At 40.8% G+C, this 127,963-nt stretch overlaps 2 protein-coding genes across 2 annotated transcripts; one reads left to right on the forward strand and one right to left on the reverse strand.

Moving 5' to 3' along the window:
• Positions 1-3,055: 3,055 nt before the first annotated feature.
• Positions 3,056-20,136, forward strand: LOC134415953 (ATPase family AAA domain-containing protein 2B-like). Its single transcript, XM_063152057.1, has 15 exons — positions 3,056-3,092; positions 3,417-3,515; positions 4,584-4,662; positions 5,428-5,596; positions 5,812-5,927; positions 7,448-7,622; positions 8,184-8,272; positions 8,584-8,743; positions 9,897-9,987; positions 10,428-10,733; positions 12,442-12,557; positions 16,962-17,097; positions 17,331-17,449; positions 19,701-19,829; positions 20,032-20,136. The coding sequence occupies exons 1-15, from the start codon at positions 3,056-3,058 to the stop codon at positions 20,134-20,136; spliced, it is 1,926 nt and encodes a 641-aa protein (XP_063008127.1).
• Positions 20,137-35,947: 15,811 nt separating this feature from the next.
• DEPTOR (DEP domain containing MTOR interacting protein) lies at positions 35,948-113,726 on the reverse strand. The gene is made up of 10 exons (XM_063173099.1): positions 113,592-113,726; positions 113,343-113,438; positions 88,364-88,542; positions 86,270-86,393; positions 80,571-80,749; positions 63,255-63,440; positions 62,494-62,628; positions 59,331-59,401; positions 58,610-58,714; positions 35,948-37,491 (listed from the first exon to the last, which is right to left on the reverse strand). Exons 2-10 carry the CDS (start codon positions 113,426-113,428, stop codon positions 37,363-37,365), a joined length of 1,194 nt encoding a protein of 397 aa, XP_063029169.1. The 5' UTR covers positions 113,429-113,438; positions 113,592-113,726; the 3' UTR covers positions 35,948-37,362.
• Between the last annotated feature and the right edge of the window lie 14,237 nt (positions 113,727-127,963).

A 127,963-nucleotide genomic window follows, 5' to 3' on the forward strand; every position in this document is an offset into this window, starting at 1 on the left:
GTTTAGAGGCACTATTGAAGAGCTGGACTGTTACTGTCGATTTTCAGTAACTCTTGCTACACGGGAAATTTCAGGATTGCATTGCAAAGGAAGGGTAACATGCTAATATTTAAACAGAATAAAAGAAATTAACCAGGAAATTATAGACTTGACAGTGTCACATAATTCCTTGGAAAAAGTAATGGAACAGATAACATGAAACTGAATTAATAATGAATTAAAAGCGAGTAGCAGAATTAATGCCAGTTCATTTGTATTTATGGAAAAAATTCCTACGAAACCAGTATCACTCTATACTTTCTATAGTATGGGCTGGGATAAAAGCTGAAGAAAAGGTGATTTTGAGGTCCACCAAAGCTGCAGACTTGACAAAGTAGTTACACCGCTACAAATCAATGTTTTGTTTGGCAGATTTAAAAGCGACTAGGATTTTTCATCATCTTGCAAAGCTACTTAAATTAGCCCTATTAGCAAGGCTTTGCGCATAATATTGGCTAGGGATATTCCCTGTCTTTTGACAACAGAAAAAGGTATTGTTCCTGGCGGGAAGGGATAAATGTGTTTGGGCTGAGACTTTCCAAGGTGCCACCACATGTACCGTGTGTCTTTAGTGTGAGGGTGGTGAGGCACTGGAACAGGCTGCCCTCAGAAGCTGTGAATGCCCTGTTGTAGGCCAGCTTGGATGGGCCACTTGGTCTAGTGAAAGGGGTCCCTGCTCATGACAGAGGGGTTGAAATCAAATGATCTTTAAAGGTTCTCACCAACCCAAACCTTTCCAAGATTCTGTAATTGCCAAGCTCTAGGCTGCAAGTGGGACTTTCCACAGCGGAGTGGCAGCAGGACTGGGTGTGGCCAGGGCTGGAACTTTGGCGAGGGGCTGTTGCTCAGCAACCTCAGCCCTTCCGTAAACATTCCGCTGCAGTCGGCACATAGGGTCCCTCTCTTTCACTCTGCCTGCATGGGTATGTCCTGTCATTATTGTTAAAGTGTTAGTTTAGATAAAGTGTTGGCCTTTGTACTTTGCAGCCAAGCTCTTCTGAACCTGAGGTTTTTTTGGCAACAGGTTCTTGAGGTTGTTTAAGACTTGAGAGTATGTTCAGAAGGATATATTTAGCAGGTGTTTCATGTGTAAAGAATTTGAGCACAGCTAAGTTTTAATTGGCTGCTGGTGTCCTCATTTTGGGATTGCCTGTTGCAGAGAGATCACACCTGAGCCTCTGTTATATGTAGGCTGGTTCTTGTGCTCCAAAACAGTGACTTTATGTTGTGACTGAGTAGATTTAACTTTTCCTCTAAATCAGTTTTCTTGCATCAGAAGCACCTTGATGTTTAATTAATTTTTCTTTCATGCTTAAAACTAATTTTGTAATGCCAGGTCGAGTTAAGACATGGTGAAAAGTTGGATACAAAGTGAAGCAGTACTAGTGTTTCTGTCTGTGTGTCTGTATCTTAATTCCCTTTGTGAAGCCCACACTGACATTGTTTTCAGAAAGGCTTGCAAAGTGTAACAGCAATGAGATGTTTTTTCCACCATATACAATCATAGAAAATCAGTGCAAGACCTTAATTCCAGTTACAAGAAGAATAATCAATCTTAAGAGTTGAAGTCGATGGTCCTCGTCACTTCCTTCCACCACACTCTGTGAGTCTACTGTCTGAGGAAGGCTGTGAAATAAAAATGACTTAATGCCGTCATGCACACCAACCTAACTGTGATGACAAACTTCCATAATTTCTTTGTTATCTTAATATGATCTTCAGAATTCATTTTTAAATTGCTAAGTTAGTTTTTTTTAATTGTGCTCAGCAAGAGGGGAAAGTAGACCTGAAAATGGCACATGTTTGCAAATGCTTAACCACTTGTTCTTAAATCTTTCTGTAAAAAAATGAACTTTTGGACCTAATTTTATGTAGTGATGAAGAACTTGGCTGGAGGTCAAAGACTTGCTTTGTGCACGCTGTATTGAAACATCATATGATTATGTGTGCTGGTTTCAATGAAGTTTTTTGTACCTGACTATCTTTGTTCTTACATATCAATTCTGTATCATAGTACTTCAGAAGCAGTCTTGCAAAAAAGTGGATGACAGGGAAAAGATTTGTAGGGTATTTCATGTAGAGGAATTATTTAGTTGTATTTTTAATTTAGCTCAACAAACCTCTTCCAAAGCGCAGTTTAGTCTAGAAAACTATTTATTTTTGCTCTCCAGTTATAGTTTAATACCTTACAGTCATGGCACATCTCTACGCTCTAAGGGTGAAGGAATATCTTCTTCAGAAGAAACTCAAAAATAGCAGTGAAATGCTGCAAACATGCCATAAACTATGCTTTCTGAATTGCCTTATGACTTTTGAATGGACTCTGCTTATGAATAACTGTTTCAGGGCTTGAGATTTCACTTCAAATCCTACTAAAAACTGATGAGTACTGTATCTGTGTTTGGTTTTGTGCCGGCCTTGCCTGTGAGCTCAAGTAGTCCTCTGCTGTGAGAGGAACTCATGTTAAAATTATATTCAGCAGCCAAATTCCCTCTTAGTTTTCCTCTATTACAGCTGCTTTGTTTTTTGAACATCTTCATAGCCTGCTTTGATAGGTCTTTTTTTGTTTAGATATGAATTCCTTTATGTTTTCTTTGGTTTGTTTGTTTGTTTCTTTGTTTGCTTTTTAATGAAATCAGATTTTTCCACAGTACTTTGTTTATCATCTCCAAAATACCAGGATGATTTTTTTTTTTTGCCTGCTAGGAATTGCTTTGTCCTAGATTCTGCTACACTCTTGGATTATTTACCTGGGATTAATTGATGCACAATTTTTTGCATCTGGTGAAGTGTTTAACTATCACATGTACTAAACCCTATTTTAGAGCAGAAATACTTGTTGTTAATCCTGGGTAGCAGAGAGATGCTCCCATTCTCTCCTCGTGTGCCTAATTCAATCTTTTGTGTATATAGAGTGCCTTGAGAATGTTACTATATAAATACCAAATATGCCCACAGTTTTTTTGCATAATTCTGACTGATCTTTCTTGTTTCTCTGTATTAGGAAAGCCTCAATATGGAAAGAACTAACAATGAAAATCCTGATGATCCAGGTAGCATTGCAGGCTATTTCTGCTTTAAATTTTCTTGACTACATGCTAGCCAAAAGCCTTGTCTTTAACAATTGAGATGGGCTGAACTACTTGTTGTTTTTCATCTATTAAAGAATTTATGTTGCTATTGCCATTACAAAATCTAGGGCTGTACAGTAGTGAGCTTAGAACAGGTATTCAGAGGAAAAAGAAAATCCACTTGTTTTTCTGAAATGCTTACAAGATAAAAAGTTGTGGACAGGTGGGAATGTGTCATATAGTGTGTTTTGAATACATCACATTTGCAACAGTACTTACACAACTTACCATCGTGTTGATGTGCAGTGGTTTCACCAGAAGGAAGTGAAGGAAGACAAGGTGATGGCCTGCGCCGCTCCTTCCGGCAGAGGAAAGCTGTTGAGCGCTACGAATCTCCCTTGGAAAGTAGGTGTGCTGGGCTGCCTTGGCTGGACACCTGTGCTCACCAGCCTGCTCTATCACCCTCGCTTCTCAGCTGAACTGGGGAGAGAAAATAAGATGGAAGGCAATCTGTAGGTTAAAGCAGTTCACCAAAGCAAAAAAATAAGGTTGTGCACAAACAAAGAAAAAAAAGAGGTTTTGTTTTCTACTTCCCGTCAGCAAGCGATGTCTGGCCACTTCCCAGGAAGCAGGGCTTCAGCACGTGGTAGTGATTGCTCCAGAACGCAAACATTTTAAGAAACAAATACTCCTCCTTCCTCCTAATTTTCTTAACTTTTATAGCTAAGCTCACGTCATATGGTATGGAAAATCCCTTTGGTTAATTTGGGTCAACTATCCCAGCTGTGTCCCCCTCCCAGGGTCTTGCCAGCCTACTGCTTGGGAGTGGAATGCTGGGGAGACAGCCCTGATGCAGTGCCAGCGCTGCTCAGCAGTAGCCAAAACACCGGTGTGTTCAACACATTTCCAGCTACCAAGGCACAGCACAGCACTGTGAGAGCTGCTGGGGGGAAAATTAACTCTATCCCAGCCAGACCCAATACAGTATGTTGTACAATACTATATATTATACAGTTTCTCTTGAGAGCTAATTTCTTGTATGAAAGTGAGGGGTTGTTGATTTAGGTTTCCTTTTTATTTCTAAATGAAAATACATGCACACAACTTCTCTATATTTCTTACTTCATTCTGCCAGTAAATTTTATTGAAGGCATGTATCCTGTGTGCATTCTGTTTTTTTTCTTGCAATTTGGCATCCTTATTGTTGCTTTTCTATTTAAAAAATTACCTATCCACGCTTAAAAAAATAACAAAGAGATTTAATAGTCTTACTCTTGTGGTTTTCAATGTTTCTTAAAAATCAGGTGTGTCTTTTTATTTCTATTGTGCACTGATTAAACCACCCAACATCCCCTCCTTGAAACTTTCCCTGAACTTAGAGATGGATAATACATGTCCCATTTTCTGCCTTTGACTATCCTGGTTTCTCTGAAACTTGTTTGTAACAAATTCTAAGTTTTTTGCTTTTACCAGATCTAAGAAAACGTAACGTAAGCTCGTCCAACTATACTCCACCTGTCAAAGAGAGAGATTCAAGCAAAAAACCTAAAAGGTTGGTGTATGGTTTATGATAGTTCTCCTTTATAAGACTGCTGTTGATATGTGTTGTGCTGTTCATATGACTGAATAATACTTTCAAGGTTTTTTGGACTGGTGATAATTAGAGATTAATATAATTGCAGATTACTGCTGTAGTAGTCTGAGGGTATAAGGAAAACATACGCTGCAGGGGAGGACATCCTTTTTACTAGTCCTTAGATTTTATTTGAAAATGCTGTATTTTTTGGTCACTAATGAGGTGGTGAGGGGAGTTGTGGCTAAGATTGTGTAACTGAAATTTCATTTTTCTGGAATGGAAGCCATAACGTCTCTCTGAAAATCTTAGACTTGAAGAGTGCACAAATTAAGATTTAAGACTTAATCTTGAAGGGTACAATTTATTAAAACTGAGGACAACTTACAAGGAGAGCCTGTATGGAAGTTTTAATGGATTTTTTATTCAATCACTCAAGAGAGTTCACATTTCTTTATAAAACTATCTTTAAACAAGAAAAATGCCTAATGAAATTCTAAATTATAAGTTGCAATACTCATATTTGTAGGTGCTAAGAGTTGTTAAAATAATTAGCTCAGTTTAAAGTTGTTTATTTAGTCATGGCCATTAAACATAAAACTGTGGGAATGAATAACTATTTAGGAAGTTTATGATCATTTATAAGGTCTTTTGGATTTACTTGGTATCATTATAAAATCAAAAATTATCTAACTGCATCATAGATTAGGAAGCACTTTTTTCTTTTTCCTTAATTCAAATTAGGTCTCCTTCAGCCAACTCTCAGAAAGATGAACTCCGAATAAAGGGACCTCTGAATGATCACATAAAAACAGAAGCAACTCGGAAAGGCAACTTCAATGAAGTTCACAAGGATCACTTGAAAATTGGAGCAAGCCTGGCTGGTGTGGAGCAAATGCAAATAGATGGTTCAGTAAGTATTTTTACCTCATGGTGTCAGTGGGACATTTGCAGTATTTATGGAAGCTTCCAGTAATGGGCTCTCTGCAGCTCCTTTGACTTACAGTTTTCTCTAAAGCAATTTCAAATTGCCACTAACATTTTCTTTGTGCTGACATCTAATTTGTGATGGAACCTTACAGCTATTGCAGCTTTCTTTAACATGCGTTCTGTTGACTTCATCTTTAGGCACAATTTCATGGTGTGGGTGGTCTCTCTGACCACATTTCAGCTTTAAAAGAGATGGTCATTTTGCCGTTGCTTTATCCTGATGTCTTTGAGATATTGAAATTTAAGCCTCCAAGGTAAGAGACACCATTTAAAACTGTAAGTTCTTAACTCAGTTATTTTCAGGAGAATATCCAGCTGGGGTATCAACATGTTTCTATGCTTCAAAGTTTTCAGCAGTGTTTACGATTCTTTTAGGCACTAATAAAAAGTAATTTAAAAGAAAGGATAGAATATAGCATATATGTATGTTCAGAGATTTACTGTGTCAAAACTAGTCTTTAAAAGGTGGAGTTGGAGATTTATTTTTTTTTTAGAGTCTGGCATGCAAGTGGACTTGATCAGTTTGTGAGTAGGAGGGCAATATCTGCTGCTGGTTGACTGTACTTTGTTTTGTGGAAGCCCAGTTTTGTCTTACACCAACTCTTTTTTTTTCCCTCAAGTATTTCAGGTATTAGTTTTACAATCGATGGGACTTGCAGCCAGAACTTTGCAGTGTTTTTTATGTTTGAGCTAAAATAACAGTCTGTGCCTGTTGTCATCTTATTGCAAAGCTCCCACACCTTCTCAGTGATTTCTCATGGGCAGGTCCTCATAACACTTAGTCCTTTTTCTTCACAGCATAGCCAACAAACTGCAGCTCCCCTCACAGCACAACCAACAAACTCCAACATCTCCTCACCCAGCTAAACCACTCTTTTGTAGCACTCTCTTCTTATGGGACACAGCTGTGGTCTATTAAGGGCAGGCCTGTTCCTAATCTTTGGTGATTAGTACAGTTGCAACTCCTCAGGTGTGCGACTACCTCCTGCACTATTTTCTTACATTGTATCCCTCCACATGTCCCCTTCTTACCCAGCTAAGCCAGTTCTGTGTTTATGAAATGAAATTATAGGAGATTCATTGGCTTTATGTATCTTTGCTCATGGTATATTGAAATAGGACTTTAAATTATTTGCTTCCAGTGAATTTAAAAGTATTACAAACAAAAGAAAATCTGTGTTTTGCTTCTTTATTCATTGAAATACTTTTTGAAGCAGCAGTGCATTGACTCTTCTAGTTGATGGAAATACAGAAATGCAGAATACCTTCCCATTTTTAGACTACTTCCTCTTCCTTAATCACCAGCAAAGGGAGACCAAATCCAGTAACTCAAAGCTTTTTAAGGGGGAATGAAATGCTTTGCTCTCAAATCTCGACTTTTATGAAAACAAGAATGAATATGCAGTTTATCTCTGAAAAAATGAACTGATGATTCCTAAGATAGCTCAGTCTCAGATTCTGCATTGGAAATTTGCTCTTGTTTTGCTTCACTCTACTGCAACCATCTCTGTTGGTTTGTCAGAACTGGGATGCTACTATCTTTTTGTACATCTGCATTATTCTCTGTATTAATTTTGTTTCCTTTGTCTTGCAGAATTGTGTAGGAACACTTTTGACTTTTCTCGCACTTCAGCTGTTACTAAAATATCCATGAAGTGTTCAGCCTAGGAGTGCAGAGTTGTGTATTTTAGGGATGGGGGTTGAAATAAATACTTTGCTTATTACATTTTTTCTTATGTGAATTTTTAAAAAAATTCTTTCTTTTAAATTGTAGAGGCTGTTTATTCTATGGTCCACCAGGTACTGGAAAGACCCTGGTTGCTCGTGCACTTGCTAATGAATGTAGCAGAGGTGACAGGAAAGTGACCTTTTTTATGAGAAGTGCTGCCGACTGCATGAGTAAATGGGTAGGAGAATCTGAACGACAGCTGCGTTTAGTGTTTGAGCAGGTAGGGTTGAAATATGCCATGTGTTCTGTTGGAATTGTAGCTAACTTTTTGTGGTCAAGAACTCACTCTTTTTCATGTTTTGTAATCTTCCACTGAAATGGGATTACCAGTGTTCCCTTTCTCAGTGGAGTCTCTTGAGATGTATTGAAAAGATTACTAAAGCAAACAAGAAAATCACCACCACCCTTCACCATGTACACAACTCAGTCATAAAAATGGTCTCAAGAAGCAAGAGATGGTAGCTTTACGTGACAGGGAAACAGATGCACATGTTCATTTTAATTAGTAATGGGAAGTCACTTCCAGAAACTTTGAGCCCTGTCCTCATGGTTGCCAAATAGCAGTAAAAAAATCTGGTATGATTTTTTTCCTGTCACCCAGTCTCAGTGGGTTGACAGGCTGCTGTTTTCTGTTGACAAGCTGCTGTTTCACATTAGGCTAATTAATAGAGATCCCTGATTTAAAAAATCTAGTTCCAGTGCCTTTCCAACCATAATGTCTTTCTTCTCTTTCAAGTAGTAATGTTTTCCTGATGTCCGTGTTCCTGTGTTTTATTTGTAGGCCTACCAGATGCGACCTTCAATTATTTTCTTTGATGAGATCGATGCTCTTGCTCCTGTACGGTCCAGCAAGCAAGATCAGGTTCACAGGTAGGACATGTTTGATCTTTGTGAAAAGACCACAACCTGTTTATCTTGATGTGACACCTTCATTTTACCTGAAAACTAGTAATTCAGTGCTAGTGAATTTCAGATGATTTTTAAACAATAAATGGAAACAATTCACTAAGCTTGATATCAGTTCAAGGTCTGTGTTACCTTACCTGTATTTTGCTGTACTAAAATAATTCTTTCACTGATCAGTGTCTTGTCAATAGAAACCTGTCGTTTTTGAATGATCACCATGTGGGACTCAAGAAAATTTACTAAACCAGTGAATGAAAATTATGTTTTTCTGTTAGCTCTGTTGTGGGGACACTTCTGACACTCATGGATGGCTTAGCCAGCAGAGGAGAGGTTGTGGTAATAGGAGCGACCAATAGACTGGATTCCATAGATCCTGCCTTACGAAGACCTGGGCGCTTTGAACGAGAATTCCGCTTCAACTTGCCAAACAAAGAGGTCAGACCTTCAAAGCAGTCTTATGTGACAAAGTCCATCTTTGTACCAACCCCCTGTAACAAGGCAGCATCGTGGAGGAGTGCAAGTCTCCATCTGTAGTGTACAGCTTGGACACAAGAGGGATATCTGGAGACTTTCCATTGTACTGTGAAGGGCAAACCTGGTACTGAATATATATAGGAGTAAGATGATGTCAACAGGTAGTTACTTCTCTCTTGGACAAAGATATGAAGTACACTGCACAGGTGCAGCACTTTGAGTTCAGTGGCAATAGCTAAGCAATGAAGAAATTTGTTTTATAGCAACAAAAATATTGGGATGGGGATGTTTGGGGGAGAGATGGTGTACAAAATTGTAACCCTGCTTTTGTGTTTTTTCTCTGACTATCACTGGTATTTCTTGGCAATTTTTGGAGCAAAGGTAAAAGGCTAGTTGTATTGAAGGCTAGCAAAAGTGCATGAAACACTGCATTTAGCACAAACCTTTGTATACAGTATCTATGTGCTTTCAGGAACAAGAGACAAGGTGCCATGAAACAGATCTAATACACAATTCCCTGCTGTGGAAGAATTCTAGAAGTGTGCCATAATTAATCTGTGAACCAGAAGATACTTCACTGAAAGTCTTGCTCAGATCAGAGATGATAATGGGCCATGTTTGACATTTTCTGGATGAGTGACAGTAGTCTGAGTCATAGTTTTTGTTCTTGGTAGCAACTGTACCAATTTTAAATAGGACTGTTTTCTTTGAATCAACTGGCAGAAAAGCAAATTTGATGAACTACTGAAACCTCACTGTGAAATTTTGCTAAATTTGAGAGAATTTTCTTCGATGCAAAATGTCCATTTACAGATGAGGCTTTTACTACAATTTGTTCTTCAAAATCATTAGGTCTCATGCTTATAAAACTCACTTTTTATGGAAGATGCACCTGCCTTTTTTCTCCTACAAGAGTTTGATGTAAGAATTTAAGAATGATTAAATTTCCTGCTTGAAGAAGCAGCGAATGTATTAATAACTGATGTTTAAAATACTTAGAAGTTTAGCAGACAAAAGTATTTGTGATATTGTGAGAGGTTTGGGGGTTTTGTGTTGTGGTTGTTTTCTTAAGAGAAAACTTAAGGCAAACTAAATGCAACTATTTTGTTTCTAGGCAAGATTAGAAATTTTCAAAATTCACACACGAGACTGGACCCTGAAGCCGTCAGACAACATACTTGAAGACCTGGCTGAGAAATGTGTTGGTGAGTTTGAAAGCAGTGTGGGTGCTTTTCCCCTGGCCAGCGTTCAACCGCTCTGCCCCCAGCCTGTATCACTGCATGGGGCTGTGACAGAGATGCAGCAGCTGGCACCTGGCTTTGCTGAACCTCATGCTCATTGATCCAGCCTGTCCAGATCCCCCTGCAGAGCCTTCCTGCTCTCCAGCAGATCAACACTCCCACCCAGCGTAGTGTTGTCCACAATCTTACTGAGAGTGTACTCAATCCCCTCATCCACATCACTGATAAAGATATTTAAAAGGACTGGACTCGGTACTAAGCCTTGGAGAACACCACTAGTGAACCCTCCCAACTGGATGTAGCATCATTCACCAACACTCCTGGCCAGGCCATCCAGGCAGTGTTTAACCTATATAACACAAATATATGTTGATGTAACATTTGGTTCTTGTTTTGTTTGTCAGGATTCTGTGGTGCTGATATTAAAGCCTTGTGTGTTGAAGCTGGGCTCTGTGCTTTGCGCCGCCGCTATCCACAGATACATGAAAGTGACAAAAGACTGAAGATAGATGCCAGATCGATTAAAGTAACAGCAAAGGATTTTGCCACGGCCATGCAGAAGATTGTTCCAGCATCACAGAGAGCTGGGGCTTCACCTGGGAGAGCACTACCATCTATTTCAAAGCCTCTGTTAGAAAACACCCTTGAAAGAATTTTACAAGCCTTGCAGAGACCATTTCCCCATGCAAAGCTTGCACTGAAGACTCAAGGTATTACAATAACATCTAATTGTTATACTTTGCATGTGCAGAGTGGGAGCTGTGTTTCAGTGGAGAGCTCTGAGTTCTCTACTGGAGCCCCCTATTACTGACAGTAGCTCACATCCCATTGTAATCTCAGAGATGGATCTAAGGTTTCACGTATGAGGCACTTCTTTCCAAATTGTAGCATCATAGAATGATTTGCATTGGAGGGACCTTAAAGGTAATCTAGTTCCAACCCCCCTGCCTTGGACAAGGACACCTTCCACTAGACCAGGTTGCTCAGAGCTCCATCCAGCCTGGCTTTGAACACTTCCAAGAACTAGGCATCTATGACTTCTCTGGCAACCTGTTTCAATGCCTCACCACTCTCAGAGTAAAGAATTTTTTGCGATTATCCAATCTTAACTAACTCTCTTTTAGTCTGAATCCATTTCCCCTTGTCCTCCCACCACATGCTCTTGTAAGGAGTCCTTATCTTTCCTGTAGGTTCTCTTCAGGTACTGAAAATTCAAAAGTAGGTCAACCTGAAGCTTTGTCTTTTCCAGGTTAAACAAACCCAATTTTCCCAGTCTTTCCTCATAGGAAAGGTCTCCATCGCTCTCATCATCTTGGTGGCCCTCCTGTGGACTTGCTCCAATAGGTCCATGTCCTTTCTTTGCTGGGACCCCAGAGCTGATGCAGCCCTCAGGTGGGGTCTCACCAGAGCAGAGGGCAGAATCCCCTCCCTTGGCCTCCTGCCCATACTGCTTTGGATGGAGGCAAGGACACAATTGCCTTTCTGGGTTGCAAGAGCACATTTCTGGGTCATGTCCAGCCTCTCAGCCACCAGCAGCCCTAAGTCATTCTTGGCAGGACTGCTCTCGATCTATTCATCCCCAGCTTGTGTTGGTACTGGGAATTGCCCTGACTCAGGTGCAGTACCTTGAACTTGGACCTGTTGAACCTCATGAGATTCCCATTGTTGCAGTTCTTGAGCTTGTCCAGGTCCCTCTGGATGGCATCCCATCCTTCAGGTGTGTCACTCAGCCTAGTGTCATCTGCAAATTTACTGAGGTTACACTCAATTCCCTTATCTATGTCATTAATGAAGATATTAAATAACACTAGTCCCAGTAGGCGCCCCTGAGGGACACCACTTGTCATTGATGTCAACTGGAACTCTGAGCAATTGATTACTACCTTCTGGATGTGACCATCCAACCACTTTCTTATCCGTTTAATAGTCCACTTATCACTTATCCATCTGCCTCCAATTTAAAGAGAAGGACACTGTGGGGAATGATGAAAATGAAAACTTTACAGAAGTCCAGATAAATGACATCTGTAACCCTTTCTTTGTCCACTGATATAATCAATAGTTATTATAAATATAGTAAATAAATGCTTAAATGAGGGGAGAAGGGTTTTTCTGATACCTAACAACTACAGAAATTGTTCCTGATCATCTTCATTCTAAGGAAAAAACTTCCCAAGTGTTTGTCAATAGAGAGATAATACCTGATGCAAATCATAGGACATGGGACAGCTTTGCATAAGTTTGTGCAATGCCCTTAGATCTGTGGTAGGATGTACCCTTCAGATAATAGCATTCAAATAACAAAATGCAAGAGAAATGTTTTCCAGCACTGGTTTCAAAGGTGTATTAAAGCAAGAGCGAAATATGAACTATTCAGTAAAGATAACAAATTTCTCTTGTCTTTAAATACTATTTTAGGGAGTTATGGGATTGACAGTGATGATGATGACTCACCATCAGTCTCTGAAAAGAAGCCTGAGAGCAAAAAGGCAGAATTCCGCACTTTGAGCCGGTACATGTTTGTCCTCTTTATGGTGACATTTTTGAGATGGCTGCCTCTGTAAAATGTTATGTAAATATTTGAGGGCTGCTAGATGAAGGAGTTAAGAGTGTGTGGAGGGGTGATCAATATTTGCAAGAATTCAACCATGAAGATCCAGCTGGGTACTAGATCTAACTGTTCTGACTATAGTGCCCTAACTTGTAAAACAGATCAGCCCAGCCTTCTTTTACTAAGTCCAACTGGTTCACATACCATTAAAGCAAGCTGGTTTAATCCATAGTATTCCTTCAAAGACCCAAAAATGCTCATTCTGTCCTTTTAGCTTAAAAAACCTCCATGGATTTATGTAGCCATCTTTTACCTTCCAAGATGGTTGAACCAGTAGCAAATTATGTATCAGAAACAAAATCAAGAAGTAGTTTGTTAAATCACTGGGAGAAAAATTTAAATGATGCCTCCAGTTTTTACCTTTACCCTACTGATTTTTTGTGAACTTTTGACATTTTAATTGTCGAAGTTGTGTAGTCCAATAGCTTTAAAAATAGATTATTGTCAGATATTTTTCTCCCTGCCTATCACTGTGCTGACCAGGAAATATGACTTGCTGAGGTTGGTTAGGTTTCTAGGGTCTTTTACTTCAGCAAGTAAAGGTACAATAGTAATGTGGTGGGAAAATGCACAAACCTCTTCACAAGTGTATTTCATGCAAGTAAAGCAAGATGACTAGGAAATTAATGTCCAAGACAAAGATGAAACAACTAGAATGACTGAATAAAATGAATATAAATCTTACACATATTTAGTGTAGTGCTGTAATTTAAGCAATCAAGTCATGTTCTTCTTCAGATACATATAATGTATTTCACTATCCACATTCGGTTTTTTCCTAGAAATGTGGTTTTGCCCCTTTCTTCCCACCATCTCCAGGAACTGTGGCCAAATTTTAGCTAAATTTGACAGGTGTAGAGATCTCACTTAAAGTCAAGACAAGCTGTGTATGGACAGTAAAGACACCCAGAAAATGGCTGTGTATGGACCGTAAAGAGACTCAGACTGGTTTGAGCTGTAAGAATTGTTATTTTGCCCTGTTATCAGGTTACTGACCAGCTGTTTTGTGTGTGTTTGTCTGGACATTCCCCCTGTGGGATTTAAGAACTGTTACTTAACCCAGCCAAAGGAATAATAGACATGCTGGGAACTGACAGGATGTTTTAGCAGAGGAGTGATACCAGTTTTTGAGAAAATAGACTTTGATAAATAGACTGGTCTTCTTGATCACAGAATCACAGAGCAGCTTATTATTTAGTGGAACATGGAACATATTTACCAAAAAAAAAAAAAAAGGGAAAAGTATTTAACATCTCTGTGCATCTTCATCACACTTTTTAAAACTTGTTTTCTTCTTACTGTTGTAGAAATCCTTCTTACCAGCCAACATCTTTCAGGCCACGGTTCTTACTAGTTGAAGAGCCAGGATGTGGGCAGGCTTTTGATTTGGCACCTGCCATATTACATGCCCTGGAAAAGTTTCCAGCTTATACACTAGATCTACCCACCTTGTTTGTTAGCACCACATCACAGGAAGAAACATGTTCACAGGTATCTTTTTTTGCTGCTGTTGTTGTTCTCATAGGATTCTTGAACTGTATATAAACTAGTAACATAAGCACAAATCACTGTTAATGGAGTTGGCCTGATTTGAATTTGCTGTTATGTGTTTACTTTTGTCTGAAAATTCACTTTTCTTGTAGATGGAAAGGTACTGAATAAGGAGATTTTTACATAGCCATGTTTCATTTCTATTTGAAATGAAAGAGGGAGGATGTTGCTAGCAGCTTGGGAAGGTGAGAGGTGCTGCTAATAAGCCCCTCTTTGTGGCAAGTGATCCTGCTTGTCTTGATGGGATCCAGAAAGTTGGTTTTGTTACTTCTTAGGTCTCTCTGCTCCCAGTAGCTGGCTCTGCATCAGCCTGATGGTGTCATGCACTTTTTGTAATCTTTTTTTTATTGTATTTGTAAGGCAGCCAAAGTTTTTGTGAAAAGAAGTTTTTTTGAATATACATATGCAGTCTGTACTACTGCAGTGAAATGCAATGAAAGTATTCCAATTAATGGAATGCTTAAATGTGCAAACTGATGTGTGTCCCTTAACTAGAAAAAAAATATAAGCAGATTACTGCAGTTTTCATTTTTTTTACTTTTAGGCAGGAAATCAATTTAATTACTTGGCAATGCTGTATTAAAATATGTTTATCTTTGTTAGCAGCATTTTAGAGCTGTACAAGTCAGGACAGACTCATCATGTGACTGGATACTCGTTTGCCATACAGGAGGAGCAATTCTCTTTTTTTTATGTCATGGTTGCACCTATGGCTATGTAAATACCCTGACTGCTGCATGGATATATCACACATTTGTGACAGGGACTCCCTACATATTCTTACTCCGAAATGATGCATGGAGAAATTGCCATGTGAAAGGACTGTTGCACTTCCCTCATGAAGTAGATTTGTGTCCTCTTCTGTGATTGAAGTGCCATTTGTAGGCAGTGGTTTGTGGTCTTTCAAAGCACATCATCTGGTCTGGTGGATGCTTTGATAATGAGGGGAATGAGAGGCTCTGAGTGATTTAACTCTTCAGGCAGGCTAAGGACTAGTGACCTCTTATAAAATGTTCTTGAAATTATGATTTGTGACCAGTCTTATTTTACTGTGCTAGCCCTCATCTTTTCACATAGGTCTTTGTTCAGGCTGTGCTCCAGTTTAACATAGGTACGGGCAAATGAATTGAAATGGAAATGGTGTAGGCACAGTTATGTAGTGATTTCTCCAGGCTAATACATTTTGCTGAAGGATTAGTCTTGATTTTTCAGGCACATCATCACATCATCTGAGTTTTGAGGCTCTTTAGGAGTTACCTTACCCCTAAGTAGTTTTGAAATCTGATTCAGTTCTGTTTCTGTCTGCATAGCGATGTCTATGTTTGACTCAAAGTGAAAATGTTACCTTATTGTTAAGGAATTGTTCATTCATTGGTTTGTCTTGATGTCTTGGCTTTATGCACTCCTATTTCACAAGATAGTCTGACTGATGCGTAGTTACTCAGTGGCCTGTTCTACATGATGCAATTTTCTTATCCAAGCTTTCATTTTACTAGTTGATAAGAGAAGCTCAAAGGACAGCACCAAGTATCATTTATATCCCACAAATCTCATTGTGGTGGGAGGCTGTTGGACCTACACTGAAAGCTGGTTTTACAGGATTGCTGAATAACATTCCATACTTCGCTCCAGTTTTGCTCCTTGCAACATCTGATGTGCCACATGAAGATCTCCCTGAGGAGGTATTTCTGCCAATACTTTTCTTTCTTTGTTACTCAGTTTCTTGCTAATTTACAACTTCTTGAAATGCTGGAGTACTCTGCTGCTCTTAAGCCAATTTATGCTGTTATTACTCAGGCACCAGAACCTCTTAAAATTTTCTTAGAATAAAAAATGCTGAAAGCATTTGTCTAAAGTGTTTTCTGAGTGAAGAGATTGACTTTGACCCAAAATTTTTTTCCCTTCTCACACACTTGTGCTTACTAGACAGACATATAGATACACTTCAGATAGCCAGTTCAGTAGCTTTGAGATGGTTTGGTGTGTACTTAGTGAAGAATACACAGTGCTTGAAAGATAGCTCGGAAAAAGATTGTTTTTCTGAAAACATTTTTACTGAAAAAGTGCTGTGGTCATACTGTTAGTGATAGAATGTAATTTCTAATTTAAATTATTTCACAAAAAATCAATTTCTTCATTTGGGTGGAAACTTGGCAAATTAAAAAGCTAAGGACAAACTTCTGTTTAAGCAACTTGGAAAACAATTTTTAGTTGTATTTCTTAATGAAATTAATTAAGAACACATGCTGTGTTTTCTAGAATCTGAGAGTGTTCATTAAAGGAAGGTGTTTAAAATATTAATATGTTGCTCTGATTGTTTTGTATAAGTAGCAAAGTTTTTATAAAATTATTAAGTACCTTCTAAAATAAAATAAAAAAAAAAAAAACAAGAATCCCACATTACCAAAAGTTGTCACTTGTCTGCCAATCCCTGCCTCTTCCCTCTATAACTGTCATAAATATTCAAGCTGAAGGACATCAAGCTGGGTAAATGTACAATAAGCAGTATTTGGGGAGGTAAATGTCACCCCTTTCTGATTGGTTTATCATACTTCTTCTCATGGATCTTAAACTTGAGAAGGTTGATTAGAGAAGGTATTTTAGTCTGCAGTGCTATGGGAATCCAGCCTTTTAAGGCCAAGAAGTTGACTTTTAAAGCTTGTTTTATCTAGATGAGTATTCAGTGTAATTTAGAAATACACTCATCTGTTTGGAATAGAAAACAAAAAGTCTTTGTGGCCTTATATCTGAAATCTCTTTTCTTCTCATGGTCTAGATAAAAACATTGTTTAATACTAATCGTGAAGAAGTTTTCAATATCCCGCGGCCTACCTGTGCTGAAAGGAGAGGGTTTTATGAGAACTTGATTATGAAGCAAGCTGCTGAACCCCCTGCATCAAGAAACAATGCAGGTAAGGATTTTCTACCTATACAACTTTGTTGCTGTAAGTTAACAGCTAATACAGTATTTGCTTTGGTGATAATTCTCTATCAATCATTTTTCATGTACTTGCATTTGAGCACCATGAATTGACTAAAATTTTTCTCTGTTATTGCAGAGGTACCCTATTTCAGGTACAGGATACTTAGCTGATACTCTCTTCCACATTAAGAGAAATCCTGACTTAAATTTACATTATTCCAGATTCACAGGTACACCCTTCTGCAAGATGTTCTCAGGTGGATGGGCAACCACAAGTATTGGACAAGAAAGCAATCAAAATTCTAAAACGAGGAGTGTTTGTAGATTACTCTGAGCTCAGAGTAAGTCTAACTTCAATTTTGTTAATACTGAAGTAGGACATTTTCTTTATGGTTGTGAATTAAGTCAGTTGTTAACCAATGCCAGTTCAAACAATTTACAAGAGGGATATATAGCTTGTGAAATAATTCAGCCTGTAAGGGACTATGACAGTTGTTTCTGCAGCTGGTGTAAACTGCTGCTCTTGCTGTATTTTAGAAGATGGGGTTCTCGTCCTAATTTTTAATGTAAAAGGGCTTGTTAGATTTTAATATAGCCCAATGACAACCTTTTATTACTGTTAGTTATTAATGCAGTTTTTATGATGGATTCTGGTAAGGTTGTTTTGTTTTTCTGTTTGCATGTTTTCATGTATTTGGAACCAGAAAAGGACCTTGATTTTTAGCAGTTGTGGCTTTAAACCTGAAATTAGCCAGTTGACCCAAAGCACATCCTGGATAAAATACTAATACCCACTTTTGCAGAATTCTTTCAAAATCCAGTGTTAGAATCTTATGTTCTTACAGTTACAGAGTTACAAGGTTTTTATAATCCCCTATAGGAGAGGAGTTGTTATCCTAGGCTATAGCTGGGGAAAGGGTCAAAAGTGGGCCTAGCTGCTGGGGGTAAAAGAGGTTCCTTTGCTTGAACTGGAGAGGGTATAAAAGAAGGACGTGACTTTCAGGGAATATTGGTTGGGCAAAAATTGGGGTAGTTGCTGGCTGAACTCCTGGAGTTTGGTCAAAGCAGAGGAGGCCAGTGTTTATCTGTCTGAGAAAGGGAGTGTTGTTTGGATGTTTCCTCTGTATGGGGATAATATGACCAGAGTGGTATCTCCTCTGATGAAGGGGCTTATCCAAACAATTTCTGTCACATTTTTAAGCTGTGACATAGTTTGTAGAAGTGAAACTAGCATTCTAAGGCTGGTGTCCTAAGGAAGCAAATTTTAGGGGATTTTGTTGCTCACATCTGCCTGCATATGGAGAGAAACCACATAGGTTTTTCTAGAGTGAGAGTGCTAATAGCATGTGCTCCAAAGTTATTTCCAGCTGGAGAAAGAGTAAGATATTTCAGCTTATATATATTTTCAGCTGTGAGGAGAAAGCTACAGTCATGAAACATGTCTGTTTAGAAGACTTATTTCCTTAACATGAGTGTCACTGGAACTTGACACTTGTACCGGAGAACCTCATTGAAACTTTCCTGAAGTCATTAAGCTGCATGAACCTCCAAAATATATCCGCTTGGTTTTGTATGGGATAGGATTTTTTTTTATTATTTGTTTGGGTTTGTTAAGTTGGTGTGATTAGTGGCAGTTTCTGTTTGATTATTTGCTTGGTAATAGGCATACAACTTGATGAACAAATAGCAAAGCATGCACTCACCTGTGTGGCAGCAATTAGAGGTCATTTCACTGGAGATTTTGGCCATGCACCGCTGTCATGTCCTACGTGTTGTGCTTGCAGCAGCTGAAAGCTGTGTGGGTTTTGTGCCTCCTAGCTGCACGTTGGATGGAAGGAAGTTCAGGGAAATACTCAAATGTTGTCCTAGCTAATCTGAAAAGGGCTGAGTTAATGGCAAGCAGCTGTGAGGCATTAATATTTTCATTTGATGCAGCTGCTTTCTTAAGCTATATCTTCACAACCTCACACACCACAGAGTTACTGGACAGCAGTGGTGCCTCTGGCTTGGTAGTGTTGCATTTCCACAGATTATCACATTCACATCTCCACAACAGAAGGAACTGTATGCCAGATTGGCAATTTGCTACAGGCAGTCATTCTGCTAGTTCATCCACTTCTGAGTTGAAAGATAGAAGCTATCTGGTGTTTGGCACAGTAACATCCAGCTAATGGGTAGGGGTGAGCACCTAAGGAGCTGCTATTTCCAGCTGGCACAGCTGTACGTGGAAGATCTGTAACTTGTCTTCCAAAGACATATTTTCCAGGGCCCTGTATTGCATTTCTAATGAAATACAACCGTGGCTTCTCAGTTGCAGCTACTCTATAACAAAGTGGATTGTGTCATTCCCCTCTGTTCTGGAGGCAGTTGATTGGCAGTTAGGATCATTGATGTCATAGATTGATGAGTAAGAAAATATTGTCTGAACTTTAAACCTTCCTTTTGTCTGAAGTGTGAGAAATTGTTTTCTCCAGTTAAATCTTGTGAGATATTTAATTAGCTCTCCAAAGTGCCACTTTTATTTCACAAGATACAAAAGTAGGACATACTTTGTCCTATTCTGAATTGTAGTTTCCACTTTTTTGTCTTCAGAAATTGTTGGATGCTGTCGTCACAGCAACTGAGAATGTCAGTATATCGAGCATGGCAAAACTATATTCTGTTCTTAGCATGTGCATTTATCAACAGCGGGAAAATCCAGACAAAACCAAATTAGTGGAGGTAATTGTTTTTGTCTTATAGCACTTTCTGTCACATAGTATTATGTATATGTATGTTATGCATATGTATGTGCTCACAATTATTTATCACTCTTTACTGCTTAGTTGCCTGTGTTACAAGGCTTTCATTTCTGGATAGAAGACATCGATTCATATTGCAAACCCATTATTGACTTTTGCATAATTGTTGGTAATTTTGGTAGAAAAAGGCAATGGGTTCACCTACACAGGCCTCTCAAACCAGTTTATCTGTCACTAGTCTTTCTGAAGAACTTTTCCAGCTCTATAAAGAAGATGGGGGGCTGTGAAAGGAGAGCACTTTTCTCAGTCTGCCACTACTTGGATAGCACTCATTCCGTTCTTGAAAAGAAATTAAATGTGAAACATTACAAGAATTTCAGTATTTTCTGTAGGCTCAATAGACTTCCTTTTTAACTTGGCATGGCTCAAGCATCTTTAATATGATATGTGGGGAACTTTCTGCCTACAGTGCTTTGATGCTACTGAGTCCAACTCTCTCATCTCCTCCACTGAGAGAGTATTTCTGAGTTGTGGAGCTCAGCAGAAATCTTCCACAGGCATCCATGGTCCCAGGCAGGCATTCTCAGTATTAAGTTGTTTTAGATAGATTGAGTATTCAGTCTTTAAGATCCTTGAATCCATTTGTCTTTCAGATGTTTATGCATGAAATTACGTAAAATTATTTATGCTTCTAAGTCTGCCTCAAGGAAAAAAAAAAGAGGAAGCCTCTTCTCTTTAGTCAAGGAGACCATTCCTGGAAAATGTGCCCTTCTCTCGTCTAGCAAAATAATGTGTTTTAGTATGAGGAAGGATTTGTTTATGTTATACCAGGGCTTGTGGGCTCTTGTGACTGGACTTGACTTTTTTGTTCATTTTCTGTTTCTACTTTTAGCTTTAGTTCCAGCTTTCAGTAGTGGCTCTTCAGGAACTGTATTCTTTTTTATTGTAGAAAGCACCTTGATAGAGATCCATTGTTCCTTGAGATAGATCCCTGCAGTTTCTCTGGCCTACTCTCTGCTTTGGGTGCCTAAAGAATTGTTTGAAGCTAGTGGGGCTAGAAAGGAATTGTGATGGTGGTAGCACATATATTGGCTAAATATCACTAACACATATGTACAGATTCTTGATTCTTTTGATGAAGAAGTTATCAGGGTTCTCAGGCTTGTATTTGCACTGACTTCTAATTTGTCTTTTTTTTTTTCTGTTATTAGGAAATGAAGAAAGAAATTGCAGCCCTGAGTTGGCTGTGATACTTGGCGTCAGTGTACTTGACACACTGTAATATATGGCTCCCAAATAGATAAGTTATATTTAGCATGTCTCACTAATTGTAACAGCTATAGGAAAAAAGATGAGAAGAAAGAAGCTAAGTATGTAACTGACACCTGACATAACGGAGTGCTGAACCAGTGACACTTGGTGAAATGACCAATATAATGCCAGAGTATGAGGAACAAAACAAGCCAAGTTTATTCAACTAGGTAATTACAGAAGTAGATCATGCCCACTGGATTGAGAAAGGATCTGTCTGAAGAAGGGAAGGCATCAGCTGGAGAAAAGCAGGCACCAGCTTGAAAAAAGATGGAGCATGTGGGCTAATTAGCATATGAAGCAAGAGAATCATTCAACCAATAGAAGATTGAATATTAATGAATAGGAAGATTGTGTAATTGGGAGCCAATCAACGTTAGTGTCTGGAAAGTTTTGATAATCAGTATGCCGGCTTTGTGGATTCACTGCCTACCACCCTTTTCTGCACAGAACTGAAAATAAATCCAATACCTCTACTTTGTATGGCTCAGTCTTTTGCACACTGGGTCAAAGAACCCGTTTCACGACAACAGTGTTTTCTTTTCAAGAGAACAGCATAGAATTCTTCTAAAGTGTTTTGATTCTGATTCCTGCTGTTGTCTCAAACCTTCCAAATATTTTTTATCACTGGAAGACACTGGAATAGCTTATTTTTTTCTTTGCTTCGAGTTTATTTCTAGTGAAGAGAAGCTGAGGGGCCAGGAGTAGGACACACTTGTGGCTCTGGCTGCCCTGTCACCTCACGGGGACGGGTCAGGAGGCACCTGAGTGCCCAGGGTGCAGAAGCAGGCAGGCTGGGGTGGCACTGCCGCCTCGTAGGCAGCTGTGGTGCAGCCTCCTCCAGGGCTCCAGCTCCGAGTTCAGCTCCTTTGATCCTCCTCCCTCAGTAGCTGATGCATCTGGATGTGCTGGTTTGCTGATTTATTTGTTCTTCCTGTTTATTTTGATTCAGTTTCTTACCTGTGAAGTTACCTTACAAAGATTATCTTAGACACTGCTTTGGTCTTTTTTTAATAATGGTCACACAGAGAGTGCCCATATTTTGATGACAAAAAGGCATCAGGACCAGTGCTTAAGACAAAAATACATAACCTCTGAGTGCATTTTAGCTGGCCTAAAGTACCTGTGAAATACTCTTTAGTCAAGTGTTTGTATGTTTTACTTTAGATGCTTTAAAAACAAAACTGTTTAGAAATCAGGACTCATTTGTGCTTAATTAAAACTCATAATCTAAACTGGTGAAAATGTTACTTAAACTATTTATAATCTTGGTCTAGCTTAGTAAAAAAGAGACAACTTACATGACTATAATGCATGTCATGTAGCCCATGCTTTCTGCATCTCAGTGTTGCTACTTCAATGACTGGATAATTCAACTTGCAGGAGTTCAGTATTTTTAACATAGCTTTCAAAAGCTAAAATTCTTATCTTTCCAATTCAGGCACTTCTTTCCGGACTGTCTTGCATTTCCATGGGAAACACAGACCAAATCCAACTCAGAAATGGTCTGCCCTGCCTTGGAGTGAGGCTTGTCATGGACTCTGTTTCCTTCCCAAGGAACACTTTCAGGAGTTTCAGCTACATGGATTAGGGTGTTTTTTTATTATTTTCTTTATCCATCAGTTTCAAAACTACTGAACTAAGAAAGAAGAAATCCTTGGAGTGGTGCATTGATGTTTTTTGGTGGGTTTTTTTTCCTTGCAAAGGATTGGGGAATCTGCTTTAAAATTGCTGCTTTGCTTTTGCAGTCTAAGCCATGAGCAGACAGTGACAGTTTCTTTTGGAGAATGCCATGGGTGACAGTATCAAAGATTTTACTAATGTCCAAGTAGAAAATATCCACAGACTTCCCCTCATCCACCAAGCAGGAACACCATGTTGTAGAAGGAGATCAAGCTCATCAGGCAGGTAGCACCTACCTTTCATAAACCCATGCCGGCTGATCCTGAGCCCATGTTTGTCTTTTATGTTCTGTATGATGGCACTCAACCTCCTCTGGACCATGACCTTCCCTAGCACCAAGGTCAGACTGACAGGCCTGTAGCTTCTGGGATGCTCCTTCCAACCCTTCCTGTAGATGGATGTTATATTTGTACTCTGCCACTGCTCTTGCATATCCTCATGCTACCAGTAGCTGCAGTAATCTACTCTTCTGGAAAAAAAAAAAAGGGAGTTTTCAAGCATCCTGGATGTGTTCCCGAAAAAAGGCAACTGTGTGACAGCATAGGAGTCTCAGGATGAACTGAAAGTCTGTGATAAAACACACCAATCAATACAACTAGGAAATGGGAATGACTCTTTTTCTCTCATGGCCTCTCTTACTGTGTCAGCAACCTGAGCTGGAATTGGAGAAGCAGATTTATCTGAGTTTTCCTTTGTCCCAGAATTTGATGTCCTTTCAGTCCCTTAAGTGTCCATTGCAGGTGCATCACACTGTAAAGCAGATGTAAGTCTGCTGCTAAGGGAGCAGACACTTGTGCCACAGTGGGCACAGCCTCTGGTAAAAAGGCTGAATGTGCTAGTTTTGCATCATCCACTCCCTGTATCTACATACAGGGTATTTTAGAGAATACAGTGAAACAGAAGCTTTGGTGTGGCTCTGATGGCCCTAGACGTGCTTGTAGTCAATCCCAAAACATCATCCCTGGGTGCCTGACAGTGGAGATCTCCCTTTACATTGGCTCAGCATGCAGACTGCACTTGCTTTTCTTCAGGAAACAGTTGCAAACACTTTCTTATACTCACTATAGTCACTAAATTTATTTTTTTCTCCATCAAATAAATTTCTTTGATGATATCTCCGTTCCAGAGTGGTCCTAAGTCCTTAATTCAGGTTCAGCCGGGGACCAATTTTGGCAAGCTTTAGTCCATGTTCCTGCACTTGATGACATAAAGGCATTTTCAAGGCTTTTTACTTTAGATAATTTTTTTTTTTTAAATCCATGGCATGTCCCTCATATCTTCCCCTCCAAGTCGTATCTTCCTCATTGACTTTTACCCCAACTGTTGCAACATCTGTAAGCTTAGTTTTTACCTCCTTTGGTCCTTTGCACTTCACCTCATTTCCTCACAGACTGTTTTTTGAAGACACTAAAACTCCCCAATTTCTGGATTTTTTGGGGTGATTTTCAGTTTCATTTCATTTGATCCAATCTCCTTTCCAGAAAGTTTCTAAGCCTTTCTTTTCGGGTTTGCGAGATTCCGTTTCCCTTCCGGAAAGGAAATTAAATTTCCTTTTCAATGGGGACAAATAGAGGGATCTTTGGTGCATGTCCCTGCACTAGATGGCATGCCATGCCTTTTCATGGCTTTCACTCTAGGAAAGATTTTTCTTTCTCTTAGTTTTTTTTTTTTTTTTTTTTCCTAAGTATCAAACGCATCTCCCTCATATCTTCCCCTCCAAGATGTGTCTTCCTGTTTGACGTTTTTCCCTGCTTTTGCAATAACTGTGAGCATAGTTTTGGCATGTTTTGGTCCGTTGCATTGCAGCGCATTTACTCACAGACCGTTTTATAAAGACAATAAATCCCCCGATTTTCTGTTTTTTTCAATTACATTTGATATGATCCTATCTAGTTCCAAAATGTTTCTAAGCCTTTCTTTTCGAGTCCGCACTCTTCGCAAATCTTGCGGTATCAATGGGGACCAATAGAGGAATCTTTGGTGCATGTCCCTGCACTAGATGGCATGCCATGCCTTTTCATGGCTTTGACTTTGCGCAAGATCTTTGTGGGTTTTTTCTCTTTTTTCCCTAATTATCCATGGCATGTCCGTCATATCTTCCCCTCCAAGTTGTGTCTTCCTCCTTGACTTTTTCCCCTGCTTTTGCAACATCTGTGAGCTTAGCTTTGGCATGTTTTGGTCCTTTTCATTGCACCTGATAGAATCCTGGACCAATTTATTGTAGTCATTAATTTCCCAAATTTTCCACATTTGCTTTTTTTCACCTCCAATTGCAATTGCTTGATGGAATCTCCATTCCAGAGTGTTTGTAAGTCCTTCTTATTTGCTTTGGCCTTCAGCGGGGATCAATTTAGGCAGGCTTTGCTGCATCTGCCTACAGGTGTTGGCATATGCTCTTGATGGCATTTGATTTTGTGGAAGATTTTTTTGATTTTTTTTTTCCAAAGTATCCATGGCATGTCCGTCATATCTTCACCTCCAAGTTGTGTCTTCCTGTTTGACTTTTTCCCTTGCTTCTGCAACATCTGTGAGCATAGTTTTGGCATGTTTTGGTGCTTTGCACTGCAGCTCATTTTTCACAGACCGATTTTGAAGACAATAAATTTCCCGGTTTTCTGGTTTTTTTCAATTGCAATTCCTTTGATCCAATCCCCTTTCCAGAGTGTTTGTTAGCCTTTCTTATCGGGTTCGCAAGATTCCGTTTCCCTTCCCGAAAGGAAATTTCATTTCCTTTCGGGAAGGGAAACGGAATCATGTGGTTTCAATGGGGACCAATGGAGGAATCTTAGGTGCATGTCCCTGCACTAGATGGCATGCCATGCCTTTTCATGGCTTTGACTTTGCGCAAGATCTTTGTGGTTTTTTTTTTTTCCCTAATTATCCATGGCATGTCCCTCATATCTTCCCCTCCAAGTTGTGTCTTCCTCCTTGACTTTTTCCCCTGCTTTTGCAACATCTGTGAGCTTAGCTTTGGCATGTTTTAGTCCTTTGCACTGCACCTGATAGAATCCCAGTCCATTTCCTTGTAGTCCAAGAATTTCCCAAATTTCCCATATTTGGTTTTTTTCTCCTCGAATTGCAATTGCTTGGATGGAATCTCCATTCCAGAGTGTTTGTAAGTACTTTTTGAGTTTGGCCATCAGCAGGGATCGATTTAGGCAGGCTTTGCTGCATGTGCCTAAAGTTGTTGGCATATGCTTTTGATGGATTTGATTTTGTGGAAGATTTTTTTCATTTTTTTTTTTCCAAATTGTCCATGGCATGTCCCTCATATCTTCCCCTCCAAGTTGTGTCTTCCTCTTTGGCTTTTTCCCTTGCTTTTAAAACATCTGTGAGCATAGTTTTCGCAAGGTTTATCCTGTGCACTGCAGCTCATTTCCTCACAAACCAATTTTGAAGACACAAAATTTCCCGATATTTTGGTTTTTTTCAATTGCATTTCATTTGATCCTATCTCCATTCAAGAGTGTTTCTTAGCCTTTCTTTTTGGGTTCGCAAGATTCCAAAACAGAATCTTGCGGTTTCAATGGGGACCAATAGAGGAATCTTTGGTGCATGTCCCTGCACTAGATGGCATGCCATGCCTTTTCATGGCTTTGACTTTGAGCAAGATCTTTTTGATTTTTTCTTTTTTTCCTAACTATCCAAGGCTTGTCTCTCATATCTTCCCCTCCAAGTTGTGTCTTCCTCCTTGACTTTTTCCCCTGCTTTTGCAACATCTGTGAGCTTAGCTTTGGCATGTTTTGGTCCTTTGCACTGCATCTGATAGAATCCTGGACCAATTTCTTGTAGTCACTAAATTTCCCAAATTTCCCACATTTGGTTTTTTTCTCCTCCAATTGCAACTGCTTGAATGCAATCTCCATTCCAGAGTGTTTGTAAGTCCTTCTTATTTGCTTTGGCCTTCAGCGGGGATTTATTTAGGCAGGCTTTGCTGCATGTGCCTGCACTTGATGGCATATGCTTTTGATGGCTTTGACATGCTTTGACATTGAGCAAGATTTTTCTGATTTATTTTATTTTTTCCCCAAATTATCCATGGCATGTCCCTCATATCTTCCCCTCCAAGTTGTGTCTTCCTCCTTGACTTTTTCCCCTGCTTTTGCAACATCTGTGAGCTTAGCTTTGGCATGTTTTAATCCTTTGCACTGCACCTGATAGAATCCCAGTCCATTTCCTTGTAGTCCAAGAATTTCCCAAATTTCCCACATTTGCTTTTTTTCTCCTCCAATTGCAATTGCTTGAATGCAATCTCCATTCCAGAGTGTTTGTAAGTCCTTCTTATTTGCTTTGGCCTTCAGCGGGGATTTATTTAGGCAGGCTTTGCTGCATGTGCCTGCACTTGATGGCATATGCTTTTGATGGCTTTGACTTTGGGTAAGAATTTTTTGGTTTTTGTTTTTCTTCCCAAAGTGTCCATGGCATGTCCATCATATCTTCCCCTCCAAGTTGTGTCTTCCTGTTTGGCTTTTTCCCTTGCTTCTGCAACATCTGTGAGCGTTGTTTTGGCATGTTTTGGTCCTTTGCACTGCAGCTCATTTCCTCACAAACGATTTTTTGAAGACACAAAATCTCTCGATTTTCTGTTTTTTTTCAATTGCATTTCATTTGATCTTATCCCCTTTCCAGAGTGTTTGTTAGTCTTTCTTTTCGGGTTCGCAAGATTCCGTTTCCCTTCCCGAAAGGAAATTTCATTTCCTTTCGGGAAGGGAAACGGAATCTTGCGGTTTCAATGGGGACCAATAGAGGAATCTTAGGTGCATGTCCCTGCACTAGATGGCATGCCGTGCCTTTTCATGGCTTTGACTTTGCACAAGATCTTTTTGATTTTTTCTGTTTTTCCCAAGTATCCATGGCATGTCCCTCATATCTTCCCCTCCAAGTTGTGTCTTCTCCTTGACTTTTTCCCCCGCTTTTGCAACATCTGTGAGCTTAGCTTTGGCATGTTTTGGTCCTTTTCTCCACACGTGATACAATCCGGGTCCATTTTCATCTAGTCACGAAATTTCAGAATTTCTTTTTTCTTCTTTTAATTTCATCTCCTTTGATGGTATCTTCATTCCAGAATGTTTGTAAGTCCTTGTTTCCCCAGAGTGTACGTAAGTTCTTCTTTGCTTTTTCAGCCTTTAGCAGGTGTCAATTTTGGCCAGCTTTGTGCATGTACCTGCACCTTATAGCCTACAGGCCTTTTCATGGCTTTTTCCTTTCGTAAATTTTTTATGTTTCTTTTTTTTTTGGTATGTATCCCTGCCATTTCCCTCATATCTTCCCCTCCAAGTTGTGTCTTCCTCCTTGACTTTCTCCCTGCTTATGCATCATGTGTGAGGTTAGTTTTTGCCTGCTTTTGTCCTCTGTACTGCACCAGATGTAATTCTGGTACATTTTCTTGCAGTCGGTAAATTTCAGAGTATTTTTTTCTTCCTGCAATTTCATTTACTTTGATGGTATCTCCAGTCCAGAGTTTTCAGAATTCCTTCTTTTTTCTTTTGGCCTTCATCGTCGTAATAAAATTGAAGGAGAATTTTGACAAGCTTTGCTTCATGCCCCTGCACTTGTTGGCATACAGGTGGTTTCATGGCTTTGTACTTTGGCAAATTCCATTTTTTTTTTTCATTGTCCGTTCCATATCCCTGATATCTTCCCCTCCAAGTGAATTAATTGGTTTTTTTAATTGATTTTTTTTTAATGTCTGCACTTAAGTTTTATGTCAATTTCACTTTGATTTCCTTTCGTATGTTTGGATGCTGCCTGTGTCCCCTTCTGCTACAGGGTTCAGCAGAAACTCCTCTTGTAGCACAGGCTGAGATGTCAGACACTGAGATGTGACTGACTGTGATGGAAGGGACATAGCAGAGAGAGAGCCATCACTGAAGTGTAGGGTAGTGTATAAATACCTCAAGGCACCCAGGAGCTACAATAGCTGCCATATTGTAAAGAGTGCAGTAAAACTCAGGTTTATGTGGAAACACTCAGCCACTGCTGCATCTGTTCTTATCTGCCAGGTCTGCAGCAGCTGCTACTCCTTCTTATAATCCCATTTCTTTAATGGCAGTGACTCCTTGGCTGAAATGAGTACTTTTAATGGCAACTTTAAAACAGTAGCACCCAAAAAGCAGAAGTATCTGTTGAAACATGCAGGAAGTAATTATACATGAACATTTATATACAAAGATTACAGCTGAGCTGACAAATGTCTTTGGTCCTCTCGACTGTCAACAAACAATTCAGAAGCAAAAGGATCTTTGTGTGAGAGGCCACTTTGTATCTTTACTAAAAGCATGAGGTAAAAAAAAGAAGACATCTTTCTTGAGACATTTAATAACACCACATCATCATAGTCAGTTCTGCATGATACAAGTGTGCAGCAGCTTCTCTGAGAATTGGCTGGATCACCAGGATGTTCTTTTCCATCAACAGTGCTAATTAAATATACAGCTGGGTAACTCCAAAAAAATTACCAGCAGTGAGACAATTGAATCAGCAGATGTTAAGTGGTGATTATTGGGGATGTCATTCAGTTGTTCACACATAGGTGTCTAACTCATTTTGAAGTATCCTACAATATTTAAGACGTCCTCTGGGACTTAATCTCTAGATGTAATTTTGAGGGGTCACAGACTTCCCTGAAGCTGCTCTCTGCTACAGAAGATTATCTCAAATATCCCAAAAGCATCTGCAATGGCACTTGACATTTATGTGTATGCAACAGAAGCCAGCCCCACATTTCTGAGCTCCGATTCCAATTAGGTAAGTAGAAGTAGATGCCATCATTCTGCTGTGATGTTTGTTCAGACTATCTGCTGGGAAAAGAGCACTGCATTAACCACTGTGCCAGAGGTCATCCTTGCAATCACAGGCCCATTGTTAGGAGTTAATCATGATAACTACTGGAAAAGGGTATCATCAAAGAGCCTTTAAAATGTGGACAATATGATCCTAATCATGAAGTTTTTATTCTTGTATTACACGACTTCCTGGAGCTCTGCACATTAAGACAGCATTGTCTGTTTTCTGAGAAAGAAGCAGTAGTCAGCAAGAGTTAAGATCAATGTTTTTTGTGCCTTCATCTTCCAGCTTAAAATTTCTGAACCAGAAGAGATTTTTTTTTCTCTAACTATAGTAGATATGGTCCAGGGGATTTATATTTAAACTGAATGCTGAATATTATAAGGAATGTGAATCAATAACCCCCAGAAAATAATTTCTTAGGAGAATGAACAATGATACAATCATGAACAGTGGGAAATGAAACAAGAATGTAACACACAATAACACACATTTTATCATGAAAATCAAACATCAAGAGGGTACCTCAGCAGTCTTTTGTAAATGCATCTTTTAAGCATTTAATAGACTATTTGCCTGATGGAGTGTAATAGAAAATGAAATATTGAATATTTTAATATTCAACAGGATCTTGTTTATTCTGTCAAAACAAACCAAACACACTTTCCAGCTGCAGTAACAAACAAAGGGTGCATAACATTATCTTCAGAAAGCACTTGAGCTGAAAATGCTTATAAAACAGACATTGAGCAAATGTAACATTAAGGTCTTAAATACTTTCATGTTTCTTCCTTTCCAAGTTAAGCCATAAAAGCTAGTACATCCCATCTACAATTTTTAAATGAGTTTTAAGCAAATCTTATAGTGGTTCTAGAAATGTTTTGCAGGCAAAGCAAGGCTGTTAGGGCACTTTGAGAAATTAAATGGGTTCCTGACCCTGCAAACTACTGAGCACTTCGGAGTGTAATCATTTAATATTTCCCAGGCTTTGCTCAACATCATGCTTAATTAAACTTCTGCTAATAAACCTGAAGCACTCAGTTAAGCCCCATAGCTCCATTGACAAAACAGTTGTTCAGTCAAGCCTGCATGTGTATTTATTTTTAGTTGATGCATGCAGTCTTTGCATTCTACTTTATAAATAGAAGTTTAAATTACTTAATAATGTAAATGGAACTTATTTTGTTAAAGGGTATGTTTTATTTGGGTAGTTTGTTATATTTGAAAGGGAGATATTTCCCAAAAAACATATCCTTACTACATTCTTATGTACTGCGTTTTAGGATTAAATGTTCATAAATTTAAATCATTAATTACAACTTTGTTCTTATTGAAAAAGCAGGGTTAAGAACATAAATTCTAAATTTAGCCATAGAAGAACAATATTTTTTTCTCTCTGTAGTGTTATGAAGAAACTTAATAGGACATTATAGGACTCATCTCTGGCAGTGCTCAAGGCTGGTTCAATGGGACTCTGAGCAACCTGGTCTAGTGGAAGGTGACCCTGCCCATGGCAGGGAAATGGAACTAGATGATCTTCCAACCCAAACCGTTCTATCATTCTATCACAGAACCTTTCCATACTGCATCCCTTCACTGCACCTGTCTGATAGATTCTTTTCTGTGGTCTACATTTATTTTTGCTTGTAATTTAAAATCATCAAAAATCAAACAAGAATTTTAAAACAAGTAACTTATCTTCATTTTTCTTCTTCTTTTTTTTTTAATAATTTGAACATACTATGTATTTTCCAGCTAAGATCTACTAATAGGCATCATATTGCGGGTTTTCCTTGGGTTTTCATTAAATTTTCTTGAAATTTTCCCAGAAGAGTTTTGCCTTGAGAAGGGCAGGTAAGAACAAGTATTCTCTGAGTCAGGCTTGAGTGCAAACTGAGAAGTATTTCTGTTCATCACACATCCCACTGCAACATAAGGGGGAAAAATGCAGCACATCTTTACCAGATAGATGGAGAACTTGAGTGTTTTTCTGTTTAATAAGAGAAACTCCAAAACCTGAAGTGGAAAACAAAATACGGAAAATAAAAATCTGCAGTCATTTACAGCTAGCAGTGAAGATAAGAGTTTGTGCGATTCCAAGCCCAGCTATGGTTGGGAGGCTGTGCTCCAGCTGGTATGGGAGGGAGGAAAGTCATGGGGAGCTCACCCAGAGGCCTAAATGAAACACCACTCCTTGGAGATCCCCTCTTTTGTCTCCATAACCTCTGAAGGACCATGAAAGATGTGGCCCATCTGTATTAAGAATTGTACACAGCTTTTTTAAGAGTAGATGTGGTGTCATTTTATATTAAAATGAATTTTATTCCTTCATTAATGGTAACTTTTTCTTACTTTGTTCTCTTGCCTTGAGACTTTGTTAATTTGTGAACTAACATTTAATTGTAAAGCAGGATCCAATTCACCAGTTTCTCTGAAATATTAGGCTTGCTAAATAAGCACTGCTAATTCATGAAAAGCTAGTGATGGTAATCATGGTAAAGGGGCTCTCAGAAACAGACCAATAAAAATACAAAGAAGCAGGACCATCAAGATCTTCCATAACTGATCTTTGAGCTCGAACAATAAAGTAGGACCAATGTCAACTATGCAGCAAAATAAGTAGAATAGGAAAGAAAATTAAATATATCCATAAATCACTGGTAAAGGCAAAACAGTCTGGTAGGTGTGGGCTGTCCTTTTGACCAGTGCTCCCCAGTTTGGCTGGCTTGGGTGCACGCAGCAGCAGCAGCAGCAAGAGCTGCTGGATGGGAGCATTTCCCTGGAGAGGAGGAGTTCAGCTGTTCAGGCATGATGGAAATCACTGTTTGAAGTGGTCAGAACAGCTGACTATGCACTGTCATCTAGGGAGCAGTTTGTAGATGTCTTTAGGTAGAAGCACCTTAGGAATAGAAGCAAGAGGTTGCACATAAAAAGAGATTTTTCCTCTGGAAATCACCTGCAAATTCTGGAAAGAAATTATGATTACTATTTGACAAGTTCATACAAGAGGCAGTAGGAGACTTGTACTCAAAGTTCAAGTAGAGTTATAGTGACACAGGATGGGAAACCTTTGGGTATATGGCAGCATCTTTGTAGAAGAGGCATTACAATAATTTGTGCTACCTAAAGTACAGTGTCTCCTTCAACCCCTGCTCTTAAAGGTAAGCATTGCATTTTAATTGTGTGCTTATAAAACTTGAGTTTCAACAGTACTGGAAATTCAGAGCTCCATGGCCAATATGAGAGAGGATACCCAAGTGTAAAACAACAGCTGTTTTCCTAGAGGACATTCAGTTTGACAGTTATAGCTGCTCCCTTCTGAATATTTCAGAATTTTCCTGAGGATTTGCAAATACAAAGGTTATGTAGCTATACATGAAACATTGTCTGTATGGTATAAATTAATTGTATCAATGATTCCTGTGACATCCTTTGACATTCTTAAATTGTCTCTTACATTAGTGGCTCCTTTTTAAAAATTAAGCTATAAATATTTATTTATGTACATGTTTGTAGAGAAATCCAATTGTTTAAAAATCACTCAGCCTCTCTGGAATATGAAAGATATTTTTATCTGCACTGTGAGTATACAAAGGGAATTACTGTATTGGCAGGTACTAATTCTTGTTTTGTAAGTAACACCTGTAAGTGAAAAATAAAAGCCACATCACTCACCAATTAAAGACATTTAAAACGGGTGACCTATGAAAAGCTTTAATGAAAATTTTATTGTAAAAGGTCAATAGTTCACTTTATTTGAAGAGTAGTGTGGTCTAACTGTATTTATATATGTGACATACACATGATTTTTCACTTACACAAGCAGTCTAGCTCCAGTTACACACTGGGAAGAAAATAATTGCAACACTTGATTTCTCAGTCTGTCTTGCATTAGACAAACACTTTTGCAAAACATATTGTTTCTGTTTCTCCTGCCTCTAAAATTAAAATAATACTTATCTAAAAAAAAATAACATTAAAATTAGTATTTGATTCCCAGAATTATCTGAAATTATTAGAGCGTTATTCTATAATTTGATAAGAAAAAGGAAACCTCCATGCATTATAGCTAACAGCACAGAAGAAAGGAGTCAATTGCCTCTTCTTCCTAAACCTCAGACTATTCTCATTTATTTATGTCTATGTTAGTACATCAAGTCAGTGCAGAGACTGTCTCTGGTCTGAAGGCTAAGAGGAACCAAATTCAGATCTCATGTTATTCTCTGAACTACATTGGGGCAATTTTCTCAGAGATCCAGACCATGCTAAGAGAACTAGCTGACCATTAAACCAGTAATTCTGGGACAGCATTTGACACATCCCTATCACTCTAATCATTAGTGAGAGTATGGTCAGAAAATGGAGATAAAATTGAGAAAAACACTTTGAAAAACACTCCGACTGCATGGCCTTTTAATTCCAAACTTCTTCCGGAATGTAATCTCATAGAAGTATGGCAGGCTACACCCACTCATATTTCAGATGCTGCTATGACACAATGTCTTTTTAATTCTGAAAGTTTTATTTTTATCTTCTATACAGACCTAAAATGCAGACAATTAAATTCTGATGCCCCTGAAGTGGATTATTGCATCATTGTGTGAATGAAATGCTTTCCATGGGACTAGTTGTCCCATGGAACCAGTTGTGTTCAATACCATACACAGGGTATTTGATCTTGAAAAAGATAATGAAAATAATTTATCATTAGGGAAATATAACAGGAAAAATATGATCAATATTGCACTGATTTAATGCTCCAATTAGCTTAACTGCTACTTGAATTTAATTAAATATTACATTGCTTGAAGATGTCCATGAATGGTTTGCAAATGTACATGTAGAGAGGAATGGCACTAATTTGAGTGATTAAGGCTTAAAGATTTATTAGAGGATCTTGCAAGATCTGTAGTAACCAAAATGAGATCACAGAAGAGAGTAAGTCTTACAAAAACACCAATCTTTTTAATGAAGCTATTACTGCTGATGCCAAGGTTCATCTTTTAATTTCTGGTTTCTTGCTTCATTCTACACTGTGATATTCATGCATCTCTTGAAATGTCTCACTTCCGTGAATAATCTTACATTTCCCCTGGCACTTTGCAGGAAGCAAGGTGCTCTGTTATGTTTAAAATTCTGTGCCCTCTGAAGTGCATGAGAGTTTGACTCTGACTGCTGTGGGATGTCTCGGAGCATATGCAGGACCATGTGCAGACAGACCGCAATTTAATTGGAAATTATACATTTCATAGCTTAATTGTCTACTTTTCATTCTTTCTTCCAAAATACAAAATTTCATTGCAGACACAATTTGAATGCCTTTGTCATGCTGAAGAGGGAAAGAATTAATTAAATCCCGGGTTGTCAGTCAAGTTGAGAACACAATATGGAAATCCCTGTTAAACAGAAGGCAAGTAGCTGTGCTCAAATTGTGATAGAGACTAATGTATCTTGTGAATCAAGATGCCATCTCCAATCTGTAACATAATGAAATGCACAGATTTTTCCCTGCCCCCATTCTCACTCTTTTTGCTCCAGTCTGAAGTGCACTCTGTAATGCATTATTAAGCCAAATTCTGACCCAGTTTCTTAATTATCTGTAAGCTACAGAGAACTTCTAGCAGAATATTAACTAAGGCAAGAGATGTAATACAGACAAATCCATGACGGCATTAGAGAGAATCATTAGCATTTTGCTAAGAAAATCCTTCATCTGTAATATTTAACTTAACCTAACATGCAGAATTTATATTTTAAAGGGGTTAAGCCACTAAAACAACCCAGGGGGAAAAAGGAAAAAAAGAAAAAAAAAAGAAAATTAAAAAATAAAATTAAATAAACATATTTGGAGAAGCATTCCTGGATTCACAAACTCAAAATACTTATAGCATACTGAAACATTTCTGGGACAACAAGATTGTATCCACTGTTCTGAGTGGATACCATGGACAGTTGTTACAACCTAATATAACAATGTGTGCCCTGCTATTTATTTTGGATGACCTGTAAAATGTAACCCGCTAAGGCATATACATGTGTACCAAAATTTTGGGGAGTATTCAGAACTGTCATAGGTGACAGTTTGAACAAACCCTCTAAACACTTGGGTGCCTGGTTAGTATCAAGTAAATAGCTGCAGTTTTACACCTCCCTGCACTGCTGCATATTAGTGCAATATGAAAAGTTTTCTCGGTGAAAATACAACCACAGATATACAAAATGAGAAACAAAGAACCCATGGACCTCTTCCTATAAAGCTGCAGGAGTACATGATTTTGAAGACTTGCTATATCTCTGAAATAAAAGTGTTTGAGTGAATGAAAAACATACTGAAAGAGCAATTTATTTAGTGAGAACAATTTTTAATACAAAGCATGTTGCAAAATTATTTGAGGAAAAATACTTTCCCCACCCCAGAATTGGATGATTTGTGGTATGTGCATATAGAAAGTCAAGCTTTGATTGTAAAATTTAGACAGCAGAGAAAGCCTGCAAAATAGATATATAATTTTGTGGAACAGGATGTATTCATTCAGTTCAAAGATCAAATAAAACCCATGCAGTCCCTTTAACATTGAATTGAAGAGTCACCTAACTGCAGAACATGGAATTTTTATATATGTTTTTAAAAATATTTCTTTCATGAATTCATAAATGAAAAAATCCTACTGTTTGAGAAACAATAAGACTCAGTTAAATACAATGTTTTATTTGTAACAGTGTCAAATGCAGCTCATGAGGGAAGTTGGTTCTTTGCAAAACATCAGATGATTGGAAAGTGCTGATAAACTTCATGTACATTCAAGTACATTGCTTCAATTTGAAGTGTGCTTTTGCTACTGGAGAATCTGAATATATCATTCCTTATGCTAACACTGTGAATTTCCCACTACAACCTGCCAAATATTCCTCTTCTGGGAATTAAGGTGTCCAAAATTTCTCCAAAGTTTTGAATAGTAAGACTGAGGCACCTTTCCTTTACAGGTATGGAAAAAACCTCAAAATCAATATTTTATACTCAAGCACCTAATCCAGCACACAAGCATTGAAACCAAAAGACCAGTTTTTAAAGGTGGTTTTTGTAAAAGACCACGCATTTTTCCATTTTCTTTCTAGACTAACCCATGTAATCAGTAAGGCCCAAGCATTCATACCAGACTATCCTCTACAGAGCACAGACACCTTTTCTCATGCATTTGCAGTTCATTTGTGTTTGACTGTAATCAAGCCAGGATTTCATCAGCTGTCCCTCAGCCCAAGGAGAGAGCACCTGTGACCGCCTGTGCTCCAGGGACAAAGCTGGACACCAGGACAACGTTTATCAATGTCAGTATCTCATGGAAACCATCTGTGACACCCCGACCCACGGTGCTTGGCTCTTTCACCTCCTGAAGTGCTTTGATCCAGCAGTGGACTGTGAGGAAATATGCATGGCCTCTTAGGCTGGAACCCATTCTGACTGATGCAGCCATGGCTGGACAGACCACCTGAAGGCCCTGATCTTGTCTCTGTTGGACACAGAGAAGTCCATAGTGAAAACAAGCTGGTATCTATTGTTCACATCTTAGCATAATCACCACTGCTATTATTGTTAAAGGAAAGAGAGCCCCCTCCCCTAAAAGCAAAATCATCTCTTTAGACACAGCAACATTCTGCTGCCTTGTGTCATGACACTCCATGGCTGTTGCTATGTGTCTCACAAAAATGTCCAGTAGTAGGGGTTTTGTGCCTTCTCAGGCCTCCACTTCTTCCATGACTTCCATCACAATTGTTCGAGGGCCGGTGAGGATGAGGTTGCTTACTGTCCTGTAATCCACATGGAGAACATTGAGGCCATTGACAGACACGACAAATTGGCAAACCTGAGGAGAAAGCAAGCAGCAAAACGAGTTATGCATTAGAATTTATTTTGTAAGGTCAATTACACAGATGTACTATCAACTCCTGGGCAGACAAAACCTCCAGAACTCTTCACATCATCTCATTTGGTCCCCTTAAAAGCCCCCACATTTCTTAGAATTAATCTGGCAAGTTAATTTTCCATAATTTGTTTTGAAACATTACTTCAACTTACAAATCAGTGGAATTCAACTTTCCAATCTTTTAACTTTTGAGATTCATCAATCATTTATCAATATCAATCATTTTTTCTTACAGCAATGTTATTTTTTCTTGTATCGGTGATATTGTACAGTATCAATGCTGCTTTGCAAACAATATGGCATCCAGCTAAGGGGTCCCCAGCAGAGCAAGGACAACTGTTGGAGCAAGTCCAAAGGAGGCCACAAAGATGGTTAGAAGGATGCAGCACTTCTTCGATAAGGAACTAAGGCTAAGGGAATTAGGTTTGTTCAGGCTGGAAAAGATGAGATTTGGTGGGTGGCCTTATTGTGGCCTTCCAGTACCTAAAAGGGTGGCCTTATTGTGGCCTTCCAGTACCTAAAAGGAGCCTGCAAGGAAGACAGAGAGGGACTATTTTCACAAGGGCCTGGAGTAACAGGTCAAGGGGGAAAGGCTTTTAGATGGAACAGAGTTGGTTTGGATTAGATATCAGAAAGAAATGCTTTACTATGAGCGTGGTGAGGCACTGGCACAGGTTGATCAGAGAAGCTGTGGATGCCCCATCCCTGGAACTGTTTAAGGCCAGGTTGGATGGAGCTTTGAGCAACCTGGCCTTGTGAAAGGTGTCCCTGTTGACAGCAGCGGGAATGAGATGGTCGTCAAGTTTCCTTCCAACCCAAACCATTCTATGATTCTATGAAGACAGCTCTGGCAATTGCAGTCTTTTATCTTTAGTTTGTCTTAAATGCTTTCCTAGAAATCATTTTAGTCAGCTCTTGGTAATCACCAAGAAAAAATATGCACCATGTTTCCAGGCTCAGGGCAAGGTCTGAATGATGACTTCACTAGATTCAGTGCCAAAACCTCCAACAGTGAAACATGAACCAAATGGATCCAAATTTTGAGACATAATATCACGGAAGATGAAGTCAGTACTAGGACAGATTAAAATGTCACTTCCATGTGATTTGTTTTGATTTCCTTCATCAAGTATGGCTTATTAATAAATTTCAAATATGCTAGTATTTTGTTTGTAAAAGCTATAAGAAATATTGGAGGTTTTGTATGATCATAGGACATTTTCAAGGAAAATATTCTTGATAGAAATATACTGACCAACATCACTGTACATCTTAAAACACTTAAACAGAGAAAAAGTCACATCAACATTGTAAAAAATGCAGGAAAATAAAGATAATACTGATTCCTCAAGGACGTTAAGACTTCTCTGCATCTAATCATAACATTACAGTGTTTGGTAAAAAGGTCAAAAAACGTGTGTAGTGTCTAGATCTGTATTTTTAATGATAAAAATATGGAGCCTAAGTGAATAATAATATTGTCCCGATGTTTCAATGGAAACAATACATTCACTAGAAGACTATTTTACCCATAAGTCCCCTTGAATCTGTAAGAAAGAAGCTATGAAACAAGTATCACCAGAATTTTTCATGCTTTATTTTATATGGACACTCTGGATCAATTGTGGGGTCAATTTTATGAGGTTCATCAAGGCAATGTCCTAGATCCTGCTCTTGGGTCACAACAACCCCCTGCAGCACTGCAGGCTGGGGAACAGTGGCTGGAAAGCTGCCCTTGGGAAAGGACCTGGGGGTGCTGGTCAGCAGTGACTGAACATGAGCCAGAGTGTGCCCAGGTGGCCAAGAAGGCCAATGGCATCCTGGCCTGGATCAGAAACAGTGTGGCCAGCAGGACCAGAGCAGGGATTGTCCCCCTGTACTCAGCACTGGTGAGGCTGTACCTCAAATCCTGTGTCCAGTTCTGGGCCTTTCACTACAAGAAGGACATTGAGGGGCTGGAGCATGTCCAGAGAAGGGGAACAGAGCTGGGGAAGGGTCTGGAGCACAACTCAGGTGAGGAGCAGCTGAGGGAGCTGGGGGTGTTTGGTCTGGAGAAAAGGAGGCTCAGGGCGGACCTTGTCACTCCCTACAACTCCCTGAGAGGAGGCTGGAGCCAGGTGGGGTTAGTCTCTTCTCCCAGGTAACAAGGGACAGGATCAGAGCAAACAGCCCCAGGTTGCACCAGGGGAGGGTTGGTGCCGGGGCTACTTGACACATTGGTGTTCGGTCATAGTTTTGATGTGATGATCTCAGTGGTCTTTTCCAAACGATTTGATTCTGTGATATGAGAACAAATTTCTTCACAGAACAAGAGGTCAGACATTTGAACAGGCTGCCCAGGAAAGGGTTAGAACAACCATCCTTGCAAGTGCTAAAAGCCCTGTGTGGATGTGGTACCTGGGAACTTGGTTTAGTGGTGAACGCAGCAGTGTCACGTTAATGGCTGGACTTGACGCTATTAGACCAACCCGTCTTTTCCAGCAGTAACAATTCTATCAGCCTATGATTTTTCACTTTCCTATTTAGGCAGAAGCACAAGACAGAAATGGGTGTGGGAGAGGTGGGAAGCAGCTCTGGTGTCCTTCAATGCTAGCTCTAAAGCAGATTTTCTCACATGCCAAGTCACTTAACTTTTGTGTGCCAGCAACTTCCCTCTCAAAATGTGTGGTGAAACTCAATTTGTATTTCTGCAAAATGGACAGAATGTAGCTATCAATTTAAGAAAAATTATAGAGGAAGTGAACCCAATCCAAAAATGTAACGTTTCATTTAAAATGTCACCAATTACTTTAATCTCTGCTTCTTAGAGCCTCTGCAGAGGAAGAGTGGCAGCAGCAGCTCCTGAAGGGATGGTGAACTCTTGCACCTTACTCCTTACCCTCAGAACTCCTCTGCAGAGCTGAAGATCGTGGAAGTAGCCTTACTGGCAGCCTAAATGATCACCAAAATATGGCAATCAGTGATACAACTCCCATGGCAATAATCTTTCCTGTATATGAATAGTTCAGCTGCAAGTAGCATTGGGAAAATGGTTTAGTTTTTGCATGCAGACAAAGCCTTCTAAATTTTAAGGATTTTTGTTGAAAAGGTAACCCGTCACCCTCTGCAATGTGTCCAATTAGTATTTAACTGGCATCTCTATTCAGTTAAAAATGCAGATTATTGCAGTATCTGTAGGTTTCAACTTCCAGTGGTATTTCCTAATACTTTCTATGGCTTTCCAAGGTTGTATCAAGTTTTACTGAATTATAGCTCTGGCTCTAAAATAATATTTGGGTTGATTTAAAACAGACCAACAGAAACAACATTGTGTCTTCTGGCTTAAAGCAATTTTTGGAAGTTGAATGGCCGATCTTTGTTTTACTGTTGCATATTCTCAGTCATCTTGACTTACTGGAATCCCAGTGCATGGGACTCATGTTTGGCCAGGTTCAATGGATAAATCTGCATGCTGGATCATGGCAGGGGCATTCAGGTGCCTTTGGGGAACGCCCCATCAGAGGAACAGAGTTTCAGGCCAGCCAGTGACCCACACCAGGGCTGCAATGGCGTAAATACAGATGGCACAGGCACAACGTGAACAGCAGTCTGGATGCCAAGGAGTGAATTTTTTGTGGAAGACAAGAGCTGACACGTCTGCATTCTCAGTGTGTTTGTTTTATCACATGCCTTTGGCAGCACGATTAACCAGCAATGTGTACAGCTGAGAACAGCCCCCTTCGTGCCCTCCTTTGCAGTGGATCCACATGGCTTATTAATTTCATCATCCCCAGTGGAGAGGATTAGATGCAAGAAGTCCACCCAGGCAAGATGAGAAGATAAATGCAGGGGGGAGGGCAATACACCGAAGAGCACAGTCCCATCCTAAAACTGCAGGAAAAGACCCATGAGGAGCAGGAGATGGTAATAAAGAGCCAACTATCCTGGGGCTAGAAAGCTCTCTCCATAGTAATTGCTTGACCAGTGCTCCTGAGGGCTGAGTCTCTGCAAATTCCGGACCTGGCTCTCTCAGGGACGAAGAAATGAGGAGCCATTTGCTGTGCCCTCCAGTCCTGGTGAGGAGAAAGAGGTTTGCACAGTCCTGAGCCCTTTGTTATGCTGACTGCCCTCAACTCAGTTTTCCTCTCCCCACCCTGATTTCCCATTCACTGCATCCAGCAAGGGAAAATGAAATGCAGTGCTGCTTTGTGCATTTTAGTCCCTATCAATCCTGCCCCAAAAATGCTCATATTGTGTATTGCTCTACTGAAGTGAGAAAACAAGCAAGAGCAAGTGAGCACCCACTCACCAGCCCTGACTGGTGAGTCAATTCATATTTTATTATTGCAGGAATTTTCTTCAGGAGACTGATTTACAAAAATACAATGATTTAACATTACATTTATAAAAACACATTTCAAAAAGCTGTAAGTGCTCAGCTCATAGCTGCAGCTGTTAAGGGCTTTGTAACTACAAACATGTAAAGTATTTCTCTTGGTTTCCACACATCAGTAACTATAATAGATGACAAACTACAGTTAAAAGAACCTCAAAGAACCTTTTATTGTTCATTTCCTCATTGCTCTCCAAGGAGCTTGACAAGAGATAACCATCCCTTTTCATCCCTCAGACTTCAAAAAATGACACAGCCCATAATAAATTCCGACTATTTTGTTGGTCAGGATGTGGTGATCTAAAAACCACAGAACTAATAATAGTTAAATAAAGCAACACTCAAATGAAAAAACCCCTCCCTTAAGTGATTTAAAATATTTAAGTATTACAGCAGTAAGCATTTATTGTTGAGTATTTCAATTTCCCGCCATTGGAAACAGCAGCTCATGGAAGCAGGAATAGCAGAAAAAGCACCTCTATCTTTCTGTGGGTTTTCCATCATGCATACAGAAGGTTTAACCAAATCCAGGTGCCCCCCTATAAACTTCAAGTTACAGCTTACATTTGAACATTACATTGAAAAAAGGATCTGGAAGCCTGTAGTTTAAAGAAGTTAGCAAAGATTCGTCATGCCATTTATCATCGGACTGAAGATGGCAAGAAGGGGTGAGAATAATTTGTTACCGTGACATTTACTGGCAAAATCGGGATTGTGCTGTACTTGGAACTGTCCAACCCTTCCTCCCCCTCACTGGTAATTGCTCTTTCCTCCACGGCAATCTTTGGCTGCCTGCCCCTCCTCGGTCCTGCCAAGCTGCCCTGCAGATGTACATCCACACCCCCTGATTTTCCTGCTGGGACAGCTGCCTGCTGCCAAAGCAAGGCCCTGCCCTCGCAGGGGGCTGCCTGCACCCGGGCTGGACAGCTGAGCTGGTGTTGATCAGGAGCTGAGCTGAGGATGACTGTGGGATCCTTCTAAGGGATGGCAGAGGCTGGCTGCAGGCATGGGAGTGGAACTGTGCAACTGCCTTAAAGCCAATCATGAAACAAAAACATTGCATACCTGTCAGTAATTCTTTGTTAGTTCTGCCTCAGGATGACCTTCATATTTATAAATGCTACAGGAATGTTACAGGATAGGCAGCTAGCCTAGATCCTTGGATATTCAGATGCTGTTTGCACTGTGAGCTTTAGTTAGCTTTCCCTGCGGAGCCAAGCCTTGCTTGCTGGACTTTTTTGAGTGTAATATACTTAAAAATCCTTTAAAAATGTTCTTTTCTAGGCACACTTTTTAGAAGGGTGTTGTGAAAGTTTATAAAGAGCTGGAAATTCCTACTGCAGACTTTGACCTAAGTGATCATTGCTGTTTGGGACAGCCCTAAAATTACATTTTAATTTATAGATGCAGCGAGTCCAACTATTCATCTCTGGTATAAAGCAAGTAACAGCCATGCACAGTCAGCAGATAATATATCTCAAAACAGTAGGACAACACCATGATTACACGGCCAGTTTAATTTGAGATAAATTTTGAAAAACCCGCCCAAATTAAGAGGAATACAACTGCCACCAGGCAGCCTGGCTGGGATGGGCAGGGACTGTCCTTTACTCCAGCAGCTGCTGGGGGGTGAGGTGCTCATTCTCAAAGGATTTATCATTTACATTTCAGTGCCAGCATCAGTGTCTGGAATCTACTCTGTTTTGTTTGTTTGTTTGTTTGTTTGACTGTGGGATTTTAGTGTTTAGTTTGTTTGACTGTGGGTTTTTTTGGTGTTTAGTTTGTTAACTGCTCTTTAGGAAAATACACACACGACTAAAATTGCAGATCAAATAGGTACCAAAGCAATGTTACCAAATAATGCAGGCTTGAAGTTCTCAAATTCAAAGCTAGATTATGCAATGACACAGTAAAGATAGTGGCAAAAATACAGTTTTGCAGCAGTACTGATACTTCACCTCATTCTCTAGGCAGCAATGAGAATATTCAGGATCTAAAACTGCAAAGCACAAAGTCTATGCCAGTGCACTCGAATCTTCTCCTTCAACAGCAACAAGGTAAACCAAACAAAAAGGTTTGATGGGCTGTTTGGTACTGATAGCAGCTCTGACATCAGCAATTAACAGCATAAAGAGATGTTGAAAATAGTGCCACCAATTAATTTCCACTGAAAGTATGAATATTACTGTACACATGGCAACTGTATGAAGGAAAATATATAAAAATGCTGGAGAGAGTGTGAAATCCAGTCTTGCACTAATCTTTTCACTCTGGAGTAGCCAGGATTTCACTCCTGGACTCTGTGTGGATCCAAAACAGATTTCTAGCAGCTGACAGCACAAAGCAGGCCCATGTTCTGCAGCAAAGCACATCCCTTTGAGACCAAGGTAGTTCAGAAGTTCTTAGCACATTGCACAGAAACAAGTTGTGCTTGTTGGGAAAGCTGTGTCTGAAACAAGGCAGGCTCAGTAATCCAGCAGGAGACAGACTGGATTTACCCCCTTGCTCTGTTCATCATTTGTATCCACAGTGTTTTACATACACTTGGATAGTTTGGGACATGCTTCCTTGAGTACTATTTCTTCTTATCATCTGATGTGAAGCCAAAGTCACACAGATAATTCCCAGTCACACAGATAATTCCCAGTCACACATGCATTCCCAAAATGCATGAAAAAATGTATTGCTTTCTTTTCAGTTTCTTTAAAAAAAAAAAAAAAAACAAACAAACCTTATTAGCATCAAGTAAAAATTATGAATTAGGCAAGTGTAGGAGTTATTTTCAACCTTGGAAAGTTGTTCAGTCATTTTCCTAAGAACAAAAATAAAAGGTTCTAAGTCTAACTTCTTTCAGAGCTGTTCAAACAAAAGTGTATTTGGCTATTTTATGGAGTAGAATTCATACCAGAATTGACAATATAACTATTTAAAAAAGAAAAGTATATCCCAATGGTAATATTTTTGCTTTTCTTCTTACTAATGAAAATTAAAATGAAATCCATTACAGAGACAGCCTGCTTACATTTCTGTTATACAGACACCCTCAATAATTATAAATAAATGCTTTTTTCATGTCCTACTAATCCGGCAGGGACAAGGATCAGCTGGGACGCTTGAATAGCTCAAACTCATAATTTTGTTTCATTATTGAAACAATTCTGAAATTCACTGTGGTCTTCCAGAGGAAAGTCCTCCATATGTGGTTAGCAAACCCATCTGTTTTCTGTGTGCATGAGAGATCCACAAGATCCTGATTTCTATTAAATATCAGGCCATGCTCTCAATAAGAACCCTTCCTTATGGGCACCCATGAAATCAGGGCTGAAGGGTTAGCATTTTGCAATTGTCAGTGACCTGGAGATGTCATCAGCAGGATACCCAACAAATCAAACTTTTCACACTTCAGATACTTTTGAAAGCTCTGGGCCAGTTCCAAAATTGAAAACATACTGGTTGATTCTGTGATAAGGCCACAGGTCTCATCTGGGAAGGTTACTAAACTCCTGAAACTGAGAAGGAAAGCACAAAGCAAAAATAAAAACAATGCAGCCTTTACCATTGCTTGTTTCAAGAGTCAATACAGCTGCTTTGGCTTTTCCTGTCTTGCTGACAGATTTCAGCAAAATTTGGGCAAGGCTTAGGTGCTACAAGAACATAACATCTGAAACACAGCTTTCCAGCTTTCTGCAAGGAGGAAGGGGACATCCAAGCTTCCAACATTGTAAAAGAAGAGGTATCTTTCCAATGGGATCCTTTCCCCCTTGCACGCCCCTTGCTCCTCTGCAGATGCTGGGAAACATTCCTCCCAGGCACCACTGCCCTCCAAGCAAACAGATGGAATTCAAGATGTCACTTTTCAAAATCTAATTTAAATATGAAGTGTGAAGGAATTGAGAAATGAGTGAAAGTAAAAACTTCCATTTAAGGCTGTTATTTTGTCACAAAGGAACAAAAAACTACACCATTTGTACTTTTCATTGCTGTTACCAACTAGAAAGGAGCTATTTACAAGTGGAAAACCACACAGGTTTGCCTTGCCAGATCTCTTGAATAAATCTTCCCAAACAATTACCACATCATCACCTTCTACCTCACATACCACATCATGGGTTTGTGTACAAGACCCTTAGTGACAACACTCTTAGTGACAATGAGGTTTTCATCTCTTTGGAGTGCAAAAAGATAATTTTACTTTTAAAAGAAATGTGGAAAAAAAGTGTTTGCTTATTAAAAGCTGGATCAGTAATCTGATTTGGGACCTCTGCTCACAGAGAGGGATACACTCAACCTGAGTTGCCAAGGAATCTGTGGATTCAGATGTCAAACCCCTTTTAAAGGGGAGGAAGATTCATAGCAGAACTTGGTACCTGCAGTCCCAAGAGATGCTTCTGTCCCTTTGTGCTGGCTCTGGGAGCAGCACACCAAAGCCAGACACTGCTCCCTTTTCATCCTTTTCATCCTGTGCCAGCAAAAATAAATAAATGAAAGGACTCGTCTCCAGGCAAAGTAAGTTCCTTGATGTGCCTGACATGGATGGAGGAAGGAGGCAATAGACACATATCTGGTTGAAGGCAAAGGGAAAGAGGGAGATGAAAAGGAGGTGAAGATAGGATCAGCCTTCTTGGCAGAGCTTACACAGACCAGAAAACTAAAGTTTTCAGATAACTTAAAGTCTCAGTGAAATCAATGGCAAGATGGATGTTATGGTACCAAGAACAAGTGCAGAGAAATCTGAGGCAGGAGAACAACAGTGGAGGAGAGAGAGCACAGAGCTCAGCTTCTTTTACACACTTACACAACCAGCCTGCATTTATGTTGATACAGGATTTCTTCTGTTTTAATAGGTCACCCATAGCCATAAAGCAAAGGAATCCCCATGCTCAGCAGAGCCAGGCTACAGAGATGCTGGATGTGGTACCACAGAAGAGCCTAAGATCTAAGACTAACTTCTACTTAAAAGTAAACATAGGCAGCACTGAAATTTTTGCTCTCACTCTGCTAAGCTTTACACTGTCACAATGGAATGAGGAAAAGAGATGAAAATCAGAGGTCCTAAAAGTTATGTTTCCACTTAGATTCTTATCTTTGGTATTTTTTTAAAGAGTTCATGCAATCTTGATAGGATTAGTAAAGTTGAGCTGGAACCTCACAATTCACAACCAACTGCATGTTGCTGGAAGGTTAAAAAATCATACCATGGCCTTTCCTCCACAACTGAGGTTACTGGATGGAACAGAATAAATTGCAGATGTGTGTTCAGTTCTGTAAATATCTCCAGCGAAAGTGTAATTGGCTGTGCAGTGGGTGGTGTGGGAGTAGGCAAGTATCCAGGCTTTGCATAAAAAAGATGTTGTCTCTCGAGAGATGTGTTTCTTGTTCATTCTGTACAGCAGTGTGAAGCTGACCCAGTGTTCCATCAGGGGGCTAGAAACTGGGTATCTGCAGAGCACACTGCAACTCACAGCAGAGAAAATGAGCTCCATTTACAGAATTAAAATATAACTTCATCATTCTTGTGCTCCATCTTGATCTGTGACTGCAGAGTGGTGTGGATGGCTTGCCTGAGCAAGGCTTCATTACACATTTTCAATACATATATATTACATATTTCTTTCCATTTTAAAAAAGAGGCTGAATTTTTTATAGTATTCCAAAAAAATTTGTCTCCAACTGAAAAAAACCCCAATGTGAATTAAACAACATAATTCTTAAACTGCATAATACAAAAAAACCCCACGTAATATAGTAATAGCTATTTTATAACATAATGGAGTAAGTCACATAATATAAAAAGTCAGATTATCAAGGGCTTCATCATTGGTTCAGACAGTCTCTCCCTTCCTTCCTCCCTTCCAAATGATGGGAATCTTTGGGAATTCAAATCCTTTTTTCTTGATCAGAAAGAGAATTAAACCACTGCTGAGCAAACTCCACAAACAGAGTGGACAAATTAGAGAAGAAAAAGAGCTGACCAAAGAGCCCATGAGAACAACTCTTGCTTTGGAGCATGAGTCTCTTGGGCTGCCCAAGTCTCAGCTCTGCAAGTGGTGGAGTTTTGCTGACGGATCAACTGAGCAGGAATTATTCACAAAGGTAAATTAACGCTATCTGTACATATCTGGAGAGTAATAACATAAGAACATAATACCCTGAAACACAAACCATCCATAAATACGGAGTAGGGGAATATAGGTCACTGCTTTCCACGGCCCTAATTGGGAACTGGTGTGTAAAATCACTGACTTAATGTGAGTCCCAGTGAGAAATACCCACAGGTAAAGCTGGACCAGGCTGGGCCACATCAGGAAAGCACACCAGTGACTGCATGTCTAACTTTATAAGCATTTTTATTGTATAGTGCAATTTGATACCTACCACAGAACAGTTCTGAATATGTTAAACAACTCAAATGGCTAAAGATGGCTCTGGGTAAAATACTGCATCCGTCTCAGAAGAACAGAGTCTAAGCTTAGAAATAATGTCTTTTAATGCTTGGGTTGACCTTTTGGTGTCTTTTTTTTCTGGTATATCTGTAGCTAAACCATATTTGCTAAAACAAAATTGCGCATAATGAATAAAGAAGTTTAAAACTGTGTATCAGTTTACTTACATGGTCAAATATAATTATGCTGAACTGCAGTCCATTTAAGTCCCATATTGGATAAAAACAGTAATGAAGTGCAACCAAGGGGATTGCAGGGGCAGGCAGACTCATGCAAGGCACCCTCAGCACCCTCTGGTATCCAGCATGTTGTGAGCAGGAACAGTCTACGCTGTTTGAGACAAACAGCTGCTCTCTGTTTGCACAGACAAAAGTGCAATTGTTTTTCCATGTGTTTGGCTAGCTAAACAGAGCCTTGGCTTTAATGTAACATGCTTCCCAATTCATTCCCTTATACCATGAAAGGAAGCCACTTTGTGTCTTGAGCAGCAGCAAGCAAAGAGACGGAGAGAGAAGTGCAGGCAAGAGTCTTCAGAGCAGCAGCTGGGGAGCAGCAGCATCCTTGAAGCGCTCAGGGCAGAGAGCTGAGATAGCCTGGACTTGTAAAAACAACAGCATCCGAGGAACTCTCCAAGTAATCAACTGAAATGAGTATTGCAACTAAACCAAGTAGTACAAAATGTTTTTCATCCTCAGCTGAGAGCAGAAGTAGTTCAAAATTATAGCTTTTTGCTGAACTAGCCTCTAATTCTATGTCTTTTTTACAGACACTTAGGATAACCTTTTCAAGATTTCAGGCATTCTGCTGATCAATTTTTCAGATGACAGCAGCCTCTTTAGAGAGGCTGGGCTACCTGGGAGTGAGCTGCAATAGCCCATGACAGCTTGAGCAGGGGGAGATCCCAGCTGCTCCATCAGGATCTTCCCATTCAATGGCCTATAGACCACACAGGAGCTTGGAAGTCGTAGCAAAGCACAAGCACAGCCCTGTTCTACAGTACTGCTGTCTCTCTTTCTGAATGGTTACAGCTGTAAGACTCCAGAAATAAAACACAAAACACTTTGATAAAGGCAAGATTTTCAGATATCTGGATTATCCTGTCATAAAACACCACTTACTTGAAAAGAATTTTTAAAATTATAAGTTATTAAAATAATGTGACTAAACTTAGAAAATTCACTGATCTCCAATAATGAAGCTGCAGATTTGGGGTTTTTTTTGTATTTATATTTCCTGTTGATGAGAATGTGCCAACATACAGACACAAGTACAGTGGGTCACTTGTTGCCCAAGACCATTTTAGGTGACAGGCCTACAAACAAGTTCAGTTCTAAAGTCAACCACACAACTGTGAATGTGGAAAACAGAGCTCTGAGATATTATGAAACTTGCTGTACTCATTTAAGGTTTCAGTTGTTGTAAAGAGAAAAAAAGTTATTTTATTGCCCAGTAAAACTCTCTCTGTTAAAAGAGTCTTTAGGAAAAATCACACAGAGGCATTGGAAACCTAATACTTCTATGCGGGCCAAAATTTGGGTCTGGGATAAGCAAGTAAAACCTTATTAAACCTGTGTTCTGTAAGTATGGCAGGGGGGAAGATGTTAAAGGAGAAATTTAGACTCAAAAAGTTGAACTCACTATTTTTATATTTCACCTTATATTTTTATATTTCAGTGGGCATTCCCACTGTCTTAATTCCTTTCTCTATAGTGATCAACATGGATCCTGTTGTTCAAAATCAGGTCTGACGATCATGAAAAGAATTTTTCTCCGTTTTCTTTTGTGTGTGCAGTTTGCAGCTCACATCCTGCTGGCGTGATGTTTGCGTCAATGTTCCCAACTGCATGGTGGGGGGTCTTTCCCCTCATACCTCAGTGTGTGACTTCTCACACACCACGTTTTGATTTCTTCATCATAGAGGAGTTCCAGATAGTCACAGCAAGCACCTGGTCTCTAGCACAAGATAAAGGTGGCTGATTTTTTAGTCAGTTTTATATCCACTGGCTCAGAAGAACAGAGGCTCATGATCCACTGAAGCAAGCACAGTCCCAGACCCAGCTGGTGCTGGCTGTGCACTCTGGGGCTTGTGCACAAGGGTGGGGTTCACTTAACCTTCCAAAACTGCTTCAGAAGTTCTGCAGCCTCAGAAGAGATTTCTTCAAAACAAACTTATACAACTCTGTGGACAAAGAAGCAAGGCAAACCAAGGAAACAAGCAGAAAAAAACGGAGATCCACCAAAAAAGTAGGAATGTAGGATGAAATTCTGACGTGTCAGAAGATAACAGGAGCTTTATTATGGCTTTAAAAGAACGAAAATTTCACAATGAAGACCCTACTGATTTATTACTGAAAAATGGAGCAAAACAGGAGAATTTTTGTAAAGATCAGCAGAGACTGGAATGTGGTAACATTGGAAATAGAAAGTGTCTGCAGAGTAGTTACAACCTGGGCAGGGGTGGCAAGGTGGGATGTCACAAAGAAAATATCTGGAGTCAACACAAACACAAATTTCAGGAGAGGGAGAAGGATGGCTTAGAAAGATGAGAGCTGTACAAACTGATGTTTGAAACCTGGGGAGCTGTAACTTTGCTGCATGGGAGTCACTGGGCCCAGTCTGCAAAATCTCTGCTCTGAGACTGGAAAACCTGGATCTTATGCTGTGAACCACACCCCCCCATAAGGAAACAAAGAAACTTTAGCAAAATTATCTGTACAGGTGCCAAAACAGATCTACTCATCAAATGTTTTGGTTATTTTTGAGAATATGTCAGATTTTCTGAAATTTTCCATCTCTATTTAAACCCAAACCACTTTACAAAAATTCTGGTGGGAAATGGTCAGTATTGCACAGAGGGTTTGTGACAGGAAAAGAGAATGCAAATCCAAACTGTGGCTTCCTTGTGGCCACCATGGGGCAGGTTCACCAGTGGAACAGTGTCTCCAAGAGTCTCCCGACACAGAGTTCAACAACGACAGGGCTTCCAACAGAAGCCTTTCCAGAGAAGGAATAAAATGGACAGAGTAGCTGGTGCAGTGAAGGGGCAGAAGAGAGAGATCTAATCCTGCACTGGGATTCCCAATACTGAGGAAAAAGCTTCCATTATTTCAATCAACCTAAAGACACTGTGCTAATGCAAAGGATGGTCAAGGACATAAAGACTCTGTTGTTGCACTTCATTGCACTTGTAGTAGCCTGCAATGAAAGCAAAGGAGAAATTTGCCAAGCCTTGTCTCCTTCTGGCAAGTAAACAAAGTTCTGGCAGTGACACACAATGCAGCTTTCAAAACCACCTTCTTCTTTAGTTAGAGAAGCCTCTACTTTGGTGAGAGGGTTGAATTCACAGAACTCCCAGACAAGAGGATGTGCAATGCAGTTTTCTGCCAAGTCCTCACAGAACTATATTACTGTGATAATTTTCATGGCATTAATCCCAGTACAGTAAGAGCAACATGGTTCTAGGATAGGTCCAACCTATGTAGAACTGGTAAAAAGATTCACTCTAAAAATCTGGGAACTACTCATTGAGTTTAATTAAATACACACAGGGCAAGTGGAAACCTTGGGACAGTTAGGGAGGCATCAATACAGTTCATCAGCAAAGTACATTAGCAAATGATGACCACAGACTAAAAGGAGAAGGCATACACAGAACAGGAACACCCAGGCACAGATTCATTCACTGATCAGGAAAGTACGCTGAGTGCTATACATGTTAAAAATTTGTCAAGCACAACCAGTCAAGAAGTCATTTTTGATGGCAGAGCTTATTATTTTCACATTCACAAATATTTGACCTCTTCCAACTTCTGTTGAGTCAGTATGCTACTGACTAACACAGCCTTACTGATTTTTTCTTTAGGGTCTTTTAGAAAGATTTCCACTAAGGATTAAATAAATAATAATGAAAAAGCTATCCAAACTGTTAATCAAAGCGTTCTACATTATGTTCACCATTGCTATGCTTTTAACATGTCCTAATGTCCTGGTCCTGCACTTGAGGAGGAACAACCCCAGGCAGTACAGGGTGGGGGCCAACCTGCTGGGAAGCAGTTCTGCAGGGAAGGACTCGGGGGTCCTGGTGGACAACAAACTGTCCATGAGCCAGCAGCGTGTCCTTGTGGCCAAGAAGGCCAGTGGTATCCTGGGCTGCATTAGGAAAAGCATTGGCAGCAGGTCAAGGGAGGTGATCCTACCTCTTTACTCTGCCCTAGTGAGGCACATCTGGAGTGCTGTGTACAGTTCTGGGCTCCTCAGTACAAGACAGACATGGAAAAAATGGAGTGGGTCCAGCAGAGGGCTACAAAGTCAGTCAAGGGTCTGGAGAATGCCTCTTGCAATGAAAGGTTGAGGGAGCTGAGCTGAGCCTCAAGAAGAGATGACTGATGAAACTCTAATGTCTAGCTAAAAGGTGGGTACCAAGAGCATGGGCCAGGCTCTCAGGAGTGGCTCCAAGCAGTAGGACAAGAGGCAAAAACTGAAGCAGAAAAAGGCCTACTTGAACACAAGGAAGGAAAACTGAAGCACAACACAAGGAAGGAAAACTGAAGCACAAGAAGGTCCACTTGAACACAAGGAAGGAAAACTGAAGCACAAGAAAGTCCACTTGGACACAAGGAAAGACTTTACTGTGTAGTGATCATGCACTGGAACAGACTGACCAGGGAGGCTGTGGAATCCCCTTTACTGGATGGGACCAGTCCTGTGCAGTGTGCTCTAGGATGACCCTGCTTGAGATGGGAGATTACACCAGGTGACCCACTGTGGTCCCTTCCAACATGACCCATTCTTTCATACTGTAATGTAATAATCACTCTTCTCAAGCATGATCTCAATGATGTTTGAGGCTAATGCTAGCTGACTCGGTTTACTCTCCAATCTCTGTGATGGATAATAGCAGATAAAATTGGAGGTCCTGGTTACTGCTGCATAAAGTGAAAGACAGAGTCAAAATAACTTTGAATTTTTTTTGGTTTTGCACAACCGGACTGATTTTGTGGTAAATCAAATTTTCTTAAAATTAGATTTTTCTGAGGTCATAGATGCTTAAATACAGCTTCCACAATTCTGTGGAGAAGAATGGACCTTTATATTATAGTTTATAATATATCAGTTATCAGTCATATAGTTTATATATCAGAAAATGAGGCACTTACAGAGATGTGTTTGAAACTTATATATACATTTATATTCAAGCCCTACAGCAGTGGCATTCATTGTGGGTAGTGCTAGTGCATGTTTAGTTCTGCTGCTTCTCTATTTATGGACAAGCTATGAAAGCAGTTTGTCAGCAACTTTTTCTGAGTGTTCACATTACCAAATACATCCATTCTCAACTCACTCTAATGTAATTATTGAATTCGGCAGCGAACTGATAACACAGCTAAAGGAAAATCCCAACCTGCCTCAGTGTTTTCATGCTGTAATTGAAAACAGATGGCAACTTGTGTAATTTATGCCTTTCTACAATCAGTAACATGTTGGTATAAGATAAGAATTCTAAGACTGAATTGCATCTGCTTCAACACCATATGCTAGTGCACAGCATAAATATTTATCCAAGCCTATCCCATCTCCTCTCTCCATTTAAAGCTCAATTCCACAAAAAAATGAAAGTACCCTTCAGATAGCTTCAATTAGCACTGAAGCATCGCTGGAGTGCTTTGAAGGGCTAGAGGCCCAGCATCAAACACTGAGGTATCTTCTCCTTCCAAAACTTCACAGAGAGGGTTAAATGGAGGCATGTACCTTGTGCCTTATTGATAAAATATAAATCCCAGTTTTCAAGCTCCCTCTAGGGTGCCTTTAGGAGTTACAAAGAGGTTTCTCACCTACAATATCCACGCTTCTCTCTTTCCCACTATCCTGTAAAAGTGGGAAATTGGACTTTGGATACTTTTTTCCTGGGGGAAAGGGTTTTTTTAGGATTTTTAGACTGATTTATCTTGCTTGCCAAACAGTTATGCAATCCTCATGTTTGTGGTCAGGTTGGCAAGGACCATCTAACGGGTTTTGTGTTTCTCTGTAGTTTGAGGTACATTCAACTTCATGAGAATCTCACTGTTCAAATTTCTTCCAATTGCAGGAATATAAGGCATTGGCAAGTCCTCTGACATCACATGGTTTTGGGCTAGTTTTCACCCTGCTGGACACTTATAATGTGTGCCTTTTAGTCTTCCATGTTACAAGCCTGTAATATGCTGTTCTTGTGGCAGTACTTGAATCCTTTGGAGCAATCAGATAGTACAGATGTCCTTTGACTGCATGAAATGGGCTTGATGACCCTGATGAAGTGACATCCATTGACTTCTTGACACAGTGGCAATTCAATTACACTTGAGAGTTGGTTCTTATTCTGCTAGTGAAATCATTTGAGAAACTGGACCTGAAATAATCATTTGTGAATGAAGAAAACAAATGCACAGGCAGAAAATTTATAAAGCTGATCTCCCCCCTGTGCCAGCTTTTAGAGATCAGGAGAGCAGAACCATGCTGAAAGGGTCCTGGCTGCACATTACAGTTCCCAAGCTGAGTTCCAAACAAAAGATGTTGGTACCAGCGGCAACATGTGGTCCTTCAAACTCCCTGCTGCTGACTCCCTGCTGCTGAAATGAAGAACTAGGCTTGAAAACCTTAAGCAGCCACTGGCAATTTGTATGATTTGAGGACCTTAGGTGTCACAGATAAAAATAGTAATTTGCTAAGAATCAGTTCAAGGCATCAGATAGCTTTCTATTAACAGTTTGAGTAGGGCACTGATTTCTCCAGCCAGTGGTAAGAACAGATGATCAGCAAAATGAGTGATTAATTTGTCTCTCTCACAAGCCTCATACTTAGCTAGGTCTGCTTGTTCTATCACACTCTCTTGCAGTTATGTCATACTAAATAGCAATGTGATGCATAATTTAAGTCACTAGTTTGAAGTCAAGTTGTAACTTTTCAAATAATACTTGCACCTTAAAAACAGAAATGAACTTATAGAATAAATCACTAAAAAAAGAGAAAAAGAGTTTTACTGACAATAGCTGACAACATTTAGCAGTGTAATCTGCAGAGAACCAGATTTTTCAGCCAGTCAATAATGAATATTAAAGCAACCTGGGAACTTCAAAATCCTGCTGTTCCTGTCTGCACTGCTGATGACAGCAGACAGCTAAGCAGAGCTGCAAATAACTTAAAGAATGCACCACAACACTGACTCCTTTCATAGCCTTTTGTTGCCTCCAGCTCCCACTTGTTAATGCACTTGCAGCAACCACTCTCCTCACAACTGCCACAGGCAAACACACCTCAGCAAACCGGGCCCAAAAATACTTTAATAAAGCTAATTGACTAGATATTTATTGAATTATTTTCTCAGCTTCACACCTGAAACTTCAGACTGTGAGTGGTAATCCTATTTACCAGCCCCAGAACAGGTATCAAATCCTAAAGCTTATAGCCCTTCACACATCTTCTGCAGATCATGCTGGAAGGGATTTTGCCAGAAATAAATTGTCTGAAAATTCCCTCAGAAGAGGATGTCACACATAAGGAGATGGCAAGTGGTGCCACGCTGAGGTGCACGTGTGTGACAGGGCCCACGTGTCCCAGTGCCATGCCCAGGCACAGCCACTGCGGGCAGCCAGAGCTCTGTCCCCAGCTCATTGAGCTTTCTGCTTAGACTCCCAACTCACAGCACTTTGGAGCAGGCCAAGAGCCCAGACAAGCTCAAACTGAAGGCAAGCCACCACTAAGTCCAGCAGGAAGGTTGAGCCTGCAATGTTTACTGCTTTCTGTGATACATGGTAGAATTTTAAATGCACAAACCAAGGTCCTACAATGACACCATGGGCAGCAGTCCTCTCTCAATAGTATGTCCAGCATAATGCAAAGACAGGAAAACAGTGCTCTCCGAAGCAGACAAGTGCAAAATCACAAGTTTTACAAATAAAGACATTCTAAAAAACAATTACAGTGGATACATCTCCTTAGGAGGAAAATTCCTGCTGCCACTGCCAAGAACTTTTCTACAAACTGCAACGCCAAGGCTTGGCTCTTCTTCAAATTCTTGCCCTTTTCATCATAGCCAACTTTCCCTGTTAGTGCTTCTTTGGTGTAGCACTCTTCTTGCAGACAAAAGCTCTTGCACCAGCCCACCAGAAGTTACCATGCCCAGCCTGTTTTCAAAGTGCCCTTCCTGCAGCTTCCACACAGGGGAATGTTTAATTTCAAGGAGCTGTCATATAAAGCCTGTCATTTGATTTCTTTAAATTTGACAGATTGAGGAGTTCTGTAAACAGATGGATTAAGTGACATAGATTTTTTTAAAATTTCAGATACTGCACTATGATTTACATACTTATTGCTATGGGAACATCTAACAAAAGCCCTTATTTCAAAGAAAAACACCATCTCTTCACTAGGCTAAAGGTATTCAGCATTTCCAAAAATGGGGCAACAATTTTTCTGTCTAAAGAAGAGCTTATCTCATATACAGCTATAAATTTTTTTGTGCAATTCTGCTCTGAAAAACCATTTCATGTAAAGATAACAGCTTTGAAAACAATAAGATCTGTCCTTGTGTAAAATCAAGGCAATATATCCCAGTTTTACAACATGACATGTTCCTCTCAGGACAGTGAACTGCTGGTGTTCTTCAGTCTTGAATGGTTCAGGTAGACCTCTGCAACCCCATGGGATTACACATATGACACCATATGTTACTTTTACATATGACACCATATGTTACTTTTACATATGACACCATATGTTACTTTTACAACTCAGGTTTCAGAATTGCTCCACTGTACTGCTAGTTTCTATATTCAGAGAATAAAAGCTTCTGTAAAATACTAGGGTCCCAAGTTTAGGATCTAGAATGTACACATGAAGTAATAAATTATTTTTAAATTTAGACCCTTTACATTTTAGGCAGGATCATTATTTGAAAATAACACTCTTCATATAAAAAATGTAACTGTATTTTATATTTGTGTTGTATAAAACATATTAAAAAATTTCCAGCTCCCTCGGAACTCAAGCTTCTTTCCCAGCAGGATGTGTCTGGGTGCTGCATGTACCAACAAGCTCTGCAGCTGCCATTCCCTGTCCCAGGGGTTTTGCCTACCTGTTCTAAAAAAAAAGTTTCAAAGACAGTATGTTCTTGGAATTTCCATTAAAATAAAGAATCAACAGCCAGAGAGCAGAAACCCCTGTCCTGCACTCGCTAAGGAGGGTTCCATGGCAGGTCTGGCACTGTGCAATGGGCAGGATGTGCATCCCTGGATCTGTGGCCTCCAGCTTGGTGGGTGTGGATAGACAGGTGAGAGGCAACTGGGGTGAGTGTGATGGGAATGAGAGACGAATTAGAAGGCTGGACAAAATTCATGGCAAAGTGGGGTACATGTGGAATACATCTGAAACCTTCATCTGTGTTGCTGCTATAAAATAAAGCATGGCATAAATGGCTAGTTTAATCTTTCTGGCCATTGGAGCAGGTGTAGTAGCTAACTTAATTTTCTTGCTTTTATCTGTACTTAACATAATACTATGTCTTTATTTTTCTCTTTGTACAAGGCAGAGATTAATTCACAGATATATGCAGGATGTGATCCAAGCCCACAGGTAAGTCAATGGGCTCTGCATTGCAGTGCAAAAGCTAAAAGTGGGATGTATATTTATTGATTTTTAAATTACTTATGAAGCTATTTCAGCTCTTTATGAAAGTATCCATTGTTCTTTCCAAATTGTCTTGAATCTTAACTGCTTTACACTGAACAATAGGCTATGCTAGCTTTACTTTTACTAGGTATGTCTGACTTTGCCTGTTCCTATAAATGCAAAGTCCAGAAGGTGCATAACAGCAGTCATGTAAATTGTAAAGAGGGAAGCTAAAATTGTGCAGAGTTGAAAAAACATTGCAATAAAAAAAAATCCATTAAAAAATAACACCACCACCACCAAAACCAGACAATAACATGAATGAAAACCCACCTCAAAAAGGGAAAAGTTCAAGAGAACAACTTGGAAAGGATAATTGAGTCTCATGTGAAAGAGACTTCAAGAATCTCAAAGACAGAAAAAAAAATTAGGAGGGGGTTTAAAGACAACAGAACTCACTGCGCACAAATGCCTGAAACTGAGACAAAGGCACTCAACACTGGAAACAAAAGCACCTCTCCCTCCCCTAATACAGGCAGCCCAAGACCTTCATTGAGCAGCACAAATTTCCCTGGGAAATCATCCCATTTTGAGAACCCACCTTCATCCCAGCCGCGGCCGCTGGCCCACTGGGGTCCACAGCCTGGATGTGGCAGGGTTTGCTGCCCCGCACCACAAAGCCCCAGCCCACGGCATCACCGACGATCTGGAAAGAAGAAAGGACATCATCACTTTCAAACAGCTCCATGAAATTCAAGGGGGCAACTTCTAAATGGTCCAAGACGTCATTTCAACATCTCTGTACTTCCAACACATAGTAGGGTACAGGCTGCTATGTCACTCATAGGAAAGGCTCTACCTGAGTGATTCCTCTTGCTTTTACTGAAGTTTTTTGTTGAACTTGGAGACTGTAAAAGCAATGCTCCCAATGACTAGGTTCAAGAATGTTTTTAATGAAGGGCTCCAAAAATGTATGTTAGTCAACTTTTCTGTCCCGTCATGTAGAAAGACCCTGCTAGAAAAGTTCAGTTTGGGTAGGTGATCCAGTCCTGCAGAGCAGGAGCACCAGGCCCAGATGAGTTTGTGTATTTGCTTTATGTAATTTTTCACCCCTTTTAAGTATCACACTGGCATAAAGACAGAATAAGCAAGTGCTGAATCAGACCTGAAATTTGTGGAAGTACTGATAATGGAGTTTGGGATTTTGAAGTATAAATCTCAGCAAAAACAAATAAGCTCTAATTATCCCACCAGAAAATGTCTGTTTGGATTGCCTGTATGCATATAACATGCAAAAAAAAAGAAAAACACTGGAGACATACCGTAAAAGTTTTTCTAACATATGGGGCTCCAGGCATCAAGAGCTCATCAGCAGTCACAGGTCTCTTTAATACTGTGGAGGTACAGAAATGAATATTCAATAAAAACACTCCTCTGGAATCTCTCCTGATAAATCAGATACATTGCTGGGATACATCTTTTTGGCCCCACTTCCCATACATGCTTTCCATTCTTCCAGACTTGCTTGAAAGCAGTAAGAGAACCAAGGAAAAGCCCACAGAATAACACTGAGTATAAATGCTGAGAACTTTGGAAAACTGGGGCATTTAGCCAATGGACTTTGTTGTCTGCCATCAAAATTCCCTAAACACTATCACAAAACTCAGAAGTGGCTTTTCCTGTGTCCAGTGTTGAAACAAGTGACCCACCTTCCTGGTACAGAACAGCTTTCCTTCACAGCTCACTGTGTGCTTGTTGGGTGCTCTCTGCTATTTCATCTGAGTTGGGTTTGAATCACAGAACTGAATAGCAAGAAAATCCTGCTTGAGTGAGGAATTATCTCAAGAGACTTCTGCAACAGACCTACTACTCCCATCTTATCCAGGGACAGACAAGGTAACCTACAGGTGTCTGGGATTTTAAATGAAAGGAAATACCAGTAAGTTTCTGCAGGTCCCCACTGCCTTCCCATGTAATGGCATAATTTTCCTCCAAACAAATTAAATTTGAAGTTCTGCCAGATCAAATCAATACCATCCTGTGTACCACTTCTTATCTGTCCATAAATGCTTCAAATACAAAGCACAACATAAAGACATATTCTCTTCCCCCCATTTGCCTGTTTCACCCTTAATATTATGGCTGTTTTTCTTTTAGTGATAAATAATTTTGACGGTGTCTGTCTTTTCAGTCACAAGTGGGAGACAAAATCTCACACAGATGGTATTTGAAGATGTTCTTGAGTTTCTTAATGACGTTCATGGGAGCAGGGAGAATTCTAGCAGACAAACCAATATCTTTGGGTTTTTTTAACCTTCCCATGCATTTTGATGAACTGTCATTTAGCCAGTGCTGTACTTCACAGAGCATGTCTGGTCAATGTGAAAAAACTGAATGATTGTGCTCATTTGACAAGCCAGAATCTGATAAATCATCCATGTATGGCTCTCTTATGTGCCTCTCTTCATTATACCTCCAGAATTTTTTTTTGTTTGAAGATTGTTTTTCTACATGATTGGTCAAGTCATGACCTGGGTATTTTTTAAGTGCTTGCCTGCAAGCAAGCTCATCTGACAACAACTACACCTCTGCCTTGTGTTTATCAGCACGTAGTTCAGCAACACGCTCTGGGTCTGGTTAGCAGGAAGCTATTTGTGAACAAAGTCTCCTTATAGTGAGCAGAGGATTAAGAATTCCTTGTAACACATCTGAAAGCCTTATGTTAACCTATGCAAGCTGATGTGTGGATCTGTACTTGTGCTCTGGGAGAAATAACCCTACATTGCCAGTAATACTCTAATTCTTAAAAATCAGTCTGTTTATAAGCCCACTGCTGTCTTCTTTCAAATATGAGTCTGTTAAAGCTATTCACAGTTTGAAAACTAGTCCTAGGGGAAAGTTTCTTCTAAAAAATTCATGCAAGAGCAACATCAGCCTATTCTTTTTCTTCCAGTATTGTGCAATCAGCTGCATTAAAATAAATTTGTTCTCACTACTCATGGGCTGACACTTCATATAAAATCAGAACCATAAATGAACAGAACAGTTGGCATACTTTAGATAACACACACATTTATGGATAGAACATGAATGCTATTTTATCTGTCCCAGAAAATTTTCCAGGATGTAATTAATGTACTGGGGACAAAGAGCTCCCCATACAAAAGCTATCAGAACATTTCTGCAAATTATACCTGAGAGATATTCTGCCAAAACATGATACTGTAGCACCCTTTATCTAGGGGCAAGCCCCTGCACGAAGGGGTGAGCATACTGGAAGGTGGTGCTGAGCACCCAACAACAACACATTCTGAGGATGCAATGGCCACTAGAACTGACAGCATCTCCTCTGCCGGGCAGCAGGTCTGCTGGAGGGGTTATGGCTTCTGAGCATATAATCCTACTGAGTTCTTCCAGTTATTTTAGTTCAGAGCTTCATACTGAATTCCCAGCAGAGCTTAAGCAGAGGGAAGGAAATGTGTTAAAAGAAAAGAGAGGGAAAATATCCTTCCCTTTCGATGGCCACTCTGCACAGCAGGAATGAAATGCACTTTAGTTCACTCATCTCCAGAGTAAATGGTCAATGTTTTGAACAGCATTCACCTCGTGCTTGAGGCAGTCTCCTGTAACCACTTCAAATGCCAGCATCCCTCTGAAAGCAAAGATTACACATATCCACTGAAGCCTTACCCTGCTGTACAGTACTCCTCCCACATCACTGGCAGGGACTTGGTGAATTTGAAAAAATAAGGAGCTAAAAGGGCAGCAGGGACCCTGTTTGATATTCAGGGCTATTTCTGAGGGAAACAGAGAGGCTGAAACAATATCTATCTTGGTCTGTTTTTCCCTTCCCCGATGTACAGTAAGAAACAATTTTAAGTGAACTGTGGAAGAATGGGTGTGTTTAACCTTCCGGCGTGGGATAGGAAATCCTTTCAAAAGGAAAATAAGCTTCAATGCTATTTCTACCTTCTGAAACAGATGAGTGTAAGACTTAAAACAAATTAAAATGTTCAAATTGTCTCTGACACGCTGAAACAATGCTGTCTCAGTTTTTTTTAGAGCCTGCTGTTTTCTGAGGGGTGTTATTCCATAGCAGCTTAAGCAGTCACTGGATAGTTAAATTCTCCTCTGACTTGCACCAAAGGAATGTCTCTAGGAGATTTGAATTGGTTCAGAGCTTGGCAGTGAAGAGGCAAATCTAGGCCTCTGACTGCACGTAGTCCTAAGAGATAAACTGCAGCTCAAACCACAATTATAGACTTGACACAGAGATTACTGGAGGCAGACATCTGGCTTGTGTTCAACAGGACTTCAGGCTAGAAGATGATAATAGTTCCCTCTGGCCTACAAAACCTGTGAATTTTTACTGTATTCTTGGAAGCAGAGGCTTAGGCGTGACGATAGGCATTCTTCACGTCGCCTTCTCCCCACAGAGATGTCGCACCCTGCCTGCTGTGCATGGTAAACCATGCTGGTGCTCACCAGATTTGGGGTTGCAGAGCACGGGGGGACTGCTGCTGAGCGTGGGGCTGCTGCTGAAGTACCCACTGCTGCCACAGCTGCTCATGCTGCTCCTCCGCACTGCCGACACGATCTTTATCTCCTTGGTGGGACTCACTGCAAGCAGAGAGAAAACATTGAGAGAAAGGGAGATGGTACCAATTATTAGGCCATTTCCCTGTTTCGTTAAAAAACCAAAACCAGCAGCAAGCCATGCTTACACTGACAACACTGGGAATGGGTTAGTGTGTCCTACATTGTTGGAAGTCACTGCATGAGAGTAATGCTATAACTAACAGTATGGCTGAACTGTTCTCATTGCAGTGTCTTCTAAGAGGCATTCCAATATAGGGAACTACATTTTTCCAGTTTTCCTTTTCATTCTTTCAGTTCTTACTAAATATTGCTGTACATAAATGCTGCAGGGCCCCTTCCCCTCTCTTTTAATCTTCTTGAAAACTCCCCATAGAATGTATGACAAATTATTTTGAGTCTGGGGGACTTTAATCAGTTCAGTTTGAACATGGACACCAAATTTTGTTCAGCATCTGAAATGCTGTTGATACAGATACATCCCAGGGAGATGTAGGTTTGGTAAAATGCGTGAATGGACAATCCCTGTGAACAGGGACATATAATACTCAGCCCTGCTTTTTTTTTAACACTGAAATCCTTTGTCCAAAACCAATTTTTTAATACTCCATGGAGTCACTCTACCGGCAGCAGTGTAATTAATGAGTCACCTGAGAGAAAACTGGTGTGTTTCCTGTTGTCATGGTTCTGCTTGCGCAGGCAAAAGGGGCTGTCATGGCTCTCTGGCATCAGGCGAGATTTCTCAGTGAGGAGCTCCATTAATCGCCGCCGCCGCCGGAAATTCATTCTGCACTGGTAGAGCAAGTTGCTGTCCATAAAATGGTGCTTGTTGGACACTAGGGAAAGAGATGGATACAAAGTCTATGCCTGGTAGGCATAGAAAGAAATCCAAGCCTACCCATGTGCAACTTGTGCACTACAGACCTTGCTGTAAGGATGCAATGCTCAGAGCTCTCCTCTTCCCCTGTGCAGCCTCAGAAAGGGAAGGAAGGTGGCCAGCTTCACACAGGTGGCTTCAATATACACCCTTTACAGCAGCAATAGCAAACTAGGAACTGTAGTGGCAAATGCTGAGAAGAATCTTTTACATTACTTTGTTTAATGATATGCACTTTCTATTGCCCAGTGGAAATAAAAGTACTTTACCTCTCTGTGACAGGTTGCATAACGGCCCATCTCTGTGCATGATTCCTCTGTAAGCCTTGCTGCTGCTGGTCCCATAGACAGAATCAGCTCCTTACAAGTTTTGTGTAAATTCATCAGTAAATTCATTTATGTCAAGTTTTGTGTAAATTCATCAATCTAGGGCAGACCCCAGAGCTCTGTCCAACTACCTTGTCCAGAGCTACAGGGCAGTAAAGAATCAAGACCTGTGTATTTCCTCTGTCTTGTTCACCACAGACACTGTGTCCCAGACATTTCCTGCAGGCCACTTCCCCGCTTTGCAGAGATACACAAGGTTTGGGAACAGGCAGCTGGCCAAAAGTAATTTCTTACATAATGAAGAAAAATCTTAATTGCAACCTGTGTTGACACAGAGAGCAAACCCCAGGCTGCTGGTGTCAGAGCAGGAACACCAAGCCTACTCTCAGAGTGCAACATCACTATAACATCTACGTCTTCACTGCCACCAACACTGTGATGAAAAATGCAGCAGTTGGATGGAGCTCTGTGCCAGGTCCTGAAAGTGCTTTGACTCCTGCAGGTCTTGATTGCAGGAAATCTCTCTGGAGTACTCTGCATGTAAAATAGCTGCAGTAGGTGTTTGGCAGCATTTTTCTCCATTTTTACGCAGCTTCTCTGATCACATTTTGCAGAAATAATTTCCCACAGTTGACCTTTTCAATGAAGAATCCCAATTCTGGATTTTCCTTGTTTATAAATTGCATTTCTTGCAATACTGAATTGTAAGAACTGGTGGGCAATAGATATTTAAAGTGTAAAGAGCAACACAGGAGTGCACTGAGGTCAGTCAAGTCTATGATTACTTGTCTCAGTCACTTGGCTTCCTACTGCAGACACAGAACTTTTGCCTTGCTCTTTGCTCTGCCCTATACATGGGGTCCAAAAACCAGCAGAGTCCAAGGTGCTACACAAAAACAAAAACCAGAGTTTGGAGCCCTGCTGGCTGCTTTCCTTTCATTCACATCTCCAACACAGTCTTCCTTGCTCTCATCCCTTCTGAACACTCCCTATGCATCAGGTTGCTCTCCATGGAACTACAGAACTACACCACACATGACAACTTTCCAAAATAGGCTGTATTTACACATAAACTGCCAGTAAGCCATTTGATGTTTGTGAGCTCCAAGGGGAAAGAGTCCATCCCAGTGATCTCCAGGGATGTCAAGTCACCCAGACAATAAGGATGACGACAGTCAGGGCACTGTCCCTAATGTGGATGCAGAAACTGCCTTATGAGGTCAGACCATCTTGCAAAGAAGCGCGTCCCTGGCCTGCCTGGGTCACTGGCAGAGACACCACTGCCTCTACAAGTGGACTTCTACCTTTGGGACAAGGAATAATCAGCACACAAGAACGTTCTGAACTGCACATGCTGGTGCCCAAGCTGCCACACAGGCCACTGCCCCAGTCACATGGCATAGGCTGTAAGGCATCCCTTAGATTGCCTGGCTCTGTCAAAGATCTTTGGAAGATAAACTCGGGATTTGGGATGGAAATTTGGGAATTCCCTTTGGCATCTGGGCTCAGGATTTGGGATTTGAGATTGGGGATTTGTGCATTCCCTTCAGGCTTTGGAATCGGGAATTCCCTTCAGGACTGGGACGTTTAATTTGGGATCTGTGATTTGGGAATTCCCTTTGAGATTTGGGCTCAGGACTTGGGCTTTGGGATCAGGATTTGGGATTCAGGCTTGGGATGTGGGCTCGGGAATTCCCTTTGAGATTCAGGATCCAGGCTCAGGATTTGGGCTCAGGACCAGGATTTGGATTTGGGATTTTTTTGATTTGGGAATTCCTTCAGGATTTGAGACTGGGAATTTACCCAATCTCTGGGTAAATTCCCAATCTCTGGGAAGCTGACAACAATGGCGAGGCATGTGGGGCACTCCCAGCACTTGGGAATTCCCTTTGGGATTTGGGCTCAGGATTTGGGTTAAGGGATTAGGATCAGGGATCGGGATTTGTGATTACCTACTCGGGGAAACTGATGACAATGGCAAGGTGTGCGTGGCACTCCTGGCACTGTTCCTGCACCCACTCAGCCATGCCAGCAAGAAATGGTAACAATTTCCAGAAAAATATTTCCATTCCAGGCAATCTGCCCCACATGGGAACACTGCAAGAACAACCCAAATGTGGTTTCTTTTGGAATTTTATCTGGAAAAAATGACCCAAATTATGGGATTTTTATCATCAAAAATGCTCCAAATTATGATTTTTTTGAGAATTCTGTCCCTAGAAATGTCCCAAATGTCAGGAATTTGGAAAATTTGTCCCAGAGAATCCAGCAAATGTTGAGATTTGGTATTTTTCTCACAAAGAATCCAGCAAAAATTAGGAATTTAGGATTTTTCTCCCCAAAAATTCCCTCAGTTTGGGATTTTTATCCTCAAATTCCCTCAAAATGTTAGAATTTGGGGATTCTTCTCCCTCAAATATTGGGATTTTTAAGTTATTTCCCTAAAAAAATGACACAAATGTTGGGAATTCAGAGTTTTTCTTCCAAATTCCCTTGGCTTTTGTCTGCTTCCTTTTGAGGCTGAATCTGTTGGGTCCTCAGGGATGCAAAATGACTTTGTTAAGTCAAATTTAGCATCACAAGTACCTTGTTACTGTGTTCTGACACATTAATTATTGCAGGCACACACTGCTGCTGTGCTCCCCATTTTGGATACATATCATATGCAATACTATTAAACAGCACTTACTAACAATCACTATTTTTGAAGAACGGAAGTAGAGGAGGAGAAATCTGGCAATCTGCCTACATGCCCCAAAGGATTTGCTATCCGAGGCAGAGTTAGTGTGTAGGTGTTTGCAGCTACCAGTTTCATTTTAAGATCATTGACATAAGTAAAAGTAGCAATATCTATCAATATCTTACCACATTATTAGAATAACCTAATTTAAAGGCAAAAAAAATTTTTGAGGCCATCACAAACTCAGTCTTAAAAAGGCAAGCTCTATTTATTCAGCACTACTGCAATTCATAATTTTAAATGAAAGAGGACTCCACAAATGCTTCCTTGGAAATAGAGCTGCTGTGGCCAACCATTCACAATGTAAGAAATTTCAAGTAGGGTTTCTGAGTCAGGTTAAATATTATGACACCACCATTTTTAATAAAAATTATTCTGTTGTTTGTATCATTAACTGAAGTGCTCTGACAGTACTCAGAAATTATGATAATCAGAGATAAACACACACTCGTGCTGCAGACATTGTAAGCACTCTGAAATTCAAGAATTACTGACCATGAAACTAGATAATGTAAACATTTTTATGCCATGATACTGAACACATTTTAGAATAACAATACTTGTTTTGAATTAAATATTGTAATATTTATACAATTAAACTAGCAAGGCTTAGGTTTTCCACTGAAGTAATTAATCTATGCTGCAATTATTTCAGTCCATAGAAGGGTAAATTTTTATACAATAGATGAGTGCAAGTAGAAAAGCTAAGTCCAGTGACTGTCTGTTGCAGAAGATTTGCATGTGACTTACACAACAAAGGATTTGTAGCTAAAATGGTTAGGACATGTAGCATCAGTATAGAATTTGGCATGCTCCTTGACTTTCATATTTTAACCTCCTCATTTCTAAGGATAGTTCACATATCATGTGCTTCTAACATCATGAAATTTTTTGCATATTTAAAAATAAGCTAAAAATATAAATAGGAGCAATATAGCTCAGACTGTCTCCTTGTGCATACATCTCAAATAAAATCACCAAAATTATTACTGTGTCTCCTGGGGCTTCTTTTTTTTTTTTGTTAAATCATCTGAGTTATTAATGATTTGTGATTAAATGTCCAGGCTGTGACTCTGCCTAAGGATGAGTGTATATGGAAAGGTGTGGAACAAGGAATTTCCACCCCATGGATCAAAAGGAAGAAGTTGAGGAGGGGAAGGCAGGTGTGTGTGCTGGCTGCCTCTGAAAGCACTCCTCAGGTGTAGTGGCTGGCTTTAAGCAAGGGCCAGGAGAAGTGAAACATGCCCAAATCAGAGTTCTGGGAATGCTGGATGCAGAGCACTCACAGAGGTTGGGTTTGTCACACTGGCAGCTGCTGGGTGAGAGGTGCAGGTGCAGTCACGGGTGCTCAGCAGCCCACACTGTGCTGCAAGCAGAGGAGAAAAGTGGGAGTGACTGATTTCCAAACCAATGGCACAGTGTGAGAGGGTTGCACAGACTTGCCCAGAAGCAGTTTCTTTAAAGGTAATTTAGAGGTTGTTACCTCTGGGTGTTGACTCAGAGGCAGTAGCAGATAAACTTGTGGCAGCTGACAGGGCTCTTGCTCCAGGTACCTCTCATGAAAGTTGCTGTTCTAGAAAAGGATTAACATTACTACTCCTGAATTAGTTCACTGCCCTTCATAGTGCAGCACAGAAAAGCAAACTGGCACCATTTCAGTTTGTCTTTAACAGCCAAGCCATGGCTGATGAGTGTCAGGACCCCTACATTATGAGGGTGATGCAAAGAACAAGGTGGGGTGGCTTCATGTTTCTTGCTCCAGTTTAATTCAGGGCTGTTCAGGTGGCAACATGTTCGTGTTACAGTGTGCACCTTATGCAACAGAAAGAAATGCACCGAAGAGAGCAATGTAAAAATACGGCAACTAGAAACCTCCAAAACCATCCAAGTACACAAGAGCATTTATTGTCCTCGAAGGAAAGGCACCAATACTAACATATACTCACCAATGTCAAACTTTGGATGTAGGGTCATAACCCACCAGTCTAACCTCCCACATACACAGGCCACAAAATTTCTCCCAGAAAAAGAATTTAACAATTACCTTTTAATCTTACAAAAAATTTAGTCTACTCATGCTTTAAAGCATTTATTGACCACTTTATTCTTCCTTTTACAAGCTATTCGAGTCTTCAGTCACTTGCCCTGACAGAAAATAAAGTTTCAACTCAAAGCTGAGTTTGCTTAACCTTAGCTGCCAATCCCTGGATTTTGTCACGCCTTCATTAGAAAGTTATGCATGATCTGGTCAAAAATCTTAGCAAAGAAATTTATGAAGAGATGAAGCCGACTCTCAAACATATCTTTGATCAGCTAAATCAATGCCACCCCCTAAATTCTGACCTTTTTTAGCCCTTCTGGAGTCCTCTTTGGAACTTCTTTATCCTTCCTAAAAATCCACATATCAGAACTGCATGCCATGCCCACAATTACAGCCTCACTCTCCTTTTCTTACTGGGTATTGTTCTTTTTGTACATCCCAGGCCAGCCATTATTACTGCACTGTACTGCACAAACAGCATTAAACAGGAATAATTTGTGCCCTGCACAGCACAGCTCCACAGCAAGAAGTGAAGACTTTATTCTCATTTCCTAGATGCATTGCATTGTAGTTATACTATTAGCTATAAAAAAAAAAAAATCTCTTTTGAGGTACTGACAATTTAATTAATTCAGTTCAATTAATTGTTTACTGTCTCATATATCCTTACAGTTTGCAAATTTCATTTGCAAGGATTTTAGCTGGTCATTCACCATTTATGTGACTGTTAAGATGAGAAAAATCAGAATATTTATTTTGGATTTCCTCTGTTTGGGAGCATTTAATGTTGCAGCTTTGGTGCTTCTACTTCCTGGCTGCTTCACAGTTTCTGTTCAGATACATAAAATATAAATAGTAACATCCATGCAAATCTTCTTTCAGCTTCTGATTCTGACATAAAATCCCAGGATCTGCATGGAGCTCAAACAACCTTTTCTTTTCCACTTTTTCAAGGAGGCTGATGCACAGCAGAGATAGAAATATTAGCTTTACACTGATTACATAGGACCGAGGGAGCTTTAGAAAGTACAAAAGCCTATTTTAATAAATGGTATGACTCATGCCTGAAAAATCAGGCCATTTTCATAACTGGCTTTTCCCCCAAATCCCTCCCACCACTTCAATTCCCCATGATTTTTAGCGCTGATAATCTGTGTACATCTCCACCGTGGTGATTAATGCTTTCTCCCAGCTGAGAGCTGCAGCCCCAGCAGGACACATCCAGTGAGGGACTCCAGCTGCTCTGCACGTCCCCACAACCAGCACTGCCACCAAGCAGGCTCCCGGCTGGAGCCAGGGAAAGGCTGCTCCATGTTGAGGGAGCAGTGGGAAGGAGATCAAAGTAATGGGGAGCCAGATGAGCAGCTTTTAGCAGCTTTCCTCAAGAGAGCAGAGGGACACGTTGAAGTGTGCGCTTGTTTGTGTGACAGTGTGCCTGTGCTAGGGTTAAGAGGAAGAGGCTATAAACACGAGCAGAGAGTATGGATTTTTCAGTGGGGATATGTCATATCTTTCTCCACTTAAACACAAAAGCAGCACTGATCTCTTTCCAGCAGTGCACAACACATTTCCAAGTCTTTGCACAAGGCAGCAGCCCCAGTCTATTCAAAAGTACACTTTATCTTTTTAACAAGGTAGTTTCCTCAATTAAAATAATGTGAAATGCAGTTTGAAGTTGCAGGAGATCATTCTAGACTTTCACTATTACTGGCTGAAATAGCCTGTGCCTTCATACAGCCAGTCACAGATGACCATATCAGTTTTGACCTCTAGAGTGGCAGGATATTACCCCAAAAGAACAACATCATGCCAAGAACAAATGCAGGATGATGAGACATACACTGACAGGCTGCAGGGGCTGCCAGGGGCTCGGGGGTTATCTGAAGGAGAGCACAGCTGGAGCTGCTTCCACCTGCACCCAAAGTGTGCCCAGGGAAGGGTCTGGCTCCCCCTTCATGTAATTTTGCTTTCTCCCTCCCCTCTCCAAAGCAGAACCAGTGTTTAAAAGGGAAGGAAACAAATCACCACATAAAATACAAGTTCCTTAAAAAAATTTCTCTCTCTATGGATAGCACACAGCTTGCTGAGCCAGCCTCCTCTGTGCCTCGGGCCTTTGGCCAACATAGTTTTGGTCCCTTGCCAGAGAAACAGTGGAAGTGTGTGTCCACTTTGGCTTTCACAAAGCAACGGTGAGTCCATGGGCTTGGCAAACAGCGACGCTGCTGAGAGCTGCAGGGCAGCTGCGCAGCTCAGCCAGGCCCAGTGCCCACCCAGCCACAGTTCAGCCAGCCCCAGTGCCCATCCAGACACAGTTCAGCCAGCCCCCAGCCCCCAGTGCCCGCCCAGCCACAGTTCATCCAGCCCCCAGCCCCCAGTGCCCACCCAGCCACAGTTCAGCCAGCCCCCAGCCCCAGTGCCCACCCAGCCACAGTTCAGCCAGCCCCCAGCCCCAGTGCCCACCTCTGCCACAGCCCCCAGCCACCCCTGGGCTGCCCCTCTCCCACTGCCCCGACACACGTGTGCCTGGAGGAGAGTAACTGGCACTTTATTCAGCACTGGACAATGCTTTTCCCACTCCACTCAAAGCCTTCCTGTTTTTCTGCTAATCTGGCACTGCAAATGCATTTTAATCATGGCACCTATTCAGATTAGTTTCCTTTTACACATTGATGAATTCCACCTGCTTGGATCTCCCACAAATCCAGGGAGAGAGACTACAGATGTTCAGTGAGCACAGGGTCCTGGACTGGGTCTTGGATTCCCTGCACTGTATAAACACAACACTTGCATTTCCACCTTTTATGAATGTTTATATGCTACACAGACCATAGATAAGCCCACCTGTGCATGTATTCAACCATCACATTAAACTCTTGGCAGTGCAGCTGTAGTAAATAGTGTTTTTTCTTATTTGGATTACAAGGAATTCACTTTGAACAGACAATGGATCTAAGCTTGAACTGCTCTTGTTTCCACTGATCCTCTTGTATAAAACTGCAAGGCAGATTCTGGCCCTGTAATACAAAAACCAGAGAGCTGTTCCAGCTCATCCTACTAAGGGTGAAGTCAGTCCAGAAATAAATAGGTCCTGGAACTGTAAGCAAGTCCAGAAAAAAAAGCAATGCTATAACTGCAGCTCTCTGAGCTATAACTAGGGAGGGATTTCAATGAACTGTAGCATATTTATGTAGTCCAAAGAAAGTCTAGACAGCTTTTATACTGTCTTTAAAGCACCAGGATTACAGTAAACTGTCAAAAAGTTCCTTGGGAACTGAAATTCAGAGTATCCCGTTTTTATTGAGGGGGTATGTTCTGATCAGTGCATTAACATGTTATTTCTGCTGCCTTAAATTAGGTATGCAGATACGTGTTTCTATACACATTTTGTCTTTCCAGCCAGTTTGCCATCTATTTGCAGTATATTTTCAAATACACATTACTTACTCTAGCATGAAAAGCCAGTGTTGAATCACACACATTTAGCAGTCTTTTTGGTTTGTATATGAGGATTTATCATCTTTAATTTAGTAAGTTTACAGAACATAGCCAACTGCTTTTCTTTGCTTCCAAATAAAGTATGGAAAGTACAGTCTGTGGCAAGGGAAGCAGAAGATGAAAAGGCCCATCTGGGTATCACTCTTTTTTTTTTTTTTTCAGCTGTTAATAACTGAAACCCATTCTCTGTCAGAAAAATAAAATTCAATAGTTAATATGAAAAGAATTTTTCATATGTTATTTACATAAAGCATGTGGCTCTTTCAAAAACCAAATCCATTCCTGCTGTAGATAAAGACAACTGCAAGAGCACAATGAGAAGCTGACATACTAAGGACCTCGGGGTTTATACAATTACATACAAAGTTCTTATTCTTTGACTTCTTAGAGGGGCAAAATAATGAAAAATATGCAAAGTGGTCTCCAGATTTAGCATAAGCAGCTGAATTACTGTGGGTGAGGTTACAGTTCCCTACAGATGGGAACTGCCACACAACTGAGTGCTTCTGCCTGGCATCAGCACAGGGGCAACAGGATTTAAAAAAACAAATTGCGTTGCAGGACATCATAGACTAACTGAAGGCTTGTGTTTTACTGATATAAATCAAGGCATCATCTGTAAAAATGTGATGTTTTATAATTTTTATCATAATGAAAGCTTGCATATATCCAAGAGCTGATGTGATTCAGGTTTTAGATTAACTAAAAAAAGTTTTAAAAAATATATGTGTTGATTTTGGAGAAGAAAGCATATGATCAATTAAGTCAAGGATTTATGGTATGCTTCAATGATACTTGTAAGCTTCTATCTGCAGTTGATATTTCCAAGAAAGGGGTTCAAAAGAGAATCTTGAATTAAGGAAGAGTACATTTCACATACATGGCAAGTTTTCACTTTGCAAGTGAACCATAATCAGCTAATCATAACCAGTTGGACATCTAAGGTAAATATAGCAGCACATACTTCATTATTCACAGCAATTTTAGAAGAGAAGGAAAGCTTTTTAACAAAAGCAAGAGATAATATTTTGTTAGATATTTAATCCACATCCACAATTATAACTAACTTTCAATTGCATCATGTGTCTTGATGTTTAAAACAAAATGCACTGATCATCTTCAGAAAGAAAAATCTGCTGTATAAAGGTATAGAGTCCTTACAAAGAATAGGGACAATTAAATATAGATATAAGACTTTCTGCAGAGACAGGGACACAGCATGTGTCAACATTTACTGCTCTCACTAAGTCACTACAAAGTGCTGGTTTTCATGTCAGAAAGTAATTTGCACAGTGGAGTTTGCAGATAAAAGATTAACTCTTGAAAGGAGATAAGCACCTGCTTCTGTGCTAAGCCAGCAGAACACTTGTCTACCTTGAACCTCCCAAGTCTGATCTAGTGAAATTACCTCAATAAAACTTTATAAAATGGAAAGGTATTTTAAAGGAGGGTGGAGGCCAAAGATGCCAATACCATGTCTAAGACGTTACCACATATTGCTTACCATCAAGAAATCCTAGCACTGACAAAATCATATAATCAGTTGGAAAACACCTTTAAGATCATGAAGCTCAACCACTCACCTGACACTGCCAAGTTCACCACTAACCCACGTCCCTAAGTGTCACATCTACACATATTTTAAATTCCTCCAGGGATGGTGACTTCATCACTTCCTTGGGCAGTTCCAATTCAAGACAACCCTTTCAGAGATGAAATTTTTCCTAAAACCCAACTTAAACTTGCCCTGGTGCAACCTGAGGTCTTTTCCTCTTGCCCTGTCACTTGTTTTCTGGCAGAAGAGACCAACCCTATCTGGCTGCAGCCTCCTTTCAGGGAGTTGTAGGGAGTGACAAGGTCTCCCCTGGGCCTCCTTTTCTCCAGGCCAAACACCCCCAGCTCCCTCAGCTGCTCCTCACCTGAGTTGTGCTCCAGACCCTTCCCCAGCTCTGCTGCCCTTCTCTGGACACACTCCAGCCCCTCAATGTCCTTCTTCAAGTGAGGAGCTCAGAACTGGGCACAGCATTCCAGGTGTAGCCTCACCAGTGCCGAGTACAGGGGGGGACAATCCCTGCCCTGGTCCTGCAGGCCAGGATGCCATTGATCTTCTTGGCCATCTCGGCTCAGCTTCTTTTCCAATGGGCACCTTTCCAGTCACTCATCTCCAAGCCTGGAGTTCTGGATGGGGTTCCTTGCATAGAGTTGTTGCGACCACGAGCAGAACCCAGCCCTTGGCCTTGTTGAACCTCACATGACTGGCCTTGGGCCACCACTCCAGACTGTCCAGATCCCTCTGTAGAGCCCTCCTACCTTCCAGAAGATCAATACTCTCAATCAACTTGGTGTCATCCATAAAGTCACTTTTGCTGCCCTTGATCGCTTGATAAAGATCTCCTTAACAAAGATAATTAAGAGGGCTGGCCCCAATACTGAGCCCTGGGCAATACTCCAGGCCTGGCAATCCAGCCATTTTTTTGCCCTGTGAAGAGTGCTCCCATCCACACCATGGGAATACAGTTTTTGCAGAACATCACAGGAAACCCTACCAAAGGCTTTACTGAAGTCCAGGTAGACCATGGGTTCCAAAGAAGATAGCTGCTAGGCTGTCATCTCTAAAATAGACTCTTAGACCCCTCAGTCATTCAGGAGAGCAGATCCCCACCAGACCTATTCTGCTGCTGGTCTGAATCTGGGAATCCACATCCCAACCCTCTGGAGCAGAGTGGACAGCCACTGCAAAATGCTTCTTGCTTAACCGTGCTGTGTTAAGCTCAGGGAACATGCTGGGGGCATGTCAGGGAAGAAATCACACCAAGCACATGGACTTGAAGGTCAGCAGCAGCTTGGGAAACCACAACTACAAAAGAGACAGAATGTGATGTGGCATGAGAAGATGAGTTCGGCTGCTCAGGCCCCCATTTCTCACAGGCTCAACTGGCAGCACACATGGTACCATCTGTGGTACAAGGCATTCCCTGTGTGTTTACATCCCATAGTATATTGAAAAGTATTAATAAATGAGCTATGATTTGGTTGCTGCCATGGAAGAAATGCAAATATTCATCTTGCAAGTTGTAGGTGCTATCCTAAGACAGGTTTCTCTTAACAGTATTAACCAGATTAAAATTTAACTTATTTAGCACTGGAGATTCCAGACTTTAAAAGTTTCTGCAAGGCAGGCAGATGTTTCTGCATCCCTCATGCTTTCATACCCAATGAGTCCTTGGAGTAGGACAGGAAGACTGCCTGTCATGTCAGCAGTGCTCTGCTGTTGTGGCTACAGGTGCAGGGTAAGTTCTTCAGAAAGGGCTATAAGCAACTATGACCAAAAATGATTCCATAAAGAGCTCTGTGAATACCCTCTTTTGTCCTTGGACATCTCAGTACCTCTGTTTTTCAGATGAGAAAGGGCTGTGACTATGTGTGCGGTGCTCACACTGTCCTCCGCCTGCCCTCAGACCATCCTTGCTTTGGCCTGATCCACCTGGCAGCTGGCAGAGAAATTCTCCTGATGCATGTGAATTTTGACCACAGTAGCTAATCTGTCCCACCATGCTCATATGGAGAAGAACTAAGATCCAGTCTCCTGGAGGAAAATTTTATCTATTAACATTACCTCACCAGATGGGCTTTTCTACAGCTGAGAAATGTGTTCTGCACACCTTTTGTCCCAGCCTTTATGTGCATCACCAAACTTATAACTCTTCCCACAGTCTTTATTTCTATACCCTGGATGAAGGCCATCAGTGCTCACAAATGCCAGGTAACTACTGGCAACTACAATTCTAACATTAGCCTTCAAGAAATGCAAAATGCATAATTCCCTGCTACTTATGGGGGCTTTATTCCATATTACATGGGATACCAATACACAGCAAAGGAAATCTGGGTCCTATTTGTGAAATGGTGGTAATGGTGTTTTGTGGGTTGTGATTTCACAGATTCACAGAATATTCTGAGTTGGAAGGGACCCACAAGAATCATTGAGTCCAACTCTTAAGTGAATGGCCCACATGGGGATCAAACCCACAACTTTGCATTATCAGCACCATGCTTCAATCAATGGAGCAAATCTCAGAGATTGGTGTGGGCCAGTGAGATTTTGGCAGGAAGCAATTCAGCACTTAAATATATTTCATCATTTTCATGCATGGTGGGTGAAATACGCATAGTTACATATGTCCAAAGAGATCAGGAGGATTATTTTAAAGCTGAGAATTTGATGCTTTTGCAGCATTTATACAATTCCCCTTAAACCACTGTTTTCCTTTTAAAATTAGCATCAGTGTTTGTTTCCTGTGTGAAACCTGGTTGGTGTGTGACCAATTAAAGTGAAGAAAAATGTGTCAGGAAGCCATTTTGAATACAGTGCCTCAGCTGCAGAATACAGCTTCTCTGAGTAATTGAAATGAAAGTCAGTATTGGAAAAAAGACATTGCGTAATTCAGTTGTGGCTGGAAAATTACTACTGAGATTGGCAACTTGATGCAACTCTTTCTATTACTTTAGGTGGGGTAAGAAATACTTCATAAGAATAATACAGCAAGTTTTATTTTATTCCATATTGTAGATATCAAGCAATACTGCTAGAAAAAGATTGCCTTTAGGATAGGAAATGTTTTATTCTCCACTGCTGTTCAGTGAAGAGTCTTTCTGCTGGTTCTGCCAACAAGGATGTCAATTAGTGTCCAGTAACATTTTGGTAATGCTGATGAGAGACAAAACAAAGGAAACACAATATGGTGAAATGAATTTATGGTACTAAGCCACAGGAAAATAGCTTTTTTTTTTTTTTTTTTTTTTTTTTTTTTTTAATAGGATCTAGAACTCTGTAAGATAGGGTGTGGGGAGAGAATACCTTTCCTGATGTTTTACAGTTTATACACCTAATTCTGAACCAGAAGTTCTCATTTTAAGCTCCCTTCTCAGAGGAAGCCAGCATTACAAAAATCTTCAATGTGCACAGATCATATCCAATTGCTGAGATGAACCCCAAACCAGCTCCATGTTAATTCTGCCAGTACTTTCATAAATATTCCTAACACTGTCTAGATGAATGGCTGCAGTGAAATGAATGAAATCTCCTTCTGCAAAGGAGAAAGTGTGCACAAAGGATGTTCACTCATAGAAGACAAAATCTCAAGGACACCATTCAGTTTTACTTTACTCCCAACATCCCCATCAATTCCCTGTGAAATCCCCACTCAGTTCTGTTTGTTTTATTAAAAACTGGGTGAGGAAGATGACAGTACCTTGCAGAAATGACCTGGTGACAAGTGAGAAGACCACTTCCTCAGCAGTCAACTAATTCCCAGAACCCTGTCTTTACTTCATGAGTTTCAAGTCTCTTTCTAAGGGGGAGCTTTGCACATGCTCTTGCCTACAAGAAAATGGTGGGCAGGGGATAAACCTGCAGAATGGCCAGGGCTATCCCTAGAGGAGGAGGGCCAGTGTCACTCAGGAATGACCCCTGAAACCTGGCTTGACAGGGGCAAAATTATTTCCCTGCAAATGTGCCCTGCTGAGCATTTGCCTTAGTTAATGAAACAATAGTTGATCTGCAAGAAAAGCCACATCCTGCCTTTCTTAGCTCTGCAAAGATCTCAGTATCTAAGAAAACCACCTTTGCAGCAAATGTTAAGTCCTGACTTTATTTTCTCTGCAAAAAAACATCTTTATCAGCATAAATCTCACTTATTTTTTTTTAAACAATTTTTCTAAGCGTCCTGGTTTGGGACCCCAGGACAGTAAAGAAAATTTACCACATATGTAATACACAGAAAATGTTCAGGTAAAAATAGGAATGAAATCATGGCTGCTGTAAAGAGGAGGGGTAGCATACCTTTCCTGTCCATCAAGTTCTGAGCAGTTGGCACCCCATAAATCATAAGAAGCACAGGAGTAATTATAGAACTGGAAGTTGATCACTGTAAACATTCAGAAGTAGCTTCTCATAATTGCAAGTTAACGTGAACATGATTAGAACCATGACAGAACTGTGCAGGGCACTTACATGCCCATTTTGCTCTATTCATTAAAACCAGGTTTTCTCGTGAAGTAACAAGCAATATAGTCAATCCAGCATCTTTATACTAACAGCCTGCTGGTATCATCTGTTTGCTCTCTGTCAGAATTAGGTTTAATGCAACAACACTTGGACCACCATGATATGATTATTTTCCCATTGTGCACTAAGTAATGTAGGTAACAACTTCTGTCGTTCTGTTGTCATCTCCTGGCACCCCTTCATTGCTCCAGAGCTACTGCCACTTCTATGGTGGGAAATGCCTGGTCACAGAAGGGCAACGTGCATTGAGAACAGAATATGACAACATGTAAAATGGGGCCAGGGGTGTTAATTTCTTCATCCTTGTGGCAGTAGAGAGAGAAAATTGTGTCTCCTCCACCCTTAACAGAAAGAGCTTCTTGGTGAAGCTGTATTTGCCAGACACGTTAATACTGGTCCACAAAGAAATATTTGTTTCCTGCCTCAAAGAAGTTATACCACCAGGACAAATACAATAACACTTCAACCAAAAGTGACGTCCTCCTTCCTGCCCAAACATATTAGAACAGCTCTGCTACATGCCCAAGGGGAAAAGCTGCTTTTCTAGCATCAGACTATGCTCTGTTCTGCCTACAAGTAGGGAGATACACAGATCCTGAAATTTTTATCCTGCATACACAAATTAGCTTATGGTTCTAATCCCTATTTGATCCTTACAAACCTATTTACCTCAATTATCTACATTGCAGAAGGCAAGTTCTACAGGTTAATTTCTACAAGTGTAGGAGTGTCGGAACCCAGGACATGCCTCTGGCTGTCCTGGATGGCTCGAGCCGCTGCCTGGGGAACTCAGAGACCTTGGCACAGAGCCCAGGACACCTGTGACTTTGATTTTGACCCATGGAGCAAATTATCACATTTATATGAAGAATTACAAGTCAAGAGAGTTTAAGTAGAATAAGTTCATTTGTCAAGGGGTGAAAATATTTTTTTTGGATATTAGAATGGGGGCTCAGGGTCCCAAGATGGGAGGAATTTGGGCATGCTTTGTCCTTCTTTTTTCTTCTCCCTAGCCTCCATGTTCTGGGTGATGTTGGCACTTTTGGATTGGTTTAAGGTAGAAACTCACCGTCTAACATAGGTGATAGGTATTGGGAAGTTATGGTAAATATTGTACACATAGTTTTTAGTATAAAAAGATAACACCACCCTGGGGGTGGGTAGTGTGCCTCAACCCAACCGTCCAGACAGATCTGTGTGGGTCAGAGAAAGAATGTTATAGATAAGAAATAATAAACAACCTTGAGGACAAGAACAGAAAAATCTTGACTCGTTACCCGACTGCCAGGCTGAGAAAAAGAGGCTTGTACGTATCTCAGGGTCACTCTGACCAGCAGAGACTTTGAGATAGGAGCACTGATTTTCATCCACATCCTTAAGTTGTCATTACACAGTTTCAAATTCCTGCCATATTCTGCATTTGAGGAAGCATTTTCAGAATACAATGCTCTTTTGAGAAAGCCATACTTCTACTAGATAAAGTTACTTAGACTCCAATCTGAAATGATTTAGAACCTAAACATATGGTGATCAGAAAGACAAGGGCCCCTCTATCACTGTCATATTTTATGAAAAATCCCTTCGCCAGGATTTTTTACCTGAGAAGCTGAGAAGCCTCAGAAAAGAAATGTAAACAATAATTATCTGATTGCTTGGAATGTGGTTTGGAGGTTGCTTACCAACAGGTGCATCTTTGATTGGTTTAATGTGAATTGTTTTGACTTAATGAGCAATCCCAGTCCAGATGTGTCGGGAGTCTGGTCAGCCACGATTTTTTATTATTCATTCTTTGCTAGACGTCTTCTGATGTCTCCTTTCTCTTTCTTTAGTATAGTTTTAATATATAATTTTCAGTTAATATAATATAATATCATAAAATAATAAATCAGTCTGTCGCATACATTTTTTCATTAAAAATCTTTCCTTAAGATTTTTTCTTCCTGAGAAGCTGAGAGGCCTCAGGAACAAAATGTAGCCAATGGTTATCTGCTGCTGTGGAATGCAGCAGGTGCATCTGTGATTGGTCTCATGGGCTTGTTTGTAATTAATGGCCAACCACAGCGGAGCTGGCTCGGACAGAGAGTCTGAGGCAGCTGCCTTTGTTACCTTTCTTTTCTATTCTATTCTTAGCTTAGTTACTCTTCCGAGATGAAACTTTTCCTTCTATTCTTTTTAGTATAGTTTTAATGTAATGTACATCATAAAATAATAAATCAAGCCTTCTGAACATGGAGTCAACATTCTCGTCTCTTCCCTCACCTGAAAACCCCTGTGAACACCGTCACAATCAGCCTTCTAAGAACTTGGAGTCAATTCTCATCTCTCACTTCGTCCTGGGGACCCTCACAGCACCCGTGTGTGTGATCTGAGCGGAAGGCAGTGCTGCAGCGAGCGCAGTCCCTGCCGGGCAGGGTTCTCACCGTGCTGGATGATGCCGTGCTCCAGCAGCCTGCGGCCCAGCTGCTCCGCCTCGCTGCGCGTCGCCGCCTCGCCCTCCTGCACCAGCCACTCCACGAACTCCGACGCCACGAAGCTCCGCTCGTACTTCACTCCTTCCTCCTCCCTGGCTTGCAGAAGGCTGTTTTCAGAACTCATCAGCCTGGTGTGGTGGGGGGGGAAAATTGGTTCTTCAGAAAAGCAGTTCCAGATCTATTCTGGCAAATCTCATTTATATCAAGCAAATGCATATGAAGCTTTCACTGACTTACTAAATCTTTCCTCAAGCTATCAATCTACTTAGGAAGTGAATGAAAACTGCTTAGTAAAGAAATTTAGGCTTTATATCCCTGTGTGAAGTTAATGCTTTCTTGTTTTTTCCCCTAAAAGAAAATTAGATTTTTGGGTTTTTCGTTTCCCTATTTTGTGTTTAACATTCTCTAAAAGTTACTGCATAATCAGCTTTGAAAACGAAATTAGCCTAAAAGCACCAGAATGTAACTAATGTGTTCAAAGCTTCTTAATTAATATTTATAGTTAGCAGGACTATGCCCCAAAGTCATTTACATGACTTTGAAAATTCTCTCCATAAGCTCTAAAACAGCTGCAGGAAAATTCAAGAGAAGGAAAAAAGGTAGTTCGGTCGATTGGGGGCGGATAAATATTGTGCAACCAACATTTGATGATGCAGCTGCAGTCAGCGAGTTGCACATGAACCTGAACACGTTTTAACATCTGAGGCTCACAGTTCTCTGAGCCTCAGCTGGCTCTGTGTAACACCAGTCAGAGGAACATCATGAGATGTCCCAAAATCTCCTAGCAACTGGCATGTGAGTAGCTGAAGGATACTAATAAAACTCTTCTCTATTCAAGATACCTATGCAAATGACACAGTCTTAAAAAAAAAAGGCTCAATATTTTGTTAATGCAAAAGGCAGTTTTAAAGAAGAAATGAGAATCATTTCTTTGTAATACAGAATTCCACTTTTTGGGGAGAGACTGAGCACCGCAGCATCCTTATTAACCTAATATTTTTCATAACTATATTATTTATTGTAGGCTAATAAAAGGACTAGTGGTAAGACTTTCAGAGTAATAGTTCAAGAACTGTTTTTTCCATGTAAGAGTAACAGGTCCCCTCCCTTCAACAACTATTTTGAAATAAGGGCACATCTGAACTACAACAGTCATGTTCTGGAAGTGCTGAATCTTTGCCCTTCTGATGAAGGAACTGAAATTCAAATAATCCATACAAGAGCCATCTGCTTCTTAAACTGACAGCATATCCAGAGATTGTAGAATATAACTTCATCTCCTTTGGAAAGCATCAGAAAAATCTGTGCCATAGGGACACAGAGAGAAGTTTCATTTGAAATTACAGTGAAGAGGTTTGACACGGTCCAACCTCTGTTATTTCATCTAAAAGACTCTTCTCTTGACTTTAATGAGCACTAACCTGAGGCCTGAACCTACAGGATCTGACCACCAGGTAGCAGATCATCAAACCAGGCCAAGGCTGCTCAGCCACAGCTGTGTGTCAGTGGTAGCACAAGGAGTTGCTCATTTGGATGGTGTGTCATTGCCAGAACCTCTGAGCTGAGTAAGAACTGAGAAAGCCACATTAGCTGAAGACAACGCATTGACTCCAGAATTCTTGCAGGCTTCATTATGTTTTAATATTTTAATTTACAAGCATTTTCTTCCACACCATTTTGTCCCACGCTCACCACATCTAATACAGACCTACTATGCTCCAAGGGACTATCTTTAAATGTGTCTCGTTCACCAGGCTTTTCCCCCCACAGAAAAGAAATGCAAACCCAAGGCTTGTGTCTTTTTGTACCATCTGCTGCATGGCTACCCAGAAGTGGTTACCCAGGCTCTTCAGGCACCAAATAAAAAATCCTTAGGATTACGTTAATTGTTCTTTGATGAGTCTATAATTAGTTGACTGCCTCATTGAAATCACAGATAGAAAGGTCCTTGAAAAGGCAGTGCTAATGGTTAGATTTTTACAGAGACACAAAAGAAATCTGGAAAAATATCAAGTGGAAAAACACTCAGTTTGACATTTCACACCCTTCTGCATAAGCCCAGAATAGCACTGCAAAGGATTTGGACTTGTGAACAAACAGACACGACAAATTGCCAGTTTAAGAAGCCCAGACACAGCAATCCATGGACTTACGTCACTTACTGAAGTAAATCACTGTAACTCCATGGCTGTCAACAAAACTGTACCAATTTACATCAATCAAAAGCCTGGCCTTTCATTAGGCAGACCTGGAAACTTCCTTTTACTCTTCCATTTTCTCCTTGTTGCAAAAAAACAAGAGGCTGTTAATGCCAAAACGTATTATTTGCTAAAACTGGTGTTGTCCTGCATTAAAGGAATGCATTTATCCAAACACCAATATTCAAACTCCTTTTCAAAGAACATCTTTAACCTTGTTTTTATCAAAATAACTATACCAGAGGATAAAAGCAACTCAACCACTGATGAGTTAAACTGAAAGTGATTCCAAGAATGCAGTCTCAAAATTATCTGAAAGATTTCCTGAAATTAAAACCATAAATCTGCACTTCTTTCACTGTGAAATCTGGTTCAAAAATCTCAGTTGATGTCAGCATCATGAAATGACTTATAGCTCCTGTACATGACTGCACCAGAAACAACAATCTTGTGTGTCTGACCAAACCCTACTGAGAATTGCAAACATCATAAAAATAAGATGCCTGCAACAACTTGATTTTTTTTTAAAGCTACAAAAGCTCCTTGCTGGATTTATAAAAGATTTGCAGGGAGAGTTTTGTTGAACAGGAAACATGTTTATCTCATTCAACCTATCTGGGCAGTCCTGTAGAGCTTGAAAGCTGACACCAACCTTAGATCTTATAAACTATTCAACAATTTCAGACAAGACTGTAGGAAATCCAGTAATTTTCATCTCTAGTTATAAACCTGAACCTCAAAGCTTATTCACAGACAGGATTATCAAAATTTGCAACAATGTGCAGGGAATCTGAACTGGTTCATGATTTTCAGTGCAAATAAAGGGAGAATACAGAGACTGATTTTAAATCTTCCAATCCCACAGGTACAGCCATTGAGGATGCCCACAGTAGGTGAAGGGGGTCAAGCACAAGAAAGAAAAGTTCAGGTTCCAAGGAGCTTTGTGGTCATGCAGAAGAGAGATGGGAAAGTGAGCTCCTTAGCAGAGGGGTAGTCCTGATGTTCCCATGTCCCAGGGCAGAGAACAAGGCATTTACCCAAAACAGCTGTCTGAAGGTAAGGAACCTGCCTACAATATCCATGCATCAACCTGTTGATCCTCCTAAAGCATTTGGTTAATTTTACCCACTAAGGGTACAAATTTGCCTGGACTGGTATTGGGTAATGTCTAAAATTTTGGCAAGCACAAACTGCTTTGTCTTCTGAACCTAGTGGTACTCCAACCCCAATCAGAGAGTGGAAAAGAGCAGAAAATAATTATAATGTCTGTCTTAAACTAGCAAAGCCTAGTGAAGATCAGCAAACTCTACAAAATTAGACACAGATTTTCAAAATGTGTTGGACAGATTTCCTTTGGCATAGCTGCATTTCTCTTGCAATCAGGCCCATAGGCATTTTGATAAACAAGTTGAATGTGCTGGTAAATGACTTAATGTTTGTGCACGAATACTTTTCTCTGGTTGCTGCCATTTCCTAATTATTTTAATAGCACTGAATTAATATTTTCTTTCTCAAGGCTATCAGCAAACTGATACAACAGATATATTACACAATCACACATTTCACTGCAGAGCTCTTCCTGACTTTCAGCATTAGATTTTGAGTTCAAAGTGCATCCAGTGAAATTGTGGTGTTGCTAATAAAAGTGCATAGGCAAGGGAACTAACAAAAGCTGAAATCTCTGTACAGGGGATTTGCTAAAATAAACAAAGTGAAGCCCAGATAGCCCAGGTATGCCTTCTTATCTCCCATGAATACAACATACTTCCGATGATGCATGGAGAATTTTGACTACCTTTGACTGTCACATACTGGTTTTGAAATGACAGGTATTTTTAATTTATACTATATTGAGCACTCAGGGCTGTTTTTAAAAGTTTCTGAACCCTTCAAATACGTTGCCTAGGAGCAAGCACCTCATAAGGATGCAGTTATATTCAGATACTCCTTTGCCAGGTAGGTGCTCCTTTGCCAAGATAGGAAAACCCTCTACAGTTATAAATGTTTTCCTTCTACTACAGAGTTAGACAAACTGGATCACGGACATTGGTTTGGGGATATTTCTCCACAGAGAAATGGTGATGGAAGCAGAGTTCTTTCTACTATGGCTCCTTACATTGACAAGATTGATACCAGCCTTGCCAACAAAATATTTTTCTTATGGATAATTGAAATAGAAATATAGACTAAAAAAATATCTAATCTGCTTTTCAGACTATGGGTCAGGCTTGCAGACACTACATGTTTACTGAGTCTAAAGAGCAAATGCTGTGCTTAGTAAGACACAGAAGAGTTTGAAGGTAGCTGATTCATCTCACCTGTCCCAGTGCATAGAATGGAGGATTTTCTCCAGTGGTACATTTTCTTCTGTCTTGTACAATTTATTACATTTTCCCTTTAAATAGTCACAGTCACTCTGTCTTGGGAATTCTATATGATGGTGTAACAAAAGGAGTGGCATTTACAAGTATTTGTTTATATTTTGGGTTCACTGTTCTTTCACCAAACTGATCTTCAGAGCCAGCTAACCTTGAAAATAATATTTATTATCAGCTTTTAAACTTCCTGAATTCTTTCTTAGAAGGAAACAAATTTCCTTCATCGAGAAAACACAGCATCTCTTCTGGCTGCTGCACATTTCTGCTCCAAGCAAACAGAAGAGTGGGTGGTATTCAGTCTAGTGCAATACTTCAAGCTTTTTGGTAAATAACACATCACAACTTTTGCATTAATTTGTAGCATATGCCAATATCCATTTTCTTCTCTCTGCTTGAAAGTACCATATCAGAATCTCTACATCCTGAATAAAAATGTCTTTAATTTAATATTAGGAAGTATAGTTATGATACCTAGTTACTTGATGGAAGTAATCCAGTATCTCAGTAAAATAATCTGTTTAAATTAGGTAATCAGATGTTCTTGGTTGGGTTAATGGTTTTTTGAAATTGCTTTTAACATAACTTTTCTGATGTTGAAACTTTGCAGACTAGAACACTGAAGATTCATCTCACCTATGATTTAAAAGCATACCTCCCTGTGAAGATATGGAGTCTCCACAGACATGTAGCTGCTTGTTCAATGAAGTTTTAGGAATTATAATTATGCTTTTACATATAAAATATTTCTGTAATTATTTGAATCATTTTGACAAATAATTCTGTAATTATTTTTACAGAATAGATTTCAAGGGCTTCAATTCACATTGAATTCTCATATAGGATGTACTTACAATCTGGGGCTCAGATTTTAAACAAAATGCCTCAAGTGAATATGGTAGAAAATCAAAAGAAAAATAAGAGAGGGAAGGACGCCCAACTGAAGTAATGGAATTTCCCAGACCCATTCCTGCATGCATTGAAAGCCTCTGATACTTCAAAAATAAATTAACAGATATCATTTGGCTCACGTGGCACTATTATCAACATATTGGGAATACTGAAAGCAACATACTTTTCATACAGTCTTTGTCCTCTCATGAACACCTTCACCTCATTGTCCAGTGGAAACGTCCCGTCATCTTTCCTGAAGCGGTAGAACAGTTTGACATCCTTGAATTCTTTATGCTCATCACAGACTGAAATATAAAATAATTAAACAAAAAAAAAATTTTCACATACTTGGTAAGTAGCTGAGGATCCATTTAGCAGGTACCACTGCTAAGCTTCAAAGCAAGCATGTGCTGTCTCAGCACACAGCTTTACTCCATTCTAATGAAAGGCTGAAGAAAACATTGAGAGGTAACCAAATTTCTTGGTAAGGGGGAGAAGTGTCCATCAGTTTTGTGAGTATTACTGCAAACATTAAGAGCAAAAAAGCATCCCTCCACTACATACCCAGAAAACCTTTTGATGAAAACAATCTGTTGTCCTGTTAGTTTAAAAGGCCACCAGACTAGAATGCCCAATAATTTAAGGTTTGCCAAACTTTAAGTTATTCCTATCAGTTAGCAGTGCTGTAGGAAACCTGAGACTTCCTAAAGAAACAGTTAAAACCAAAGCCTTCTGCCTTCTTAAAACTGTCTCAATTGCTTTGCTAGCAATTGGTAGGTACAACATGAGCACACCAAGAAATGCCAGATTAGGTTTGTAGAACCACAGCTGATCGTGGGCTGCTGTAAATGCAGAACAGAGCCCCATCAAGGGCATAAACCTCTGGGAAAGCTATCCCAAGCAAGATGCTCCTAGCACAGCTGTCAACCCACATACATGGGGAACCTTCTGCACCACAGAAGCAGGAACTGGTGTCCCTTCACTTGACAGGGCACTTGAAAGAATGTTCTAAGCATCCTGCAGAACCTGACAGAATCTCTCTGAATTTACCTGCCCAAGCTCACTTCACAAAGTATTTTATTAGAGTGTAATACATGAACATTTTCAAGAAACACTTGTTACATTTCTAATATCTAGACACACATATATATATAAAATTTCTTCTACAGTTTTCAGTTGGATGGTAGGGCAGAAAATGCTTGAAGGTTGTTAGAGCTTTCAACAAGCATTCAGCAATAAAATATCTATTGCTCAATTAAATTAAGTCACTCAGGCATCCACGCAACTCTTCACTGACATTTTCTCCATAGAGGATTAAATAGACAGATTTGAATACCCTATAATTACTTTATTCTTTAACTATCTACCGTGAGTCCCAGTTTCCATAACAACCTAGAATTTTCATTTAATAGCTGAGCAGAAGCTGTAGAAGTGGCACTCATTCAATATGTGCATTTCTGACTTTAATTAAGGTGTTGTTCATGTACTACTGACAGCAGCAGCATTGCTGCACATGCAGTGACCTCTGCATAAAGTCAACATTCGACTGTTCACAGTCACTCAGTTTTCTCTTTAAAAAGAAACAAATGGTACATTTGCCATTCTGAAATAGGTAATACTAAAGGCTTGGAATGGAGGCCTTGGATCTTCTTTGCTCATGTGCTTCCCAGCCTCTTTGTGCCCCCAAAAGGCAACTAAATGCTACCAGTGAATTGGAAGTCTTTTCATCAGCATGAATTGTTATTCAAGAAACTGAAAGGAACAGATCTCAAATAGACAACAAGAAGAAAATTAATCAGGGCACAGCCAGACCACTAACTTTCTTGCAGCTGTACCAGCACTAATGTTTGTGCAGCTGCTCTGAGGGACAGGGCCAGGGAACTAATCCACGTGAGAAAAATTATTTTTTTTTTTTTTGCTGGCTGAATTTTCAGATGGGTTTTTCAGCTGGAGAACTGTGCTCTTAGGAGCAGGGAAATGAGAGCTGCAGGAAAGGGGGGATATGATCCAGCTGGGGCTACTCTGGAGACACATCACAGTCTCCCATAAGTTTCCCCCCTGCAATGGGGAACATCACTCCTCTTCAGGCTCTCATCTCCTTCAGGACACAGGTGACCTTGTACAATAGCACAGTTCAAGAGATGCTCCATACCTGGCAGGGAAAGGATCCTACCTGTCCTACACTTGGCTGAAGAGCAGGACTGGGATTTCCCTTTGTCTCACAGCAGTCAATAAATTGAGCTTAGAACTTTTCAGCAGGTAATACTGCACTTACCATGGTGGATAATGCTGTGATCCAGTAATTTCTGCACCAGTTTAATGGCTGTCTCCCTGTCAGAGGCCTCTTTGTGGTCGATCAGCCAGTCAATCAGCTCTTTGGCAACGAAGCAGTTCGGGTACGTTTTGAGGTGGTGTCGCCGATCCTTGATGACCTTTTCCTCGTGCAGTCGGAGCCTGGGGGTCAAATCACCGTGTAAGATCATTTGCAAAGAGCCTCTGTGGCAGCAAGAGTGGGATGAGAGCAGAGCAGTGGCACCCACACCCTGCTCACAGGATGGACTTTGCAGGTGTTGGGCAGAAAAGTCACACATCCAGTGCTGGCATCTCACAACCAGGGAACCCACAGCACCCATTTGTTACAACTTCAAACCCCATAATTGGAAAAATTTGTTTTCTGCTCAGTGGAAAAGTTTAAAAAACTCAAGAACAGCACAGCATATTTACTCCATTAAAATATTTCCCATAGGTCAATTAAACTGTCAATAATTTGGAATTAATTTTCCCACATTACCACTAATGTGTTCCATATTATTTTATAGTATTGCTGCTGTAGGTTTTTTAAAATCTCATTAGTTTTTGCAGCTGTAGCTTCTTGCTTGGTTGCATAACTGCATTTTGCCTCCAACTGCACAACAAGGACAGCACTTGGGATTTAAAATTCAGGTGTGAAGCTTCTCCAACACAGTGTAATCTATCATTAAAAAGTTGCCTCCTACTCCAAATAAAGGAAACTGATTTCTCGCTTAGGCATCTGTTCACAAATGCTCTCTGCAAAATCTCCCTCATCATCCTGAAAGCAAGTTGGTTGAGGTGCTTGGGTCAGAATGCAAGATCCTGATTAAAGTAATACCATGAAGTTTTAGGGTTCTGCATCTTTATGTTTAGTCATTTTTTCCCAAATAAAAAAAATAAACAACATTAGCAATAAATTAGCAGATAGGAATTTTAAAGTTGTTTGAAGCTTTATGCTTTCTTGTTCCATTTTAATGGATCATATCAGAAAATCTGGTTTTGTAATGCCTATACAACAGTTCTGAGGAAAGTGCAGAAATGACAATGCTTGGGCTCCTATCAAAACCAGAAACATTGCTGTTCATTTCCAAGTGGCCAGTGTCCTACCTTGTAAACACTCTCACTGACTGCAGAGTCCTGACTAATGCTGTAATAACTGTAGGAGGTACAAGGGTAATAGCACAGGAAGGTGTTGACATGAGCCTCAAAAAGCACAGAGCAGGAGTATGAGAAATTTTCCTCTCAATAAAATTCCAGTATGAAACAATAATTTGTCTTTGAAATCATAAAAAGGGAAAATATTTGGCTGAAATCAATGAAGGAAATTTATTAGGGCATCAGACAAGATTTATGTAGGCTTCTACCTAAAAATAGTAGCAAAGCAATGCTTTGTTCTGCAGTATTTAGCCTTGAAGTACACTTGAATTGCCAATCTGGGATGTGAATTCAAAGCCAGATTTGCAAACATCATTTATAAAAAAGCAAGACTTTTATATTAAAAACACTGTTAAATCAGATTAGTATTCTGGAAAGAAATGCTGATAAATATCCCACAGATTGTGAAATTCTCTGAGCTAAAATACTTTTGCTTAAAGCATATTTTCCAGATGTGCTCCAACAGCTGTCACTATGCTTAGAAAGAAAAGCATTCACAGTTTTAATTATAAAACATGCAATTATCAGTATGTCTGATGGAGCTTTACAATTAAAATACATTCCAGGTTCTGTTAATGTTCATCTGGTCTTATGTCACACCTGCAAGAACAAAACTAGAAAAAGAATGTATCACACAAAGGCAGACAGCCCAATCCAGCTTTCAGTCAGCAGTGTAAATCTGAATGGATGGAGCTCATCTGGCACAAGAGGAAAAGCCCCTTCTACAAAATTCTTTGTCCACATGTTGCATAGGAGCATAGGACTGGTCTGACATTTCACAAACAAGCCAGTAGCCAAGAGCCCCAGAAATCAGTGTTTATGTCTTAAATTCCAGCTGCAGGCTCTCCTGCAGTTGGTGGGCTTAATAAGTATTTCAATTCCTCTGTCATATCAAAAGACACAGGTTCCCACTACAATCTTTTACCTCACTCAGAAAAAGGGTCCCTCTTTACACCTTTTTGTCTATATTTATAAAATATTTGTCTATATTTATAAAACTCATAGGCATTTCATTATCTGAATTATTTCCACTCTCTTGTTAAAGTGGATCCAAATCTGCTAAGAGGATACAAAATCATTAAGTCAAAGAAAACATGACCACATAACCCTTAACAAACCTGAATTTCCACATGAATGTGTGAATTTCCTCTGCAGTCTATGCCAATTATGTCCATACTGACTAATGTCCAGGCTTATTTTTTTTGAATAACACAAAAGGAATTCAGATTTTCTCTCTGGTGGTATACACTGTTTTCTTTGTCAAGGCTCCCTCACTTCTACAAATCTGCTAAAAATCAAACTCTATGGAGGAGAAGTAGCTCAATAAATTGACACTGTACATGGTTTAAATTACAAATATAGAAGCCTCAGGTAAAGTTATTGAGTATATATTGCAGTGTGCTAATCAAAGGTTCAGGTAGGAATTCAAAAAATGTGTCTGTGCTCAGAGGTGTTTTTCAGAAGCCAAGTCAAATGGAATAAAAAGGAATAAAATGTACCAGTGCATACAATTATACAGTGGAACCAATACTCAAGTAAAGTGGTAAATTCTTTATCCCTCGGCACTGAGAAGCAGGCTTCTCACCAAAAGTCCTTGATGTTTTCCCTTTAAGTAATGTTAATCACTTTCTGTCAGCTAGTCTGCGTGATGACTGGAAAACACCTAACTTAGCACCAAACACATTTTTCTCTCTAGAAGAAGTTTTTCTCAAGAGCTGTTCAAAAGAATTAGGTGACTGACAAACCCTGACCAGTTTGAGAGGAGAAGGGGGAGAAGACAGGCAAACGACAAGGGGTGATAGGGGGACACCTTGATTCAACAAGCCTTTGAAATACTGACCCACTTTCTGCAACTTAATAGCTTAACACCAGAAACCAATTTTGTGTGTACTATTACCTCACCCATATATAATTCCTTATATTATTCAAGATCACCTGCCAGATTTTGCATGTGAGGCCACAGTCTGCCCTACCTGAGGAAAACATCATGAGTGAGATCCAGAGCATTTGAGCAATTGCCTGTGAAGCTCAACAGGCATATGTGGTATTTACAAATTTATATCCATGGCCCTTACTCATGCTTACAACAAATAAAGGCTGTATTTGCAAGCATGCATGCCAGTTTTTTTGGGGGCTTGTCTAAACAGGATTTGCTCCTGACAATCTGTAGGGACGCTTGCTGCAAACAGAAGTGTCTTCCTCCTACACAGCATGGAACAAGGTAACTTGGAACACACTGCTCCTACTTTGCAGTAAATGTGTTCAGAGCTTTCTGGAACAATGTTATTTGTTCAGATGCCACTAGGCAGTTTCATGATAATGGAAACATCTAAATTTTTGCCCAGAAATGAAGAATGACACACTAACTTGGGATGAAATTGCTCTTGCAGCTACATGAAACTTGCATTTTGGCTTTCACCCATGGGGGCATTTTTATTTCCACCAGAGGCATTATGCATTCTGAAGTTCCTTGCCTCTTTTCTGAAGCAGTGGGGAAGGATTTATGAGACAGTGCCTGCACAATCAGCTTTCCTTTCCAACCTCAGAAAAGGCCAACATGTTGGATGAATACATATCATTAACTGAAACACAGTCCAAATATCTCACCCAGCTACTTCCCCCTAATAAGTCTAGTAGTTTTGTGCTTGGCTAACATAGATCTTACAATGCATTATCCAATCTTGAGTTCTACAAGTCAAAAAAACCCAAAAACTTCCTGCTCTCCCAGGTAATTTTATGAATAATTAATCTGCCAGTTCCTACATCCTATATAGTACCTATGCTTGTCCTAGCAGGGCTCAAAAATGTGCAAGGAACAGGTCCCTGGCACTCTAAATAAACAACATGGTATGAATACTTTCATAATGTGCTCCACCCTTTCACCTCTTTCAGCCTTCCTGAGACAGTCACACACATGAAATGCACATATGATAGAACCATAGAATCGCAGACACACAAACAGTTTGGGCTGAAAAGGACCTTTGAAGGTCATCTAGTCCAACATGAGCAGGGACATCTTCCATTATATCAACTTGCTCAGAACTCCTCTACGCTGACCTTGAATGTTTCCAAGGATGGGGCATCTGCCACCTCTCTGGGCAACCTGTTCCAGGATTTCACCACCCTCATTGAGACAAATTTCTTCCTTATATCTAGTCTGAATTTACCTCTTCTAATTTAAACCATCACCCCTGTCCTACTGCAACAGGCCCTACTAAAAAGTTGATCCCAATCATTCTTCTAAGCCCCTTTTAAATATTGAAAGGCCACAATAAGGTCTCTTCCCCAGGCTGCACAGCCCCAACACTCTCAGTCTGTGTTTCTGTTTTTACAATGGGTGCTCTATCTCTTTAATCATCTTCAGGGTTCTTCCCTGGACCGGCTCCAACAGGTCCATGTCCTTCCTGTGCTGAGGACCCCACAGATGGACACAGCACTCCAGGTGGGGTCCCACCAGAGGGGAGTAGAGGGGCAGAACCAATTCCCCCAAACTGCTGCCCACAATGCTTTGGATGAAACAATGTGTTTTTTAATGGAAGAACAAAACACCAATGAGGAGATCACTTAAAATAGAAATCCCTATCAGAATTTACTAATTATTGAACAATACACACTGATGATGTAATTAGTCATAGCACAATGCACGTCCTGCCTCAGCATGCTTAACTGCTGCTGAGGAGTTCTGGCATGCTCATGGGTTACTGCTGGTGTGTTACACCTTGCATAGCACCCTTGGCTGCAGTGACTATCCCAGACTGAGCACTGTCAGGCAGCATTCATTGAACTACTACAATTTTATCAAATTTGGGTAAACTGAACAAAACTGTATTAGATCCCTTGAAAATAAGCAGCTATATGCAGAGAGGCAAAGCCCTGAACGTGGTTTCTGCCATCTTAAAATTCTTTCATACGTTTCATGTGTATACAAAACTTCTGTAAGAGAAGGATTTACTTATTTCCAAGGAAAACTAGTCATGATGTCCTTTGTGAGAAACATACATGGACAAAAGAAGCATTGCCAAAGATCAGGACAATTCATGGTGGCCAAAGAGCACAGATTTTTCACACCTCTTCTCAAGGGACATCTGACATTCTCCACTGGTAGGTAGAATTGCCCCTTTCTGTTTGAAATAGAACAGTTTTGTATTCTCACAGAGGTCACAAAGTTTGGTGTTTCTAACATAAGCATATGACCTGTCGACAGGATGGTAGATAGGCATCTTACTAAAAAATCACATTTTCCAAAGCATCTCAGGGACTTAGAAGCAGAAGTCCCACTGAACTTCAAAACTTACAAGTCAGTTACACACCTGATTCTTTACAAAATAAATGAGTATATGGTGGCATTTGTGTATATACACACACCCAGGAAAAAACTACTTAAAATGTCCTTTATACTAAACTTTTGCTTTTGCACTGTCAGCAAAAAAATAAAATAGGTCAGTGAGGATATGAACTTTGTACACAGAAGCAATCCTGAAGGTACTCTGTGAATGCAGTGTGTGTTGCTGGGACAAGCATTTCCAGCTGGGCTTGCCAAGTCTCAGCTGAAGTGTCAGCGTTTCACTGCTGCCTATTCCTCTTTCTATTTATGCTTCAGCTCTGCAATCACTTCATTCTGTTCCTTGATATTCACAGGAGCTAAATTACCCTTTAAAACATGGGGTCTTACTGGAAATAGGATGAAGATATTTCTGGTTTTGGTAGCTGTAGCAGAGCAGGAATTCTGCCATTTCAAATACCTTAGGAAAGAGTGTTTTCAAAGCAGCTCCTGATAGCAGTTCACATCACTGTGATAAGCTCCCCTTTTTTGCCCACAGCCATGTATGCAGTCAAAGTGAGAAGATGCCAGAACACAGAGCCATAAACCATCTCTTGGTGCACTGCAGAGGAAATCCTAAAGCTTCCAAAGAAATGACAGTTCACCAGTGTCCCTGTGGCTTTAAATAAAATATTGTGGCTGCCTCTTTTATGAAGTCTTTTTTAATACATTCAGAAAGTACTAAGGCCACTAAGCATGCAACCAAAGGTGCACAAGGACATCGCCAATGCTCATAATATCTTACTAACACTGTCAGGGATCAAAGCAAACTCTGGGGAACAGACACAGGCACTGCTCACGGTCTGGGGTGAAATCAACATGATGTCTCTCAGAGACTCTCTTTCAGCCCACAAATTCAGGCCAGAAATTCAGAGCCACAGCCTCCAGAGTACCCCAGACTGCAGAAGAAATTAAATCTGTGTATTTGTATTGATCTGTCATAAAACTAGAGATCCCCTGTAAAACCTACAGAAGCTGTGAAGTGACTAATCTCCCTGCCTGCCAAGCCATTTCACTTGCATTTCACTTTAAAGTAAAATGTGTTCAAACATTAATATTATATCTAACTGCCTGTGCACTTGAACCTTGAGAGAAAGTCTTGCTGGAAAGCATAAAACTGGGGTTTATAAATAGGAAAACACAGAATACAGGCAAGTTTTTTTTTCACCTGCCCCTAGTCTTACAAGGAAAGCAGAAGATTGCCTGTCTCAGTCAGGCTGCTCACTTTTGGGGCTGAAGCTGTCACAACTCAGCAAATCACAGCCCTCCCTCTCTAAATGGAAGTCAGACATAACTGTGCTTCTCACTCAGTTATGGATGAGCTGGGATGCACCACAGGACAAATGCATGCAGGCCAAACTCTATGGGATAGTACTGTGTGGATGGATCCCCAAAAGAACTGATGTACTTTTCACTCAAAACCAAGCCATCTTTGCTAATATCAATCAACTAGATTTTGTATCCACATTAATTTTCTGTGTCTCCATTGCATGGATATTCTTAGCCTTATTAAATCAATGTGTACTGGGAGGATTAATTTTTGCAAGGATGTTTCCCCAAATCTAAACTGAAGTCCACCAAAATTTCAAAGTACAGACCAGAAAACATAGCAGAACTGTTATTACAGACATCCTATGACTGGATTAACATGGTAATAAGCTCACCAGCTCTTGTTGACTTATGCAAAAATACCTCTCAATAAAGGAATTATTTTATGGATAGCAAACTCAAGAAGATGCAGTAAGGTCTCAAGGGAGGCCAGTGAAAATCAATTAAATTTGCGTCAGGGAATGCAGGCCTGTTATCTCAGTAACATGGCTGGAAAAAGAGAATGTTCCTTTGAAATGCTAAATGGGCTAAACAGGGAAAATGCAAGTCAGAGAGCCCAAATTCTACTGCTACAGATATTTCTTCTAGCACTGCCATTCAGGAACCTGGAGAGACAGACCAGCAGCTGGGAAAGAGGAGGCTCAGCTACAGGCCTGCATTACTGGAGTCAAGAAGAGGGGCTGCCCCGAGGACACAAACAGCTGTGGGTACCAGAAAGCCCTGCTGTGTGACAACTCCTCTCCTGGATGCACCTTGCATGCCATGGGGGTAGGGGAACCAAAAAAGTTACAGGCTGAGGTCCCTTGTGCAGCAAGGCTGATGCCTCTTTTACCCAGAGGCAAAGCTGACTTTAACCTTGGTAGGCACTTGCACTGTGAGCAGAAAGTTCCAGAGCACCTGAGAAACAAGAACACCAATCTCTCAGCACGTCTGGGGAAAAGCAAATCTGTAATGCCCAGAATGCAGCAGTATCGAACAAGCCTAGAGTGCAAACAGCAAAAGGGCTTGTCATGTGCCAGAGATAACCCAACAAATCCATGGGAGAACTGAAATCAGTCAAGTGCCTAATCTTGAGCGCAGTTTGGTATTTCTCCCACCCTGTCAATAAGTGACAAATAGTTTTGCTGGGACATTATATGGGTAACTCTGAGCTCAAAGTCCTTCCAGGAATGGCTGCTCTCAGCCTGAGAACCACAGACCTGCAGGAGATTTTCTCCCTGATATTCTGCACTTCTCAGAGGAGCACCAACTGTTTGGACTTCTTTCAGTGGTCCTTGGCAACCCTGCTGAAGGCAAGAATAAAAAACGTGCCTTCATCATTAATAAAGTGTCATACTGCAGTAATATCTCAATTGCTTTTCACAATTGTTTTCCATCTCCACACAAAACTCTTATCCAAGTACTGTGCTGAATCATCACTGTCGTTAAACATAAATATCCAGTAACTAACAGCTAAGATAATGAGTAATAAAATGCTTTGTGTTACGTACAATTGTTAACAAACTTGATTTTGTACTGGGGCTATGACTCAAAATTTTTTATTCACTTCCAACAAATATGTAGGTCCATCTTGAAATAAATACAGATGCAATATTATTTAAATATACAGTATGTTTCATTAAAACCATCAAACTTTGTTTATGTGTTCACATTCTAAATTAATAGCTTCCTATCTTTCATGTTTATTATAACTGCATTTCTAGGATTTATTTTTATTTTGAAGGAAGCTGTGACAGCAGTAAGTGTAAAAGTACTCACTACAAAAGGCACTTTGCATTGAATTTCTTTAAATTAAAAAAAAATCTATCATGTTTTGACACTGATACATGCTTTTTTACCTCCTCCAGCTCACAATACCACAATATGCAGGAAGCTGCACTGGCCAAAGACATGATTCAAGAGAGTTCTTTCCCCTGTCTTCCAGAAGTCTATTGAAATACAGTGGTTGACCACTAAACTTTAAAACAAAGCTGGAAAACTGCTGCAGATTTTTAAACACTGAAGGTAATGATCCATTTGACTGGATTGCCTAGAGGCAATTAAATTGTTAGAAGATGACCTTCACAGTTCATAACTAGACACGGAGGAACAGGTAAAACTATAAAGTGTAACAACAAAATGCTCTGCTGAAAACTGGGAACTAGAGTCTAAAAGCAACAGAGTAAGAAATAGCTGAATATGCAGTAGTGAAACTTTTACTGGGTAAAGGTTGAGACCATGCAGAAATCAAGGGAAACCTCACATTCTACTAACAGAGATGTTTCCAGAGATTATGGGAAATTCAGTTGTTTATGTCATTGTACCTGTTACTACAGAACATCTCATTCGTGACATCTCATTCAAGAATGATCAGCTCAAAGAGATGCAATGTAGCTCTACTCTGGTATGAGAAATGATGAGCCAGTCTCACGAGCAGAGAGAAAAAGATACTGGATTGAAAGTCTGGCCTTACCTAGACAAAAAGTGAGAAGGGCAGAATTGCTGTCTATAATATTTCAGGTGAGTTGAAAGCAGAGAGCAAGAAAAGCTATTTAAGTAATATTGAGGGATCCTAACGAAAGAATTAGACAAAGTTTTGGAGAAAAGATTTCTAATTCTCACTTAAGGCAATAATAATAATAATAATAATAATAATAATAATAATAATAATAATAATAATAATAATAATAATAATAATAAAAAATATATCAAAGGATTATGTATTGTAATATTCTTCAGATGACCTTCCAGTCCTGTGATTTATAATTACATGATTTACATTGCTATCTCCAAACAACCTTGGCAATACTGTAAGGTGGAAGAATCTCAGAGGCTGAACTTTATATGCACTGTACCAGGATTCAGACTTTTTAAAGTCTGGTTCATGTCAGCAGCAAAAAAGGAAAGTTCAAATGCTGCCTATATTCAGACACTTGCTGTTTATATCAAAGCTTTTACTACAAGTGTATATGCAGATATACAGACATTCTTTGTGTGTTTGCCAAAGCTCAGGAGCTGTAAGTATGAGAGATGACCCCATTTTGTGAACATGTTTCCTTGGTTTTGCCACAGGGTGTTCTCTGGTTTCCATTTTTACTGTGCAAGCATCCAATAGTCCTTACCTGGCTGATTGGAAGGATGAGGATTAAACTGGCCGGCCAAGACCAAACTAAAGGCATGTTCTCCTCCAGCATCTGAAGGAAACTGTGCAACCTTTGTGGCATACAACTGTGTCAGGACAGAGCTGGGGATCTGCTGTGAGGAAACCCCATCAGCTGGGTAGCAGCATGCATAGAGACCAAGGGTCTGCTCTGCTTTATTGCTAAATCAAAGTGTAGAAGCCAGGAGCAACTGCAATGGCTGAGGATCCTTCTGCCAGCTGCACAGATCAGCTCTGCATTTTACCCTTGGCTGAAGTCTCTACATGTCTGAACTCAGTTGGCTTTCCTGCCTCCACGTGCAACATTCACTCATCCTCTTGAGATCCAAATCACCCGGTTTGCAGGGACCTCCAGCTTCTAACCTGAGATCCTGTGAAGTTACTGCAAAGAACATGTCTATATAGTCATAGTCAGCTTGGTCTTCTTAGCCTGGAATTTGTCTAATTTGATGTAGTGGCACATATTTATTTTACTTATTGAAATAATATAGAGTATGTAATTATGAAAGTGAATAAATCAAAATAGGTTAGAAGTCTAAATCAAATGCTGTTACAGCCTTTTAGAGTTCCCTTAAGTTGTCTTGTCTTTGAGAGTAAAATATAAGCCAGTATGACCTTTCCAGTCAGCTGGAGGCAACAAAGCAGCATAATCCTAATTAACATTCTGCTCATTTATACATTTTCTTCTTACAGAAAATCATGTAACATTCAATAAAGTCTCACTGCCAAAAGAAAAAGAAAAAATAAACTACCATTTGCAGATGAAAAAATGAAAAATGTCTCAGAAATCTACAGACTGCCCCAGACTACACTGAGTTCCAAATGAATGCACGCCAATGGTAACAATGATTTTACTCAACAATTTTGCAATATAACACTACTGCATTTATTTTTTAAACACAGAAAGGATTGCTCTCTGACATAAATGTTTTAATGGCAAAAAATCATCCTATCTGCTTTAAATCTCTATCTAGGTCATGCAAACACATGACAGCAAGAATTATGGTATGTGAATTTAAGGGGATTATTTAATGAGATGAAGTTGCTCACTGCCTAAATTCTGGTAGGCTAATGAAGAACTTCATCATTAGGAAAAATCTATTATTAAAAATCATAGTTAAATACTGAAACTATTTAAAATATTTTCCTTTTGCAAAAGTCTAGCCTGGGGATTGTTTTGTGTGATTAGTTCAGCATTTTTCTACATCTCATATATTATGATATAGACAGATACACAGCTGTGGCACAACCACTCTTTATGAATAGTTCCTTCTGTCAGAATGCTATCAAGGATCTTGTCTTGTTTGATTAGGCCTTGTCAAAAGCTCACAAATATATAAGCTTTGAAAGGATTAATATTACAGAAGCATTTTTCCTTAAGACTAAATGGAAGTTTTCTTTTAAAGTAATAAATAAATCCCTAGGGAGTCCAGAGAAGTTCTGCTGCTCCACTGAACAGCTTGCTCCCAGTGCTGGGCCATGTGTTTGCCATTTCTCCTTGTAAGCAATATTCTCTCTCCACACATGCAGAAAGCTCAGTGAACAGGTATTTATGTGATCTGACAATAAATTCAAAATGTGACTTCTTACTGCTTTAATAACTCAGACCATGCATTCTGACCCTTATTCACCAAGTAACAGCATCACCTTTACACACTCATCAGCCCCAGTGGAATGCTGCTGGATTTAGATTATAACAACATGGTTATGTTTACAGCATACTCCAAAATTAGTCTTGGGCCTCAACTAGAATCCAAAACACATGTTGCACAGACAGTTAGACTTCAGATGGGCAGCAGGACAAGAGGAGCCGAGTGGTTCAGGCCTGCACGGTGCCTTTACACAAACTCGGATATTCACCTATCATCAGTCTAATGGCCCAACACTGTGTGTTAATCATCCTCAAGATGATTCATCCCCTCAAGACTAGTCCTGACATCACCTGCCTGAAGAAAGGAAGATCTGTTGGAGCTTGGCTATGGCTGCTCCTCAGTTGGTTTGAACAAGCACAGTTGGGCCGACAGACCACAGGCACTTCTTGCAGCTACCCAGGCAGATGGAGCATGGATAGAGCACGTGCCAAGGTTTAGTCCCTTATTTGTTCTGGCTATCAAAGCACAGTACAGTGTTCATTAGGTCTTAATTTAAATGTAACCAAAACCATTTGAATGAGAGAATCACAGAATCATAGAAATGTTTATGTTGGAAAATACTTTTAAGATTGAGTCCAACCCTTAAGCCTGGCATGTCCACTACTAAACCAGGTCCCTAAGTGCCATACCTTTTAAATTCCTCCAGGGATGATGACTCCACAACTTCCCTGGGCTTGACAATCACTTCAGTGAAGAAATTTTGCAAAATCTTCCAATCTAAACCTGCTCTCGTTCAACCTGAGGCCATTACTTCTTGTCCTACTGCTTGTTACCTGGGAGAAGACCAACCCACCCCAGCTACAAGCTCCTTTCAGGGAGTTGTAGGGAGTGACAAGGTTCCCCCTGAGCCTCCTTTTCTCCAGACCAAACACCCCCAGCTCCCTCAGCTGCTCCTCACCTGAGTTGTGCTCCAGACCCTTCCCCAGCTCTGTTGCCCTTCTCTGGACACACTCCAGCCCCTCAATGTCCTTCTTGTGGTGAAAGGCCCAGAACTGGACACAGCTCTCGAGGTGTGGCCTCACCAGTGCTGAGTACAGGGGGACAATCCCTGCCCTGGTCCTGCCGGCCACACTGTTTCTGATCCAGGCCAGGATGCCCTTGGCCTTCTTGGGCACCTGGGCACACCCTGGCTCATGTTCAGCAGCTCTTGACCAGCATCCCCAGGTCCTTTTCCAAGGGCAGCTTTCCAGCCACTCAACTCCAGCTGGAGCCTTGTATGGGGTTGTGAGCAAAATGCAGGACCTGACACTTGGCCTTGTTGTATCTCATAAAACTGGCCTCAGGCCACTGATCCATCTAGTCCAAACATCTCTGTAAAGCCCTCCTGCCCTCCAGCAGATGAACACTCCCACACAACTTGGTATCATCTGCAAAGCTGCTGGGGGTGCCCTAGATCCCCTCATCCAGATTGTAGATAAAGATATACAACATTTCAGTCCATATGTAAGTAGGCTGTGCAGATATGAACTGCTGAAATTGCAAAAGGTTTGTGGCCACTGAAGACATGAAACAATTGATCAAGTGGCCAACACCTTTCTGTGCCTTTTCCTACAAGTTTTTCATTTTCTGAGAGGGAATACTGATATTTCACTTAAAAAGATCTGCTGTGTAATTTTCAGCCTGCAAGAAAAATTTCACAATTTCCACTCCACTGGAACTTTTCCTTAGCCACTATATGTTTAAATAAATTCTTCTTTCCATTTTTATTGTGCTGAACAGTTTTGGGATGCCAGTTAAGAATCCTTTCTTTCTTCCTCCTTTGGCCCTATAATATCTTTCCCAAGAGTACTATTGTTACTGGTCCCATCGAAACTCAGATGTTCCATATCCATCAGAAGAGCAAGCAACACAGGGTATAAACATATTTTGTATGAAATTTGGTAGGAAATACTGTTTCAGCTGGTGTTGATTTACAGATTCAACCCCAAAAAGTAATATGAAGTTAGTAATACATTAGTTTGGAGCAGCTCTAGCCGCTTGTAGCCCAACAAAGTGAATGCAAGCAATTATCCTTCAGCCACTGGTGTTTGATTCATTACAGTAGGCCCAAAGCATAGCACATGGAAAAACCACAACTTTATAGAAAACTAAGGAGATTGGATTTTCCCCCATGAGGAAATATTTTTAAAGGACCTAGGCCTTGCAACACTGTGATAAAGCACAATGGCATAGAGAAAGAAAAAATCTCATTATTTCGTGTGTGTTGAAAGAAATATATTTTTATTTTATTATTATTTATTATTTATTTATATTATTTAAATTATTATTTTTAAATAGGTGGAATAATGGTAGGACACATGCTTGATATAATCATGCCTTTGATTGCAGGACAGACTACCAGATGAGACGTGCCCCTCCAAGGGAAGAAAATGTTAATAGTTCAAATACCTTCCTCCCTCAGCATGTGAATGAAAATCCTCTTTCCACAAGCAAAGTTGGAGCTGCAGGACTATGCACAGAAACCTGTGCACACAAATGAGTTCCCAGACTGGTCCCTTGTGCACAGGGAGGGGATCTGACAATGTCATGCAGGCAGTGAGAAAGAGGAGCAGGTGGCTGGCCCTGAGATTACTGTTCCTCCTGTAATGCCAACATGGCACAGCCAGCAGCATTTCTGGCACCGTGACCTACTGCCCTTACAGCACATATTACTCTCTACTGTCTCAAATCTTTTCCCTACTCTCACTCTTCAAGGATTGCTATAAAACCAGCATGTCCCAAATATGTGCTCTTTGGTTTCTGTACCCCAAGTTCTTGAGGCATGAATCTACAGATCACAAACAACTTGGAAATCTTGGTGGTGAGGAGAGTTGTGATGTTGGCATTTGATCAATCTCATGTGATCTGAGGTAAAATCCTAGCCTAACTTAGAACATTGAGGTCAAGGGAGTCAGGCTGTCACCTTCACATCTTCCTAAAAATCTCACTTGAAACAGAGGGATTTCAAAAGTTCTTGGGAGTCATTTGGAAATTGATACATTTCTCATCCTTAAATTTGCTTGAAAAGCTGGACAATGTGAGAGCAGTGGTACAAAGTAAGGCAGCTGATTTTGCACTGGGGTAGGATAGGAGGCATTCTTAGAAGCCCTCCCACCAGTGTCACTGAGTGGATAATTTTCTCTGGTTACCAGCCAATAACAAAAAGCTGATAATATCAGCCACCACAGCTTAAAGAAGACAAAACACTATGCCTTCATAAAATATTCAGTTGGAAGGGATCTCTGGAGGTCATCTGGTCCATTCTATACTGAAAGCATAACCAGTTAGTACAAGTTGCTCAGGGTCATGTCCAGGCAAGATTTTAATATTTCAGAGCTTCTCCAGACTCCTATTCCATTTTTTTACTTACCCTCACAGACAATAATTCTTTCTAAATCTCTCATTAGAAAGTCCCTTGCAAATTTTGACTACTGCCTCTTGTACCATCCCTGTGCACTTTGGAAAATTCTCTCCCCCTTTCCCTACATCATCTGATATTAGTAGTTGCAACCAGAAGAATCCCCCAGGCCTTTTCTTCTCTAGGCTGAGCAGATCCATCCCTCAGCACCTCCTTGTATGTCACATGCCCTGGCTCAACCCCAGCCTGAGAGCCAGCCCTCCTTGGGGCTTGAGTCTTGTAAGAAGACAACTTTTTGCAGTCTGTTTTAGAGTAGCATAATTTTGCCTAAATTAAAGATAAATAAATAAAGCTTATTAAAATAAAATAAAGCTTTTAATAAACTTTGCTTTATTTCTTCTGTTCAGTGTGTTTTTAAGAACCCATTTTCATCCCTTGTCTAATTAGACATGTAGTAACGTGATACCAATGACTCCTATTATGGACCCATTTTTCTTGTCACTTATTAAGCTCATTTAATCTCACCTATTTCTACCATTTGCCAAAAGACTTGAAAAGTGTGAGTTTGTTTAATATGCTAAGAGTTTTGAAAATAATGTCCAATGCAAGTCTTTAAGTTTCCAGACATACTCAAAATGGTATTTGTACAATCTCTTTTGAGATTTATACATGATAATGCTACTTTGAACTTCTTCCCGTGACAATTTCCCTCTGTTTGCACTGAACATCCAGCAAAATAGCAGTTTAAGCTAAGTTACTTTTCCTACATCTTAGTAAAATTAATTAATTTCAACTAGAGGAAAGTGTAAGTTAATTATATCCTGAGCATCAGGAAACAATTAACAGCTTTCTATTACATCGTCCTAATTTCTAAGCTATACAATTATATGCTACTGCAGAAAAGGATGTATGATTATCAAGACAAGGATCTTTTCAGAAAAAAATGAAAGGAAATTGTTCCACTGCTGACAATCAGTGCTATAAATAATGCCTAGCTAATATCTTTTCAGAAGTAATTTCCATTATTTGCAATCCTAACTTTGAGTGATGTGTCGGGTGTGTGTTGTCAGATTCTCCTTCCAGAGAGGATGAGCATAAATGTTGGACTGATTCCTCAGATAAACCCTCAAAAATTCAGCTTCCTGTGAATATTTTGCAATACTCATTGGAATTAAATCAAAAATCATTGTTTTTACTAACCATATTGTAATTATCTCTTGCATTCACTTTGCCTCTTAAACCAGGGCCAAGACTGGCTTGTACAAACACAAAGGGACCGGCAGGCCTGCTTTAAGCAGCCACAATGCCTTGAAGATACAAGTCACAATGTAAAGAGACATATAAACATTTCTTTTTACCTGCCAATAAACCCATTTGGCCCAATACACAGGTAAGGGGTGCAGACACAGAGCCAGTGGGTTGTGCAGCTGTTCAGCTGGACACCAAGAGAAACACTACAGAAAAACACCCCACAGTACTTAATGTGAGAAGCAAGGGAGCAAACCCACACAAACATCCCTAACAAAAAGTCAAAGGCTACTGTGCTGGATGGCCACTGTACTGCTGGGGGTGGGAGAATCTTCCCAAACCAGGTACAGCATATAAGATTCGTACAGGATAAATATCATAGTGCTGCATGAGCAGAACTTTGGTCTCTGCAGACTCCTTGTGCAATGCCCCTTTCAGAACAGCTATACCACTCCCCCAAAAAGTTTAAGTTCTGTTTCAAGCTCTCCTTCCCTATTATTTTCCACCTCAAGTCTTCTATGCACTGTCCTCAACAAACATGATCTTTGGATCTTATCTATCATTACAGCTTGGAAATATAGCTCTTGGAAGAATAACAGTGTCTGTCTCCCTGATTCCTTCCACTGCCTTCTCCTCTTCTGTCACACCAAACACAGCATTACCATACTTGACTTTGAAGCTCCCATCTTTGCTATCACCATCTCTTAGGTGTGTTGGCTTTTACTCTGATCAGCCATTTAGTAACAGCTTGTTGTTTGATTTTTTACCTTCAAGTGAGCATCTCTGTGTTTGCTGCCTTAATAGAGAAGGCATCCTCACCCAAACAGCCACAGACCCATTTGGATGGAGTCACCCAAATCTTGTCTAGTGATCTCTGCAAAAAGCCTGATGTGTAAACAAGGGTTGAGCAGGGCAAGAACGGGGGTGAGAAGGGGCTCCTGGACTGGCAGGGCTGTACTTTTAACTTCAAGAACTGATTCCCTGACAAGAAAATCTCACTCTGGGGTCCCCATCCCCTGACCTCAGGCCAGCTGATCTTACCCCTTACACCATCATTGGCACTAATTTAACAGGATGACACCCTGGCTGAGCTCCCCAGACTGTTCACCATGGGCTCAGACATGCACCAGTGCAGTGCACCAGCCATGCAGCAGAAGCCCCAGCCCAAGGGAATTGGGCTGCTCCTTTCTGCAGCAGTAGCCAGACACATTGAATGAACAGTCCTGCGAAACCCTCAGGGTGACCTTCCCCTGGCTCCTCACAGAAACAGAAAACTCATCTGCCTGCAAATCCCTGTGACACAGCTGTGTTAGCCCATGACCCAACCACACAATTGCAAAGAAATGGAGAATTACAGCCTCGTGATGTGGAAATGTGCTTCCATATTTGCTCTGAATTAGCAAGTGCAATCAGAAACGTTTTTTAATTATTTGCAACTGCACCTTAGAGGTCTGAACGCATTTACTAGATTGAGGCACTGCTAAGATGAAAACTCTGAAAACTGTAAAAGGCTGATAATTAAGGCCAGAGTTGCTTTCTAAAGTAGTGCTGTCACACTGGTGATAAGCTGGTCATGCAAATTGCAGAGTACAAATTTTAAAACACATGAAATGTCAGTATTTCAACATCCATTCACATACAATACTGTGACAAGAGTGCAGAAGTAATGATAAAAGCCTTGAAATAAAAAAAAAAACATAGCCAAACTTAGTCTCTGTTCCTGTCCAATAACAGCATATACATTGGGCATTTTAAACTCAATACCATTTTTACAATGTCTTCTACCGGAGTCTGAAATTTTTTAATGGTAATCCAGCAAATTAAACCCTGAGGGAGAAGTCAAGCAAACTCAGCAGTGGCTGCTGCCACCATTCCCTCTCCCTGTACTTGACCATGTGTTTCCACTGCCTCCTTCTTCCCAGTGTTGGCACTGGTCTGACTTCACACTGAACCTGTTTAGAAAGTAAATTTTTTCTTATTTGGCTTCAGCTGCTTCAGTTCCCTGAACTTCTGATCCCAGACAAACACCAGTGTGAAGTGCAAGGGAAGTGATAAGAGCGGGGCAGCAGCAGCCTGCAGCTGGATCTGCTCTATCAGTAAACCACAGCCTCAAACCGTGCGTATTCCAGTGACAAGGGGGAAGCCAGCACCCACTTCTTCCCCTGAACTTCTTCAGAGAAAGCTTTTTTGTGGTCATGTGGTAAGTTGGTTTGTAAAACTGACCCAACTGAAATACCAGCCTTCCAAAAGCTCTGCTGATCACTCCCCCAGTGCAGGTCGCTACACGGTGATGGTCCAGAGGTGCTTAAGCCAGTCCAAAGGACTGGGAAACACAGAGAGGGAACTGGAAGGCAAGAACACCTACTTAATTCCAGTGGTTTATGCATTAAAATAGTTTAAAATATATCTCCACACTTGGGAGTTATTTTTCTCTATGCTTTCAGGATGCCACTCTTGGGCTCGAGGTCTGACCTCCCAAACCAGAAATCCCAGTCCTGACAGAATCCCACCTTGGTGGCTTCACACAGACCATCCCTCACTGTCCAGAACCCACCACTGCTGCAAGACACTACAACTGCAGGCAAGATTTGTGTTGGAAGGGCTTTGTTTTTCCTCAGAGCATACAGCAGCTACCCCTGATGGGACCTGATAAACAGCTCAAATTCCTAGGCAGTACCGCTACACAAACAGTAAATTAGAATGACAAGCGATAGGAAGAGTTCTCTGTCATGGTGCCAGCCTATGGCCACTGCTCCCACAGAAGCAGGGTTCATGTAATAAATGCAAACCTAGATTGATTTTGGCACATTCATTCTGCCTTCCCTGCATGACCATCAACATTGGAACAAGTTTCTTTCACTTTTTCATAGGCAACTCCTCTAACATAAAATAAATAAAAAATATTCTTGCACATGCCATACACATCAAATCGCCTGCCAATCTCTGCTAACCTGAGACAAAAGTTAATGATTGACTCCATCTGGAATGGAATACATAAAAAATACAGCACAAACCACTCATACAACATTTGCCTTCTTATGTACACAGTGAAAGAACGATCACTATTTGCACATGCGTTGTTAACTACTTGATCTCTGAGCTGCTCTTGAGGAAAGCTGCTGAGGGCAACAACTGAATTATTAAAAGGCACAGCTACAAGGAAAGAAATAAGGAAACAAAGCCTTACATCTTCATTTCTAGAAACATTGAATAGCCCATATTTTACTGAAGGACATGAGAAATTGAAATTCCTGGCCCAGAAATCTCGTACATATATATATACAGATGGGGTTTGTCATTAGAATTAGTAACAACAGGCAAGATTGAAACACATGAAAGGGTGAATAAAGAATCAAAGACTCTAGAAAAATTAACATATAAATCTGAGAAACACTTAAAAAAAACATTAAATAATTTATAGTATATACACATAATAATTAATAGTATATATACGTAATAAAAATATGTAATTGAAATGGTTGTGATAGAGTAGAGTTAGTGGGAAACCTGATTTCAGAATACTTCATTTTGCAGCTTTACCAACCTTCACTTTGACATCTTTTCTTTCAGTGTATCACTCTGGTGAAACCTTAGTGAAACCAAAGAAAAATGACAATTTTTTGGTTGCTTGATTCTGGAAAAAAAATTGATGGAAGTGAAATTATTTGTACAGAGAGTTCTGGAGGAGTCTGCTCCACAGAGATCTGATGATGTAATCTCTGTGTTCTATCCATGCTGAAGAAATGAGCATACAAGGGTCTTCTCAAGTGAGACAACTGAAAACTACTTTTTCAGGGTTAGTTTTAAACCCAATCAGCTCCTGGGAAATGCAACCACTGGTAAAGAACTAAGGAAGTGGCAAGAAAAATGTTCAGGGGGTAGAAAAACAATCATTCCCTGAGGAGGAAGTACAAAATTAGGCAGATTGCAAAATCTCATTTTAAGAGATTCTGTCAGTTCTTCAAATGGCATAGATGTTAGTTTAACATCTAGGAATGTGACTTGAGAATAAGTGACCTCTAGACAAGTATATATCTCAAATCCTTTTAGAGTCTAAGTTCACAATAGAGTCTTAACACACTTTCAAACACAGTGATGGCATTTAATAAATTCTGTAACTGCACAGTTTATATAATCCTGTATCACAGCAATACATTAACACTAAGGGTCTTTTGGTATCATTGCTCTAGAAACTATCACTGTTTTGTGCCATGGGCTCTCTGCACCTTACAGTGCTAATGAACTTTTCAATCCTACCACCATGAAAAAAATGTTGACTCTTTATTGCTTAGAATAAGAAAAAAGCTATGAACCTGTAGGTGCTGCCACCCTTCACAAGTTAATGACTCTGAAAGTTATGCACTCCAATGTGGCTTCTGAAAGTGATAAGGTTCCTGAAGTAAAACCTTTGGAAGACCAGTGAAACTGGCTTTGTCTTACAGCTTCAAAATGTGTAGCTGTTTATCATGTAAAACATTTAACTCTGTGAATCAAAATTCCTACACTAACTTTGACAAAAAGGGAAATAAATTTCTGTTTAAAGTTTTGTCTTTTCCAAAACAAAAGAAAAATCTCTAAGAAACGTTTCATATTTCTCCAAGTAGAAAGATGATGCTGATTATAAAAACTATTCTATCAAAATCACTGCCTCATCTAGAGAAGTGTGTATAAATAAAACATATTTATTTACCCAACTATTTAACAGAAATGTGGATAGGGAAAGATGTAGTTTCTTCTGAAAACTGATGATAAAGAGAGATCCAAAAGTCTGCAGAGACATTAAATGCCATTGAAGTTACCCTTACTACAGAGAACTGTACACCATATACAATGGCAATAATGGGTGTTTAAATATTGCTGCTCAGTCGATTGAAGCCTGAGGATTCCTGAATTACTAGGCACATTTACTGCAAGAAATGAGGGAGTCTTGGGAGATACATAAGATTTTGGCGACAATCTGGCATCAAGAAACAATTAGCAGATGAGGAGATTTCAGACACCCTTACCTCGGAAGACAGGCAACAAGCATCTATATCAAAACATGCCCATTGAAACTGCTTTTGGTTGCCAGAGGGCAAAATCAGCTCTATCCAAGTCAGTGCTCAAACCCAGACATAATACTTTAATCCTTCTGCCAAACACTGCTGAAATGGGCACAACCTGTTGCCTTCAACTGTGAGAGAAATCAGCTTGGAATTGCTCTGCTTCTGATAAAATTCTTAACAACTTCAGCAGTGACGTTATTAAGCTTCCAAGAATGACTATCAGTGTGACACCTCCCTTCAGGCACTCCCAGCAAGGCCAGGGAAGCTCAGGGACATTCACTTGCCCAGGGTGTACCAGGCAGGGATGCAGCAGGGTGGAGGCCTCCAAGGGCTCTCCCAGTCCTGAGGAATCTGAAGGCCCTGTGATCCTCTCAAACATTTTAAGGGCAGTGCTGTTGCAACCTTCTGAGAAGAGAGAGCTCACCACTGAACAGCTGTAGGGTCTCTGCAGCAGAACAAAAGGACAAGCTGGGATTTTGGGTGGCTGGAGCTGTCACAGCCAGAGTCTGCAGTTTGTCCCTGCAGGACCACTGGTGCCAAAGCTTACAGCTGGGTCATGCCCAGGCCAGCTTTCCCCTTCTCTTGCCAATCTCTTGCATGGCAACAGAAGCTGCCAAAGGGTCTGTGCTGGTGTGTCACACTGCTGAAATCTTCAGCTTTCCTTCACAGCTGTCAGCTTCATAATTTAAAGGCTCACCAAGAGCCAAGCTTCTAAGTCCTCACTTTAAAAGATGTTTCTATTAAGCAAAAGTAAGAGTTAGGTATTTGCTCAGACAGCTACTGGATATAGAGGCAAAGGACACTACAGGATGTAAAAATTTACCATGTTATCTAACATACAGCTCAACATACAGCTCTTATTTCTTTTTCCATAAATCACCCCACCCATGAGCCAGGATTTACATCAAGCCTATGCCAGCAGCCAAGATCCTGGGCGCCAGCTGACATTGCACACATCAGAGCAGAGGCTCCTGATCTTGCAAAGGCAAAATACTCATCACAAGCAACCAAGAGACAGGAACAAGGAGAAGGAAAAAACTCTTTGTCCTGCTCCTTTCCCTCCCCCAGCCCCTGTGCACTTGTCTCAGGAGTGGAAGAGGACACAGGGCTTCCATTCCCACCACAGGCACTGCCAGGGTGCAAAGCCAGGCTTGCCAAGGTGCTGCTCAGACAACTTTAACCCTCACTGCATCAGCTCCCTGCCAGAGAAGGACAGACATGCAACAGCCCATGGGAATGAGAGCTGTGAGGCAACACATGAGGCCAGAGCAAGACAGGCACTAGGAACTCTGCAAGGAATTTAAATCAAGCAGCTCTGGTAAGTATTTGAGTTTAGACACACGTGCTGTTTGGTCTAGTACAAGAGTGCTTTAAATACCTCCATTTGGTTGGGTTTGTGTAAGTAATACCGTGTTCACAGTTTCATTTTACACTTTTACTCCTCAGTTATGTGCTCATCTTGCATGCACTTTCACCCAAATACACACATAATCACCTGTCTGGCTGCATCAATCCCACTGGGGAATCTTGCAGTTGTAAGCATCACTAAGAATAGAGTACAGTATGCTGCCTTGAGCACACGTGTGCTGGTTTTCTATCATCTGTTTGCCTGCCCCAAAGGCTGCTGATATAAACTGTCTTTGATCCTGAAAACACTCCACATTTTCATTTCGCATTAACAATTATATGCTTATCTTGGACAGGAAAAGGGAAACTTTAAATGCAGGGTTGGCTAAAACTTGTCTGCCAGCCAGTCTTCTATCACTTATTTGAGGCTTTTACTGCCTGGAAAACTGAAGAATACAAGTCCTTTGCACAGAATATCCCAACAGAGAAACAGAATTAAGTTAAGAAAAAACTGGGGGGAAGCAGACAATTTTGGGTGCAGTTTCACAGCACAGTTCCAGCTGACCCAATAGCTCTCTGCTATCCAAATGGAAATCTTGTGTCTTCTCTACCACAGCCACTTCTTCCTCCTGGCTACACATTCCCAACACCTATTTTCTGTAGCTTCTGGAAGTCAGCAGATCAGAAAATCAACCTACACACCAAATCACCACACTGGATCTGTTTTCAAGAAGTCTGAGAAGTTACCTGAGCAGGCAAAAAGAGGAGGTGGGACTACACTGCTGGGTAGAAGGAAAAGGGCAGGAAGAAGAGTGGATCTCCCTGCTCAGCAGCAGCCAGACTGACACACTGACTGCACACTGACTTGCTCAGGAACTCCCAGTCCAAGCAGATCTAAACCACTTCTTATACAGTCATGAAGGAATGTCCACAGGTAACTTCACAGGATGGGCAATAGTTACTTTGTATCTGCAAATCATCTTTGACTGTGTTTCAATACCATAACAAATAAAATGACAAGTGTAACTCTTGATAACAACACAGATGAGCTGATTCTGGGAGCCAGACTTGATAAAATTTCCTCAGTTTCTCCTTTGGGAAAGATTGCAAAGTTTTGCTTTTACATTTAACTGTGATGTATACAGTAAGATTAATGTGATCCTTATAGAAATTTTGTATTAGCCTGAAATCTTCAACTTCTAGTAACATAAATTAGGAACAACAGAATTCTGATCTGACACTTGGATGCTCAACTCTGCAACAAATCCACCATGCAGAACCAGTGCCAGCGTACTCTGTCACTCTAAAGGCTACTTTGAAGCAGAATCTCAAACTTGGAGGAGGCACTGGTGTGTACTGCAGCCAAATCACCAAAATCACATTTACTTGCCAAAGAGGAGTATCACTGGTGTGCATCACAAAGTGGCACTTCTCCTTACTTCGTGGATGCAAACAGTAACAGTGTCTGTACTAGCAGCAATGATGGCATCTGCCAAAGCAGGGAACATTTCTAACACTTTTCAGAGTTTGTCTGGCATCTGAGAAAAAAGTTTTTAAAAATTCAAGAGAAACTACTGAGAAAATATTTTTATTATCCCTGTCTAGTTACTTATATAACACATTATAGTGAGATTTTTCTTCCTGAATTACAAGATGGTCCATCACCAAACCGACATTATTAAAATTACTTTGTCTGCTCTGTACTGTATAGGTACAGCTGGCACACATAGCCAGCATACACCACAGAATTAAAAATTAACTGAGTCAGGCATTTTTGTTCAAGGCTCCTGTGCTGCTCACAACTCCAGTCACACTGCACTGTTAATTGCTGCTGGCACTGACAGTAGGGATCCCCATCCATCTGCTGGGACCAGCTGATGCAAAATAAAAACAGTCCCTTGGAGCGAGGCGCAGCTCTGCGGGGTCAGTGCCCGGCGCCGCTGCCAGCGCCGGCCGGGCTGTGCGGGAGCGCTGCCCTGCGCTCGCCCTGGCTCTCCATGGGGCGCTGAGACACTTCACCTCTTATGGTTTCTTTGGGGGTTTTATCGTTAAAGGCGCCGCTCTCCTGCAGCGTTTGATGCCTTTAGTGACGCAGCAGCCTCTCCCCAGCCGCCTCCTGCTCCACGCAGGGGAGCGGAGGTGCCGCGGCAGAGCCCCCCGTGCGGTGCTTCCCCTACCCGGGCTCGCAGCGCCGCTGCGGCCCCTCGTCCTCGTCGCTGCTGGCAGCGGGGCCGGAGCCCGGGGCCGCGATGGAAGCAGGGCAGGTGCTCCGGTGCAAAGAAAGTCCGCGGGGAGAGACCCTCGCCCTGTGCCTCCCGAACCTCCCCCTCCCGCCGTCAGCGGGGTTGCTGCTGATTCCGGGTAAAGCGGGGAGGAAGGCACCGCTTACCGGAGCTGCTCGCCGGTGAGCAGGACCTCGGCCATGTGCTCCAGCTCCGCCGCTTTCTGCTGCATGCTGCTCATGCCCTCCTCCATCGCTGCCGGCCTGCGGGCGCAGCACCGCCGGGTGAGGGGGACCGGCACTCGCCGCCCCCGGCCGCGCTGCCCCCGCCGGCAGCTCCGGGGCGCCTCCCGCCCGGCTCCGGAGCTCTCCGGGGGTGGCGGGCAGCGACAGCCACCTCCTGCCGCTCCGGCTCACCTGAGCGCCGCAGGTCACTTCTCCCCTCGGCAGGATCGGATCCCTCCCGCCGCTTCCCGTGTTATTGTGTCACTGGCAGGCGGAGAAACACACGGCTGCAGCCGCCGCGCCGCAGCCGGGCTCGCCGAGGCAGCAGCGGCCCCCCCCGGCTGTCACACGGCAGGGTCGGCGCTGCCCCCGCGGCAAGGGGCCGGCTCCCCGCCGGGGGCTGCGAGCCAAGCGGCTGCTGCCGCTGCCCGCCCCGCCAGCCCCGGCCCGGGAGGCGCAAAGCGGCCGCGCACGGCGGGGGGAGCGCAGCGCTCCCTGCCCGGGGCTCCTTCCCGCGGGTGCAAAGTCCCGCGTCCTCCCTTCAACGCGGGGCTGCTCGGAGGAGCAGTGAGCTTGGGAAAAGCCGATCCGGCTGCGCGGGAGGAGATGCGACCGCTGCCCGCTCAGGTAGCGCGGGCTGCGCCTTGGCAGCGATCCTTGGCGAAGCAGCGCGGGGCGGGTAGTAGGAAGGGAGCGGTGATCTGGGGTTTCAACCTCAAAAACTGTTACTGCCCTCCTGCTGCCCACATTTCCGCTTATCTGCCACCCAGGGGTTATTTTCAAACCCTGGTCCCCTGCTCACATCAACTCTTTGTCTCCAGGAGACAGAGGATGCAGAATTCTTGCGGCCAGAGGAACATTTTGTCTTGGAAACGGGAAATAAATTGCAGGGTCGAGAATACTGTCAACATTTTTGATGGGGGGGAAAAATCGCCCTTTTCTTTAAAAAAGTCCAGGAGGAGGCATCTTCTGCAATGGTCCAAGCATGATTTTTATTTGCAAACACATGCAATACCTTGATTGCCTACTCATTGCCTTTATATCTGTCTGAACATACTGTTTGTGCATGGAAATTGTTTCTGCTAAAGCACTTGCAATACTGTCATCGATTCAGAACCCAAATAATAGAACCACAAGTAAAACTAAGAAGGAATCAAGTGAACCTAGTAGTAATGAGAGTGCAGACAATGGGAAGAAGGTGTTGATTGCATTACCCATAGTAGAATTGTGGCATTTATTACTAAAGGTGGCTCAGGATGTAAAAGAATGGACTTGGAACCAAGGAGAAAAACACTTGGAAAAGAAATCTACATAGGGTTACTAAGCAGACAGCAGCCACATCCAGCTCAGGAAATTCTCTGTTCTAAAAATAATGGTCTCACAAGGCAAGCACTTGTGTGACATTTCATATGTGCTTTCCCTGCTGCTCCCTACTGTTTATAGCCACTGAGATGAACACAGGACTAGAAGGACCTTTGGCTCAATCCAGTAGAGTCCTTCTAATGAGCACCTTTGTGGGTCTCAAAGAGCACAACAGGTCCCTAAGTGGCAAAGGGAGAAAAACACAATCTGCCTTTGTTTCATTTAGGCCAGACAGAGGAACACCTTAGGACTGTAAGCACCACAGCCTGACATTATTTTCTGTAAATTTGGAAGACATGCATTTAATCTGAATACTTGCAAACGGCCTCTAATTCCACTCATACTGCAAACATACAAAGTACAGATTCACAGAGCTGGAAACAAAAAGAGAATTGAAACCACAGTCTCATCTGACCTTATCTTTAAGACAAAGAATGTACACAGCAATTTTTATCAAGCACTTTATCACATGACTGAAGGAAAAACAATTTCAAGAGAAGGTACATTGCAGACTATTTCTGGGTAAATCCTTGGCTCTATCACTTGAGTTTGGCTGATTTCATCCATTCACTGCTGTTAAAAGGAGATACACTCTTCCTCCAGGCTCTGGCAACACAATCTGCAATGTGTCTTATGTTAGTTTTCCCACTTTTAGGTCCTCTGCTTGTTGCAATTCAATTCACTAAACAGGCCAAAGGGAAACCTTCTTCTGAGCTAGTAAGCAGAGCTGTGCAGTTGGCTGCAGGGTGCAATGAGTGTCAGAGCTGACAGCCAGGTAGACTGGGCCTTGGCAGCTTGAAACAGGAACAGGAGAGGAGGAAGAGGGAGAAGAAGCTGTCTTCATGCAGTGACAAAGTGTCATGACAGGGTGCTTGTGGAACTGCAGCCTGAAATCCATATCCTTCCCTGTGCAGTTTTGCAACTTGCAAAATGCAGGCCAGTGCAAATTCCTGTACTGGATTATTTAATGATTATAGAATTTTGTGTTGGCTTTTGCATGCTGATATCTCATTTGTAATTTGTTCCACATGTTCACACTGAAATTTCTTACAGTTACAGTTATCCTTAGAGGAAGGAATTGGCTATCAGTCACTCCAAGCCTGCCATCCCCCAAAAAAGGGTAATGACACAACCTTGAAGGGTCACATTGCAGGCAAGAGCCAGTAAAAAGCTACACAAAATAATCTGGTGGGATTTTTAATCTACAGACTGCTATAGAACATAAGGTCTAACAAAAAATGTAGGCTGTGTTGACCCTTCCTCCCAAGGGAGAGGTCATGAAGACTAAAATGCTCCTCTAAGAGGTGGGACAGCATGTGCAGAGTTTGAAATCCTAACAGCAAGACAGAGAGAGGCATCCCTCTGAGACAACACCTGGTAAATAGATAGATTTATTTTTCTTCAGATACAGGATCAATTTTAGAAGTTGGTGCCTATTTTAGACCTGAATATCTGAGTTTTACTTTAGTATGGCTGAAATTAAGTGAGATGGAGGTAGCTAGCCACCAGTAAGGATTCCTCAGCCAAAAGCATGACAGATCTTTGAGCTGGAGCCCTGGGACACTTCAAAACTCATCCTCCATGATATCAAGAGAGTAACAAAAGCTGCATAGGTCTGCTGGAGGGTTGGTATCACAGGTGTGAGGGGTAGCTCAAGTGTCTTCCAGTGACTTTTGATGACATTAGAGGCTCTCTGTCAGGCAGGGAGGTACAAGGCAGTACACTTTAACCACCAAGGTCACAATGCTCTGTGGAACTCATGCATGAATAGGCACATTGTATTAGAGTACTGGGTTTAGAAAACATGTTAGTAAGTTGTATAAACTTTCTTATCTCATTTAGTAAATGCCCAAGTGGTGAAACACTAGATGTTTACATAATGAAATACGAATATTGCTTTCACTGCTTTGAAGACTGTTGTATCTGTGGCCTACATTTTGACTCGGAAAATTAATCTGATAATTTGATAAATTAATTCTTTAGTCTCACTAGTCAATTTTCTGCAAGCTTATTTTAACACCAGACATCCTCATGAAAGAATTACAAGTATTCATGTCTATACTTCTCATTTCTCCTATAACATTGCTCTTGAGTCCCAAATAAAGTTGTTTGGCTTTCCCTTGCTGGGATGACTAGAGCTTTTTAAACAGGAAAATGATATAGATGCAAAAGATGGTGAAGCACTTCAGTGACAAAAGGCATTAACAGGTAAGCTGTTGGGTGGTTGTTGGGTCCCTAACATCTTTTGTATAAGAGACAGCATTATGTAAACATGAAATTTAAAAATTCCTTTATAAAGGAATTTTATAAAGGTCACTCTGTTTACTGAGAAAGACAAGTACAAAATGGTTTTTGGCTTTTAAGTTGACCTTTTATCTAAGTAGCTCTTGCAACACTCATGGAAAATGAGTGTGAAGGTTTTTTTCCTATATTCCCATGCTTACTTGCAAAGAGAGCTCCCTTGTCTTTGTGTTTCAACTGGTTGACTTCCTTAGCACTAGAGGCCTGGGAAGGGGCACCATAGGAACTACCAGGTATTGTCCAATCTCCCCTCCTCTTTTCAGGCTATGTACAATAGTGTTTCCCATACATGGAAGTGCACAGATTACATTCATTGCTGCTCTAAGTTTGAACCATTTAAGTTATCTGCTAGGAACTGGTAGTAAGAATCAGTGCTCGTGTGATTCAAAGAATATATTTGGCCAAGCCAATTTTAGTCCTGTGATAAACCACAGGAAAGTTAGTAAGTAGTAAGTTTTCAAAAAAAACCCCAAACAAACAAACAAACAAACAAACACCCCCCCCCCCCCAAATAAGGATATGTGTTAAACTTCTCTTTTTCTATTATTGCATCCAAGTTCCTGCAAAAGTCTCCATGGAGATAACAGAAGGAATTTTTCATATTCTTCCAACTTTTCAGCACTAGAGTGAGAGTCATATCTGTTTATATTCTCATATTTCATCTGTTACTGACCTGGTAGTTGTTGTAATAGTGAGCTGAAGTGCAGAGAAAAAGTCATTTTGATCCTGAGACATACAGGGACAATCTGAAAAGGATTTTCTAAGCCTGTCCCTACACAGCTTTTCCATTTTGCATTAAATATTCAAACACTCACTAGGCCAGACAGAGGTAGCGAGATTTCTGTGCAGACTGACAGCTAAGGCATGACCAAGAGATGGGTACCTGCTTCAGCGCTTGCTCTAGTGAGCAGGTAAATATTTTATAGAAACAAGCAACTTCAATAAGATAAAAGATCAGAAATTCGCATCAGACCAGTTACCCAAATAATTCCAGTTGACAGCATGCTCTGTTAAACCAGCATTTTGCACGACCCAATGCATGCTGCCCCCTATTTCATTAAACATGGAATATTTTCTAATTCCTCTTATTTCATATATTCATTTTCCAGTTATTTCAAATTTTGATCATCACAAAAATATTTCCAAGCCTAAAAGCATGTATAAACCTGTTGGAAACCTCAGGTTTATCTTTGAAGAAGTTCATATGTATTTCCAGAAGTTCTTTTTGCTTGTTTTCTCTTTATTTTATTTTATTCTGCATTTTAACCAATGGCTATTATGAACTTGTACAACTCAAGTTTCATCTTTATCATATGTTTAGTCCAGATCATAGTCCTAGACTTGAGTAATATCCAGACTAATGCATGGACTGGGAGGTGTGAGTCAGCTGGGAAGTGTGACTAAGAGCTGAAAAGGAACTGCTTTCTAAACCACTTCTCGCATGTGAAGACAACACCTTCTAGCTCTGTGGTAAAAGCCAGCTTAAGCCATCCCCCAGCTGCCTCTGCATTAAAGCACTCTGATGTCTGGCCACAAGATTTGAAATGTTTGCTTAAAGCACTGTGGCTTGAACTGGCGGTTTGACACTGACTTGTGATCAGCCCTGAACACTCAGGCATGGGTTGGTTTTCTTGTTCTCTGGGAGACGCCGCCTAAAAGTAGAGATTCAGCCTAAGATACTTTAGTATCCTTTCCTATCTATTTCTGCTTCTCAGCACAAGTTCCTGTCGAATATTTCTCTTTCCACGCTGCCCATGTCGGAGCACACTGCCTTAGAACACCTGGCTCTGTGTTTCCTAGGGTGAGCATCACAACCAGGGCTTGGGGTGGGTGTGGGTGCAAGCTTGCAGCGTGCACATCTCTGGGGACATGTGGTTCTGGTGGCAGCCACAGAGGCAAAAAGTTTGACAGAGTTCAAACAGCTGCACAGAATGAGACACAGAATCATAGGCCTCCTCACAGGCTGCTCAGGCTTCAGCATTGTCTCTGTCCTTCACCATGTCCCAGCCTGTAACTCCTTAGGGGAGGCTGGGGGACACACAGAGACATCCCTGCCTGAGGAACACCGCCTGCCGAGCCGCTCCTACGGCTCACAGAGCTCGCTGGGGCTCAGGCAGCAGCATGGCACATTCACAAAGTGCCACCGCTGCTAAGGGACACCGGCAGCGCGACACACCGATGGCACGGCTCAGATTCACCGGGATGATCAGCACAGCAGCCACACTGGGTGAGCCGATGGCACGGCTCAGATTCACCGGGATGATCAGCACAGCATCCACGCTGGGCGAGCCGATGGCACGGCTCAGATTCACCGGGATGATCAGCACAGCATCCACGCTGGGCGAGCCGATGGCACGGCTCAGATTCACCGGGATGATCAGCACAGCAGCCACGCTGGCTCGCCTGACTCGGGTCCATGTCCCTGTAAAGAACTGTGACCAGTTTTTAATCGTTCTGCCACCCTGTGGCCCTTTCAAGAATTTAAGTATGAAAATGCCAGTTAGAAAATTGTGGTGAATCGATGCTCCACAAAAGAAAAAGACTGTTAAATTAAGCTAATTTTATAAAGGAATAATTTTTAGACAATACAATCTCTGCACATAATTAAAAACACAAACATATTTGACTCCATCATTAATTTCCCTCCTCAGGGAACATCAAAAATAACTGCCCAATCTAGTAAAAATGAAAAAGTCAGTAAAACACCGGATAATTCAATATTCTTTTTCAGGAAGGCACTTTGCAAGTATTTGTCTAGGACTTCCTGGGTTCTCAAAGTATTTCTGGATGTCCTACAGTGCTGAAGCCATGAGATTAACTTAGTAGAACATTATTCTAAAAGAAATCAGAATCTACACTGTGCTGAGATATAGCAAAATGATTTGCTATGACCCATCCCTCTATTGAACTGAAGAGAAAGTATCTTCAGTGCTATTGAGAACCAGAATTCTTCAGTGTAGAAAGAGTTCTTCTGCAGCTCTGCATCAGGGTAACTGGATGCCAAAAACCTGTTGGAAGGAAGCATCAAAGACAGAACTGGCATGAAACAGAATCATATCAAGGTTCTCTCATAAGACCAAATTCAGGTGTCTTTAAATAGATAACTGGTAAACAATATTGCCAAGGACTGAACTGTAGTGGGAACACTGTTCTGCTCTCAACAGCTCAGCAGGAAAATAGCATGTAAAAATCAGTCTGTAGTTGTTGAGTCCAAGAAGAAAATTTCACCAAGGTGTACTCCCACGGGGAAGAAGGGTGAAATGAGGATAAAAAAAGTCCAGGAAGCACCAACAAAGAGGATTGGTGAGAAAAGCATCCCGTTAAAAACATAAGTAAGATTTGGGCTGGAGAAAACAGAGGGAAAGAAGCTGGAACAGCAGCAATAAAGCCATGATGAGGGAGGAGATGGAAGGAATAAATTTTCTTTGTGAGGTTCCTCAGAGTTTTTCCTGGTATTACACTGCCTTCACAGCAACTGTCAGAGAGACAAGACCTTTCCTCCCTATCTGCACTGACTTCTCTCTCTAGAGAGGAGCCCTCCAAATTGTCACTCTTAAAGATGTCAGTATAGAAAACTCACCCAGAAGCATCTCAGAAGGCCCACTTAATGCACATCCCCACCATGGAATAGGATCAGCTACACCTGTATTTTTTCTATGACACAATTTGGCAGACCCCGGTGTTCACTCCCCCAGGAATGGAACCTGCATAGAATTTTTAATTAAAGCTTTCAAAGTTTTTAAATTGCCTTTGAGGTTTCTCTCATTCAAATAATTAAATTTTGGAGGAAAACTCATTTAGCTCTCTGAAGATGGGCTTAAAGGGAAGTATTTTGCCCCATGCCTCACACAGGATCTCTTCTGAAGCAGTTCATGATGAGAGCAGTCTCATCATCCACTTACCAAGCAATTTCCTGGGTTGAAGCAATTCTGTTAGGTTAGGTCTGTGTCAAAACTGATGACCCAGTCTCCAACACTTAGGCAGGAGAAGGTGAGAGGACAAGAATCTCTCCTAAGTGTACAGGCAGTGAACTTTTCTGAGTCAACAGTGACTGTGGATCTGAGATGCCAAAACATCCAGTGAATGGGAAAATTACTTGTTCTATCTGGTTATAACCTACCACATTATGTCAAATTGTTCAACATCTCAAGACATTGACAGCCCTTGTGATAGTAGCCCCTCACTACTATTCAATACTCACAGAGTTGTAAAAAAAATTGAGATACTCATTTACACAGTGATTACAATGTGAAAATGGTTGTCCTCTTAACAAACTGGAGTTTAATAACCAGTATGCAGCAGCAGAAGAAAAAAAATAAAGATGGTTAGCATCTTCACAGAAGAATACCAAAAATATAATAGACATGGGATGTTTTAGGCATAGGGCCTAGTACCTGATGAGGGGGGTAGATAGAAATCTTCAGAATAAAATTTTTCCTGCCGAGATGTCTGCAGATTGTTTCCATTTTCATGTCAGGTTGATGGTTTGGGGCTAAAAAGGGCATGGGATTAGAATGGCTTCTAAGTATATTGGGGAGGAAGATGTGAAACGTATAGCCTGCTCATCTAACATTTCAGCATTGGGAAGAAAGTTGAGAATAACAAAATCGAGTGAAATAGTAATTCTTGTACAGTTACAGCCTGAGATTGCATTATTCATCTTGACTGAGAGTGAAACTAGAAGGCCCTACAAGCAGAAGCATGAGAAACACCTAGAATGTAACAGAATCAGACATTTGCTCTGCAGCTCATTCCAGCATTAGATTTGTTGGACATAATTTTCATGATTTCATTTGTTCATTATGATTTATGTGTTCATTTGTATTGCATTTTATTCTTTCCCATATAAGGCTTCTGCTCCCTTTGTTACATGAGCTTTTCCCATATTGGCTTATTCTCACTGAAGTTTTCATCTTGCCATTTTTCACTGTCATTTTCCTGTGCCATTCTATTCCTTCATTGTATTCTCTCTACAAATAAAATACTTGATGCATTTTCCTGTTTGGGTTTTTAAAAATATTTTGCATTAAATGGCTATAATTTTTGAATTAATTTGATTAATCTATTTATTTATTTTAGATTCATACAGAAAGTGTAAGGATGTAGTTTGCTGGGATATATTTGTAGTATATATCCCCAGCAATGTCTTAAAAAATAATGATAAACTAAAAACCATCCACTCTCTGAGGTTACTGCTATGCAGATAGCATCTAGTCAAGAAGTGAGATGAGGGGATAACTTGCCAGATGATACATACTGGTATTTAGTTTGTCAGTATTAATAAAGTCTTCAGACTGAAATTAGCCACAAAATTCTCTATACAATATTTTTAAAACTACATTTGTTTGCATATATCTTATGTAACCTCTCAATATTAATAATAGCACCATTTAAAATATCTCTAGCAGCAGGTGTTTATGTATTAAATTTTAGGGACTGCAGTGAAGTATTGATGCTAATTTTCCCAACTAGCAAAATTATCTGAGTCTGAATTACAGGCTTTGCTGTGGTAGAAGCACTCTGGAGATCTACCCAGAAAATGATGTACAGGGAGCAAAAGATTTTAATGACGTACTCATGCATGAGCTAACGTGGCTGACTGACATATATTCTAAATTTAATAGGATCCCTGTAATTATTACATTATTGAAAGAAACAGCTTGCTTTTTCATGGCAATGTGAACAAAGATCACAGCACCTTTCCCCACCCATTGCACCAGTGTTTGCACTGGGAGGACGTGCTGTGCAGCAATGAATGTCCTGGCTGACTGGCTGAGACTGGGAGAAGCTCTGAATGTAGGCTGGGTACCAGCTTGCACAAGTTTACCACACCTTATCTTCAAATCAGTGTTGCATGACTGATCCTCTGCCTTTGTTTGCAATTACACATGCAGTCCCTGCAAAGAAATAACATACAAAACAGGTCTCTAATTGCTGGTTGTCTCATAAGCAATGAGCATCTGGGTTCTTGCTTGTCACAACAGTGTGCAGTGACATTCTCAAAGTCAATTCCAAATTTTCTTGACCATGTTTGAGCTCTGACTATTTGGTGTATGCTCTCCAGCTTTGTGGCTGAATGTTTCTTCTCCACTATTTCAAGGCCAGAACCAATTATATGTCACCAAGATACTCCAAGCTATTGTATGGTTTACACGAATATTTAGGCTTGGTTACAGCTGTTTATTTTCTCCTAATTTAAATATATGTGTTTTGCTGATATGTGTATCTCCCTGGTGGCCTGTTAAGATTGACAAGACAGCCTTGGCTGAGGCAGCAATGAGCTATTAATTGGCTGAAATTTTCTCTGCTTGAGTCTTGGACTCATTAGTTCCTGCCTTGTGATGCTTTTCTGGCTGACATCATCAGGTATGATGGTTTTACTGGGATACAGTAATACAAATGAACCAAGGTCTGCAAAACAAAATATGCAAGCCACTGTTTTGCTATTTTACAATTCACTGCTAAAAAAAGAAAAAAAAAAGTAAAAGAATTTGAAGTATGTCTCAATAACCATGGAGAGCAGGAGCGTGTGTGCTCTGGTGATTTAAGGGGTCTGAATTTATTTAGGATCCTGAGTTATGACTAAAACCTGAATATTGTGATTAAGAGAGACAAGCACATCTTTATGAACTTGTTTGACTCTTCTGTGAATCACAGTAATTTTGACTTTCACACATCTCCCAAGTTTCTCAATGTGTTGCATACAAATTTATTCTCTCCTGTTACCCATTACTTTCTGTTCTTTTCATCAGTAATCCCCTAGTTCTTATATTTAAGACAGACTAGCCAATCATTATCCAGGATAGGTGTGCACCATGGATTTATACAATGGCATAATGATATTTCCTGTTTGGTCTTTTCTCTTTCTTGTTTTCCTCGGAAGGAAATGTAACACAGTCATTGTAGACAGTCATTCTCCCACTGTCTCACAGGAGCCTGTGATGTGCTGAAAGAGCTCTAACCCCAGTCACACCTAGAGCTTTGGTGGTCACCTTCTGTACTGAAACACAATGAGCACATCCTATGGCCAGTATTTCTAGACAATGAGAAACTGTCATTTAAAGAGTGAAAATGTAACACACATGCTAATTTTACATATTGCAGATGGCATTCCAGCTGAAAAAAGAAATCCTTGAACCGGGGTTATGAGGCTTTAATCAAAATGAGCCTCTCTTGTGGAATAATTCCAAGAACAGTAACTGTGAATTGTGTAATTATCACTGAGCTGATAATGTGTTGCTATATTCAACTTTGGCACTGTGTCAGTTTTTCCAGTGCTGGCTTTATCTTTTTTTTTTCCTCAGCTATCTCTGTTGTACTTTGAAGAACATCTGTAAATTTCTAGTGTGTACATCTTTGTCATTTGAACACCCCATTTCATGTAGCCCTATTTTCTCACTACATTTTACTGTAGAGCTCCCAAGCACTTGAATTGCAATCACACTGGGAAGTCATCCCCCTAACATGCTACCTAATGACTACAGCCTGACAGTGGTACCGTGCACTGTTATCTCCTGCTTCACCATTCTGTGTTTCAGTTGTGGAGCTTTGGAGTTCTTTGGTTTGATTTGTCACAGATGCCCTTCATTAATTTAACAGCTCACATCCCTGATGTTTGAGTTCTGGGAAAGATTAAACAGGGCCAAGGACTTCAAAGGTGATCGCCAACCACATTCCATTAACACTAATTTCCATTAACATTTGTCAGTTGAAAAACTATGTCAAAGCTTCTCTTGCTTGAGGCTTGACTCCATTGCTGCCCCGTCCCCAGCCCAGGTGAGGATGCAGAGGCTATGTGGCAGTTCAGCTTTATGCTGACAGGTGCACACCTTGTACCTCACACTCACAGCTGCACACTTGAGGCCTCCAGTGGGCACTTGGGTGGACTGAGAGCAGCTGGTGATTAGTTAAGTCAGGATGGCTGAATTTACTGCTTCCTCAACTCTTGCTTCCATTCTCCTACAGGTGAGTTTCACCCCTGCTTGTACCATGATGTTACATGCTCCTGACCCCTGACAGCTTCAGTCCACCAGACCAGCTCAAACTCAAAACAGAACTCATTTATGCTACAGCAACTTCAAAGCAAATAAATAACCTGACAGCATCAATATAAAATAGTTTCAGGATCCTACCAAGCTCTCTTGCCATAGCGTGCATTTCCTTATAAATTGACAGCAACATTGATAGTTCATAATCTCATTTTCTCTGCAATTCAAATTCATTAAATGATTCATCCATGTTCAAGAAACCAACTTCATGAGTTCCTAGACAAACCTGTTTTTGTCAGGTCACTGCTCTAAAGAAATTTCAGTGAAAACAGATGCATAATTTTAGCTGTTTCCTGAGAAATGAAACATCTCTATAGATTTATGTCCATGTGTTTGGTGATAGGTCAGTTGGCTTTTTAGAATGGATCAGAGCAGCATTCCCCCAAGTAGGGTTTTCAATATATCATCCAGCCACTGGTTTCTATCAAAATTCCAGGAAATTTACATGCCAAATTTGCTTGACCTTGAACAGCAGCTTCCAGAGGGGTAAACGAGGGACAGATAGAGAAAGATGGCAGGCAACACAAACATACACATTTCAGTTCCAAAATGTAAATATATATATATAAAGCATCTTCAACCAGAACTATCAGGATAAACAAAATTGATTAGAAAAATTAGTAACTACTACAAATGTTCCTGACCACAGACCAATGCCAACTCTTGAATAATATCCAGTGATTTAATTCCTATTGAGTTTCTGTTACATAGCAGATCTCTTAGGGTACAAACTCCATGAATCCATGCCTTGGAATCAGTTTCTTGGCTATACCAGAATTTTATTTTTATTTCACAGAATGAAAAGTAGAAAGAAGAAGAAGCAGGTATGCAAGGTCATTGGAAAATTGCACAAATTTAAGGTATAAATTAAAGCCATCACAAATAAGCTTAGTAACTATTTCAAGACTTGCTTGGTAAAAAGTGATTTTCTGGTTTACCTGAGAGGTGTGTGTGGAGAGATTTATATTAAATCAAAATGTAAGTCTCAAATAAGGCTATACACATATCAGTTTGCGCCTAGCATTACTAGAAACTAGCCAAAGTAGGAGTGCCTCTGGTTTCCTGTGTGCACAAGGATGGTATTTCCACCTTCCAAAAACTGAAATAAAACATGAAAACATGATAGATTTCTAAGTCTTTGAACAAGCCACTGCACATGTGTTGTGATAGAAGTAGCTGCCAAATAGCTTCAGCCAAAGTTTTCTCCAAGGCCATTGCCCCATTGGCACCACTCAGGCACCACCCTCTGAAGAGAGAAGATGCCTGACTCAGTCACATACAACAGCAGCTGGTCTCTGCCAGGCTGGGACTGAACGAAGCCAGCTCCATCCCACCAGCTCCTGCTTCTGGCTCCCACGTCATAGGGGTTACAACCTCCTCATCTGGGTCACTTGGTACAGACTTTTACCAAGCACAGAGGTACCCTGCAAGTGGATAGACATCGGAGCAATGAGTAACTATTTGTTAGCTGATGAACACAGCAGCTAGGGCTCACACACTACCAGGCTGAGTGCTAATATGCCCTGCAGCAAAAAGCAGTGAGTGTCTGAGGAGCCAGTTGTCCTGGGCAAGGCAGGGAAGAGGCATCCCATGCTGCTCCTTGTAGAAGTCTGACTCTCCCTGCTGCTTAGCTGCTGTGTTCTGAGCCTCTGCTTCTGTTCTCTTCTTATGGTTTAAGGACATCAGTAGACTTCCCCTCGAATCTCTGAGCTGCGGACTATTTCCATTCCAATAATCACACATGCCTGTGGCTTCCACTCATTTGTGTCGTGGCTTCAGCTCGAGCACTTCCTCACAGCTTCCTCTGGCAGACATAGCCACATCAGGCCACAGCAAGAGCCTGAGCTGAGACCTGAGTCATGGGGTGACAAACCTCTAAACCTCTGTGTGGAGGCTGTGCAAGCCTTTTCCTAAGGGGTCATGTGTGGATGAGAGCCTGCAGGCAGCTGCCCTCGGTCAGACTGTCCCCAGAAGGACAAAAGGACCTGGGGTGAGTGACACCAGTGTGGGGCAGCTGCCTCAGCAGTGCTTTCCCATCCACTGTCATGCCCCACTCTGGTGGCTTGGACCCTCAATATCCCTCTCTCCACACTTGCTGTCATGCTCTGGTGTCAAGGAAAAACTTTGAGAGTGGCACAGCAATGCTCCAGGCTTGGGACACGAGGCTGGAAAGCTGTCAGGTGGAAAAGGGATGTTGGTCAACAGTGACTGAACATGAGCCAGGGTGTGCCCAGGTGGCCAAGAAGGCCAATGGCATCCTGGCCTGGATCAGGAACAGTGTGGCCAGCAGGACCAGGGCAGGGATTGTCCCCCTGTACTCAGCACTGGTGAGGCCAAACCTCGAGAGCTGTGTCCAGTTCTGGGCCCCTCACCACAAGAAGGACATTGAGGGGCTGGAGTGTATCCAGAGAAGGGCAACAGAGCTGGGGAAGGGTCTGGAGCACAACTCAGGTGAGGAGCAGCTGAAGGAGCTGGGGCTATTTATCCTGAAAAAAAAGGAGTTTCAGTCGAGACCTTATTGCTCACCACCATTCCCTGAAAGGATGCTATAGCCAGGCAGGAATTGTCCCAGCTAAGAAGTAACAGGATGAGAGGAAGCGGGCTCAAGTTGCACCAGCCGAGGTTTAGATTGGACAGTGAGAAAAATGTCTTTACAGAAAAGGTGGTCAGGCACTGGAACAGGCTGGCCGGGGGAGTGGTGGAGTCACCATCCCTGAGGTGTTTAAAAGACACGCAGCTGTGGCACTCAGGGACACGGTTTAGTGCTGGACTTGCCAGCGCTGGACAAAGGGTCGGACTTTGTGATCTTGGAAGCCTTTTCCATCCTAAACACGTCTTTGATTTAATGTTGCC

This window comes from Melospiza melodia, chromosome 1 (genome assembly GCF_035770615.1).
Source record: "Melospiza melodia melodia isolate bMelMel2 chromosome 1, bMelMel2.pri, whole genome shotgun sequence".
In the NCBI taxonomy this organism is placed as follows: Eukaryota; Metazoa; Chordata; class Aves; order Passeriformes; family Passerellidae; genus Melospiza; species Melospiza melodia.

Excerpts from the sequence above, each read along its gene's own strand:
- LOC134415953 (XM_063152057.1), top strand. The coding sequence starts at position 3,056 with ATGGAAAGAACTAACAATGAAAATCCTGATGATCCAG. Across the intron at positions 3,093-3,416 it reads TGAAAATCCTGATGATCCAG|TGGTTTCACCAGAAGGAAGT; the intron begins GTAGCATTGCAG and ends GTTGATGTGCAG. Across the intron at positions 12,558-16,961 it reads ACATGTTTGTCCTCTTTATG|ATAAAAACATTGTTTAATAC; the intron begins GTGACATTTTTG and ends CTCATGGTCTAG.
- DEPTOR (XM_063173099.1), bottom strand. The coding sequence starts at position 113,428 with ATGGAGGAGGGCATGAGCAGCATGCAGCAGAAAGCGGCGGAGCTGGAG. Across the intron at positions 88,543-113,342 it reads CTCACCGGCGAGCAGCTCCG|GCTCCGACTGCACGAGGAAA; the intron begins GTAAGCGGTGCC and ends TTTGACCCCCAG. Across the intron at positions 80,750-86,269 it reads GGACAAAGACTGTATGAAAA|GCTGATGAGTTCTGAAAACA; the intron begins GTATGTTGCTTT and ends CCACCACACCAG.